Raw genomic sequence first — 122,500 nt, 5'->3', positions numbered from 1 at the left:
GTAGAGAGGTGTAGAGAGATGTAGAGAGAGAGGTAGAGAGAGAGGTAGAGAGAGAGAGGTAGAGAGAGGTAGAGAGAGAGGTCTGGTGTTGTTAGTTACTCAGAGGCAGCTGCAGCCCTGGCTGTGGTATTGGCTCTGTGTCTAAACAGCCACTGATAATGGATGCAGAGGGACAAAGCAAAGCAGCCTCATTGGCTGAAGATATATTGTAAATGGATCAACTTGAGTAAATGTTTTCCAGGAATACCCCCAAAATAGGCTATTAGACAGATCCTTTCTACCAATGCATAAAGTGTGTATAAGAGATCCACCTTTCTTTGTCTCAACTCACTCACTTTTCAGCACCAGTATCTCTACTGCACATCATCATCTATCAGTCCAGTGTTAATTTGCTACATTGTAATGACGTCAGTACTACGGGCTATTTATTGTCGTTCTATGGTGTTATTGACTGTACGTTTGTTTATTCCATGTATTCCAAACCTCGGCAATTTCAAAAAAAAATTCTCAGAAAGGTGAGTTCCAGACATTTCTAAAATTATGCAACATTTACCTGTTATTTTTTATGGCCATCATGAAAAATTATAACTATCTTGTTGTTTGTGTCGCACTGCTTTGCTTTATCTTGGCCCGGTCGCAGTTGTAAATGAGAACTTGTTCTCAACTATCTTACCTGGCTAAATAAAGGTGAAATAAAAATATATAATTACAAAAAAATTAAATCACCAATTAGCCTCAAAGACTACCTAGCATATACATGGTAGATAGGATAATAACACGGATGCACAGTCTATTGCTATAGCTGTAATAAAGTCATATGCAATTGTACATTGAAATAGATTTGAACAGATAAGCAATGTGGCACTCACACTGATCATAAAATAAATGCATAATGGCTGTAACCTATCCTACACAAATCCCGTTTCCTACCTGGAGTGTCCCTGGTCAGCCCGTCAAAACCCGGCGAGATATTTTACCATTATCATGTCGATGAAGTCAGTGGGTGTTAGCATAACTAATTTACCATGAATACGATTATATCACTTTTCACAATTACCCTAAAACCGCGCGGCATCACCAATGTTTTCCGGTGTCCATGTCCGGGCGTCAACACAGAACGCGTTAAGTCGCCCGCGGTACCACGGGATGTGTGCAGAGAGAAAACATATGCCTCTCAATCAGGTGGCGTTGCGTGAACTCGCAGTTCTTTCAAAAACGCTGTCAAATCAAATCCCGGAGAACACCGGAGGATTCAATCGCCTCTCTTGCTCTCAACTTTCATTAGCCGGTCTGCCTGGCAGAAAGCCATCAAGCCCAGTCACAGCACTGGATAGGACGAATCTCTCCGGCACCAATATTATCCAATCAGTTTGCCTACAGACAAGCCGTCAAACAAACATCCCCCTTGTCATTATTGTAATCCCCAGGACTCGTGTTCACTTAATCTAAACTACTTCATAATACATAGAGAATTATCAAGATTAGGTTTACCATATAAAGCCCGGTTGCCTGTATAGTTTCTCGTCAGAGGTCCCTTGCGAATTTGTCTCCATGGGAACAGAACGGCCCGGGTTTTGCACATGCAGCGCTACAGGATATCAGACCGCAATAAATCTAGAATAATGTAACAATCGCTGGCCATTTTGGAAACGTAACATAACCTATTACAAAATATGTTGCAATGGGTCTAGGCTAAATAATGATATTAACATTGTCAGATGACATTTGTCATAGGCTGTCCTCGATGATGCAATGTACAATAATCAGTTGCGGTTGGTTCTAGCTTGTATCGTTTCCTGGGTGCGAACCCCCCGACATTTGGAACGACACAAATAAATAATCATAACATTTAAAACTATATAAATATAAAAATATATACAAAAATACGCCTCATAAATGCTAAAAAACAAGTAACAAAGTCAAATAGAAACAAATATATATAATCAAATTATTACACTATTAATTTACTACCTTGTCTGCTCGGTGATTCGATTCAGCAACTTATCGGATACTGGCCCAACCACGAGCCTACCTGTGTCTGTGGTTTTTTAAGGAGCTGCATACCTTTATCTTCAGCGCGTTTCTCCTCTTTCCTCTTTTCCCTGATGGCTTAGAACTTTTCTTGTCCATTTATGTTGAATTAGCACTCGAGCATCAATACATTACCCATCCTCCAACACTGTTAACCAAGAGTCAAGACTACATTACCCATCCTCCAACACTGTCAACCAAGAATCAAGACTACATTACCCATCCTCCAACACTGTTAACCAAGAGTCAAGACTACATTACCCATCCCCCAACACTGTTAACCAAGAGTCAAGACTACATTACCCATCCCCCAACACTGTTAACCAAGAGTCAAGACTACATTACCCATCCCCCAACACTGTTAACCAAGAGTCAAGACTACATTACCCATCCCCCAACACTGTCAACCAAGAGTCAAGACTTCATTACCCATCCTCCAACACTGTTAACCAAGAGTCAAGACTTCATTACCCATCCCACAACACTGTCAACCAAGAGTCAAGACTGTTAACATTACCCATCCCCCAACACTGTTAACCAAGAGTCAAGACTACATTACCCATCCCCCAACACTGTTAACCAAGAGTCAAGACTACATTACCCATCCCCCAACACTGTTAACCAAGAGTCAAGACTACATTACCCATCCCCCAACACTGTTAACCAAGAGTCAAGACTACATTACCCATCCCCCAACACTGTTAACCAAGAGTCAAGACTACATTACCCATCCCCCAACACTGTCAACCAAGAGTCAAGACTACATTACCCATCCCCCAACACTGTTAACCAAGAGTCAAGACTACATTACCCATCCCCCAACACTGTTAACCAAGAGTCAAGTAACCAAGAGTCAAGCACTACATTACCCATCCCCCAACTGTTTACAATAATTAGGCCTAAATAAGCCATACCAAAAAACATATTAACCTAGTGATGCAACAATGTCAAAGATTTTACTGAGTTACTGTTCATATAAGGAAATCAGTCAATTGAAATAAATGAATTAGGCCTTAATCTGTGGATTTGACATGACTGGGAATACAGACAGATACGCATCTTTTGGTCACAGAACAAAAGGTAGCGGCGTGGATCAGAAAACCAGTCAGTATCTGGTGAGACCATCTGGCCTCGTGCAGCACAACTCATCTCATTTGAATAGAGTTGATCAGGCTGTTGATTGTGGCCTGTGAAATGTTGTCCTTCTGTAGCACAGTTGGTAGAGCATGGCGCTTGTAACGCCAGGGTAGTGGGTTCGAGTCCCGGGACCACCCATACGTAGAATGTATGCACACATGACTGTAAGCCTGTGATCAGGCTGTTGATTGTGGCCTGTGAAATGTTGTCCCACTCCTCTTCGATGGTTGTGTGAATATGTTGGATATTGGTTGGAACTGGACATCCTGTCCTACAAGCCTATCCCGAACATCCCAAACATGCTCAACGGGTATGTCACCCTGGCGAGTATGCAGGCAATGGAAGAACTGGAACAGTTTACGCTTCCAGGAATTGTGTACAGATCCTTGCAGCATGGGGCTGTGCATTATCATGCTGAAACATGAGGTGATGGTGGTTGGATGAATGGCACAACAATGGGCCTCAGGATGTGGTCACGGTATCTCTGTGCATTCAACGTGCCATCGATAAAATGCAATGGTGTTCGTTGTCCTTAGCTTATGTCTGCCCATACCATAACCCCTCCGTCACCATGGGGACCTCTGTTTACATCAGTAAACACCATACCATAACCCCACCGTCTGCCCATACCATAACCCCACCGTCTGCCCATACCATAACCCCACCACCACCATGGGGACCTCTGTTCACAACGTTGACGGTTGTGAGGCTGGTTGGACGCACTGCCAAATTCTCTAAAACTACGTTGGAGGCAGCTTATGGTAGAGTCAGAGTGTCTTCTTTCCAAAACTATCAATTCCAAGCATAGTCGAGCATCTTTTCGTGACAAAATATTGCGCTAAAAACGGGCACGTCTTTTTATCCAAAAATGAAATACTGCCCCTATAGGTCTAACAGGTTAACAACAGCTCTGGTGGACATTCCTGAAGTCAACATGCCAATTGCAGTCTCCCACAAAACTCTGTGGCATTGTGTTGTGTGGCAAAACTCTGTGGCATTGTGTTGTGTGGCAAAACTCTGTGGCATTGTGTTGTGTGGCAAAACTGCACATTTTATCATTATTATTCCTTTACTTTACAAGGAACACAGACAGACCTCTTTTACAGCTGGGCCCTACGTATACATGTTTATACATACAGTTTAGGTACAATGATTAAAAAACTAAACACGACAAAACAAAACCATCACAGATCATACAAATAAATAAAAATACAACGACAGATTTGATTTCCACACAGGTTATTCTACTAACAGCACAATAACTTTACCCGAAACAGTTACAAGCAACACAAAAATAAAAATGCTACAATAAATATTTATAATGGGCAACAGGGGGACAAGAGTCTCAGGTTGAAGTTTAGTCTGCAGACTATTCCACAGGCAAGGAGCGTAACAGGAAAAGGCAGCCATACCCAACTCTGTGGAAACCACATGGGCCTCGAGTGTAATCCAATGCTTGAGACCTGGTGTTAGGAATTATAATTATAATATTGATGAGTGATGATAAATAAGAAAGTAGATTATTCAGAAGTGCTTTATAGACAACACGAGAGAGCATGTTGTTCTCGTCTCACGGACAGCGAAGTCCAACCCACATTATGATATAAAACACAGCGGTGAGTTCTGCATCTAGCACCCGTAATAAACCTAAGTGCGCAACGATAAGTAGCATCCAGCGATTTAAGTGTTGATGCCGTAGCGTGCGCATGTAAATAATATCCCCATAATCTATAACAGACATAAAAGTAGCTTGCACAATTAGTCTTCTATTTGTAGAGGACAAACATGCCCTGTTTCTATAGAGGAAGCCTAGCTTGATTTTTAGCCGTTTACAAAGTTCATCAATATGCATTTTAATAGACAGTTCATCATCCAATCATATCCCTAAGTATTTATATGCAGAGACCTGATTCATTTTTAGAGTGGCCTTTTATTGTCTCCAGCACCTGTATAATGATCATGGTGTTTAATCAGCTTCTTGATATGCCACACCTGACAGGTGGATGGATTATCTTGGCAAAGGACAAATTCTCACTAACAGGGATTTGAAAATAAATGTGTGCAACAACATTTTAGAGAAATACGCTTTTTTTTTAGTTTATGGAACAATTCTGGGATATTTTATTTCAGCTCTTGAAACATGGGAACCAACACTTTACATGTTACGTTTATATTTGAGTTCGGTGTAGAATAAAACTGCTACCAGCTGACTTTTCCTGCGCTGCTGCCAGAAAGAACAGACATCCTGAAGTTTTCGTCAGACTCAGCGTTGTGACACATCTCAGAGGAATTCACAGCTTTAGTGGACAGTAGGTATCATTTCCCATTGTTCTGATGCCTATTCAATCTGTCCTTGCGACCTTGGGGGCTCAAGTGGGCAGGAAGCAGACAGTATACCTGAGTCTTCCGCACCGTTCCACTCTGAAACAATGTAGAAGCCTTGAGGTATCGCTTTCCTGCCGTCAAATGACCAAATCGCCCTCTAGTGGCCTCATGGGTGGAATTTTCCACAATTTAATAATGAACACTTCTTTATTTAACCCCCCGTGTTTCTATGGCAAACTGTCTTTTTAAATGACTGTATTCTGTGATGTATACAAAGTTTAATATTGGGATGCAAACTCAAACTTGAATACATTTAAACTCTACTGTATATCTGACATGGACGAGGTGTCGTCTTGTTTAAGCCCATAACGATGTGTGTGAGGTGTACACTTTGTTTCAAAGTGAATTTGTTTAAGACGACCCAGAAAACACACTGTGTGACCCTGATTTATCCCCTGCAGTAAAAGGTTAACTCACTTGTTGCTGAGAGTAGTCTCCACTCAGGTGACTGTAGTGTCATGGCAACCACTCACACAACGTCATGTGTAATCCAGTAGTCTCCACTCGGGTGACTGTAGTGTCATGGCAACCACTCACACAACGTCATGTGTAATCCAGTAGTCTCCACTCAGGTGACTGTAGTGTCATGGCAACCACTCACACAACGTCATGTGTAATCCAGTAGTCTCCACTCAGGTGACTGTAGTGTCATGGCAACCACTCACACAACGTCATGTGTAATCCAGTAGTCTCTGTATAGACCCATAATATAAAGGAACGTCATGTGTACTCCAGTAGTCTCTGTATAGACCCATAATATAAAGGAATGTCATGTGTAATCCAGTAGTCTCTGTATAGACCCATAATATAAAGCAACGTCATGTGTAATCCAGTAGTCTCTGTATAGACCCATAATATAAAGCAACGTCATGTGTAATCCAGTAGTCTCTGTATAGACCCATAATATAAAGGAACGTCATGTGTAATCCAGTAGTCTCTGTATAGACCCATAATATAAAGGAACGTCATGTGTAATCCAGTAGTCTCTGTATAGACCCATAATATAAAGCAACGGTAGTTCATTTCAAGAGTTGTTTTTCTTTCTAGGCCAGTGATATAGGGGCGGCTTCTACCCCCTCGACCCTCTACTCATCTACCTCCTCTGCCTCCTCTACCCCCTCCACCTCCTTTACCTGGGGGGGGGTGCGTTGGACCAGTAACCAAAAGGTTTCATGTTCAAATCCCCAAGCTGACAAGGTACAAATCTGTCGTTCTGCCCCTGGACAGGCAGGTAACCCACTGTTCCCAGGCCATCATTGAAAATAAGAATTTGTTCTTAACTGACTTGCCTGGTTAAATAAAGGTAACAAATAAAATAGGCCTGCCATGTTATTGTAAAACCTCTTCATAGGCTGACCCCACGTACTGAGGACCAGAGAATCAAACATTTCACCAGGATATTTTTGACAAGAGGACTTTTTATTATTAGTCAACACAGCTCCACCCTGTTCACTTCCCATCAAGCACAGGGATGACATCAGCTACTCCGCTAAATGTCTAGTTTCTGTGGAAATGAGTGGGCCTACATTCAAGTCTACCTGTCCGTCAGGTACATGTTTTGTCTTTGCAGACAGGTCTGTGTAAACTGAGGCAGATGCTGGCTTACCAAAGAAGTAACCCAAGTAATCTGTTTACGTTACTAATTTACTAATGACTTTGTCATTTAATCTGATTACAAATCTGAAGTAATCAGCCCAAACCCGTTGACCACATCCCATCAGGCCCATGTGGACTCTGAGAGGGAGTGTTTTGTCTAGTCTACCTTTGGCAGACCTTGAGCTACTCAGCTACCACTTATTGTCTTGGCGGATCTGTTCAGGACTCAGGATACAGTCTGTGGGGTCCCACCCTGGCCTCCACATTACTGGCAGTAGTGAAGGAAAACGGTTACTATAGTTGAACATCACCTTTTGACTCTTCTGGGTGTTGCCTCTTCTTATTGTCTTCACCATAAATACTTTTTTTGTTTTTAGATTTGAAACAAACACAGGAATCAAGAGAATCACAACGCTCAGATCCTTTAGATCAGGGGTCACCAACCTTTTCTGGAATCAAGAGAATCACAACCCTCAGATCCTTTAGATCAGGGGTCACCAACCTTTTCTGGAATCAAGAGAATCACAACCCTCAGATCCTTTACATCAGGGGTCACCAACCTTTTCTGGAATCAAGAGAATCACAACCCTCAGATCCTTTAGATCAGGGGTCACCAACCTTTTCTGGAATCAAGAGAATCACAACCCTCAGATCCTTTAGATCAGGGGTCACCAACCTTTTCTGGAATCAAGAGAATCACAACCCTCAGATCCTTTACATCAAGGGTCACCAACCTTTTCTGGAATCAATAGAATCACAACCCTCAGATCCTTTAGATCAGGGGTCACCAACCTTTTCTGGAATCAAGAGAATCACAACCCTCAGATCCTTTACATCGGGGGTCACCAACCTTTTCTGGAATCAAGATCACATTGAGTCAAAATGGAAGCCGAGGTCTAACACTCAAGATTTTAAAAAACAAAACAAGACAGTTTCTGCAACATTAACCTATTCAAAACAGTTCTGGTAGCAATGAGGTTTGTGCAGTAGGCTTTAGGCCCAATGCAGTAGGCTTTAGGCCCAATGCAGTAGGCTTTAGGCCCAATGCAGTAGGCTTTAGGCCCAATACAGTAGGCTTTAGGCCCAATGCAGTAGGCTTTAGGCCCAATGCAGTAGGCTTTAGGCCCAATGCAGTAGGCTTTAGGCCCAATGCAGTAGGCTTTAGGCCCAATGCAGTAGGCTTTAGGCCCAATGCAGTAGGCTTTAGGCCCAATACTGTAGAGACAACAACACAGTAATTCAGTATGTCTGGTCATCCATCATGTTGTTCAGCTGTAGACACAACAACACAGTAATTCAGTATGTCTGGTCCTCCATCATGTTGTTCAGCTGTAGAGACACAACAACACAGTAATTCAGTATGTCTGGTCCTCCATCATGTTGTTCAGCTGTAGAGACACAACAACACAGTAATTCAGTATGTCTGGTCATCCATCATGTTGTTCAGCTGTAGACACAACAACACAGTAATTCAGTATGTCTGGTCCTCCATCATGTTGTTCAGCTGTAGAGACACAACAACACAGTAATTCAGTATGTCTGGTCCTCCATCATGTTGTTCAGCTGTAGAGACACAACAACAGAGTAATTCAGTATGTCTGGTCCTCCATCATGTTGTTCAGCTGTAGAGACAACAACACAGTAATTCAGTATGTCTGGTCCTCCATCATGTTGTTCAGCTGTAGAGACACAACAACACAGTAATTCAGTATGTCTGGTCCTCCATCATGTTGTTCAGCTGTAGAGACACAACAACACAGTAATTCAGTATGTCTGGTCCTCCATCATGTTGTTCAGCTGTAGAGACACAACAACACAGTAATTCAGTATGTCTGGTCCTCCATCATGTTGTTCAGCTGTAGAGACACAACAACACAGTCATTCAGTATGTCTGGTCCTCCATCATGTTGTTCAGCTGTAGAGACAACAACACAGTAATTCAGTATGTCTGGTCCTCCATCATGTTGTTCAGCTGTAGAGACACAACAACACAGTAATTCAGTATGTCTGGTCCTCCATCATGTTGTTCAGCTGTAGACACAACAACACAGTAATTCAGTATGTCTGGTCCTCCATCATGTTGTTCAGCTGTAGAGACACAACAACACAGTAATTCAGTATGTCTGGTCCTCCATCATGTTGTTCAGCTGTAGAGACACAACAACACAGTAATTCAGTATGTCTGGTCCTCCATCATGTTGTTCAGCTGTAGAGACACAACAACACAGTAATTCAGTATGTCTGGTCCTCCATCATGTTGTTCAGCTGTAGAGACACAACAACACAGTAATTCAGTATGTCTGGTCCTCCATCATGTTGTTCAGCTGTAGAGACACAACAACACAGTAATTCAGTATGTCTGGTCCTCCATCATGTTGTTCAGCTGTAGAGACACAACAACACAGTAATTCAGTATGTCTGGTCCTCCATCATGTTGTTCAGCTGTAGAGACACAACAACACAGTAATTCAGTATGTCTGGTCCTCCATCATGTTGTTCAGCTGTAGAGACAACAACACAGTAATTCAGTATGTCTGGTCCTCCATCATGTTGTTCAGCTGTAGAGACAACAACACAGTAATTCAGTATGTCTGGTCCTCCATCATGTTGTTCAGCTGTAGAGACACAACAACACAGTAATTCAGTATGTCTGGTCCTCCATCATGTTGTTCAGCTGTAGAGACACAACAACACAGTAATTCAGTATGTCTGGTCCTCCATCATGTTGTTCAGCTGTAGAGACACAACAACACAGTAATTCAGTATGTCTGGTCCTCCATCATGTTGTTCAGCTGTAGAGACAACAACACAGTAATTCAGTATGTCTGGTCCTCCATCATGTTGTTCAGCTGTAGAGACACAACAACACAGTAATTCAGTATGTCTGGTCCTCCATCATGTTGTTCAGCTGTAGAGACACAACAACACAGTAATTCAGTATGTCTGGTCCTCCATCATGTTGTTCAGCTGTAGAGACACAACAACACAGTAATTCAGTATGTCTGGTCCTCCATCATGTTGTTCAGCTGTAGACACAACAACACAGTAATTCAGTATGTCTGGTCCTCCATCATGTTGTTCAGCTGTAGAAACAACAACACAGTAATTCAGTATGTCTGGTCCTCCATCATGTTGTTCAGCTGTAGAGACACAACAACACAGTAATTCAGTATGTCTGGTCCTCCATCATGTTGTTCAGCTGTAGAGACACAACAACACAGTAATTCAGTATGTCTGGTCCTCCATCATGTTGTCCAGCTGTAGAGACACAACACAGTAATTCAGTATGTCTGGTCCTCCATCATGTTGTTCAGCTGTAGAGACACAACAACACAGTAATTCAGTATGTCTGGTCCTCTATCATGTTGTTCAGCTGTAGAGACACAACAACACAGTAATTCAGTATGTCTGGTCCTCCATCATGTTGTTCAGCTGTAGAGACACAACAACACAGTAATTCAGTATGTCTGGTCCTCCATCATGTTGTTCAGCTGTAGAGACACAACAACACAGTAATTCAGTATGTCTGGTCCTCCATCATGTTGTTCAGCTGTAGAGACACAACAACACAGTAATTCAGTATGTCTGGTCCTCCATCATGTTGTTCAGCTGTAGAGACACAACAACACAGTAATTCAGTATGTCTGGTCCTCCATCATGTTGTTCAGCTGTAGAGACAACAACACAGTAATTCAGTATGTCTGGTCCTCCATCATGTTGTTCAGCTGTAGAGACACAACAACACAGTAATTCAGTATGTCTGGTCCTCCATCATGTTGTTCAGCTGTAGAGACAACAACACAGTAATTCAGTATGTCTGGTCCTCCATCATGTTGTTCAGCTGTAGAGACACAACAACACAGTAATTCAGTATGTCTGGTCCTCATCATGTTGTTCAGCTGTAGAGACACAACAACACAGTAATTCAATATGTCTGGTCCTCCATCATGTTGTTCAGCTGTAGAGACACAACAACACAGTAATTCAGTATGTCTGGTCCTCCATGTTGTTCAGCTGTAGAGACACAACAACACAGTAATTCAGTATGTCTGGTCCTCCATCATGTTGTTCAGCTGTAGAGACACAACAACACAGTAATTCAGTATGTCTGGTCCTCCATCATGTTGTTCAGCTGTAGAGACACAACAACACAGTAATTCAGTATGTCTGGTCCTCCATCATGTTGTTCAGCTGTAGAGACAACAACACAGTAATTCAGTATGTCTGGTCCTCCATCATGTTGTTCAGCTGTAGAGACACAACAACACAGTAATTCAGTATGTCTGGTCCTCCATCATGTTGTTCAGCTGTAGAGACACAACAACACAGTAATTCAGTATGTCTGGTCCTCCATCATGCTGTTCAGCTGTAGAGACACAACAACACAGTAATTCAGTATGTCTGGTCCTCCATCATGTTGTTCAGCTGTAGAGACACAACAACACAGTAATTCAGTATGTCTGGTCCTCCATCATGTTGTTCAGCTGTAGAGACACAACAACACAGTAATTCAGTATGTCTGGTCCTCCATCATGTTGTTCAGCTGTAGAGACACAACAACACAGTAATTCAGTATGTCTGGTCCTCCATCATGTTGTTCAGCTGTAGAGACACAACAACACAGTAATTCAGTATGTCTGGTCCTCCATCATGTTGTTCAGCTGTAGAGACACAACAACACAGTAATTCAGTATGTCTGGTCCTCCATCATGTTGTTCAGCTGTAGAGACACAACAACACAGTAATTCAGTATGTCTGGTCCTATCATGTTGTTCAGCTGTAGAGACACAACAACACAGTAATTCAGTATGTCTGGTCCTCCATCATGTTGTTCAGCTGTAGAGACACAACAACACAGTAATTCAGTATGTCTGGTCCTCCATCATGTTGTTCAGCTGTAGAGACACAACAACACAGTAATTCAGTATGTCTGGTCCTCCATCATGTTGTTCAGCTGTAGAGACACAACAACACAGTAATTCAGTATGTCTGGTCCTCCATCATGTTGTTCAGCTGTAGAGACAACAACACAGTAATTCAGTATGTCTGGTCCTCCATCATGTTGTTCAGCTGTAGAGACACAACAACACAGTAATTCAGTATGTCTGGTCCTCCATCATGTTGTTCAGCTGTAGAGACACAACAACACAGTAATTCAGTATGTCTGGTCCTCCATCATGTTGTTCAGCTGTAGAGACAACAACACAGTAATTCAGTATGTCTGGTCCTCCATCATGTTGTTCAGCTGTAGAGACACAACAACACAGTAATTCAGTATGTCTGGTCCTCCATCATGTTGTTCAGCTGTAGAGACACAACAACACAGTAATTCAGTATGTCTGGTCCTCCATCATGTTGTTCAGCTGTAGAGACACAACAACACAGTAATTCAGTATGTCTGGTCCTCCATCATGTTGTTCAGCTGTAGAGACAACAACACAGTAATTCAGTATGTCTGGTCCTCCATCATGTTGTTCAGCTGTAGACACAGACAACACAGTAATTCAGTATGTCTGGTCCTCCATCATGTTGTTCAGCTTAGAGACAACAACACAGTAATTATGTCTGGTCCTCCATCATGTTGTTCAGCTGTAGAGACACAACAACACAGTAATTCAGTATGTCTGGTCCTCCATCATGTTGTTCAGCTGTAGAGACACAACAACACAGTAATTCAGTATGTCTGGTCCTCCATCATGTTGTTCAGCTGTAGAGACACAACAACACAGTAATTCAGTATGTCTGGTCCTCCATCATGTTGTTCAGCTGTAGAGACACAACAACACAGTAATTCAGTATGTCTGGTCCTCCATCATGTTGTTCAGCTGTAGAGACACAACAACACAGTAATTCAGTATGTCTGGTCCTCCATCATGTTGTTCAGCTGTAGAGACACAACACAGTAATTCAGTATGTCTGGTCCTCCATCATGTTGTTCAGCTGTAGAGACACAACAACACAGTAATTCAGTATGTCTGGTCCTCCATCATGTTGTTCAGCTGTAGAGACACAACAACACAGTAATTCAGTATGTCTGGTCCTCCATCATGTTGTTCAGCTGTAGAGACAACAACACAGTAATTCAGTATGTCTGGTCCTCCATCATGTTGTTCAGCTGTAGAGACACAACAACACAGTAATTCAGTATGTCTGGTCCTCCATCATGTTGTTCAGCTGTAGAGACAACAACACAGTAATTCAGTATGTCTGGTCCTCCATCATGTTGTTCAGCTGTAGAGACACAACAACACAGTAATTCAGTATGTCTGGTCCTCCATCATGCTGTTCAGCTGTAGAGACACAACACAGTAATTCAGTATGTCTGGTCATCCATCATGCTGTTCAGCTGTAGAGACAACAACACAGTAATTCAGTATGTCTGGTCCTCCATCATGTTGTTCAGCTGTAGAGACAACAACACAGTAATTCAGTATGTCTGGTCCTCCATCATGTTGTTCAGCTGTAGAGACACAACAACACAGTAATTCAGTATGTCTGGTCCTCCATCATGTTGTTCAGCTGTAGAGACACAACAACACAGTAATTCAGTATGTCTGGTCCTCCATCATGTTGTTCAGCTGTAGAGACACAACAACACAGTAATTCAGTATGTCTGGTCCTCCATCATGTTGTTCAGCTGTAGAGACACAACAACACAGTAATTCAGTATGTCTGGTCCTCCATCATGTTGTTCAGCTGTAGAGACACAACAACACAGTAATTCAGTATGTCTGGTCCTCCATCATGTTGTTCAGCTGTAGAGACACAACAACACAGTAATTCAGTATGTCTGGTCCTCCATCATGTTGTTCAGCTGTAGAGACACAACAACACAGTAATTCAGTATGTCTGGTCCTCCATCATGTTGTTCAGCTGTAGAGACAACAACACAGTAATTCAGTATGTCTGGTCCTCCATCATGTTGTTCAGCTGTAGAGACACAACAACACAGTAATTCAGTATGTCTGGTCCTCCATCATGTTGTTCAGCTGTAGAGACACAACAACACAGTAATTCAGTATGTCTGGTCCTCCATCATGTTGTTCAGCTGTAGAGACACAACAACACAGTAATTCAGTATGTCTGGTCCTCCATCATGTTGTTCAGCTGTAGAGACACAACAACACAGTAATTCAGTATGTCTGGTCCTCCATCATGTTGTTCAGCTGTAGAGACACAACAACACAGTAATTCAGTATGTCTGGTCCTCCATCATGTTGTTCAGCTGTAGAGACACAACAACACAGTAATTCAGTATGACACAACAACACAGTAATTCAGTATCTGGTCCTCCATCATGTTGTTCAGCTGTAGAGACACAACAACACAGTAATTCAGTATGTCTGGTCCTCCATCATGTTGTTCAGCTGTAGAGACACAACAACACAGTAATTCAGTATGTCTGGTCCTCCATCATGTTGTTCAGCTGTAGACACAACAACACAGTAATTCAGTATGTCTGGTCCTCCATCATGTTGTTCAGCTGTAGAGACACAACAACACAGTAATTCAGTATGTCTGGTCCTCCATCATGTTGTTCAGCTGTAGAGACACAACAACACAGTAATTCAGTATGTCTGGTCCTCCATCATGTTGTTCAGCTGTAGAGACACAACAACACAGTAATTCAGTATGTCTGGTCCTCCATCATGTTGTTCAGCTGTAGAGACACAACAACACAGTAATTCAGTATGTCTGGTCCTCCATCATGTTGTTCAGCTGTAGAGACACAACAACACAGTAATTCAGTATGTCTGGTCCTCCATCATGTTGTTCAGCTGTAGAGACACAACAACACAGTAATTCAGTATGTCTGGTCCTCCATCATGTTGTTCAGCTGTAGAGACACAACAACACAGTAATTCAGTATGTCTGGTCCTCCATCATGTTGTTCAGCTGTAGAGACACAACAACACAGTAATTCAGTATGTCTGGTCCTCCATCATGTTGTTCAGCTGTAGAGACACAACAACACAGTAATTCAGTATGTCTGGTCCTCCATCATGTTGTTCAGCTGTAGAGACACAACAACACAGTAATTCAGTATGTCTGGTCCTCCATCATGTTGTTCAGCTGTAGAGACACAACAACACAGTAATTCAGTATGTCTGGTCCTCCATCATGTTGTTCAGCTGTAGAGACACAACAACACAGTAATTCAGTATGTCTGGTCCTCCATCATGTTGTTCAGCTGTAGAGACACAACAACACAGTAATTCAGTATGTCTGGTCCTCCATCATGTTGTTCAGCTGTAGAGACACAACAACACAGTAATTCAGTATGTCTGGTCCTCCATCATGTTGTTCAGCTGTAGAGACACAACAACACAGTAATTCAGTATGTCTGGTCCTCCATCATGTTGTTCAGCTGTAGAGACACAACAACACAGTAATTCAGTATGTCTGGTCCTCCATCATGTTGTTCAGCTGTAGAGACACAACAACACAGTAATTCAGTATGTCTGGTCCTCCATCATGTTGTTCAGCTGTAGAGACACAACAACACAGTAATTCAGTATGTCTGGTCCTCCATCATGTTGTTCAGCTGTAGAGACACAACAACACAGTAATTCAGTATGTCTGGTCCTCCATCATGTTGTTCAGCTGTAGAGACACAACAACACAGTAATTCAGTATGTCTGGTCCTCCATCATGTTGTTCAGCTGTAGAGACACAACAACACAGTAATTCAGTATGTCTGGTCCTCCATCATGTTGTTCAGCTGTAGAGACACAACAACACAGTAATTCAGTATGTCTGGTCCTCCATCATGTTGTTCAGCTGTAGACACAACAACACAGTAATTCAGTATGTCTGGTCCTCCATCATGTTGTTCAGCTGTAGAGACACAACAACACAGTAATTCAGTATGTCTGGTCCTCCATCATGTTGTTCAGCTGTAGAGACACAACAACACAGTAATTCAGTATGTCTGGTCCTCCATCATGTTGTTCAGCTGTAGAGACACAACAACACAGTAATTCAGTATGTCTGGTCCTCCATCATGTTGTCCAGCTGTAGAGACACAACAACACAGTAATTCAGTATGTCTGGTCCTCCATCATGCTGTTCAGCTGTAGAGACAACAACACAGTAATTCAGTTTGTCTGGTCCTCCATCATGTTGTTCAGCTGTAGAGACACAACAACACAGTAATTCAGTATGTCTGGTCCTCCATCATGTTGTTCAGCTGTAGAGACACAACAACACAGTAATTCAGTATGTCTGGTCCTCCATCATGTTGTTCAGCTGTAGAGACACAACACAGTAATTCAGTATGTCTGGTCCTCCATCATGTTGTTCAGCTGTAGAGACAACAACACAGTAATTCAGTATGTCTGGTCCTCCATCATGTTGTTCAGCTGTAGAGACACAACAACACAGTAATTCAGTATGTCTGGTCCTCCATCATGTTGTTCAGCTGTAGAGACACAACAACACAGTAATTCAGTATGTCTGGTCCTCCATCATGTTGTTCAGCTGTAGAGACACAACAACACAGTAATTCAGTATGTCTGGTCCTCCATCATGTTGTTCAGCTGTAGAGACACAACAACACAGTAATTCAGTATGTCTGGTCCTCCATCATGTTGTTCAGCTGTAGAGACAACAACACAGTAATTCAGTATGTCTGGTCCTCCATCATGTTGTTCAGCTGTAGAGACACAACAACACAGTAATTCAGTATGTCTGGTCCTCCATCATGTTGTTCAGCTGTAGAGACACAACAACACAGTAATTCAGTATGTCTGGTCCTCCATCATGTTGTTCAGCTGTAGAGACACAACAACACAGTAATTCAGTATGTCTGGTCCTCCATCATGTTGTTCAGCTGTAGAGACACAACAACACAGTAATTCAGTATGTCTGGTCCTCCATCATGTTGTTCAGCTGTAGAGACACAACACAGTAATTCAGTATGTCTGGTCCTCTATCATGTTGTTCAGCTGTAGAGACACAACAACACAGTAATTCAGTATGTCTGGTCCTCCATCATGTTGTTCAGCTGTAGAGACAACAACACAGTAATTCAGTATGTCTGGTCCTGCATCATGTTGTTCAGCTGTAGAGACACAACAACACAGTAATTCAGTATGTCTGGTCCTCCATGTTGTTCAGCTGTAGAGACACAACACAGTAATTCAGTATGTCTGGTCCTCCATCATGTTGTTCAGCTGTAGAGACACAACACAGTAATTCAGTATGTCTGGTCCTCCATCATGTTGTTCAGCTGTAGAGACACAACAACACAGTAATTCAGTATGTCTGGTCCTCCATCATGTTGTTCAGCTGTAGAGACACAACAACACAGTAATTCAGTATGTCTGGTCCTCCATCATGTTGTTCAGCTGTAGAGACACAACAACACAGTAATTCAGTATGTCTGGTCCTCCATCATGTTGTTCAGCTGTAGAGACACAACAACACAGTAATTCAGTATGTCTGGTCCTCCATCATGTTGTTCAGCTGTAGAGACACAACAACACAGTAATTCAGTATGTCTGGTCCTCCATCATGTTGTTCAGCTGTAGAGACACAACAACACAGTAATTCAGTATGTCTGGTCCTCCATCATGTTGTTCAGCTGTAGAGACACAACAACACAGTAATTCAGTATGTCTGGTCCTCCATCATGTTGTTCAGCTGTAGAGACAACAACACAGTAATTCAGTATGTCTGGTCCTCCATCATGTTGTTCAGCTGTAGAGACACAACAACACAGTAATTCAGTATGTCTGGTCCTCCATGTTGTTCAGCTGTAGAGACACAACACAGTAATTCAGTATGTCTGGTCCTCCATCATGTTGTTCAGCTGTAGAGACACAACAACACAGTAATTCAGTATGTCTGGTCCTCCATCATGTTGTTCAGCTGTAGAGACACAACAACACAGTAATTCAGTATGTCTGGTCCTCCATCATGTTGTTCAGCTGTAGAGACACAACAACACAGTAATTCAGTATGTCTGGTCCTCCATCATGTTGTTCAGCTGTAGAGACACAACACAGTAATTCAGTATGTCTGGTCCTCCATCATGTTGTTCAGCTGTAGAGACACAACACAGTAATTCAGTATGTCTGGTCCTCCATCATGTTGTTCAGCTGTAGAGACACAACAACACAGTAATTCAGTATGTCTGGTCCTCCATCATGTTGTTCAGCTGTAGAGACACAACAACACAGTAATTCAGTATGTCTGGTCCTCCATCATGTTGTTCAGCTGTAGAGACACAACAACACAGTAATTCAGTATGTCTGGTCCTCCATCATGTTGTTCAGCTGTAGAGACAACAACACAGTAATTCAGTATGTCTGGTCCTCCATCATGTTGTTCAGCTGTAGAGACAACAACACAGTAATTCAGTATGTCTGGTCCTCCATCATGTTGTTCAGCTGTAGAGACACAACAACACAGTAATTCAGTATGTCTGGTCCTCCATCATGTTGTTCAGCTGTAGAGACACAACAACACAGTAATTCAGTATGTCTGGTCCTCTATCATGTTGTTCAGCTGTAGAGACACAACAACACAGTAATTCAGTATGTCTGGTCCTCTATCATGTTGTTCAGCTGTAGAGACACAGTAATTCAGTATGTCTGGTCCTCCATCATGTTGTTCAGCTGTAGAGACAACAACACAGTAATTCAGTATGTCTGGTCCTCCATCATGTTGTTCAGCTGTAGAGACACAACAACACAGTAATTCAGTATGTCTGGTCCTCCATGTTGTTCAGCTGTAGAGACACAACACAGTAATTCAGTATGTCTGGTCCTCCATCATGTTGTTCAGCTGTAGAGACACAACAACACAGTAATTCAGTATGTCTGGTCCTCCATCATGTTGTTCAGCTGTAGAGACACAACAACACAGTAATTCAGTATGTCTGGTCCTCCATCATGTTGTTCAGCTGTAGAGACACAACAACACAGTAATTCAGTATGTCTGGTCCTCCATCATGTTGTTCAGCTGTAGAGACACAACAACACAGTAATTCAGTATGTCTGGTCCTCCATCATGTTGTTCAGCTGTAGAGACACAACAACACAGTAATTCAGTATGTCTGGTCCTCCATCATGTTGTTCAGCTGTAGAGACACAACACAGTAATTCAGTATGTCTGGTCCTCCATCATGTGGTTCAGCTGTAGAGACACAACAACACAGTAATTCAGTATGTCTGGTCCTCTATCATGTTGTTCAGCTGTAGAGACACAACAACACAGTAATTCAGTATGTCTGGTCCTCCATCATGTTGTTCAGCTGTAGAGACACAACAACACAGTAATTCAGTATGTCTGGTCCTCCATCATGCTGTTCAGCTGTAGAGACACAACAACACAGTAATTCAGTATGTCTGGTCCTCCATCATGTTGTTCAGCTGTAGAGACGCAACAACACAGTAATTCAGTATGTCTGGTCCTCCATCATGTTGTTCAGCTGTAGAGACACAACAACACAGTAATTCAGTATGTCTGGTCCTCCATCATGCTGTTCAGCTGTAGAGACGCAACAACACAGTAATTCAGTATGTCTGGTCATCCATCATGTTGTTCAGCTGTAGAGACACAACAACACAGTAATTCAGTATGTCTGGTCCTCCATCATGTTGTTCAGCTGTAGAGACGCAACAACACAGTAATTCAGTATGTCTGGTCCTCCATCATGTTGTTCAGCTGTAGAGACACAACAACACAGTAATTCAGTATGTCTGGTCCTCCATCATGTTGTTCAGCTGTAGAGACACAACAACACAGTAATTCAGTATGTCTGGTCCTCCATCATGTTGTTCAGCTGTAGAGACAACAACACAGTAATTCAGTATGTCTGGTCCTAGTTGCCATAGTTACAGTAGGGATTTAAATTTTTACACAAAAGGGGAAAAACACAATGCCCATTTCAATGAGGATAAAAGTATCCTGTTTCAGGTTAGCTCTACCTTTCTCTGTGAAAATAAAATGGAATGTTCTGAAGGCCCTGAAATAATAGCCTCATACCAGACTTGGGTTAAGGTCACGTAAAGGTCACATCATTGTAAGTATTTGAGGTGAACTTATTTTCCACTGATCATTAAAACCTTTGGGACTATTCCGTTCCATTTCAACAACAACTTGAAGTTGTGGTAATAAATCATGTTGTGACAGTGACACTCTGCCTCCACCTAGTGGTGTATCCCCACAGAGTTCTACAGGGGTCCACCTAGTGGTATCCACACAGAGTTCTACAGGGGTCCACCTAGTGGTATCCACACAGAGTTCTACAGGGTCCACCTAGTGGTATCCACACAGAGTTCTACAGGGGTCCACCTAGTGGTATCCCCACAGAGTTCTACAGGGGTCCACCTAGTGGTATCCCCACAGAGTTCTACAGGGGTCCACCTAGTGGTATCCACACAGAGTTATAGGCCTCCACCGAGTGGTATCCCCACAGAGTTCTATAGGGGTCCACCTAGTGGTATCCACACAGAGTTATAGGCCTCCACCTAGTGGTATCCCCACAGAGTTCTACAGGGGTCCACCTAGTGGTATCCACACAGAGTTATAGGCCTCCACCGAGTGGTATCCCCACAGAGTTCTACAGGGGTCCACCTAGTGGTATCCACACAGAGTTCTATAGGGGTCCACCTAGTGGTATCCCCACAGAGTTCTATAGGCCTCCACCTAGTGGTATCCCCACAGAGTTCTATAGGGGTCCACCTAGTGGTATCCCCACAGAGTTCTACAGGGGTCCACCTAGTGGTATCCCCACAGAGTTCTACAGGGGTCCACCTAGTGGTATCCACACAGAGTTCTACAGGGGTCCACCTAGTGGTATCCACACAGAGTTCTATAGGCCTCCACCTAGTGGTATCCCCACAGAGTTCTACAGGGGTCCACCTAGTGGTATCCCCACAGAGTTCTATAGGCCTCCACCTAGTGGTATCCCCACAGAGTTCTACAGGGGTCCACCTAGTGGTATCCACACAGAGTTCTACAGGGGTCCACCTAGTGGTATCCACACAGAGTTCTATAGGGGTCCACCTAGTAGTATCTACACAGAGTTCTATAGGGGTCCACCTAGTGGTATCCACACAGAGTTCTACAGGGGTCCACCTAGTGGTATCCACACAGAGTTCTACAGGGGTCCACCTAGTGGTATCCCCACAGAGTTCTACAGGGGTCCACCTAGTGGTATCCACACAGAGTTCTATAGGGGTCCACCTAGTAGTATCTACACAGAGTTCCATAGGGGTCCACCTAGTGGTATCTACACAGAGTTCTATAGGGGTCCACCTAGTGGTATCCACACAGAGTTCTATAGGGGTCCACCTAGTGGTATCCACACAGAGTTCTATAGGGGTCCACCTAGTGGTATCCACACAGAGTTCTATAGGGGTCCACCTAGTGGTATCCCCACAGAGTTCTATAGGGGTCCACCTAGTGGTATCCACACAGAGTTCCCCTGTCCAGAGTTCTATAGGGGTCCACCTAGTGGTATCCACACAGAGTTCCCCTGTCCAGAGTTCTATAGGGGTCCACCTAGTGGTATCCACACAGAGTTCTATAGGGGTCCACCTAGTGGTATCCACACAGAGTTCTATAGGGGTCCACCTAGTGGTATCCACACAGAGTTCTATAGGGGTCCACCTAGTGGTATCCACACAGAGTTCTATAGGGGTCCACCTAGTGGTATCCACACAGAGTTCTATAGGGGTCCACCTAGTGGTATCCACACAGAGTTCTATAGGGGTCCACCTAGTGGTATCCACACAGAGTTCTATAGGGGTCCACCTAGTGGTATCCACACAGAGTTCCCCTGTCCAGAGTTCTATAGGCCTCCACCTAGTGGTATCCACACAGAGTTCTATAGGGGTCCACCTAGTGGTATCCACACAGAGTTCTATAGGGGTCCACCTAGTGGTATCCACACAGAGTTCTACAGGGGTCCACCTAGTGGTATCCACACAGAGTTCTATAGGGGTCCACCTAGTGGTATCCACACAGAGTTCTATAGGGGTCCACCTAGTGGTATCCACACAGAGTTCTACAGGGGTCCACCTAGTGGTATCCACACAGAGTTCTACAGGGGTCCACCTAGTGGTATCCACACAGAGTTCTACAGGGGTTTCCCTGTCTACCTGCCATGTCATATCAGCACATGGTTTAGATCTGGCATCAGGATGTAGTACAGGAAGTGTCCTGGATCTCTTTCTACACTGAGGACAGTCATAGTCTGCTGAAGGAGCAGGTTTCTCCCAGTATCTGGTGATGCACTGTCTGCAGATCCTGTGTCCACAGGTGATAGAGACAGGATCCCTCAGCACCTACTATAAAGAATCACACACACCATGGGAGACACACACTTCCTTGATCAAACATATACTTACTAGTGTGTAACAGGCTCGTAAAGACATGCAGTACTACACAGATTGACACATGATACCTCCATCAAACACCCATCTAATAATAACACAAGTTGTCCCTTACTTCAGTATTGTCTCTCTGCTCTGTCTGTTACATTACTGTTCTGAAATACAGTACTGTACTGTCCTCTCCAGTTTAGTTTATAGAATATCCTGCTCTGTTCTCTCTCCAGTTTAGTTTATAGAATATCCTGCTCTGTCCTCTCTCCAGTTTAGTTTATAGAATATCCTGCTCTGTCCTCTCTCCAGTTTAGTTTATAGAATATCCTGCTCTGTCCTCTCTCCAGTTTAGTTTATAGAATATCCTGCTCTGTCCTCTCTCCAGTTTAGTTTATAGAATATCCTGCTCTGTCCTCTCTCCAGTTTAGTTTATAGAATATCCTGCTCTGTTCTCTCTCCAGTTTAGTTTATAGAATATCCTGCTCTGTTCTCTCTCCAGTTTAGTTTATAGAATATCCTGCTCTGTCCTCTCCAGTTTAGTTTATAGAATATCCTGCTCTGTCCTCTCTCCAGTTTAGTTTATAGAATATCCTGCTCTGTCCTCTCTCCAGTTTAGTTTATAGAATATCCTGCTCTGTTCTCTGTCCAGTTTAGTTTATAGAATATCCTGCTCTGTTCTCTGTCCAGTTTAGTTTATAGAATATCCTGCTCTGTCCTCTCTCCAGTTTAGTTTATAGAATATCCTGCTCTGTTCTCTGTCCAGTTTAGTTTATAGAATATCCTGCTCTGTTCTCTGTCCAGTTTAGTTTATAGAATATCCTGCTCTGTCCTCTCTCCAGTTTAGTTTATAGAATATCCTGCTCTGTCCTCTCTCCAGTTTAGTTTATAGAATATCCTGCTCTGTTCTCTGTCCAGTTTAGTTTATAGAATATCCTGCTCTGTTCTCTGTCCAGTTTAGTTTATAGATTTGGAGTCCCATAGGGCGGATTTGGAGTCCCATAGGGCGGATTGGGAGTCCCATAGGGCGGATTGGGAGTCCCATAGGGCGGATTGGGAGTCCCATAGGGCGGATTGGGAGTCCCATAGGGCGGATTGGGAGTCCCATAGGGCGGATTGGGAGTCCCATAGGGCGGATTGGGAGTCCCATAGGGCGGATTGGGAGTCCCATAGGGCGGATTGGGAGTCCAATAGGGCGGATTGGGAGTCCAATAGGGCGGATTGGGAGTCCCATAGGGCGGATTGGGAGTCCCATAGGGCGGATTGGGAGTCCCATAGGGCGGATTGGGAGTCCCATAGGGCGGATTGGGAGTCCCATAGGGCGGATTGGGAGTCCCATAGGGCGGATTGGGAGTCCCATAGGGCGGATTGGGAGTTTGGCCCGGGGAGGCTGACATTGTAAATAAGAATTTGTTCTTTATCTGACATGCCTAGTTAAATAAAGGTTGTATAAAACATTTAAACAATAGATATATACACCTGTATTTATCTGTTTATTGAAGTAGCCTTTAGTGTCTGTGAGTTTAGACACTTGTTTACCTCAAGTAAAGTTGATATGTCAATCATTCATTCACTTATTGACTTTATTTCAGTTGCTTGAAGAGAATATTATGACATGAACAACGAGCTGAAGATGTTCAAGATGATTCTGAGATCAGAACTCCCACAAGGCTTTGAGAGTCAGAAGCAGGAAGTGGTGGATGCTGAAGATGAGAAGCAGGAAGTGGTGGATGCTGAAGATGAGAAGCAGGAGAGCAGTGCCAGAGAGGGGGCTCTGAAGATCACACTGCACGCCCTGAGGAAAATGAACCAGAAGGAGCTTGCTGACACACTGGAGAAAAGTAAGAGCTGTCTGCCTCATGTTGAATGCTATTTTATAACGTTTAAAACGTTAAAACGTTATATAACGTTATATAACGTTCCTTTTCCTCCCCCTCTCTCCAGGTCTGTTTGTGATGTGTGGAGCTATAATCTACACGGTAATGAGTCCGGATGGGGAGGAGGATGCTGCGTTTGGCTTTGCCTACATCCTGGCCTGGGTGTCCTTCCCTCTGTGTCTGGTCAGTGGTCTCATCTACATCGTACTGAGGAAGAGGGAATGAGAGAGGGAGGGAGGCTAAGGTTAAGACCTCACACCACCACCAGGAAGAGGGAATGAGAGAGGTTGGGAGGCTGAGGTTAAGACCTCACACCACCACCAGGAAGAGGGAATGAGAGAGGTTGGGAGGCTGAGGTTAAGACCTCACACCACCACCAGGAAGAGGGAATGAGAGAGGTTGGGAGGCTGAGGTTAAGGCATCACACCACCACCAGGAAGAGGGAATGAGAGAGGTTGGGAGGCTGAGGTTAAGGCCTCACACCACCACCAGGAAGAGGGAATGAGAGAGGTTGGGAGGCTGAGGTTAAGGCATCACACCACCACCAGGAAGAGGGAATGAGAGAGGTTGGGAGGCTGAGGTTAAGGCATCACACCACCACCAGGAAGAGGGAATGAGAGAGGGAGGGAGGCTGAGGTTAAGGCCTCACACCACCACCTCCAGCAGAAAACAGCACTGTGCCCCAGTCAATTGTCCAACAAGCTTTCTATGCCCTTAACCCTGTTCTGAACACCTCCAAAACAAAGGTCTTGTGGTTTGGTAAGAAAAATGCCCCTCTCCCCACAGAAAGGTGATTACTACATCTGAGGGTTTAGAGGGTTTTCTAAATAAGCATCAACCAGTGGGTCTTGCGACGGGTTTACAGAGATGACCAGTTTACAGAGGAGTATAGAGTGCAGTGATGTGTCCTATAAGGAGCATTGGTGGCAAATCTGATGGCAGAATGGTAAAGAACATCTAGTCGCTCGAGAGCACCCTTACCTGCCGATGTATAAATTATGTCTCCGTAATCTAGCATGGGTAGGATGGTCATCTGAATCAGGGTTAGTTTGGCAGCTGGGGTGAAAGAGGAGCGATTACGTGAGAGGAAACCAAGTCTAGATTTAACTTTAGACTGCAGCTTTGATATGTGCTGAGAGAAGGACACCGTCCCGTCTAGCCATACTCCCAAGTACTTGAATGAGGTGACTAAGTCAAGCTGTGACAGCTATGTTGTTGTCTTAGTTCTCTCGTCATGTTGTGTTGTGTTGTCTCTCTTGTCGTGATGTGTGTTTTGTCCTATATATATTTTTTTAAACATATTTTTTATCCCAGACACTATCCCCCAGGAGGCCTTTTGGTAGGCCGTCATTGTAAATAAGAATTTGTTCTTAACTGAACTGCCTAGTTAAATAAAGGTTAAATACAATTGAAATCAAAATGTCAGGAAGTACACTGACATTCCAGTTTTATTCAATGCTTCTTAATGAGGTTTACCTTCTGAATTGATTGACATTTAAATGGAATTGACCACAACCGTGTTGTGCCCACTGACCACCAGAGGAGGCTGCTAAGGGGAGGATGAACGGCTCACAATCAGGGCTGGAATGAAGTGAATGGAATTGACCCCAACCATGTTGTGCCCACTGACCACCAGAGGAGGCTGCTAAGGGGAGGATGAACGGCTCATAATAAAGGCAGGAATGAAGTGAATGGAATTGACCCAAACCATGTTGTGCCCACTGACCACCAGAGGAGGCTGCTAAGGGGAGGATGAACGGCTCATAATAAAGGCAGGAATGACGTGAGTGAAACACCCATGTGTTTGATACCATTCCATTCATTTTATTCCAGCCATTATTATGAGCCTGTCCTCCATGCCACCATTGCTGACCACAGACCAGAAACCAGACAGTCTAACTGGCAACCCACAGATACATTAGTCTGGTCCCAGATCTGTGTGTGCTTTAGAGAACTCCTTTAGATATACATGGCATGACAGTGACAGTCAGAGGAGTTGAACAGATCTGAATCAGGACACTAAGAGTTGGTTTAAACAGATCTGAATCAGGACACTAAGAGTTGGTTTAAACAGATCTGAATCAGGACACTAAGAGTTGGTTTAAACAGATCTGAATCAGGACACTAAGAGTTGGTTTAAACAGATCTGAATCAGGACACTAAGAGTTGGTTTAAACAGATCTGAATCAGGACACTAATAGTTGGTTTGAACAGATCTGAATCAGGAAACCAATAGTTGGTTTAAACAGATCTGAATCAGGACACTAAGAGTTGGTTTAAACAGATCTGAATCAGGACACTAAGAGTTGGTTTAAACAGATCTGAATCAGGAAACTAAGAGTTGGTTTGAACAGATCTGAATCAGGACACTAATAGTTGGTTTAAACAGATCTGAATCAGGACACTAAGAGTTGGTTTAAACAGATCTGAATCAGGAAACTAAGAGTTGGTTTAAACAGATCTGAATCAGGACACTAAGAGTTGGTTTGAACAGATCTGAATCAGGACACTAAGAGTTGGTTTAAACAGATCTGAATCAGGAAACTAATAGTTGGTTTAAACAGATCTGAATCAGGAAACTAAGAGTTGGTTTAAACAGATCTGAATCAGGACACTAAGAGTTGGTTTGAACAGATCTGAATCAGGACACTAAGAGTTGGTTTAAACAGATCTGAATCAGGACACTAAGAGTTGGTTTAAACAGATCTGAATCAGGAAACTAAGAGTTGGTTTGAACAGATCTGAATCAGGAAACTAATAGTTGGTTTGAACAGATCTGAATCAGGAAATTAAGAGATTCTAAGATTCTTTCTACATGTTATAGTATGAACCTGGATCATCATAATGATTCTACATGTTATAGTATGAACCTGGATCATCATAATGATTCTACATGTTATAGTATGAACCTGGATCATCATAATGATTCTACATGTTATAGTATGAACCTGGATCATCATAATGATTCTACATGTTATAGTATGAACCTGGATCATCATAATGATTCTACATGTTATAGTATGAACCTGGATCATCATAATGATTCTACATGTTATAATATGAACCTGGATCCATCATAATGATTCTACATGTTATAGTATGAACCTGGATCCATCATAATGATTCTACATGTTATAGTATGAACCTGGATCATCATAATGATTCTACATGTTATAGTATGAACCTGGATCATCATAATGATTCTACATGTTATAGTATGAACCTGGATCATCATAATGGTTCTACATGTTATATATAGTATGAACCTGGATCATCATAATGATTCTACATGTTATAGTATGAACCTGGATCATCATAATGATTCTACATGTTATAATATGAACCTGGATCATCATAATGATTCTACATGTTATAGTATGAACCAGGATCATCATAATGATTCTACATGTTATAGTATGAACCTGGATCATCATAATGATTCTACATGTTATAATATGAACCTGGATCATCATAATGATTCTACATGTTATAGTATGAACCAGGATCATCATAATGATTCTACATGTTATAGTATGAACCTGGATCATCATGATGATTCTACATGTTATAGTATGAACCTGGATCATCATAATGATTCTACATGTTATAATATGAACCTGGATCATCATAATGATTCTACATGTTATAATATGAACCAGGATCATCATAATGATTCTACATGTTATAGTATGAACCTGGATCATCATGATGATTCTACATGTTATAGTATGAACCTGGATCATCATAATGATTCTACATGTTATAGTATGAACCTGGATCATCATAATGATTCTACATGTTATAGTATGAACCTGGATCATCATAATGATTCTACATGTTATAGTATGAACCTGGATCATCATAATGATTCTACATGTTATAATATGAACCTGGATCATCATAATGATTCTACATGTTATAGTATGAACCTGGATCATCATAATGATTCTACATGTTATAGTATGAACCTGGATCATCATAATGATTCTACATGTTATAGTATGAACCTGGATCATCATAATGATTCTACATGTTATAGTATGAACCTGGATCATCATAATGATTCTACATGTTATAGTATGAACCTGGATCATCATAATGATTCTACATGTTATAGTATGAACCTGGATCATCATAATGATTCTACATGTGTGGTAGAATTATATACATGATTTGATAACAAAAGAGAAAAGGTACACTTATGGGTTCTGTTCTGGAAAAAATGCATTCTGTATTGTATAGGGCAGGAAGAAGTTAAAGGTCATAGGGGACACTAAAAAAGCAGACACATAGACGTTTAGGCTAGCTGGACAGTCAATGACTAACTGATGGATTGCCTGGGGACGGGGTCGGCCAGGTGAATAACTGATGGATTGCAGGCATCGGTCACATCACTGGGGAAACACAAGTCTGTTTGACCTTAGATAACCATATGTAGAGCAGGGGACCAGAACAGATGGGAACCCTAAAGCTAAATGAGATGAAGGACACATACAATAGGGACACAGAGTTAATTACAGGGTCTGAGAACAGGCCACATGAAGGGGGATGTAAATTATTATCTTCAGGTCAAGGGAAAGGTCTTGACATCATATAATCTGGCCGAAAGCAGATGTGGGCGTTACTGGGCTGAACAAGCAGGACGTAAAGATTGGAATGTAAGGGTATTTGCATTGGGGGATGAACTGATAATGTATGCAAGGAGATAAAAAGGAGAGCGAGAGCTCTGGAGGGGGTGAGTCCTGTGGGTCCCGTGAGTCCCGTGGGGCTCTCAGGCTTCTGATACGGGGGTGTATTAAAAGTCTATCATTGAATTCAAAAAGTTATTGGTCGTGTCATGTTTGAATCTATTGGCCACTACAGATTTGGCGAGCGTTGCCAGGAGAATCAGGGACTAAAGACGTTATTGGCTGGCCGTGGGGTCTTTGGGGCAATCTGGCAAGACAAGGGTGGCCGCCCAGCTAGACAAGGTAAGCAAAAAGTTCTTACAATAGCTGAAATGTCTGTGTAGATTGCCACAAAGGATCCGGTAGCAGCAGGGGGAGCGTCAAGTAGGTCTCTCTCTCAAATTTCCTAAAAACTATAGAAACGAAATAACTTTTTGAAATTCAATGAATTGCATGTGTGTGTGTGTAAGCGTGGAAATCATATAAATAATGTGCAGGCATGTTTGGTGAATAAATAAGCGGGGGCTGTGAACTTTGCTGGTGTAGAGTGCGTGATTCGGACGGCACCCCTCGTTGAGTCATTCGCAGGGGACTGTTGTGTGAGCTGACTGGTGCGAGTGTTTAGCGCTCTCTGGATGAGTGGTTGGAATCAGGCACAGGGCTACAGCCGTCTGTTTATATGTTTAGAAAATAGATAAGTAGTAAGATAGATAAAATGTTCATGGCTACCGCTTCAAGGAAAAGGTCTGTACGGATGGGTATTTAGTAAATAGATACACATGGCTACCGCTTTGAAATGAAGGACTGTTACGGGTGAATATTTAGAAAGAACGTTAGCCTGATTGTGCGACGTTCAACTGTAAAAAAGAAATCCTGCGATACCGCTTCAAAATATTTACCAGAAGGTCTGTATGGGTAAGGTTACTTTATTGATAAGTAATACTGCGATACAGCTTCAAAATATTTACCAGAAGGTCTGTATGGGTAGGCTACTTTATTGATAAGTAGATAGGGAAATATTCGTGGCTACCGCTCTATGAAAGAGGTCTGAAACGGACGAATATTTAAAACACAGGAAGAACGCCAGCCTGATTGTGCGACGTTCAACTGTAAAAAAGAAATCCTATAATACCAGTTTATGTAGAGGAAGTGAATTAAACTAGGTAATAAACTATTTTGTTTTTAGGTAAAAAAAAGGGATTGAATGAATGCTATAATATAATTATTTGTGATGAATGAGCAGATTAGAAAGAAGAGGAAGAACAGGCTGTGTGTCTGTGACCAACTGGGAATGCGCAGGCCTCTCTGACAGTTAACTAAGTATAATTGGAGAAAGAGAGCGCATTTAACTCTCACTGGGAAGAGGAACGAAATCGATAAATATTGGGCAAGATAAGTTATACATAAGCATAAAACATTGTCTGGATAATGAGTTAAAAGACCATTGTAAAAATTACAATAGGTGTTAAAAAGAGGTATTAAACAAGACATGGATAGTATATAACGGATGCGAAGTAGAAGATTAAAAATATACTGGTTAAAATAAATCTAGGCGGTCTAGAATAAAGTGAGAAGTTTAGAACACATATAAAAATATCATGAGCCCCGTAAACGAAATAGGAAGCTGCCATTTAAAAACAGTCTTAGGAATTAAATAGTAAAATATGCTAAAAGAGAAAATAGCAAGCAGATAAATAGAGAGATAAGAAAGTGCATTATTTAATTATAACTGAATTAATAGTATAAGCAAAGATAAAAACACAATGATATTTGAGGTGCTGTACTAGAATATTTGAGAAAGTAGGGTAGATCTGCCTTGGGAAATAGTAAATAAAGTGTATAATGCGATGGGAGTGTTTAGGGAAAATAAATAGTAGCATGGAAACAAATGGACTGTTTCTCCCTGGAATATAGAGATAGCGAAATGTGATAAAGCCATAGAGACGCTGAAGAAAGACGCGAACGTTAATTAAGCTTAACTTACCAGTATTTTAATGTTAATTAACATTCTATCATCAGAAATGCATTACGATGGGGGAAGTGTAAGAAGTTGTAGAGCAGGGCTAAATAGTGCGAGTGCTTTACAAAGCTATGGAAAATTAGTGTAAGATGACACTGGAATGTGGTAGCACCCTTTTCAAAAGAACAGCGGCTGATCGTTCTAAGGTTAATATGAATGGAGTTTTCTCCAAGGGGTGTATAGTCTCTGATCAAAAAGTGGTTCATAGAGAGTACAGTTTATATGTGATGAAAAACGTACTAGATTACGTTTTACCTAACTTCTAGTAAGGTACCGATGTAATTTGCAAATAGCCCCACTTGGAGTCGTTTTGTATTAAAATGGTGGTTTCAATGGTGATTGAATGCGTGGAGGAAGTTGTTGTTAAAATACGGAGAATAAACGTATATGAAGGATTGCAGAACGTGGTGGTTGAAAGAAGAGCAAATTGTAGTGTATGGGTTTTCAATTACTAAGGATAGGACCATACAGATGGCCGAGCAGGGAGGAATTGTATGTTCTGTGCATGGCTGGAGCTTTTATTGCATGCTTGGGAAAAGTGAGGGGATTTTTAGCAGATGTGTGATAATGTTAGTTTGCTGATTTAGGTGGCATGATGAATGTTAACGACATGTACATTTCTTTTCTAGAAGAAAAGGGGTTACATTTTCAATGGTTTTTTCAATTCAGTTTTAGACTGGGTATGCAGAAGGATGGGAGTGCTTTTGAAAGTGTGGTTAAGATGTTTCTAAAGAAAAGAGAGTATGCCCTGAACTAGGAATTTCTCTTGAAGACTGATCAACTTCACTGGAAATTGTTGGAACAGGTGGGATTTAATTATAAAATGATTGAGCAATACCAGTCTCTATTCAAAGTGTACAATTACTTTGAAATTCCATTATATCCTTGGGAAAAGGATGAAGAGTTGTAATCTTGAATTGACTAGTTATTTAAATAAGTTTATTTTTATTTAACATGGGGTTATAGGAGAAAATATCAGTTCCCTGGGGTTATGGTCATTGGGTAAATACAAAGTGTGCTTTGTTCTTTCTGCATATAAAATGGAAAAATATGTTAACAAGGGATAACAGTTATGTCAAATAGTTAATTGAGGTAGGATTCTCTGCAAGGGTTATGTTGATAACTACATAATCTGTAGCTCATCTGAGAGATTGCCAGTAGAATAAGGGATACATTGGAATGACATAAGTAATTGAATAAAAAGTATAGTCTGTTGTGTGATAACACTCAAGGATGAAGAAGACATTACAAATAGTGGTAATTTATTGCAAATATGCAGTTATTATAATTTACTTTACTATTTTCCTTGTTTGGTACATTTATTTCTGTTTTGAGGAAAATAAGAGTCTGAGGGGAGACTGATATAAATTGACTAAAAATTATTTGAGAATGTTTAAGTATGTATCAAACTATGGAAAGAAATTAGGAGTAGTGACTTATGTGTTATGGGTTAGAAAAACTGTAACTACATTGGGGATTCATATGAAGGTTATGATTACAAGGGGGTTGTTATTTCTAGAAACAATGTGTATTGATAGACAAGATAATTGACAGTTGGTCTTGTGAAAATATAGGGACAATTTTAAAGATAAATAGAACATTACACATACCTAGATTATGGTAGAAGTAATAAGTAGTGCCATTTTGAAGAAGCTTAGGACTTAGTTGTGTTGGGATTGGATATTCTTTCAACTGGAAGACACTTGACTGATTACATGATATTCTTACAGCAGTTGCTGTAGGGACCATAATTTGGATATCATTATGAATATTTTTGTGACAAGAGGCCAGGTATTTGAGACAGAATGTTTACATAACAGAATGTTTACATAGGGCTGTTATTTAAGAAAGTCTGTTGTCAGGAAATAACCCATGTGTTAGTATATATGTTCCCAGGAAAAGAGGCCCGATGGAAGGGCATGGGCTGAATTCTGGAGACTGAGTGTACATCAAGATACACCGGGCTGGGGATATACTTCTTACAGCACCTGCAGTGGTAAAGATCGTCATGTCTCTCTTTGATGGGTGCATAAGTTTCACAAGAAGTAAGGTCCAGTTGAATAAGGGGTGAGCTTGAAAACACCATGACAGAGGACGTGAAACAAAACAAAAGAGAGAGAGAGAGAAACTAGATTCCACTGTAGACATACTGTGTTGAGTTTGGGGGTTATTTGTTTTATTTGATAATGTATCATGTGAATAAGGATAGATGGTAGTTGTATTCAGTGTTGAATTAATTCAAGAAGAAATAATGTTGATTAAGGTTATGCAAAGGCTTATCAGTTGATATAGAGCAAATGGGGAAATAAGTAAAAAATGACATGATTTGGGAACACCTCTCAGAACCTGTGGCCGAAAGGGGAAGACTGGATAAAAGCATGAGGAAGCTAATTAGGGCCTCCATTTTTGTAGAGTCCAGCAGAAACACATCCTGGAAGCATAGAGCCGGGTGAAGAGAGAGTGGGAATTGTCATGGTCTTAGATTTCAGTATTTATGAATACAGTCATGCATAACACATAACATTGTCAATACTGTTATGGTGTGTTTTTTGTTTTCTAAGTCTTTTGTTTAGGAAACCAGATGGAGAAGGGTTCGCCAGCTTCAGCTGGAATGTCAGTTTGTGTGATGGGTGATGGAAGTAAGAGAATGTATGGTGTAATCATAGAACAGAGGCCATAAGTCTTTAAGTATGAATGCCCCACAGAAAGAAGGCAGAAACCTGAACCAGGACGAGAGGTTCCACATCGGATGATCCAAGGGGACCAGAAGGACCTCTCTCAGTGGTACCAGGAGATCCAGTCTACGTTCGAGTGTTCCGGAGGAAGTGGGATCAGCCGAGGAGGGAAGGACCTACCAGGTGGCAACAGCCACAAACACAGCCGTCCAAGTGAAAAGAAGCAAGATGTGGTATCATCTAAACCACTTTACCCGAGTCCCGACGGAGAGAAGGATACAACCATACAGAGATGAAGACACAGAGGATGCTGATTCACCAGAGAGGAGCCCGGAGGGAGCAGGAGCAGAGGAATCAAGAAAATGGCAGACCAGATACGAGTGCATCAGCTAACACATTCAGAAGAAGCATCAGGGGAAAATAGACTGAAAAGTAAAGAGACAAACGACCAAAGTCTCCTCCAGTATTGCCAGAAAACCCAGAAGTGGGGGGAGGGGGTAACATGTCTGCTACTCCTGATGATATACCTGTTGGGGTAGACCTCCTTGACAGAAGCTTTCTACAGTGGGATCCTGAGGTATCGCCTAAAGAATGGGAACATCTCTTCCCTGAAATTCCCAGATGGAAGCCAGGTTCGGCCTGAGGGAGGAACAACAGGTTGAAGAAAGTGGAGGAGGAGCACCAACCAAGAGCAGAAGGAGAAATCCTGCAAGATGAAAGAAATGGGGATTTCCCTACAATTGACTTTTCAGCTCTTACCTGATCTCCATAATGAACCATTGGAATTAGGGCCACGAAAGAACAGTGACAAGGACAGAGTAAGAGCAACTGAGGACAATATGAAGATGATGCACGCACTCACAATCAAGATAAATGATAAAAGCAGGAAGAGAAGAGAGGAATCTGTCGAACGAGGTAAAAAGACAGGACCTGTTGATAGGTTTAAGTTTCATGTTCCGCCACAAATTCTAACAGAATTAGGGGAACAATTAGGGAACAGAGGACAGTTTCTGTATGGAAGAAGAAACCTGTACCGGAGGAGTCACTCTGTGGATGGAAGCGTCATATAACAAAGGGAGAAGCTGTTTGGGACCTCAAAGGATGTGACCTGACACTAACCAAATGTGTGGAAGGCTGGGTGTTTATCATTAACAAGATAACACCAGCAGAAGGTGAAGAATTTGAAATTGAAATAGCAAGAAGAGGACTGAGTGAAGGAAACAGTTACGAATATGTTGAATTGGGTTCTGTGCCAGCACCTGGACAGGGGCGGCTGGTGACGACCAGGGTGGTGACAACAAAGGTGGAGGCTGCTGTAACGACCACAGCAACTACCACTGAGATGACACCAACTGCTCTTACCAAGCAGACCACGGCAATCACAAAGACACCTGACACATCAGAGCCAAAAGGATTCTTTAATGAGATTTGGAATTCTTTTTCAAACTCAAATGATCTCTCTCATGACAAGAACATTGCCAAGATGACAGATATAGATGTATTAGACTCAAAGACACCACACAGGAAGAAGAGGTGAAAAACGAATGTACCTGAACCTGCATCGTTTGAAGAAATGTGTTAAATGTAGAATGTTCAATATTCAGAGAGAACTACTACATTCCTTTGTGTGACATGGAATGTAGGATTGCCCATGGGAGCACTAGAGGAAGTACCATGTTGAATGTGATTGGTTTGGGAGACAAGGATTGTGCTGTCTATAACATTTGAACTGAATTAAATGGACCTTTGTTAGATGGAAACACTGTGATTAAAGGAATATATGAATGTTTTTACAGCCATAACACTGAAGGTATTGATGTAGGTAACTACTGTAGAATGTGATACTATTTGGGTACAAGAGACTACAGGGGTTGATAGCGAATAGAAAAGGGATGTGTGGTAAAAACAAACTGTTGAATGTACTGCCAGATGGATGGATTGGGTCTTTGTACCTTAGTTAGAGCAATTCAACAGGTAACCATTATTAAATCACCCCATGATGACTGTGTTAACTCTAGAGTTAAGAGGGCGTATGAGAAAGACGCTGAGGTATACTTTGATGCAATTGGACAGCCTAGAGGGGTGCCTTGGGAGTTCAAGGCAAGAGATGAAGTTAAATCTGGATTTGAATCTATATTTTGTGGATAACACCAAATAAGAATTTGGAGTGGATTAATTATATATACTATAACCAACAGAGATTCATTAACTATACTGACTCTGCTCTAATGGCGTTGAGGGAACAGGTACAGGCTACCAGTAAAATGTCTTGGCAAAATAGAAAGGCTCTCAATTGGCTTTTTGCAGAGAAGGGTGGAGTTTGTGTTATGTTCAGGGATGATTGTTGCACCTTTATTCCCAATAACACTGTGCCTAATGGATCCTTTGCAATCGCCATGGCTAAACTTAAAGGGTTAAGAGAAGAGGTTAAGGAAAATGCTGGGGTGGACTCTCATGTTTGGGATTGGTTGGACTTAGCAATGGGGAAATGGGGAGCCATGTTTGCTAGGATGACCTTTATGCTAGGAGGGGGTTATTGGATCTGGGTATTGTGTTTTACCCTGGGTGAAATCACTTGTGATCCAGACAACGGTTAAACGGATGTTTGTAAGTAGAGCTGACACTCCGGTGATAGTTAATCCTGTGCCGGGTAGCCCAGGCCACTATACTGATGGGAATGGACTGTTATGCAATGTGGGAGGTGGTTATACTTGCCAGGGTTTTCATAAGGATGGTTTACATGTATATGCTGACGTTCCAAAGTCATAGGACAGTCAACTGATACACAAAAAGGGTATTTTCCATAGTAAATACAGGGGTACTATGTAGTATGTTTTGTTGAATGTTTTTATAGGTATATCAATGAATATATCTGGGTTTTCTTTGAATTAAAAGTTAGTTTTGCCTTTTAGATACTAGGTTAAATTCAAAAACATGTAGGAAATAGTGGGATATCTTGGTTAAGTGTCAATTTTATTTTGAATTGTTTAGTCTTAGGCAAGGCTATGTACTTATGTGCTTATTCTTCAACAAAGTGTACTGTATTTATTTTATTGTTTGTTTCTAACTAGATCTTTTACTCTTATGAAATACTAGAGATGTTTTGGTCTGAGTTAATTAGGAAGCTTGATTTTTGTTAATCAACTGTTGATATTATGTTCCGTTAAGTTTTTTGGTGCTTATTAAAGCACCAGAGGGAGGTTATGTGGTAGAATTATATACATGATTTGATAACAAAAGAGAAAAGGTACACTTATGGGTTCTGTTCTGGTAAAAATGCATTCTGTATTGTATAGGGCAGGAAGAAGTTAAAGGTCATAGGGGACACTAAAAAAGCAGACACATAGACGCTTAGGCTAGCTGGACAGTCAATGACTAACTGATGGATTGCCTGGGGACGGGGTCGGCCAGGTGAATAACTGATGGATTGCCTGGGGACGGGGTCGGCCAGGTGAATAACTGATGGATTGCCTGGGGACGGGGTCGGCCAGGTGAATAACTGATGGATTGCCTGGGGACGGGGTCGGCCAGGTGAATAACTGATGGATGGCCTGGGGACGGGGTCGGCCAGGTGAATAACTGATGGATTGCCTGGGGACGGGGTCGGCCAGGTGACTAACTGATGGATTGCCTGGGGACGGGGTCGGCCAGGTGACTAACTGATGGATTGCAGGCATCGGTCACATCACTGGGGAAACACAAGTCTGTTTGGCCTTAGATAAACATAGGAAGAGCAGGGGACCAGAACAGATGGGAACGCTAAAGTTAAAATGAGATGAAGGACACATACAAAAGGGACACAGAGTTAATTACAGGGTCTGAGCACAGGCCACAGGAAGGGGGGGATGTAAATTATTATCTTTAGGTCAAGGGAAAGGTCTTGACATCATATAATCTGGCCGAAAGCAGATGTGGGCGTTACTGGGCTGAACAAGCAGGACGTAAAGATTGGAATGTAAGGGTATTTGCATTGGGGGATGAACTGATAATGTATGCAAGGAGATAAAAAGGAGAGCGAGAGCTCTGGAGGGTGTGAGTCCTGTGGGTCCCGTGAGTCCCGTGGGGCTCTCAGGCTTCTGATACGGGGGTGTATTAAAAGTCTATCATTGAATTCAAAAAGTTATTGGTCGTGTCATGTTTGAATCTATTGGCCACTACACATGTTATAATATGCCATGGCCTTTACTGGCCAAAGGTTAAACTGCTGTTCTGTTTATGATATATTATGGTGTTGAGTCACTAGACTTTGACCAGATATTATTGCATCCAAAGATCAACTGTACATAGAACATAGATACAGAGAGACTTGTCATCAGGAAGGTGCTTCTCTCAGTACAACGGATAATCTCAATGACTTGAGTTCTGGTTGTGAATTCAGGCTACAAGGTAAGACTCTTCCCAGGGATTATTGTGAAGTGTGTAGAGACATTAAATGTATGTTGTTATTTTACTAGTGAATGAAATGAAAACACTCAGATGTAACAGTCCATTTCCCCTGGGACAGCTACGTGACAGTTCAATCATACTAAATGGCGCTAACTGGGCGTTGACGATAAAATTGAAAAACATATCGTTCGTATATCGTATTATAGGATTTGTATATCTGGTTATTTTACAATTTGTAAAAATGTTAATGTGTCATAGTTCTAAATCATCTTTCAGAATATCAGAACATTTGTTGTTTTCATAATTACCGTGAGTTCCTGCTTCTTGTGTAATTTGGGGTGAAACCACTGAACATACTTCTCTTAACATTGTTATTATGAATTCAATTTAGTAATAGTATAATAATAGCATAGCTGTTGAACAAAGCAACACACTAGAATGAGTGAAATGATTAACAGAGAAAGTGAGAATTTATTATTATTATATTGTTATTATCAATAGTTTCTCTACATGGAGAAGAGGTTAAACACATCAGTCACCACTACATGTTGATGTGATGCATTAAATCACCTGACTGTTTGGATGTGTCTGTTAGGAAATGTTTTAAAAGAGAACAATTTAACTTCAATAATTATTTGTCACTGTGTTAACCACAACCAACATGTTGGATCTCTGTTTAGGGGTCAGTGCTCTGAAATGAGTCTCTCTGGGGAGAGAGAGGAGGGGGGCCCTGCCTCTAAAATGAGTCTCTCTGGGGAGAGAGAGGAGGGGGTCCCTGCCTCTAAAATGAGTCTCTCTGGGGAGAAAGAGGAGGGGGTCCCTGTCTCTAAAATGAGTCTCTCTGGGGAGAAAGAGGAGAGGTCCCTGCCTCTAAAATGAGTCTCTCTGGGGAGAAAGAGGAGGAGGTCCCTGTCTCTAAAATGAGTCTCTCTGGGGAGAAAGAGGAGGAGGTCCCTGTCTCTAAAATGAGTCTCTCTGGGGAGAAAGAGGAGGGGGTCCCTGTCTCTAAAATGAGTCTCTCTGGGGAGAAAGAGGAGGGGGTCCCTGTCTCTAAAATGAGTCTCTCTGGGGAGAAAGAGGAGGAGGTCCCTGTCTCTAAAATGAGTCTCTCTGGGGAGAAAGAGGAGGAGGTCCCTGTCTCTAAAATGAGTCTCTCTGGGGAGAAAGAGGAGGGGGTCCCTGTCTCTAAAATGAGTCTCTCTGGGGAGAACGAGGAGGGGGTCCCTGTCTCTAAAATGAGTCTCTCTGGAGAACATGACACCAAAGCTAAGAGGTGAGATGATAATATTACTTAAAAACGTATATAGAGTTTATTTCTAAAACCTTATATCAACAACAACAAAATCGCATGTTATTTTTCATCAGAAACGATGTTATGGGGAACCTTCATGTGTCTGTAAAATATTGATGTTCTAAGATTTTAATTCATTGATTTGTGGATGAATTTTTGTTTTGCAAAAAACTATATTGCTGGAATGAAATGTTTGTAGCCAGTATATTTGACTGTTATATGTGGTTGTCTCACCAGCACACACACACACACACACACACACACAGACACACACACATCTTTGCCAGCATACACACACACACATCTATATAATTTTTGCATGACACATTAATTTTTCCTACTCTTATTTATTGCCTAATATAATTATTAGGCAATAGGGGAATAACGGAATTCGTTAAGACACCAAAGTTTATTGTTCAATTTTCTTTTTTCTTTACGGTCAGGGACAGTATGAGTGTAGCCAGACCCTTTTCACTCGCTATCCTTGTTTCATTTTGTGGTTCACCGGATATGTCATCATCCTCGAGTCGTGTGACAGACGAACAACCTGCTAGCTAGTCAAATTAGTCAGGAACAGCTAGGTAAGCTACTGATGACTAACCCCATTCTGTACAAATTTGTGTAACCGCAAATTCAAACAAGGCTGCAATGGAAACTAGTGTGACTGTCGCGACTGTGTTGGCATCAAAATCTGGGATGTTGAACAACGTTTCTATTCAAGCGTTGATTGACATGATAATGGTTTGATAGTATTGATTTGGCTGGAAAGAGGAGAAAGTGTGCTTTACAAGGGTATCCATATTAGAGTTGACCTGGAAGTATCAGTGTGGTGCCAGGGCAACAACCTCTCCCTCAATGTGAGCAAGACAAGGAGCTGATCGTGGACTACAGGAACAGGCCCCCATTAACATCAACGGGTCTGTAGTGGAGCTGGTCGAGAGTTTCAAGTTCCTTGAGGCCACATCACCAACAAACTAACATGGTCCAAACACACCAAGACAGTTGTGAAGAGGGCACAACAAAACCTTTTCCCCCTCAGGAGACTAAAAATATTTGTCATGGGTCCCCAGAACCTCAACAGTTCTGCAGCTGTACCATCGAGAGCATCCTGACCGGTTGCATCACTCCCTGGTATGGCAACTGCTCGGCATCTGACCGTAAGGCTCTACAGAGGGTAGTGCGTACGGCCCAGTACATCCCTGAGGCCAAGCTTCCTGCAATCCAGGACCTATATAATAGGTGGTGTCAGAGGAAAGCCCATAAAATTGTCAGAGACTCCAGTCACCCAAGTCATAGACTGTTTTCTCTGCTAGCGCACGGCAAGCGGTACCGGAGCGCCAAGTCTAGGACCAAATGGCTCCCTAACAGCTTCTACCCCCCAAGTAGTAAGACTGCTGAACAATTAATCAAATGGCTCCCTAACAGCTTCTACCCCCAAGCAGTAAGACTGCTGGACAATTAATCAAATGGCTCCCTAACAGTTTCTACCCCCCAAGTAGTAAGACTGCTGAACAATTAATCAAATGGCTCCCTAACAGCTTGTACCCCCCAAGCAGTAAGAAAGGGACAGAACACAGCCCCGCAGAAGTTCTCTTGCATTAGCAGTATAGAAAGGGACAGAACACAGCCCCGCAGAAGTTCTCTTGCATTAGCAGTATAGAAAGGGACAGAACACAGCCCCCACAGAAGTTCTCTTGCATTAGCAGTATAGAAAGGGACAGGACATAGCCCCCACAGAAGTTCTCTTGCATTAGCAGTATGGAAAGGGACAGAACACAGCCCCCGCAGAAGTTCTCTTGCATTAGCAGTATAGAAAGGGACAGAACACAGCCCCCACAGAAGTTCTCTTGCATTAGCAGTATAGAAAGGGACAGAACACAGCCCCCACAGAAGTTCTCTGGCATTAGCAGTATGGAAAGGGACAGAACATAGCAGAAGTCCTCTTGCATTAGCAGTATAGAAAGGGACAGAACACAGCCCCCCGCAGAAGTTCTCTTGCATTAGCAGTATAGAAAGGGACAGAACACAGCCCCCACAGAAGTTCTCTTGCATTAGCAGTATAGAAAAGGACAGGACATAGTCCCCGCAGAAGTCCTCTTGCATTAGCAGTATGGAAAGGGACAGAACACAGCCCCCGCAGAAGTTCTCTTGCATTAGCAGTATAGAAAGGGACAGGACACAGCCCCCACAGAAGTTCTCTTGCATTAGCAGTATAGAAAGGGACAGGACATAGCCCCCACAGAAGTTCTCTTGCATTAGCAGTATGGAAAGGGACAGGACACAGCCCCCACAGAAGTCCTCTTGCATTAGCAGTATGGAAAAGGACAGGACACAGCCCCCGCAGAAGTTCTCTTGCATTAGCAGTATAGAAAGGGACAGAACATAGCCCCCGCAGAAGTTCTCTTGCATTAGCAGTATAGAAAGGGACAGAACATAGCCCCCGCAGAAGTTCTCTTGCATTAGCAGTATGGAAAGGGACAGGACACAGCCCCCACAGAAGTCCTCTTGCATTAGCAGTATGGAAAGGGACAGGACATAGCCCCCGCAGAAGTTCTCTTGCATTAGCAGTATGGAAAGGGACAGGACACAGCCCCCACAGAAGTCCTCTTGCATTAGCAGTATGGAAAGGGACAGGACATAGCCCCCGCAGAAGTTCTCTTGCATTAGCAGTATGGAAAGGGACAGGACACAGCCCCCACAGAAGTCCTCTTGCATTAGCAGTATGGAAAGGGACAGGACATAGCCCCCGCAGAAGTTCTCTTGCATTAGCAGTATAGAAAGGGACAGGACATAGCCCCCGCAGAAGTTCTCTTGCATTAGCAGTATAGAAAGGGACAGGACATAGCCCCCGCAGAAGTCCTCTTGCATTAGCAGTATAGAAAGGGACAGGACATAGCCCCCGCAGAAGTCCTCTTGCATTAGCAGTATGGAAAGGGACAGGACACAGCCCCCACAGAAGTTCTCTTGCATTAGCAGTATGGAAAGGGACAGAACACAGCCCCCACAGAAGTCCTCTTGCATTAGCAGTATGGAAAGGGACAGGACATAGCCCCGCAGAAGTTCTCTTGCATTAGCAGTATGGAAAGGGACAGGACACAGCCCCCACAGAAGTTCTCTTGCATTAGCAGTATGGAAAGGGACAGGACATAGCCCCCGCAGAAGTCCTCTTGCATTAGCAGTATGGAAAGGGACAGGACACAGCCCCCACAGAAGTTGTCTTGCATTAGCAGTATAGAAAGGGACAGGACATAGCCCCCGCAGAAGTTGTCTTGCATTAGCAGTATGGAAAGGGACAGAACACAGCCCCCGCAGAAGTCCTCTTGCATTAGCAGTATAGAAAGGGACAGGACACAGCCCCCACAGAAGTCCTCTTGCATTAGCAGTATGGAAAGGGACAGAACATAGCCCCCGCAGAAGTCCTCTTGCATTAGCAGTATGGAAAGGGACAGGACATAGCCCCCACAGAAGTTCTCTTGCATTAGCAGTATGGAAAGGGACAGGACATAGCCCCCACAGAAGTCCTCTTGCATTAGCAGTATGGAAAGGGACAGGACATAGCCCCCACAGAAGTTCTCTTGCATTAGCAGTATGGAAAGGGACAGAACATAGCCCCCGCAGAAGTTCTCTTGCATTAGCAGTATAGAAAGGGACAGGACATAGCCCCCGCAGAAGTTCTCTTGCATTAGCAGTATAGAAAGGGACAGGACATAGCCCCCGCAGAAGTTCTCTTGCATTAGCAGTATGGAAAGGGACAGGACACAGCCCCCACAGAAGTCCTCTTGCATTAGCAGTATGGAAAGGGACAGGACATAGCCCCCGCAGAAGTTCTCTTGCATTAGCAGTATGGAAAGGGACAGGACACAGCCCCCGCAGAAGTTGTCTTGCATTAGCAGTATGGAAAGGGACAGGACATAGCCCCCACAGAAGTTCTCTTGCATTAGCAGTATGGAAAGGGACAGAACACAGCCCCCACAGAAGTCCTCTTGCATTAGCAGTATGGAAAGGGACAGGACACAGCCCCCACAGAAGTCCTCTTGCATTAGCAGTATGGAAAGGGACAGGACATAGCCCCCACAGAAGTTCTCTTGCATTAGCAGTATAGAAAGGGACAGGACATAGCCCCCGCAGAAGTTCTCTTGCATTAGCAGTATGGAAAGGGACAGAACACAGCCCCCACAGAAGTCCTCTTGCATTAGCAGTATGGAAAGGGACAGGACACAGCCCCCACAGAAGTCCTCTTGCATTAGCAGTATGGAAAGGGACAGAACATAGCCCCCGCAGAAGTTCTCTTGCATTAGCCCCCACAGAAGTCCTCTTGCATTAGCAGTATGGAAAGGGACAGGACACAGCCCCCACAGAAGTCCTCTTGCATTAGCAGTATGGAAAGGGACAGAACATAGCCCCCACAGAAGTCCTCTTGCATTAGCAGTATGGAAAGGGACAGAACATAGCCCCCACAGAAGTCCTCTTGCATTAGCAGTATGGAAAGGGACAGAACATAGCCCCCGCAGAAGTCCTCTTGCATTAGCAGTATAGAAAGGGACAGAACATAGCCCCCACAGAAGTCCTCTTGCATTAGCAGTATGGAAAGGGACAGAACATAGCCCCCACAGAAGTCCTCTTGCATTAGCAGTATGGAAAGGGACAGAACATAGCCCCCACAGAAGTCCTCTTGCATTAGCAGTATGGAAAGGGACAGGACATAGCCCCCACAGAAGTCCTCTTGCATTAGCAGTATGGAAAGGGACAGAACACAGCCCCGCAGAAGTTCTCTTGCATTAGCAGTATGGAAAGGGACAGAACATAGCCCCCACAGAAGTTCTCTTGCATTAGCAGTATGGAAAGGGACAGGACATAGCCCCACAGAAGTTCTCTTGCATTAGCAGTATGGAAAGGGACAGAACATAGCCCCCGCAGAAGTCCTCTTGCATTAGCAGTATGGAAAGGGACAGGACATAGCCCCCACAGAAGTCCTCTTGCATTAGCAGTATGGAAAGGGACAGGACATAGCCCCCACAGAAGTTCTCTTGCATTAGCAGTATGGAAAGGGACAGGACATAGCCCCCACAGAAGTTCTCTTGCATTAGCAGTATGGAAAGGGACAGGACATAGCCCCCACAGAAGTTCTCTTGCATTAGCAGTATGGAAAGGGACAGGACATAGCCCCCGCAGAAGTTCTCTTGCATTAGCAGTATGGAAAGGGACAGGACATAGCCCCCACAGAAGTCCTCTTGCATTAGCAGTATGGAAAGGGACAGGACATAGCCCCCACAGAAGTCCTCTTGCATTAGCAGTATGGAAAGGGACAGGACATAGCCCCCACAGAAGTTCTCTTGTGAGGGGGAGTGGTGGTGTAGCCAGGGAGAGAGAACTACACTAATCTTCTGAAATTTCATTCATGGTCTTATGCTGCCATCTATTTGAATTATTCAGCAACTGCAGTAGTACTGAATAATGGGTAATTCCTTACTAAAGTAGTAATTACTCAGAATTGAAAATGTTACATTTTCTAATTATTTTTACCACAATCATAAAATAACCATGTTTAACATAACAAACAATGAAACTGACATAAACCAAAAACACCATACATTTAGTTCATTATATATATATATAAAAAACGATTTATTTAGATGGGTGACATTATCTGCCAAAGTAACAGCCCTGTAGACAAAGAAGAGCTCTCCAGTAGGTACCAAAACATTCAAGGATCATTTTCTGAAAAGTGAGGTTTCAAGTTTATCATCTTCCAAAGCAGAATTACTTTCCCATTGTTCCTCAACTGTAGTGTCTGATATAACATGTTGTAGCTCTGAGTTTCTACTTTAATCCACTGTAAAAAACACCATTCATAATGTTGCTACATAAGACTGAATCTAGCCAGTCAGTAACATTTGACTGTATAAAACCGAGCAGTACTTTTTATTTCTCTGAAAGTGAGGCAGACATATGACATTTTGCAATAAAACATGATTATTTGTCTTGATTTCAAACAAACACATGTCTGTCATTAACCAATCACATGCCATGATTAGCTAGTAAAAAAACACATCAATCACTTTTATCATTTCTTTAAACAATAACATCTAATTTACCAACTTTTCTGAAAATGGATATATAGCGATTTGGAATGAAACTATTATTATGTTTCCCCATCTGAGCTCAGAGTAGATGAGAGATGTAATGTTTGTCTCTGTTGTGTTGAAGTCCAATCAAGCAGGAGAGACCAGCCTCCCCTGTACCCAGCTGTCTGTCCATGAAGAGTGACCGGTCTATGGATAAAATTATAGACTTCAGAGAGGGAGATTATTCTACTGAACAAAGGTAGGAAGAACTCACGAGTCATGGTCAGTGAGTTAAACACAGTCATTTCCCATCTCCCATATTCCCATTTATTCTTGTTGTTTTCAAAATCCATAGGCTAATGCTTTTTCCCATTTTCATAGTCCTAAAGCAATTTTAAACAAACACGACATTCCCTCCCTCCCTCCCTGTGTGTGTGTGTGTGTGTGTGTGTGTGTGTGTGTGTGTGTGTGTGTGTGTGTGTGTGTGTGTGTGTGTGTGTGTGTGTGTGTGTGTGTGTGTGTGTGTGTGTGTGTGTGTGTGTGTGTGTGTGTGTGTGCCCTCCCTGGTTGAGGAAATGTAATCTCATGTTTTGTCCACAGAACCGAACAGGAGACAACAGAGTCAGAGATTCTCAGTGGTCAGTCTTCCCAGAGTCATCAAACAGACCTGGCCTCTATATTCAGTGTATGTGGGTGGTCCTGTTATGTACATTTGTTTTTCTTTACCTCAAGTAAAGTTGATCTGTCAATCATTCATTAATGTGTTAATGAGAAAGTATTTCTTCTCTTGCTTAAATTATTTACTTAATTTATTTCAGTTGCTTGAAGAGAATTTTATGACATTTGTGAACAACGAGCTGAAGAGGTACAAGAGGATTCTTAGTCCAGAACTCCCAGAAGGCTTTGAGAGTCAGAAGCAGGATAAGGAAGTGGTGGATGCTGAAGATGAGAAGCAGGAGAGCAGTGCCAGAGAGGGAGCTCTGAAGATCACACTGCACGTCCTGAGGAAAATGAACCAGAAGGAGCTTGCTGACACACTGGAGAAAAGTAAGAGCTGTCTGCCTCATGTTGAATGCTGTTTTATAACAAACATTTAAAAGCTGAAACTAAAGTACAGCTAAAGTAGTTGTGTAACACAATTATATTGTAGAAGCCTTAACACAACACCTAGTGACCACATCAAGTAGCAGCAGGGATGTGTTGATTAATTTAGACAGGAGAGACAGAGTAGAGAGAGAGAGACAGAGGAGAGAGAGAGAGAGACAGAGGAGAGAGAGAGAGACAGAGGAGAGACAGAGGAGAGAGAGAGGACAGACAGAGGACAGACAGAGTAGAGAGAGAGAGACAGAGGAGAGAGAGACAGAGGAGAGAGAGAGGACAGACAGATGAGAGACAGAGGAGAGACAGAGGAGAGACAGAGGAGAGACAGAGGAGAGACAGAGAGAGAGAGAGGAGAACCAGAGGAGAGAGAGAGGAGAACCAGAGAGAGAGAGACAGAGTAGAGAGAGAGACAGAGGAGAGAGAGAGGAGAACCAGAGGAGAGAGAGACAGAGTAGAGAGAGAGACAGAGGAGAGAGAGAGAGACAGAGGAGAGAGAGAGGAGAACCAGAGGAGAGAGAGAGGAGAACCAGAGGAGAGAGAGACAGAGTAGAGAGAGAGAGACAGAGAGAGAGAGAGAGACAGAGGACAGACAGAGGAGAGACAGAGGAGAGAGAGAGGAGAGACAGAGAGAGAGAGAGAGAGAGAGAGAGGAGAGAGAGAGAGACAGAGGAGAGAGAAAGAGACAGAGGAGAGAGAGAGAGACAGACAGAGGAGAGAGAGAGGAGAACCAGAGGAGAGAGAGAGAGAGGACAGACAGAGGACAGACAGAGGAGAGACAGAGGAGAGACAGAGAGACAGAGGAGAGAGAGAGGAGAGACAGAGGACAGACAGAGAAAGACAGTGATAGAGAGACAACATTAATGATACTGTCTGCAATATGAATAATAATAATATAATCAGTCACTCCAGTGTGTAATGCATTATGAAATCATGTACACATTAATACAGGCAGTTAAGAGAATAATGTATTATAATGTACACCTTATAACACAGTCCTACAGTATTAAAACAGACGTAACATTAATATCCTCTGTGTTATTTCTTCATTCAGATGAGCTTGCTGTGATTTGTCAACATGAACTCAAATCTAATCTAAAGAAGAAGTTTCAATGTGTATTTGAGGGGGTCGCTAAACAAGGAAACCCAACACTTCTCAATAAGATCTACACAGAGCTCTACATCACAGAGGGTGGAGCAGGAGAGGTCAATAATGAACATGAGCTGAGACAGATTGAGACAACAACCAGGAAACAAGCAAGACCAGAGACTGCAATCAAATGTAATGACATCTTCAAACCCTTAACTGGACAAGACAAACCTATCAGAACTGTGCTGACAAAGGGAGTCGCTGGCATTGGAAAAACAGTCTCTGTGCAGAAGTTCATTCTGGACTGGGCTGAAGGAAAAGCAAATCAGGATGTCCAATTTGTTTTTTCATTCCCTTTTCGGGAGCTGAATTTGATGAAAGAGGACAAACACACTTTGATTGAACTTCTCAACCACTTCTCAATGGAAACCAAACAATCAAGAATCTCCAACTACGACAAGTACAAAGTTCTGTTCATCTTTGATGGTCTGGATGAGTGCCGACTGCCCCTAGACTTCCAGAACAACAAGATCTGTTGGGACGTCACAGAGTCAACCTCAGTGGATGTTCTGCTGACAAATCTCATCAAGGGAAACCTGCTTCCCTCTGCTCTCCTCTGGATAACTACCCGACCTGCAGCAGCCAATCAGATCCCCCCTGAGTGTGTTGACCAGGTGACAGAGGTACGAGGGTTCAATGACCCACAGAAGGAGGAGTACTTCAGGAGAAGATTCAGTGATGAGGACCTGGCCAGCAGAATCATCTCACACATAAAGACATCAAAGAGCCTCCACATCATGTGCCACATTCCAGTCTTTTGTTGGATTTCTGCAACAGTCCTTGAAGACATGCTGAAACATAAGAGAGAAGAGATGCCCAAGACTCTGACTGAGATGTACACACACCTTGTGGTGTTTCATACCAAACAGAAGAATGAAAAGTATCTTGGGAAAGAAGAGAGGGGTCCAGACTGGAATAAAGAGAGCATTTTGTCACTGGGAAAAATGGCTTTTCAACAGCTTGTCAAGGGAAATCTGATTTTCTATGAAGAAGACCTGAAAGAGGCTGGCATTGATGTCAATGAAGCCTCAGTGTACTCAGGATTGTGCACACAGATCTTTAAAGAGGAATGTGGGCTGTACCAGGACAAGGTGTACTGCTTTGTGCATCTGAGCATTCAGGAGTTTCTGGCTGCTGTATATGTGTTCCTCTCATTCAGCAACAACAATGAGAATCTAATGGCCGAACCTCAAACAACATCCAGCAACGATTGTCTACTGAAGACAGAAGTTACTGTCTACAAGAGCGCTGTGGATAAAGCCTTACAAAGTGAGACGGGAAACCTGGACCTTTTCCTCCGCTTCCTTCTGGGCCTCTCACTGGAGTCCAATCAGAAGCACTTACGAGGTCTACTGACAACGATAGGAAGCAGCTCACAGAGCCATGAAGAAACAGTCAAGTACATCAAGGAGAAGATCAGGGACAATCCCTCTCCAGAGAGGTGCATCAATCTGTTCCACTGTCTGAATGAACTGAATGACCATTCTCTAGTGGAGGAGATCCAAAGCTACCTGAGATCAGGAAGTGTCTCCAGTGATGAACTCTTACCTTCACAGTGGTCAGCTCTGGTCTTTGTGTTGCTGACTTCAGAAAAGGAGCTGGATGTGTTTGACCTGAAGAAATACTCCAGATCAGAGGAAGGTCTTCTGAGGCTGCTGCCAGTGGTCAAAGTCTCCAGAGCTGCTCTGTGAGTAAATACAAATACATTTAAGTACTAATCATCAGGAAGAAATATTCACTTTATTCAGAAAAATATATTGAATCAATGCATTGCTGTTCACATTAGTATAATAATGGTAGTATCTGGGATCTACATCTGTTTATATGAGTTACTGTGCTGTTACTAAGCTGTAATGCATTATGGCAGTGTTACGTTACTACACCTAATAGGAAATGCACACTGGGGTGCCGGGAACTGTAGAGCACGGAGGGGTTCTGACTAAACGAAAACTAACAGTACTCCCGTCTCCTGCTTGGTCATTTCTCCACAACAGAAATATTACAACAATGTGACCATACATTTCTAGGAGATTAAAGATGAATCTATATGTTGTTTGAGAGAATAAACCAAATGCATCTGCCATTGTCCTTCTACACTACTGGTTTTAAATTAACAGTGTGTTTGTGAAATCATGATGATCTCTTTATCAGGCTGTCAGGCTGTGGAGTCACAGAGGAAGGCTGTGCTTCTCTGGTCTCAGCTCTGAAGTCAAACCCCTCACACCTGAGAGAGCTGGATCTGAGTAACAATGACCTGAAGGATTCAGGAGTGAAGCTGCTCTCTGCTGGACTGGGGAATCCCCACTGTAAACTGGAGACTCTGAGGTCAGTATTCCTGTAGTTGGTCAACAAGTGATAACTGTTCACTAGTTCCACATGTGTTTACCAGACACATAGTCCACACCATATGTGTTTGGACAGTGAAGCTTACAGGTTTAAATTTGTCTCAATGCTCCAGCATTTAGGATTTGAGATATTATGTTTCATATTAGGCGGCAGTACAGAATGTCTCCTTTGTTTTTAAGGTACTCATAAAAATATGTTTTAGCTTTTAGAAAAGAAACCACTTCATGGACCTAGTTCTCCCATTTGAAGAAGTACTCAAAGTGTATTTTTTAAAGCATCAGAGGTGAAGGTCTGGTCAGTCTACTCAGATATTTGTACAATACATTTCTCTCTCTTCAAGCAATATTATGATCATTTCTAATAATGATACATTCATTCATTTATGAATAGATATGGCAGGTTTCAGGACACTGATGTATCTGAATATGTTGAGAAATATATACTGCCACTATTTTCACTACCAAAGAATAGCAGTGTGGTTTTAATATGATTTTACTATTTGCAGGCTGTCAGGCTGTCAAGTCACAGAGGAAGGCTGTGCTTCTCTGGTCTCAGCTCTGAAGGCAAATCCCTCACACCCAAGAGAGATGGATCTGAGTAACAATGACCTGAAGGATTCAGGAGTGAAGCTGCTCTCTGCTGGACTGGGGAATCCCCACTGTAAACTGGAGACCCTGGGGTCAGTATTCCTGTAGTTGGTCAACAAGTGATAACTGTTCACCAGATCCACAAGTGTTTACCAGACACATAGTCCACATCATATGTGTGTTTACAGTGAAGTTTACAGTTTTAAATGTGGTGCTATGCTCCAGCATTTAGGATTTGAGATCAAATGTTTCACATTAGACGACAGTACAGAATGTCACCTTTTAATTAGAGGTTAATGGTGAGAGGTTAGAATGTCACCTTTAATTAGAGGTTAATGGTGAGAGGTTAGAATGTCACCTTTAATTAGAGGTTAATGGTGAGAGGTTAGAATGTCACCTTTAATTAGAGGTTAATGGTGAGAGGTTAGAATGTCACCTTTTAATTAGAGGTTAATGGTGAGAGGTTAGAATGTCACCTTTAATTAGAGGTTAATGGTGAGAGGTTAGAATGTCACCTTTAATTAGAGGTTAATGGTGAGAGGTTAGAATGTCACCTTTAATTAGAGGTTAATGGTGAGAGGTTAGAATGTCACCTTTAATTAGAGGTTAATGGTGAGAGGTTAGAATGTCACCTTTAATTAGAGGTTAATGGTGAGAGGTTAGAATGTCTTGTTGTAGCCTCTGTAACTCTCTCACTCGTTATTATTAATGATTAACTCATGATCTTTCTCAAGTCACAGGCTTGATGTTGTCATTGCGTTCCAAGAATATGGGACCAAATACAATTATTTTGACTACTTGAATACACTATAAGTGAATTGGTCAGAATACTTATGACTTCTTCAAATAGGGGGACTAGATACATAAAGTGCTTTCATTTATAAACTGTGAAACAGATATGTATGAAAATAGCCTCAAATTAAAGGTGACATTATATACTGTCACCTCATGTGAAACATTAGACCTCAAATCCAAAATGTTGGAGTACAGATCCACATTTAAAATGTTATCTTCACTGTCAAAATAGATATGTACTGAGTATACAGTCCACACCAATCTAAATCTGATACCTCACTGTCTGTCTTTTAACCGATACTGCTTTTTAAACTGGTCTGGTCAGTCTACTCAAATATGTGAATGTTAGGATTTTTATGAATAATGACTAAACAATATTTACATTTAAATAGAACTATAACCAATTAAACTCTACCCTGTTTTACAATATCTGATTAATAATGTTAGTTCCTAAGAAAGAGGTTATGTAGCATGGATATTGGGTAATTGGAAATGATAACCTTTGTGTAGGAAGGAATGTATGTGTGTGTGTCTAAAGTAAGCAAAGAGGGTCATTAACCTATGTTTGAACCAACTCAGCTATAACTCTGTGGCGATCAAATAAGACAGCGAGAGCCCCTCCAGGTTTTCCTTATCTGGAACTGTCTGCTAAGTGGTAATAAACTATGGTGAGACTTCAGGAGTTAATCAAGATATAGTGTGTCAGGTATTTGCGCTAGGGATTTGGAATTAAATGTTGAACCTGCTTTGTCTTGGTCTAGAGGAGGAGATACATTTTATAACCTATGACGTCATATGTGATATATAAGCTGTTGTACATGGTTCTATGATCAGCGCTCTCGAGAATAAATGCTATTGGCTAATTTTGATAGACTGGTCTCTGTCTATTTTATGCAAATGACAATCTTACAAATTCTTAGAAACAGACAGTGATTTAAATTGAATTGGTTATTGAATATATATAGGAATTGTTCAATTCCTTTGACAGTGAACTACACATTTGTCTCTCTTCAAGCAATATTATGATCATTTCTAATAATGATACATTCATTTCTGAATAGATATGGCAGGTTTCAGGACACTGATATCTGAATGTGTTGAAAAAATATGCTGCCACTATTTTCAACACCAAAGAATAGCAGTGTGTTTTTAATATGATTTTACTCTTTGCAGGCTGTCAGGCTGTCTAGTCACAGAGGAAGGCTGTGCTTCTCTGGTCTCAGCTCTGAAGTCAAACTCCTCACACCTGAGAGAGCTGGATCTGAGTAACAATGACCTGAAGGATTCAGGAGTGGAGCTGCTCTCTGCTGGACTGGGGAATCCCCACTGTAAACTGGAGACTCTAAGGTCAGTGTTACTGTATTTGGTCAACAAGAGGGGGAGATCAAGCTGATCCTAACTGTTATAGGCCTATTTCTATTTTGCCCTGTTCATCAAAACTGTTGGAAAAACTTGTCAGTAATCAACTTACTGGTATTCTCTCTGGAATGCAATCTAGTTTCTACTCAGGTTATGGATTTGTTACTACAACCTTCCTTAAAGGACCTCAATGATGTCACCAATGGCCCTGATTAATAACAATGTTGTGATGCTATTTTTATTGTCTTGGCCAAAGCTTTTGATAAGGTAGACAATTCCATTCTTGAGGGCCGGCTAAGGAGTATCTCTGAGGGGTCTTTGGCCTGGTTTGCTAACAACATCTCTCAGAGTGCAGTGTATAAAGTCAGAAAGAGGCTTGATCCTAGACCCCACGCTCTTCTCAATTTACATCAACAACATAGCTCAGGCAGTAGGAATCTCTCTCATCCATGTATATGCTCTATATACAGTCTTATACTCAGCTGGCCCCTCACCAGATTTTGTGTGAAACGCTCTACAACAATGCTTTCTTAGTGTTTAACGAGCTTTCTCTGTCCATAACTTTGTTCTGAACACCTCCTGAACACCTCATGTGGTTTGGTAAGAAGAATGCCCCTCACCCCACAGGTGTAATTACTACCTCTGAGGATTTAGAGCTTGAGGTAGCCACATCATACAAGTACTTGGGAGTATGGCTAGACAGTAAACTGTCCTCTCAGCACATATCAAAGCTGCAGGCTAAAGTTACATCTAGACCAATAACGTTTCTACCATGTTTTGTGCTGCTACCATGTTGTGCTGCTGCCATGGTGTGTTGCTACTATGTTGTTGTCATGTTGTGTTGCTACCATGCTGTGTTGTCATGTGTTGCTGCCTTGCTATGTTGTTGTCTTAGGTCTCTCTTTATGTAGTGTTGCGTTGTCTCTCTTGTCATGATGTGTGTTTGGTCCTATATTTATATTTATTTTTAATCCCAGCCCCCGTCCCCGCAGGAGGCCTTTTGCCTTTTAGTAGGCCGTCTTTGTAAATAAGATTTTGTTCTTAATAACTGACTTGTCTTGTTAACCTTTTGCGTGTAGGGGGCAGTATTTTCGTTTTGGGCTAAAAAAACATACCCATTTGAAACTGCCTATTGCTCAGCCCCAGTGTTGCGGTGTCTCCCTTTTCCTGATGTATGTCTATATATATATATATATATATATATATATATATATATATATATATATATTGTTTTTAATTTGAAAAATAATAATAATTTAATCCCAGCCCTCGTCCCTGCAGGAGGCCTTTTGCCTTTTGGTAGGCCGTCGTTGTAAATAAGATTTGGTTCTTAACTGATTTGCCGAGTTAAATAAAAGTGAGAACTGTTCACCAGATCCAGATGTGTTTACCTGGAACACATAGTCCACAGCATATATGTTTGCAAAATGCTCCAGCATTTTGGATTTGAGATCAAATGTTTAATTTTAGGCAACAGTATATAATGTCACCTTTTATTTTAGGATATTTCATACCTTCAATCTGTGTTACTGTTTAGAAATGAAAGCACTTTGTGTCTAGTTTCCCATTTGAAAAATGTAATAATTTGGACCCACAGTGATCACATCAACCTTGTGACTCTACACACTTGTTGAATGCATTTGTGGTTTGCTTTGGTTGTGTTGTGGATTATGTTTTTCAAATAGAAACTAAATGGTGAATAATGTCCTGTCATTTTGGAGTCACTTCACTTGTATTGTCAGTAAGAATAGATGATGTTTCTGAACACTTCTACATTGATGTGGATGCTACCATGATTATGAATGAATTGTGAATGATGATGAATGAGAAAGTTACTGAGGCACAAAGATCAAACCCCTCTGTTATTGGTAGTTTATTTATTTAACTGGGTAAGTCAGTTAAGAACAAATTCTTATTTTTAATGACGGCCTGGGTTTTTAATGACGGCCTAGGAACAGTGGGTTAATTGCCTGTTCAGGGGCAGAACGACAGATTTGTACCTTGTCAGCTCGGGGATTTGAACTTGCAACCTTTCGGTTACTAGTCCAACACTCTAACCACTAGGCTACCCTGCCGCCTCTACAGTCTAACCACTAGGCTACCCTGCCACCTCTACACTCTAACCACTAGGCTACCCTGCCACCTCTACACTCTAACCACTAGGCTACCCTGCCACCTCTACACTCTACACTCTAACCACTAGGCTACCCTGCCTCCTCTACACTCTAACCACTAGGCTACCCTGCCACCTCTACACTCTAACCACTAGGCTACCCTGCCACCTCTACACTCTAACCACTAGGCTACCCTGCCTCCTCTACACTCTAACCACTAGGCTACCCTGCCACCTCTACAGTCTAACCACTAGGCTACCCTGGCGCCTCTACACTCTAACCACTAGGCTACCTGCCGTCCCTACACTCTAACCACTAGGCTACCCTGCCGTCCCTACACTCTAACCACTAGGCTACCCTGCCACCTCTACAGTCTAACCACTAGGCTACCCTGCCACCTCTACAGTCTAACCACTAGGCTACCCTGCCACCTCTACACTCTAACCACTAGGCTACCCTGCCACCCCAAATGGTAATGGTGAGAGGTTACCATGTTTTGTTGTAGCCTCTAACTTTCTTATTCATCATTTCTCATGACTGATTCATGAATTTTTCGTAATCAGGGAATCATCCTGATTCATTTAATAGTGTTTAGAAACATGTTATCTACTCACTTAGACACAAGATTAATCCAGTCACCATCCACCATTCAGTTACTATTGGGCAAAACACAACCCCAAACACAACCCCAAAACACAACCCAAAACACAACCCCAAACACAACCCCAAAACACAACCCCAAACACAACCCCAAACACAACCCAAAATACAACCCCAAACACAACCCAAACACAACCCAAAACACAACCCAAACACAACCCCAAACACAACCCCAAACACAACCCTAAACACAACCCAAAACACAACCCCAAACACAACCCCAAACACAACCCCAAAACACAACCCCAAACACAACCCAAACACAACCCCAAACACAACCCCAAACACAACCCCAAAACACAACCCAAAACACAACCCCAAACACAACCCCAAAACACAACCCCAAACACAACCCAAACACAACCCCAAACACAACCCCAAACACAACCCCAAAACACAACCCAAAACACAACCCCAAACACAACCCAAAACACAACCCCAAACACAACCCCAAACACAACCCCAAAACACAACCCCAAACACAACCCCAAACACAACCCCAAACACAACCCCAAAACACAACCCCAAACACAACCCCAAAACACAACCCCAAAACACAACCCCAAACACAACCCCAAAACACAACCCCAAAACACAACCCCAAACACAACCCCAAAACACAACCCCAAAACACAACCCCAAACACAACCCCAAACACAACCCCAAAACACAACCCCAAAACACAACCCCAAACACAACCCTAAACACAACCCCAAAACACAACCCCAAAACACAACCCCAAACACAACCCAAAACACAACCCCAAACACAACCCCAAACACAACCCCAAACACAACCCCAAACACAACCCCAAACACAACCCCAAAACACAACCAAAACACAACCCCAAACACAACCCTAAACACAACCCCAAAACACAACCCAAACACAACCCCAAACACAACCCCAAACACAACCCCAAACACAACCCAAAAACAACCCCAAACACAACCCCAAACACAACCCCAAAACACAACCCCAAACACAAACCCAAAACACAACCCCAAACACAACCCCAAACACAACCCCAAAACACAACCCCAAACACAACCCAAAACACAACCCCAAACACAACCCCAAAACACAACCCCAAACACAACCCCAAACAGAACCCCAAAACACAACCCCAAAACACAACCCCAAAACACAACCCCAAACACAACTCCAAACACAACCCCAAACACAACTCCAAACACAACTCCAAACACAACCCCAAACACAACCCCAAAACACAACCCCAAAACACAACCCCAAAACACAACCCCAAAACACAACCCCAAAACACAACTCAAAACACAACCCAAAACACAACCCCAAACACAACCCCAAAACACAACCCCAAACACAACCCCAAAACAGAACCCCAAAACACAACCCCAAAACACAACCCCAAAACCCAACCCAAAACACAACCAAAATGCAAAATCAACCAACGAGTTTAAATACTAAACGTTTTACAACTTTAATACATGAAAAGTGAATTGGTCAGAAAACATCACTTCTTCAAATAGGGGGATTAGTAATATGATATGATTTGACTCTTTGCAGGCTGTCAGGCTGTCTAGTCACAGAGGAAGGCTTTGCTTCTCTGGTCTCAGCTCTGAGGTCAAACCCCTCACACCTGAGAGAGCTGGACCTGTGCTACAATCACCCAGGAGACTCAGGAGTCAGACTGCTCTCTGCTGGACTGGAGGATCCAAACTACAGACTGGAGAAACTCAAGTATGTAGAGGGTTTATGTCAATGTTCATATCAGACATGTTTGAGTAATCAGGCTAGTTAAGGCAAACATTCTTACCACCACGTGGACAAAGTGTGAGTGAGTGAGTGAGTGAGTGAGTGAGTGAGTGAGTGAGTGAGTGAGTGAGTGAGTGAGTGAGTGAGTGAGTTCACGTGTATCCCTCAATGACTGTCTGTTCTTCTGCTTACCGCTACAGTGTGGAACATGGTGGAGAGTACACAATGAAACCTGGCCTTAGAAAATGTGAGTGTTGACTGCTGTGAAGATCTTGACTAAGAATAAGTCTTAATTCAAGTTAAGTCAAAGACCACCATCATTAATTACTTGGACATATTAAATATCAGCTGTAGTTCTACAGAATCAGAAATCAGGGACACCAAAGTTTAGAAAGAGTTGCTTTGACAATGTGTGTGTCTGTGTATGTGTGTGGCGTGTTCGTGTTACATTAGAAATGTGTAAGTGTTCATGCATGCATCCTGGTGTGTGTGTGTGTGTGTGTGTGTGTGTGTGTGTGTGTGTGTGTGTGTGTGTGTGTGTGTGTGTGTGTGTGTGTGTGTGTGTGTGTGTGTGTGTGTGTGTGTGTGTGTGTGTGTGTGTGTGTGTGTGTGTGTGTGTGTGTGTGTAATTAATGGGAATAAGTGTGTTTTATATTACCATACAGTATAACAGTTGATCAATCAAAAGTCTCAAGTTACCTTAACATCTCCTTTTGATACCTAGAAACATCTACATTAAATTAATTTGTGAAAGGTGAGTTAACATTCTAATGTGGCCTCCCAGGTGGCACAGCTGGCGCTGCAGTACAGCCCTTAACCACTGTGCCATCAGAGACTCTGGGTTCGCGCCCAGGCTCTGCCCGTAACCGGCCGCGACCGGGAAGTCAGTGGGGCGACGCACAATTGGCCTAGCGTCGTCCGGGTTAGGGAGGGTTTGGCCGGTAGGGATATCCTTGTCTTATCGCGCACTAGCGACTCCTGTGGCGGGCTGGGCACACATTGGTGCGGCTGGCTTCCGGGTTGGATGCGCGCTGTGTTAAGAAGCAGTGCGGTTTGGTTGGGTTGTGTATCGGAGGACGCATGACCTTCAACCTTTGTCTCTCCTGAGCCGTACGGGAGTTGTAGCGATGAGACAGATAGTAGCTACTAAACAATTTATACCACGAAATTGGAGAGAAAGAGGGGGTAAAGAAATAAATAAAAACATTCTAATGTGAATGATGATGATTTCTAACATTGTGTCTGGTTTCATCCATCAGATGTCTGTGATCTCACACTGGACCCAAACACAGTAAACAGACTCCTCTCTCTGTCTGAGGAGAACAGAAAGGTGACATGTGGGAGAAAGAGGCAGCCGTATCCTGATCACCCAGAGAGATTTGAGGTCTGTAGACAGGTGCTGTGTAGAGAGCGTCTGACTGGGCGCTGTTACTGGGAGGTAGAGTGGAGTGGGGGATGGCCGGTTATAGGAGTGACATATAAAGGAATCAACAGGAGAGGAGGGGGTAAGGACTGTGGACTTGGATGGAATGACAAGTCCTGGAGTCTGTTCTGCTCTGACAACAGTTACACTGCCAGGCACAATTGTAATACCACTCTCATAGACGTCCCTTCCTCCAGCTCCCACAGAGTAGGAGTGTATCTGGACTGGCCAGCCGGCACTCTGTCCTTCTACAGAGTCTCCTCTGACACACTTACCCACCTGTACACATTCACCTCCACATTCACTGAGCCCCTCTTTCCAGGGTTTTGGGTTTATGATGACTCTTCAGTGTCCCTAATCAAACACAACACAATATTTTAATAAAATATCAAATAAGACTATAAATAGATAAATATATAACTCTGTGTCACACACACTGGAAACACACACACACACACTGGACACACACACTGGACACACACACAGACACCCATACTGGACACACACTGGGCACACACAGACACAAACTGGACACACACACGCAAACACACTGGACACACACACACACAGGACACCCACACACACACACACATGAAGCGCACACACACACACACACACACACACACACACACACACACACACACACACACACACTGGACATAAACTGGACACACACCCGACACACACACACTGGACGGACACACACACACAAACAGACACTGGACACCCACACAGGACACACACACACACCTTGTACACACACACATACACTGAATACACACACACCAGTTTGGGCCAGTTTATTCCTGTAAATACACTGAACAAAAATATAAAGTCAACATGTAAAGTGTTGGTCCCATGTTTCATTCCTCTGAAATAAAAGATCCCTGAAATGTTCCATACACACAAAAAGCTGACATGTTTTACATCCCTGTTAGTGAGCATTTCTCATTTGCCAAGTTAATCCATCCACCTGACCACTGTGGCATATGAAGAAGCTGGTGTCATGTTTGCTGATGTAAACGTTGTGAACAGAGGTCCCCATGGTGACGGAGGGGTTATGGTATGGTGTTTACTGATGTCAACGTTGTGAACAGAGGTCCCCATGGTGACGGAGGGGTTATGGTATGGTGTTTGCTGATGTCAACGTTGTGAACAGAGTGGCCCATGGTGGTGGAGGGGTTATGGTATGGTGTTTGCTGATGTCAATGGTGTTTGCTGATGTAAAAACGTTGTGAACAGAGTGGCTCATGGTGGTGGAGGGGTTATGGTATGGTGTTTGCTGATGTAAACGTTGTGAACAGAGTGGCCCATGGTGGTGGAGGGGTTATGGTATGGTGTTTACTGATGTAAACGTTGTGAACAGAGTGGCCCATGGTGGTGGAGGGGTTATGGTATGGTGTTTGCTGATGTCAACGTTGTGAACAGAGTGGCTCATGGTGGTGGAGGGGTTATGATATGGTGTTTGCTGATGTAAACGTTGTGAACAGAGTGGCCCATGGTGGCAGTGAGGTTATGATATGGGGAATCATAAACCACGGACAATGAACACAAGTGCATTTTATCAATCGCAATTTATATGCACAGAGATACCATGATGAGAACCCATTATCGTATCATTCCTCCGCCTCCATCACCTCATGTGTCAGCATGATAATGCACGGCCCGATCGATGTCGCAAGGATCTATACACAATTCCTGGAAGCTGAAAAAATGTAATATATTTTCCATGGCCTGAGAACTCACCAGATATGTCAGCCGTTGAGCATGTTTGGGATGCTCTGGACAGACGTGTACGACAGCGTGTTCCAGGTCATGACAATATCCAGAAACTTTGCACAGCCATTGAAGAGGAGTGGGACAATATTCCACAGGCCACAACCAACAGCCTGATCAACTCTATGTAAAGGAGATGTGTCGCAATGCATGAGGCAATGATGATCACACCAGATACTGACTGGTTTTCTGATCCACAATCCTACTTGTTTACTAAGGTATCTGTGACCAATAGATGCATGTCTGTATTCCCAGTCATGTTAAATTCGTAGATTAAGGCCTAATGAATTTATTTTCAATTGAATGTAACTCGGTAAAATCTTTGAAATTGTTGCCTGTTGCGTTTAGATTTTAGATCAGTATAATACAAATGAGCAGTTTAAAATGTTTTATGTTTATGATGTTAGTAACACTAAGTAATTCCATACTTTCACTAAAGATATAAAGTCACTTTATATTGACAGATGCCTCATGTCAATGTTCTGGATTTTGATGAAAGGAAATCCCATATAACTGGACAGGACTTTGCTATGGCATCTTCTGATTGGGTGTCTCAGGTCAGGACTTTGTTATGCCATCTTCTGATTGGGTGTCTCAGGTCAGGTCTGAGCCATAATCAGAATGTGTCTCTGTCTCAGCCCTGCCATTTCTACCTGTCCTGATCTAGTGTTTGACCCCTGACCTCCTCATACCGTCTCACTGTCCATGTCTGCTTTCAGCTCCCACCTCTACTTCACTGTGTTATAATGGACCTTATGCTTGTTATGTCACCTCTGTAACCAGTTAAGAAACATACTGACCTTTCTGACCCTGTCCCATGGTCCTACTTCACTGTGTTATAATGGACCTTATGCTTGTTATGTCACCTCTGTAACCAGTTAAGAAACATACTGACCTTTCTGACTCTATCCCATGGTCCTACTTCACTGTGTTATAATGGACCTTATGCTTGTTATGTCACCTCTGTAACCAGGTATCAAACATACTGACCTTTCTGACTCTATCCCATGGTCCTACTTCACTGTGTTATAATGGACCTTATGCTTGTTATGTCACCTCTGTAACCAGGTATCAAACATACTGACCTTTCTGACCCTGTCCCATGGTCCTACTTCACTGTGTTATAATGGACCTCATGCTTGTTATGTCACCTCTGTAACCAGGTATCAAACATACTGACCTTTCTGACCCTGTCCCATGGTCCTACTTCACTGTGTTATAATGGACCTTATGCTTGTTATGTCACCTCTGTAACCAGTTAAGAAACATACTGACCTTTCTGACCCTGTCCCATGGTCCTACTTCACTGTGTTATAATGGACCTCATGCTTGTTATGTCACCTCTGTAACCAGGTATCAAACATACTGACCTTTCTGACCCTGTCCCATGGTCCTACTTCACTGTGTTATAATGGACCTTATGCTTGTTATGTCACCTCTGTAACCAGTTAAGAAACATACTGACCTTTCTGACCCTGTCCCATGGTCCTACTTCACTGTGTTATAATGGACCTCATGCTTGTTATGTCACCTCTGTAACCAGGTATCAAACATACTGACCTTTCTGACCCTGTCCCATGGTCCTACTTCACTGTGTTATAATGGACCTCATGCTTGTTATGTCACCTCTGTAACCAGTTAAGAAACATACTGACCTTTCTGACCCTGTCCCATGGCCCTACTTCACTGTGTTATAATGGACCTTATGCTTGTTATGTCACCTCTGTAACCAGAAACATACTGACCTTTCTGACTCTGTCCCATGGTCCTACTTCACTGTGTTATAATGGACCTTATGCTTGTTATGTCACCTCTGTAACCAGTTAAGAAACATAATGACCTTTCTGACTCTATCCCATGGTCCTACTTCACTGTGTTATAATGGACCTTATGCTTGTTATGTCACCTCTGTAACCAGTTAAGAAACATACTGACCTTTCTGACTCTATCCCATGGCCCTACTTCACTGTGTTATAATGGACCTTATGCTTGTTATGTCACCTCTGTAACCAGTTAAGAAACATACTGACCTTTCTGACTCTATCCCATGGCCCTACTTCACTGTGTTATAATGGACCTTATGCTTGTTATGTCACCTCTGTAACCAGTTAAGAAACATACTGACCTTTCTGACTCTATCCCATGGTCCTACTTCACTGTGTTATAATGGACCTTATGCTTGTTATGTCACCTCTGTAACCAGTTAAGAAACATAATGACCTTTCTGACTCTATCCCATGGTCCTACTTCACTGTGTTATAATGGACCTTATGCTTGTTATGTCACCTCTGTAACCAGTTAAGAAACATAATGACCTTTCTGACTCTATCCCATGGTCCTACTTCACTGTGTTATAATGGACCTTATGCTTGTTATGTCACCTCTGTAACCAGTTAAGAAACATACTGACCTTTCTGACTCTATCCCATGGTCCTACTTCACTGTGTTATAATGGACCTTATGCTTGTTATGTCACCTCTGTAACCAGTTAAGAAACATACTGACCTTTCTGACTCTATCCCATGGCCCTACTTCACTGTGTTATAATGGACCTCATGCTTGTTATGTCACCTCTGTAACCAGGTATCAAACATACTGACCTTTCTGACTCTATCCCATGGTCCTACTTCACTGTGTTATAATGGACCTTATGCTTGTTATGTCACCTCTGTAACCAGTTAAGAAACATACTGACCTTTCTGACCCTGTCCCATGGCCCTACTTCACTGTGTTATAATGGACCTTATGCTTGTTATGTCACCTCTGTAACCAGAAACATACTGACCTTTCTGACCCTGTCCCATGGCCCTACTTCACTGTGTTATAATGGACCTCATGCTTGTTATGTCACCTCTGTAACCAGTTAAGAAACATAATGACCTTTCTGACTCTATCCCATGGCCCTACTTCACTGTGTTATAATGGACCTTATGCTTGTTATGTCACCTCTGTAACCAGTTAAGAAACATACTGACCTTTCTGACTCTATCCCATGGCCCTACTTCACTGTGTTATAATGGACCTTATGCTTGTTATGTCACCTCTGTAACCAGTTAAGAAACATACTGACCTTTCTGACTCTATCCCATGGTCCTACTTCACTGTGTTATAATGGACCTTATGCTTGTTATGTCACCTCTGTAACCAGTTAAGAAACATACTGACCTTTCTGACTCTATCCCATGGTCCTACTTCACTGTGTTATAATGGACCTTATGCTTGTTATGTCACCTCTGTAACCAGTTAAGAAACATACTGACCTTTCTGACTCTATCCCATGGCCCTACTTCACTGTGTTATAATGGACCTCATGCTTGTTATGTCACCTCTGTAACCAGGTATCAAACATAATGACCTTTCTGACTCTATCCCATGGCCCTACTTCACTGTGTTATAATGGACCTTATGCTTGTTATGTCACCTCTGTAACCAGTTAAGAAACATAATGACCTTTCTGACTCTATCCCATGGTCCTACTTCACTGTGTTATAATGGACCTTATGCTTGTTATGTCACCTCTGTAACCAGTTAAGAAACATACTGACCTTTCTGACCCTGTCCCATGGCCCTACTTCACTGTGTTATAATGGACCTTATGCTTGTTATGTCACCTCTGTAACCAGAAACATACTGACCTTTCTGACCCTGTCCCATGGCCCTACTTCACTGTGTTATAATGGACCTCATGCTTGTTATGTCACCTCTGTAACCAGTTAAGAAACATAATGACCTTTCTGACCCTATCCCATGGCCCTACTTCACTGTGTTATAATGGACCTTATGCTTGTTATGTCACCTCTGTAACCAGTTAAGAAACATAATGACCTTTCTGACTCTATCCCATGGTCCTACTTCACTGTGTTATAATGGACCTCATGCTTGTTATGTCACCTCTGTAACCAGGTATCAAACATAATGACCTTTCTGACCCTGTCCCATGGTCCTACTTCACTGTGTTATAATGGACCTTATGCTTGTTATGTCACCTCTGTAACCAGTTAAGAAACATAATGACCTTTCTGACTCTATCCCATGGTCCTACTTCACTGTGTTATAATGGACCTTATGCTTGTTATGTCACCTCTGTAACCAGGTATCAAACATACTGACCTTTCTGACTCTATCCCATGGTCCTACTTTCTAGAACTGAACATTTCAATTCCTCTATGAGTTTGTTTCGTGTCCATTTACTTATTTATTTATTTGTTGTATATTGGGGTTGTGCTGCAGAGCATCATGGGAGTTTGTATGTGTTGAGATGATCACGTTCCAGATAAATGGTTGAACTGATTCCTGTCTCATCATTATTGAATTGTTGTACAGACGTGGTTATGAAACCCACCAGACATAACAACAGATTGGTAATGAGTAAGTCTGAATCTACAGGAACTATTCTGTCTGGAAGAAGTCTGTTTTTACAACTGTTGAAACTGTTATTTTCTGTGGTAAAGACGTCCCCAATTAAGGTGCCGCCAACCCCCTGTGATGCAGATGGACTTTCCAGGTTACTACTAGCTGTGGTCAAGACAGAGTCAGATGGACTTTCCAGGTTACTACTAGCTGTGGTCAAGACAGAGTCAGATGGACTTTCCAGGTTACTACTAGCTGTAAACAAGACAGAGTCAGATGGACTTTCCAGGTTACTACTAGCTGTGGTCAAGACAGAGTCAGATGGACTTTCCAGGTTACTACTAGCTGTGGTCAAGACAGAGTCAGATGGACTTTCCAGGTTACTACTAGCTGTGGTCAAGACAGAGTCAGATGGACTTTCCAGGTTACTACTAGCTGTGGTCAAGACAGAGTCAGATGGACTTTCCAGGTTACCACTAGCTGTGGTCAAGACAGAGTCAGATGGACTTTCCAGGTTACTACTAGCTGTAAACAAGACAGAGTCAGATGGACTTTCCAGGTTACTACTAGCTGTGGTCAAGACAGAGTCTGATGGACTTTCCAGGTTACTACTAGCTGTAAACAAGACAGAGTCTGATGGACTTTCCAGGTTACTACTAGCTGTGGTCAAGACAGAGTCAGATGGACTTTCCAGGTTACTACTAGCTGTAAACAAGACAGAGTCAGATGGACTCTCCAGGTTACTACTAGCTGTAAACAAGACAGAGTCAGATGGACTTTCCAGGTTACTACTAGCTGTGGTCAAGACAGAGTCAGATGGACTTTCCAGGTTACTACTAGCTGTAAACAAGACAGAGTCAGATGGACTTTCCAGGTTACTACTAGCTGTAAAGAAGACAGAGTCAGATGGACTTTCCAGGTTACTACTAGCTGTGGTCAAGACAGAGTCAGATGGACTTTCCAGGTTACTACTAGCTGTAAACAAGACAGAGCCAGATGGACTTTCCAGGTTACTACTAGCTGTAAACAAGACAGAGTCAGATGGACTTTCCAGGTTACTACTAGCTGTAAACAAGACAGAGTCAGATGGACTTTCCAGGTTACCACTAGCTGTGGTCAAGACAGAGTCAGATGGACTTTCCAGGTTACTACTAGCTGTAAACAAGACAGAGCCAGATGGACTTTCCAGGTTACTACTAGCTGTAAACAAGACAGAGTCAGATGGACTTTCCAGGTTACTACTAGCTGTAAACAAGACAGAGTCAGATGGACTTTCCAGGTTACTACTAGCTGTAAACAAGACAGAGTCAGATGGACTTTCCAGGTTACTACTAGCTGTGGTCAAGACAGAGTCAGATGGACTTTCCAGGTTACTACTAGCTGTGGTCAAGACAGAGTCAGATGGACTTTCCAGGTTACTACTAGCTGTGGTCAAGACAGAGTCAGATGGACTTTCCAGGTTACTACTAGCTGTGGTCAAGACAGAGTCAGATGGACTTTCCAGGTTACTACTAGCTGTGGTCAAGACAGAGTCAGATGGACTTTCCAGGTTACCACTAGCTGTGGTCAAGACAGAGTCAGATGGACTTTCCAGGTTACTACTAGCTGTAAACAAGACAGAGTCAGATGGACTTTCCAGGTTACCACTAGCTGTGGTCAAGACAGAGTCAGATGGACTTTCCAGGTTACTACTAGCTGTAAACAAGACAGAGTCAGATGGACTTTCCAGGTTACCACTAGCTGTGGTCAAGACAGAGTCAGATGGACTTTCCAGGTTACTACTAGCTGTGGTCAAGACAGAGTCAGATGGACTTTCCAGGTTACTACTAGCTGTAAACAAGACAGAGTCAGATGGACTTTCCAGGTTACTACTAGCTGTAAACAAGACAGAGTCAGATGGACTTTCCAGGTTACTACTAGCTGTAAACAAGACAGAGTCAGATGGACTTTCCAGGTTACTACTAGCTGTGGTCAAGACAGAGTCAGATGGACTTTCCAGGTTACTACTAGCTGTAAACAAGACAGAGTCAGATGGACTTTCCAGGTTACTACTAGCTGTAAACAAGACAGAGTCAGATGGACTTTCCAGGTTACTACTAGCTGTGGTCAAGACAGAGTCAGATGGACTTTCCAGGTTACTACTAGCTGTGGTCAAGACAGAGTCAGATGGACTTTCCAGGTTACTACTAGCTGTGGTCAAGACAGAGTCAGATGGACTTTCCAGGTTACTACTAGCTGTAAACAAGACAGAGTCAGATGGACTTTCCAGGTTACTACTAGCTGTAAACAAGACAGAGTCAGATGGACTTTCCAGGTTACTACTAGCTGTGGTCAAGACAGAGTCAGATGGACTTTCCAGGTTACTACTAGCTGTGGTCAAGACAGAGTCAGATGGACTTTCCAGGTTACTACTAGCTGTGGTCAAGACAGAGTCAGATGGACTTTCCAGGTTACTACTAGCTGTGGTCAAGACAGAGTCAGATGGACTTTCCAGGTTACTACTAGCTGTAAACAAGACAGAGCCAGATGGACTTTCCAGGTTACTACTAGCTGTAAACAAGACAGAGTCAGATGGACTTTCCAGGTTACTACTAGCTGTAAACAAGACAGAGTCAGATGGACTTTCCAGGTTACTACTAGCTGTGGTCAAGACAGAGTCAGATGGACTTTCCAGGTTACTACTAGCTGTGGTCAAGACAGAGTCAGATGGACTTTCCAGGTTACTACTAGCTGTAAACAAGACAGAGTCAGATGGACTTTCCAGGTTACTACTAGCTGTAAACAAGACAGAGTCAGATGGACTTTCCAGGTTACTACTACCTGTAAACAAGACAGAGTCAGATGGACTTTCCAGGTTACTACTAGCTGTGGTCAAGACAGAGTCAGGTGGACTTTCCAGGTTACTACTAGCTGTGGTCTAGACAGAGTCAGATGGACTTTCCAGGTTACTACTAGCTGTAAACAAGACAGAGTCAGATGGACTTTCCAGGTTACTACTAGCTGTGGTCAAGACAGAGTCAGATGGACTTTCCAGGTTACTACTAGCTGTGGTCAAGACAGAGTCAGATGGACTTTCCAGGTTACTACTAGCTGTGGTCAAGACAGAGTCAGATGGACTTTCCAGGTTACTACTAGCTGTGGTCAAGACAGAGTCAGATGGACTTTCCAGGTTACTACTAGCTGTAAACAAGACAGAGTCAGATGGACTTTCCAGGTTACTACTAGCTGTAAACAAGACAGAGTCAGATGGACTTTCCAGGTTACTACTAGCTGTAAACAAGACAGAGTCAGATGGACTTTCCAGGTTACTACTAGCTGTAAACAAGACAGAGTCAGATGGACTTTCCAGGTTACTACTAGCTGTGGTCAAGACAGAGTCAGATGGACTTTCCAGGTTACTACTAGCTGTGGTCTAGACAGAGTCAGATGGACTTTCCAGGTTACTACTAGCTGTAAACAAGACAGAGTCAGATGGACTTTCCAGGTTACTACTAGCTGTAAACAAGACAGAGTCAGATGGACTTTCCAGGTTACTACTAGCTGTGGTCAAGACAGAGTCAGATGGACTTTCCAGGTTACTACTAGCTGTGGTCAAGACAGAGTCAGATGGACTTTCCAGGTTACTACTAGCTGTGGTCTAGACAGAGTCAGATGGACTTTCCAGGTTACTACTTGCTGTAAACAAGACAGAGTCAGATGGACTTTCCAGGTTACTACTAGCTGTGGTCAAGACAGAGTCAGATGGACTTTCCAGGTTACTACTAGCTGTGGTCAAGACAGAGTCAGATGGACTTTCCAGGTTACTACTAGCTGTAAACAAGACAGAGTCAGATGGACTTTCCAGGTTACTACTAGCTGTAAACAAGACAGAGTCAGATGGACTTTCCAGGTTACTACTAGCTGTAAACAAGACAGAGTCAGATGGACTTTCCAGGTTACTACTAGCTGTGGTCAAGACAGAGTCAGATGGACTTTCCAGGTTACTACTAGCTGTGGTCAAGACAGAGTCAGATGGACTTTCCAGGTTACTACTAGCTGTGGTCAAGACAGAGTCAGATGGACTTTCCAGGTTACCACTAGCTGTGGTCAGCTGTAAAACAAGACAGAGTCAGATGGACTTTCCAGGTTACTACTAGCTGTAAACAAGACAGAGTCAGATGGACGTTCCAGGTTACTACTAGCTGTGGTCAAGGCAGAGTCAGATGGACTTTCCAGGTTACTACTAGCTGTGGTCAAGACAGAGTCAGATGGACTTTCCAGGTTACTACTAGCTGTGGTCAAGACAGAGTCAGATGGACTTTCCAGGTTACTACTAGCTGTGGTCAAGACAGAGTCAGATGGACTTTCCAGGTTACTACTAGCTGTGGTCAAGACAGAGTCAGATGGACTTTCCAGGTTACTACTAGCTGTGGCCAAGACAGAGTCAGATGGACTTTCCAGGTTACCACTAGCTGTGGTCAAGACAGAGTCAAATGGACTTTCCAGGTTACTACCAGCTGTGGTCAAGACAGAGTCAGATGGACTTTCCAGGTTACTACTAGCTGTGGTCAAGACAGAGTCAGATGGACTTTCCAGGTTACTACTAGCTGTGGTCAAGACAGAGTCAGATGGACTTTCCAGGTTACTACTAGCTGTGGTCAAGACAGAGTCAGGTGGACTTTCCAGGTTACTACTAGCTGTAAAAAAGACAGAGTCAGATGGACTTTCCAGGTTACTACTAGCTGTGATCAAGACAGAGTCAGATGGACTTTCCAGGTTACTACTAGCTGTGGTCAAGACAGAGTCAGATGGACTTTCCAGGTTACTACTAGCTGTGGTCAAGACAGAGTCAGATGGACTTTCCAGGTTACTACTAGCTGTGGTCAAGACAGAGTCAGATGGACTTTCCAGGTTACTACTAGCTGTAAACAAGACAGAGTCAGATGGACTTTCCAGGTTACTACTAGCTGTAAACAAGACAGAGTCAGATGGACTTTCCAGGTTACTACTAGCTGTAAACAAGACAGAGTCAGATGGACTTTCCAGGTTACTACTAGCTGTAAACAAGACAGAGTCAGATGGACTTTCCAGGGTACCACTAGCTGTGGTCAAGACAGAGTCAGATGGACTTTCCAGGTTACTACTAGCTGTGGTCAAGACAGAGTCAGATGGACTTTCCAGGTTACTACTAGCTGTAAACAAGACAGAGTCAGATGGACTTTCCAGGTTACTACTAGCTGTGGTCAAGACAGAGTCAGATGGACTTTCCAGGTTACTACTAGCTGTGGTATATGCTTCAATTCAGTAAAGTTTCTCTAAACAGTTATGTTCAAAATGTTAATGCTCAAAAGTATTTCTGATGAAAACTGCTATTCATATGTTAAAGTCAATGAGATCTTGATTAAAAAAGGTTAATTAATTACACAGGTGACTGCATCTTGCATCAATGTCCTCCGTGAAGATGAGATTGATATTCTCGCCTCTCATCTCCTCCATTTCTCAGCAGGTAAACGGCATTTGACAAACTACAGAAGAGATACATCATTATTTGCAAACGAAATGAATCAAACACTGAAAAAGAAATAGAAAAACCCTTCATTATTACTGCATCCCACCTTTCACCAAACCACCAACACGCCTGTCTCGTCCAAGTTCCTTGTTTTGGGTTTGGACCTGATGGCGTTGCCTGCTTGAAGTCTATGGAAACCCAAAACATTTTTTTTAATATCAAGTACAGTACAGGTATACCGTACTGAGCGGTTGCCTGGAGCAGATCACACAGTTGTGCCAGGTTCAGTATCTAAATGGATGTTGCATGACACCACCAATAATATTACATTCAGCATACATAATACCAACATACCGTCTCCAACCATCAGCCCACTGAGACCACCAATAATATTACATTCAGCATACATAATACCAACATACCGTCTCCAACCATCAGCCCACTGAGACCACCAATAATATTACATTCAGCATACATAATACCAACATACCGTCTCCAACCATCAGCCCACTGAGACCACCAATAATATTACATTCAGCATACATAATACCAACATACCGTCTCCAACCATCAGACCACTGAGACCACCAATAATATTACATTCAGCATACATAATACCAACATACCGTCTCCAACCATCAGACCACTGAGACCACCAATAATATTACATTCAGCATACATAATACCAACATACCGTCTCCAACCATCAGACCACTGAGACCACCAATAATATTACATTCAGCATACATAATACCAACATACCGTCTCCAACCATCAGACCACTGAGTCCACTAATAATATTACATTCAGCATACATAATACCAACATACCGTCTCCAACCATCAGCCCACTGAGACCACCAATAATATTACATTCAGCATACATAATACCAACATACCGTCTCCAACCATCAGCCCACTGAGACCACCAATAATATTACATTCAGCATACATAATACCAACATACCGTCTCCAACCATCAGCCCACTGAGACCACCAATAATATTACATTCAGCATACATAATACCAACATACCGTCTCCAACCATCAGCCCACTGAGACCACCAATAATATTACATTCAGCATACATAATACCAACATACCGTCTCCAACCATCAGCCCACTGAGACCACCAATAATATTACATTCAGCATACATAATACCAACATACCGTCTCCAACCATCAGCCCACTGAGACCACCAATAATATTACATTCAGCATACATAATACCAACATACCGTCTCCAACCATCAGCCCACTGAGACCACCAATAATATTACATTCAGCATACATAATACCAACATACCGTCTCCAACCATCAGACCACTGAGTCCACCAATAATATTACATTCAGCATACACAATACCAACATACCGTCTCCAACCATCAGCCCACTGAGACCACCAATAATATTACATTCAGCATACATAATACCAACATACCGTCTCCAACCATCAGCCCACTGAGACCACCAATAATATTACATTCAGCATACATAATACCAACATACCGTCTCCAACCATCAGACCACTGAGACCACCAATAATATTACATTCAGCATACATAATACCAACATACCGTCTCCAACCATCAGACCACTGAGACCACCAAGACCACCAATAATATTACATTCAGCATACATAATACCAACATACCGTCTCCAACCATCAGCCCACTGAGACCACCAATAATATTACATTCAGCATACATAATACCAACATACCGTCTCCAACCATCAGACCACTGAGACCACCAATAATATTACATTCAGCATACATAATACCAACATACCGTCTCCAACCATCAGCCCACTGAGACCACCAATAATATTACATTCAGCATACATAATACCAACATACCGTCTCCAACCATCAGACCACTGAGTCCACCAATAATATTACATTCAGCATACATAATACCAACATACCGTCTCCAACCATCAGCCCACTGAGACCACCAATAATATTACATTCAGCATACATAATACCAACATACCGTCTCCAACCATCAGCCCACTGAGACCACCAATAATATTACATTCAGCATACATAATACCAACATACCGTCTCCAACCATCAGCCCACTGAGACCACCAATAATATTACATTCAGCATACATAATACCAACATACCGTCTCCAACCATCAGACCACTGAGTCCACCAATAATATTACATTCAGCATACATAATACCAACATACCGTCTCCAACCATCAGACCACTGAGACCACCAATAATATTACATTCAGCATACATAATACCAACATACCGTCTCCAACCATCAGCCCACTGAGACCACCAATAATATTACATTCAGCATACATAATACCAACATACCGTCTCCAACCATCAGACCACTGAGTCCACCAATAATATTACATTCAGCATACATAATACCAACATACCGTCTCCAACCATCAGACCACTGAGTCCACCAATAATATTACATTCAGCATACATAATACCAACATACCGTCTCCAACCATCAGACCACTGAGTCCACCAATAATATTACATTCAGCATACATAATACCAACATACCGTCTCCAACCATCAGCCCACTGAGACCACCAATAATATTACATTCAGCATACATAATACCAACATACCGTCTCCAACCATCAGCCCACTGAGACCACCAATAATATTACATTCAGCATACATAATACCAACATACCGTCTCCAACCATCAGCCCACTGAGACCACCAATAATATTACATTCAGCATACATAATACCAACATACCGTCTCCAACCATCAGACCACTGAGTCCACCAATAATATTACATTCAGCATACATAATACCAACATACCGTCTCCAACCATCAGACCACTGAGACCACCAATAATATTACATTCAGCATACATAATACCAACATACCGTCTCCAACCATCAGCCCACTGAGACCACCAATAATATTACATTCAGCATACATAATACCAACATACCGTCTCCAACCATCAGCCCACTGAGACCACCAATAATATTACATTCAGCATACATAATACCAACATACCGTCTCCAACCATCAGCCCACTGAGACCACCAATAATATTACATTCAGCATACATAATACCAACATACCGTCTCCAACCATCAGCCCACTGAGACCACCAATAATATTACATTCAGCATACATAATACCAACATACCGTCTCCAACCATCAGACCACTGAGTCCACTAATAATATTACATTCAGCATACATAATACCAACATACCGTCTCCAACCATCAGACCACTGAGTCCACCAATAATATTACATTCAGCATACATAATACCAACATACCGTCTCCAACCATCAGCCCACTGAGACCACCAATAATATTACATTCAGCATACATAATACCAACATACCGTCTCCAACCATCAGACCACTGAGACCACCAATAATATTACATTCAGCATACATAATACCAACATACCGTCTCCAACCATCAGCCCACTGAGACCACCAATAATATTACATTCAGCATACATAATACCAACATACCGTCTCCAACCATCAGACCACTGAGTCAAACAGATGAGCTGGAGGGACAACTGCATCATTTAAAAATGAATTAGTGGCCAGGTTTGATATCATGAGTTCAAATCATTCTAGATTTCATTCACATTCCCTTCTAGTTGTGCGTAAGGTAACAATGTAAGGTATTCTTAAAATGCAGTAAATATTACAGTCAGGCATAATGTTATCACTTTACCTCTGTTGGTGATATGGGCTTCAAAACGAATCGATCCACATCAGCTTGGTTTGCAAAGTACTTTTCCCCATGTCTTGGTGACTCATAACTTGATCCAGACGACTTCCTCCTAGGCAAACCAAAAAGTCCATCCGCTGCTACCACCCCTGTTCCATTGTCCTGTAAAGAGATGTCTAATATACCTGGAGACAACTTTATAGTTGTTGGACTCCAGGAAGAGCAGCTGCTGCTTTGTAACAGATGATGGGGATCCCAATAAAGAAATAACATGAAAGACTAGAAGTCTGTTCGTCTGTACAATTGTGACAACAATGGAACAGATTATTAGCATTGTTGCATCACAGGCAGGAGAGAACATTTTGGAACTCCTAAGAATGGCTGAATTTACCAAGTAGCTCTGAGAATGAGATTATTACAGAGAATGAAATAATGTTAGTTAGGGAGCCAATAAACCCACTGAAGACGTTCCTGTTTGAGCCGATCGTTGCCTCGGATCAATGAGTTCGTTCTCGTAGCAGTAACACAAACATGCAGCCTGAAACACCTCAGCTAGAGGGTCTGCATAGCCAGACACAAACAGGTGTGAGTGGGGGTGCTGCCAGATAATGACCAGAGTAGGAGTGTGTGTGTTTTAGAGAGATGGTGGCGATACAGCAAGCAAACTGGGTACATGGTAGTGGAAACAGATCAGCATTACAATGTTGATATCATGGATGGTCAGTGCATGCAGCTTTTTACCGGAAGAGGAGCAGGGAGACGCTGTGTTATTATTTCTGCTGCTGATGGCCACTTTAAGAAGTTGAGATGGAGACAGGACCAGCTCTGATAACAGGTTTACCCCCAGAGGAATGTACATGTTTCCTGGAGACAGGACCAGCTCTGATAACAGGTTTACCCCCAGAGGAATGTACATGTTTCCTGGAGACAGGACCAGCTCTGATAACAGGTTTACCCCCAGAGGAATGTACATGTTTCCTGGAGACAGAACCAGCTCTGATAACAGGTTTACCCCCAGAGGAATGTACATGTTTCCTGGAGACAGGACCAGCTCTGATAACATGTTTCCTGGAGTTTATAACAGGTTTACCCCCAGAGGAATGTACATGTTTCCTGGAGACAGGACCAGCTCTGATAACAGGTTTACCCCCAGAGGAATGTACATGTTTCCTGGAGACAGGACCAGCTCTGATAACAGGTTTACCCCCAGAGGAATGTACATGTTTCCTGGAGACAGGACCAGCTCTGATAACAGGTTTACCCCCAGAGGAATGTACATGTTTCCTGGAGACAGGACCAGCTCTGATAACAGGTTTACCCCCAGAGGAATGTACATGTTTCCTGGAGACAGGACCAGCTCTGATAACAGGTTTACCCCCAGAGGAATGTACATGTTTCCTGGAGACAGGACCAGCTCTGATAACAGGTTTACCCCCAGAGGAATGTACATGTTTCCTGGAGACAGGACCAGCTCTGATAACAGGTTTACCCCCAGAGGAATGTACATGTTTCCTGGAGACAGGACCAGCTCTGATAACAGGTTTACCCCCAGAGGAATGTACATGTTTCCTGGAGACAGGACCAGCTCTGATAACAGGTTTACCCCCAGAGGAATGTACATGTTTCCTGGAGACAGGACCAGCTCTGATAACAGGTTTACCCCCAGAGGAATATACATGTTTCCTGGAGACAGGACCAGCTCTGATAACAGGTTTACCCCCAGAGGAATGTACATGTTTCCTGGAGACAGGACCAGCTCTGATAACAGGTTTACCCCCAGAGGAATGTACATGTTTCCTGGAGACAGGACCAGCTCTGATAACAGGTTTACCCCCAGAGGAATGTACATGTTTCCTGGAGACAGGACCAGCTCTGATAACAGGTTTACCCCCAGAGGAATGTACATGTTTCCTGGAGACAGGACCAGCTCTGATAACAGGTTTACCCCCAGAGGAATGTACATGTTTCCTGGAGACAGGACCAGCTCTGATAACAGGTTTACCCCCAGAGGAATGTACATGTTTCCTGGAGACAGGACCAGCTCTGATAACAGGTTTACCCCCAGAGGAATATACATGTTTCCTGGAGACAGGACCAGCTCTGATAACAGGTTTACCCCCAGAGGAATGTACATGTTTCCTGGAGACAGGACCAGCTCTGATAACAGGTTTACCCCCAGAGGAATGTACATGTTTCCTGGAGACAGGACCAGCTCTGATAACAGGTTTACCCCCAGAGGAATGTACATGTTTCCTGGAGACAGGACCAGCTCTGATAACAGGTTTACCCCCAGAGGAATGTACATGTTTCCTGGAGACAGGACCAGCTCTGATAACAGGTTTACCCCCAGAGGAATGTACATGTTTCCTGGAGACAGGACCAGCTCTGATAACAGGTTTACCCCCAGAGGAATGTACATGTTTCCTGGAGACAGGACCAGCTCTGATAACAGGTTTACCCCCAGAGGAATGTACATGTTTCCTGGAGACAGGACCAGCTCTGATAACAGGTTTACCCCCAGAGGAATGTACATGTTTCCTGGAGACAGGACCAGCTCTGATAACAGGTTTACCCCCAGAGGAATGTACATGTTTCCTGGAGACAGGACCAGCTCTGATAACAGGTTTACCCCCAGAGGAATGTACATGTTTCCTGGAGACAGGACCAGCTCTGATAACAGGTTTACCCCCAGAGGAATGTACATGTTTCCTGGAGACAGGACCAGCTCTGATAACAGGTTTACCCCCAGAGGAATGTACATGTTTCCTGGAGACAGGACCAGCTCTGATAACAGGTTTACCCCCAGAGGAATGTACATGTTTCCTGGAGACAGGACCAGCTCTGATAACAGGTTTACCCCCAGAGGAATGTACATGTTTCCTGGAGACAGGACCAGCTCTGATAACGGGTTTACCCCCAAAGGAATGTACATGTTTCCTGGAGACAGGACCAGCTCTGATAACAGGTTTACCCCCAGAGGAATGTACATGTTTCCTGGAGACAGGACCAGCTCTGATAACAGGTTTACCCCCAGAGGAATGTACATGTTTCCTGGAGACAGGACCAGCTCTGATAACAGGTTTACCCCCAGAGGAATGTACATGTTTCCTGGAGACAGGACCAGCTCTGATAACAGGTTTACCCCCAGAGGAATGTACATGTTTCCTGGAGACAGGACCAGCTCTGATAACAGGTTTACCCCCAGAGGAATGTACATGTTTCCTGGAGACAGGACCAGCTCTGATAACAGGTTTACCCCCAGAGGAATGTACATGTTTCCTGGAGACAGGACCAGCTCTGATAACAGGTTTACCCCCAGAGGAATGCACATGTTTCCTGGAGACAGGACCAGCTCTGATAACAGGTTTACCCCCAGAGGAATGTACATGTTTCCTGGAGACAGGACCAGCTCTGATAACAGGTTTACCCCCAGAGGAATGTACATGTTTCCTGGAGACAGGACCAGCTCTGATAACAGGTTTACCCCCAGAGGAATGTACATGTTTCCTGGAGACAGGACCAGCTCTGATAACAGGTTTACCCCCAGAGGAATGTACATGTTTCCTGGAGACAGGACCAGCTCTGATAACAGGTTTACCCCCAGAGGAATGTACATGTTTCCTGGAGACAGGACCAGCTCTGATAACAGGTTTACCCCCAGAGGAATGTACATGTTTCCTGGAGACAGGACCAGCTCTGATAACAGGTTTACCCCCAGAGGAATGTACATGTTTCCTGGAGACAGGACCAGCTCTGATAACAGGTTTACCCCCAGAGGAATGTACATGTTTCCTGGAGACAGGACCAGCTCTGATAACAGGTTTACCCCCAGAGGAATGTACATGTTTCCTGGAGACAGGACCAGCTCTGATAACGGGTTTACCCCCAGAGGAATGTACATGTTTCCTGGAGACAGGACCAGCTCTGATAACAGGTTTACCCCCAGAGGAATGTACATGTTTCCTGACAGACAGGACCAGCTCTGATAACAGGTTTACCCCCAGAGGAATGTACATGTTTCCTGGAGACAGGACCAGCTCTGATAACAGGTTTACCCCCAGAGGAATGTACATGTTTCCTGGAGACAGGACCAGCTCTGATAACAGGTTTACCCCCAGAGGAATGTACATGTTTCCTGGAGACAGGACCAGCTCTGATAACAGGTTTACCCCCAGAGGAATGTACATGTTTCCTGGAGACAGGACCAGCTCTGATAACGGGTTTACCCCCAGAGGAATGTACATGTTTCCTGGAGACAGGACCAGCTCTGATAACAGGTTTACCCCCAGAGGAATGTACATGTTTCCTGGAGACAGGACCAGCTCTGATAACAGGTTTACCCCCAGAGGAATGTACATGTTTCCTGGAGACAGGACCAGCTCTGATAACAGGTTTACCCCCAGAGGAATGTACATGTTTCCTGGAGACAGGACCAGCTCTGATAACGGGTTGTTGTGCTGTTTGTATTCTGTTTTTCCTACTGCTGCCTTCTTGACCAGGTCTCCCTAGCCAAAGAGACTGTGTCATAGTGTGTGTGTAGATTGTGTGTGATAGTGTGTGTGTGTGTGTGTGTGTGTGTGTGTGTGTGTGTGTGTGTGTGTGTGTGTGTGTGTGTGTGTGTGTGTGTGTGTGTGTGTGTGTGTGTGTGTGTGTGTGTGTGTGTGTGTGTGTGTGTGTGTGTGTCTGTGTGAAAGAGTAAATACCCAGATAATGGTAAGAAAGATAAACAAAATATAGTAATAATAGCGAACATAAAGAAAATGACAGCATTGATAGTAATACAAAATCAAATATTTATTAAGTATGAACATTCTCCGTGATTAAATAACCTTATGGCTAAAAACAGCTTGAGGGTTACTACAATACATCAGTCAAAACATGAGAACACAACTACAAAACACCATTAATACAGTTGAGGGATACTACAATACATCAGTCAAAACATGAAAACACAACTACAAAACACCATTAATACAGTTGGAATGTAGTTAGAACTCAAACTGTTTCCATCAAACAGAAAAACAACAGAATGTTGGATCAACACATGTACATTTCTAGATACTCTACTCTGCTCTTGTATTACCCCATACAGCTGTTTACATTTCTAGATACTCTACTCTGCTCTTGTATTACCCCATACAGCTGTTTACATTTCTAGATACTCTACTCTGCTCTTGTATTACCCCATACAGCTGTTTACATTTCTAGATACTCTACTCTGCTCTTGTATTACCCCATACAGCTGTTTACATTTCTAGATACTCTACTCTGCTCTTGTATTACCCCATACAGCTGTTTACATTTCTAGATACTCTACTCTGCTCTTGTATTACCCCATACAGCTGTTTACATTTCTAGATACTCTACTCTGCCCTTGTATTACCCCATACAGCTGTTTACATTTCTAGATACTCTACTCTGCTCTTGTATTACCCCATACAGCTGTTTACATTTCTAGATACTCTACTCTGCTCTTGTATTACCCCATACAGCTGTTTACATTTCTAGATACTCTACTCTGCTCTTGTATTACCCCATACAGCTGTTTACATTTCTAGATACTCTACTCTGCTCTTGTATTACCCCATACAGCTGTTTACATTTCTAGATACTCTACTCTGCTCTTGTATTACCCCATACAGCTGTTTACATTTCTAGATACTCTACTCTGCTCTTGTATTACCCCATACAGCTGTTTACATTTCTAGATACTCTACTCTGCTCTTGTATTACCCCATACAGCTGTTTACATTTCTAGATACTCTACTCTGCTCTTGTATTACCCCATACAGCTGTTTACATTTCTAGATACTCTGCTCTTGTATTACCCCATACAGCTGTTTACATTTCTAGATACTCTGCTCTTGTATTACCCCATACAGCTGTTTACATTTCTTTGCTCTTGTATTACCCCATACAGCTGTTTACATTTCTTTGCTCTTGTATTACCCCATACAGCTGTTTACATTCATACAAAGGCAGAGTGCAGTATCAGCATTTTAGGGGTCATAGGTCAGATCAGTGGTCATGGTTGATATGCATGGACCAAAAAAAACTAACTTTAATGCAGTTTTTATCAGATTGGCTGTTTACGTAAACTGCTCTTTGCCTTTGTACTGCAGTACAAAGACCATGGGCACACCTTCCTGAAAACAATGACTCCATACTTTGCTGAAACCTGTTCTGCCAGTTAATGTCCTTAAAGACTAGAATGTTCCACTGTGGTTAGTCAAAAACATGACAAGATAGTGACCCTGACTGATGAATGTGTGAACTATCAAACAGATATGTCACATTCTGTTTCATCCAGAACTTGTTTCTTGCTTGTATCAGGGTACGTTTATAGGAATCATTTTCTCTAACTAGAAGTCACATCATTTCATGAAAATGTTTTTCTGCAGCGAGTGTAATGCAAGTCAAGGTCTCCTTGGATGAAGGTCAACAATATTTATAACCAGCATTGTTAAAATAACTGCTGTAATTCAAATCAGACCATACCAGTTCACACCCTAAAACAAGACAATGTTCAACTGTAGTCCATGAAGAGGTTTAAGGATTATGTGCACAGCTATTCTGCCGTACAATTACAAACTTCTGCTACACATTTGGTTAAAGATGAGTTCAGACTGAAATCAGGCTTCGTAGTATCTGTTATATCTTGTGACATAGTGTCCTGGTTCTATTAGCTTCTGTTATATCTTGTGACAGAGTGTCCTGGATCTATTGGCTTCTGTTATATCTTGTGACAAAGTGCTTCTGTTATATCTTGTGACAAAGTGCTTCTGTTATATCTTGTGACAGAGTGTCCTGGTTCTATTGGCTTCTGTTATATCTTGTGACAGAGTGTCCTGGTTCTATTAGCTTCTGTTATATCTTGTGACAAAGTGTCCTGGATCTATTGGCTTCTGTTATATCTTGTGACAGAGTGTCCTGGTTCTATTGGCTTCTGTTATATCTTGTGACAAAGTGTCCTGGTTCTATTAGCTTCTGTTATATCTTGTGACAAAGTGTCCTGGTTCTATTAGCTTCTGTTATATCTTGTGACATAGTGTCCTGGTTCTATTAGCTTCTGTTATATCTTGTGACAAAGTGCTTCTGTTATATCTTGTGACAGAGTGTCCTGGTTCTATTAGCTTCTGTTATATCTTGTGACAAAGTGCTTCTGTTATATCTTGTGACAGAGTGTCCTGGTTCTATTAGCTTCTGTTATATATTGTGACAGAGTGTCCTGGTTCTATTGGCTTCTGTTATATCTTGTGACAGAGTGTCCTGGTTCTATTAGCTTCTGTTATATCTTGTGACAAAGTGTCCTGGTTCTATTAGCTTCTGTTATATCTATATATATCCAGTGTGTGTTATTGTGTGTCCAGTTTGTCCAGTGTGTGTTATTGTGTGTCCAGTGTGCGAGTGTGTGTGTCCATTGACACAGAGTTACCATGGTTATTATTTCCAGGAATAAATTGATCCAAACTGGTGTGTGTGTTCCTCCATGTATTTAAATGTCATATTGTGATCAAACATAAAACACATGATTAGAGTGAAACATCATGTGACCACCTGACACAGGGACACTGAGGAGTCAACATCATAAACCCTAAACCCTGGATAGAGGGGCTCAGTGAATGTGGTGTGGAATGTGTACAGGTGGGTAAGTGTGTCAGAGGAGACTCTGTAGAAGGACAGAGTGCCGGCTGGCCAGTCCAGATACACTCCTACTCTGTGGGATCTGGAGGAGGGGACGTCTAAGGTAATGTGAACATTATTGTGCCTGGCATTGTAACTTTTGTCAGAAAAGAACAGACTCCAGGACTTGTCATTGGATCCAATAACACAGTCATTACCCCTTCCTCTCCTGCTGATTCCTTTATATGTCACTCCAATGTCAGCCAATCCCCCACTCCCCTCTACCTCCCAGTAACAGCGCCCAGTCAGACCATCTCTACACAGCACTTGCTGCCAGACCTCAAATCTCTCCTGGTGATCAGGATACGGTTGTGTCTCCCTGCTACGTGTCACCTTTCTGTTCTCCTCAGTCAGAGAGAGGAGTCTGTGTGCTGTGTTTGGGTCCAGAGTGAGATCACAGGCATCTGGTGGATGAAACCAGACACAATATTAGAAATCATCATCATTCACATTAGAATGTTAACTCCGTGGCGACCTGAATGCTTTAGTCGGCTGGCCCTCACTGCATATCCGTCGCCAAACCCACTGGCATTTATAAGTCTTTGCTAGGTAAAGCCTGGCCTTATCTCAGCTCACTGGTCACCATAGCAACACCCACCCGTAGCACGCGCTCCAGCAGGTATATTTCACTGGTCATCCCCAAAGCCAACACTTCCTTTGGCCGCCTTTCCTTCCAGTTCTCTGCTGCCAATGACTGGAACGAATTGTAAAAATCACTGAAGCTGGTGTCTTATATCTCCCTCTCTAACTTTAAGCATCAGCTGTCAGGACAGCTTACTGATCACTGTACCTGTACATAACCAATCTGTAAATATCACACCCAACTACCTCATCCCCATATTATTACTTACCCTCTTGTTGTTTTGCACCCCAGTATCTCTACTTGCACATCATCATCTGCACATCTATCACTCCAGTATTAATGCGGAGATGTTTTTTTTAAAACATTTTAATTTGACCTTTATTTAACCAGGCAAGTCAGTTAAGAACAAATTCTTATTTTCAATGACGGCCTAGGAACAGTGGGTTAACTGCCTATTCAGGGGCAGAGCGACAGATTTGTACCTTGTCAGCTCGGGGTTGAACTTGCAACCTTCCGGCTACTAGTCCAACACTCTAACCACTAGGCTACCCTGCAGCCCCGGTAAATGAGAACTTGTTCTCAACTGGCCTACTTACCTGCCTGTCTCTCTATGTCTGTCACTGCCTGTGTGTGTGTGTGTGTGTGTGTGTGTGTGTGTGTGTGTGTGTGTGTGTGTGTGTGTGTGTGTGTGTGTGTGTGTGTGTGTGTGTGTGTGTGTGTGTGTGTGTGTGTGTGTGTGTGTGCCACTGTGTGCGCCACTGTGTTTGCCTGCCCGTCTGTCTGTCCCCCTGCCTGCCTTTCTATCTGTCCCCCTGCCCGTCTGTCTGTCCCCCTGCCTGCCCGTCTGTCCCCCTGCCCGCCCGTCTGTCCCCCTGCCCGCCCGTCTGTCCCCCTGCCTGCCCTTCTACCTGTCCCCCTGCCTGCCTGTGTGTGTGTGCGCCACTGTGTTTGCCTGCCCGTCTGTCTGTCCCCCTGCCCGCCCGTCTGTCCCCCTGCCTGCCCGTCTGTCCCCCTGCCCGCCCTTCTACCTGTCCCCCTGCCTGCCTGTCTGTCTGTCCCCCTGCCTGCCTGTCTGTCTGTCCATCCCCCTGCCTGCCCTTCTATCTGTTAAATAAATGTGAAATAAAAAATTAAATGTAGCCAATTTTGACTTTGAATAATAATAATAACTTTAAATAAAGGTGAAATAAAAAGAAGAAAAAATCACAAATTAATTTAATGTTGATGTTTCTAGGTATCAAAAGGAGAAGTTAAGGTAACTTGAGACTTGTTGAATGGTCATATGTTATACTGTATGGTAATATAAAACACACTTATTCCCATTAATTACACACACACACACACACCCTGAACACACACACACATCCTGAACGCACACACACACACCTGTATGCATGTGTAACAGTATAATTTTAAACCGTCCCTCGCCCGGGCGCGAACCAGGGACCTTCTGCGCACAACGACAACAGTCACCCTCGAAGCATCGTTACCCATCGCTCCACAAAAGCCGCGGCCCTTGCAGAGCAAGGAGAACTACTACTTCAAGGTCTCAGAGCAAGTGACGTAACGGATTGAAACGCTATTTAGCGCACACCGCTAACTAAGATAGCCGTTTCACATCCGTTACACATGCATAAACACACATTTCTAGCGTAACACGAACACACACACACACACACACACACACACACACACACACACACACACACACACACACACACACACACACACACACACACACACACACACACACACACCTGTATGCATGCATAAACACACATTTCTAGCGTACACGAACACACCACACACATACACACACACTGCCAAAGCTACTCTTTCTAAACATTGGTGTCCCTGATTTCTGCTTCTGTAGAACTACAGATTGTATGTAATATGACCAAGTAAGTAATGATGGTGGTCTTTGACTTAACTTGAATTAAGACTTATTCTTAGTCATATTCTTCACAGTAGTCAACACTCACATTTTCTAAGCCCAGGTTTCATTGTGTACTCTCCACCATGTTCCACACTGTAGCGGTAAGCAGAAGAACAGACAGTCATTGAGTGATACACGTGAACACACACACACAGCATATAACTTTGTCCAAGTGGTGGTAAGAATGTTTGCCTTAACTAGCCTGATAACTCAAACATGTCTGATATGAACATTGACATAAAACCTCTACATACTTGAGTTTCTCCAGTCTGCAGTGTGGATCCTCCAGTCCAGCAGAGAGCAGTCTGACTCCTGAGTCTCCTGGGTGATTGTAGCTCAGGTCCAGCTCTCTCAGGTGTGAGGGGTTTGACCTCAAAGCTGAGACCAGAGAAGCACAACCTTCCTCTGTGACTAGACAGCCTGACAGCCTGCAAAGAGTCAAATCATATTAAAACCACACTGCTATTCTTTAGTGGTGAAAATAGTGACAGTATATTTCTTCAACATATTCAGATATATCAATGTCCAGCAACCTTTCATATCTATTCGTAAATGAATGTATATAATTTTTTAGAAATTACAAAAAATCTAAGTATGGCTTGTAGAGAGAAAAACATAAAGTCCAAATATTTCAGTAGACTGACCAGACCAGTTTAAAAAGCAGTATCAGTCAGAAGACAGACAGTGAGGTATCAGACTTAGATTGTACTGAGTACACAGTCCACACCATATCTATTTTGACAGTGAAGCTAACATTTTAAATGTGCCTCCAGCACTCCAGCATTTTTGGATTTAAGATCAAATTTATTTAAATTGACAGTATATAATGTCTTCTTCAATTTCAGGGTATTCTTTTATACATGTCTGTTTCAAGTTTAGAAAATGAAAAGCAATTCATGTATCTAGTCCCCCTATCTGAAGAAGTCATAAGTATTCTGGCCAATTAACTTATAGTCTATTAAAGTAGTCAAAAGATTAGTATTTGGTCTCATATTCCTTCGTGACAATGACTACGTCAAGCTTGTCACTGCCATGATTAAGAAAGATCATGAATTAATCATTAATAATAAAAGAGAGAGAGAGTTACAGAGGCTACAACCAAACATACTAACCTCTCACCATTAACCTCTAATTAAAGGTGACATTCTGTACTGTCACCTAATATTAAACTTTTTCTAAAATCCAAAATACAGGAGCATAGCAGCAAATTGAAACCTGTAAACTTCACTGTAAACACACATATGATGTGGACTATGTGTCTGGTAAACACATGTGGAACTAGTGAACAGTTATCACTTGTTGACCAACTACAGGAATACTGACCTCAGAGTCTCCAGTTTACAGTGGGGATTCCCCAGTCCAGCAGAGAGCAGCTTCACTCCTGAATCCTTCAGGTCATTGTTACTCAGATCCAGCTCTCTCAGGTGTGAGGGGTTTGACTTCAGAGCTGAGACCAGAGAAGCACAGCCTTCCTCTGTGACTCCACAGCCTGACAGCCTGATAAAGAGATCATCATGATTTCACAAACACACTGTTTATTTAAAACCAGTAGTGTAGAAGGACAATGGCAGATGCATTTGGTTTATTCTCTCAAACAACATATAGATTCATCTTTAATCTCCTAGAAATGTATGGTCACATTGTTGTAATATTTCTGTTGTGGAGAAATGACCAAGCAGGAGACGGGAGTACAGTTAGTTTTCGTTTAGTCAGAACCCCTCCGTGCTCTACAGTTCCCGGCACCCCAGTGTGCATTTCCTATTAGGTGTAGTAACGTAACACTGCCGTAATGCATTACAGCTTAGTAACAGCACAGTAACTAATATAAACAGATGTAGATCCCAGATACTACCATTGTTATACTAATGTGAACAGCAATGCACTGAGTAAATATGTTTTTCAACTATTCATATTTTTCTCTAAAGTGAATATTTCTTCCTGATGATTAGTACTTAAATGTATTTGTATTTACTCACAGAGCAGCTCTGGAGACTTTGACCACTGGCAGTAGCCTCAGAAGACCTTCCTCTGATCTGGAGTATTTCTTCAGGTCAAACACATCCAGCTCCTTTTCTGAAGTCAGCAACACAAACACCAGAGCTGACCACTGTGAAGGTGAGAGTTCATCACTGGAGACACTTCCTGATCTCAGGTATCTTTGGATCTCCTCCACTAGAGAACGGTCATTCAGTTCATTCAGACAGTGGAACAGATTGATGCACCTCTCTGGAGAGGGATTCTCCCTGATCTTCTCCTTGATGTACTTGACTGTTTCTTCATGGCTCTGTGAACTGCTTCTTGTCATTGTCAGTAGACCTCGTAAGTGCTTCTGATTGGACTCCAGTGAGAGGCCCAGAAGGAAGCGGAGGAAAAGGTCCAGGTTTCCTGTCTCACTTTGTAAGGCTTCATCCACAGCGCTCTTGTAGAAAGTAACTTCAGGCTTGTTTCTGAACAGCGCAAAAATGTTCCTGGACCTGGATTGAGGTTTGCACATTAGATTCCCATTGTTGTTGCTGAATGAGAGGAACACATATACAGCAGCCAGAAACTCCTGAATGCTCAGATGCACAAAGCAGTACACATTGTCCTGGTACAGCCCACATTCCTCTTTAAAGAGCTGTGTGCACAATCCTGAGTACACTGAAGCTTCATTGACATCAATGCCAGCCTCTTTCAGGTCTTCTTCATAGAAAATCAGATTGCCCTTCACAAGCTGTTGAAAAGCCAGTTTTCCCAGTGACAAAATGCTCTCTTTATTCCAGTCTGGACCCCTCTCTTCTTTCCCGAGATACTTTTCATTCTTCTGTTTGGTATGAAACACCACAAGGTGTGTGTACATCTCAGTCAGAGTCTTGGGCATCTCTTCTCTCTTATGTTTCAGTATGTCTTCAAGGACTGTTGCAGAAATCCAACAAAAGACTGGAATGTGGCACATGATGTGGAGGCTCCTTGATGTCTTTATGTGTGAGATGATTCTGCTGGCCAGGTCCTCATCATCACTGAATCTCTTCCTGAAGTACTCCTCCTTCTGTGGGTCATTGAACCCTCGTACCTCTGTCACCTGGTCAACACACCCTGAAGGGATCTGATTGGCTGCTGCAGGTCGGGTAGTTATCCAGAGGAGAGCAGAGGGAAGCAGGTTTCCCTTGATGAGATTTGTCAGCAGAACATCCACTGAGGTTGACTCTGTGACGTCACAACAGATCTTGTTTTTCTGGAAGTCTAGGGGCAGTCGGCACTCATCCAGACCATCAAAGATGAACAGAACGTTGTACTTGTCGTAGTTGGAGATTCTTGATTCTTTGTTTTCCATTGAGAAGTGATTGAGAAGTTCAATCAAAGTGTGTTTGTCCTCTTTCATCAAATTCAGCTCCCGAAAAGGGAATGAAAATACAAATTGGATGTCCTGATTTGCTTTTCCTTCAGCCCAGTCCAGAATGAACTTCTGCACAGAGACTGTTTTTCCAATGCCAGCGACTCCCTTTGTCAGCACAGTTCTGATAAGTTTGTCTTGTCCAGTTAAGGGTGTGAAGATGTCGTTACATTTGATTGCAGTCTCTGGTCTTGCTTGTTTCCTGGTTGTTGTCTCAATCTGTCTCAGCTCATGTTCATTATTGACCTCTCCTGTTCCACCCTCTGTGATGTAGAGCTCTGTGTAGATCTTATTGAGAAGTGTTGGGTTTCCTTGTTTAGCGATCCCCTCAAATACACATTGAAACTTCTTCTTTAGAGTAGATTTGAGTTCACGTTGGCAAATCACAGCAAGTTCATCTGAATGAAGAAATAACACAGAGGATATTAATGTTACGTCTGTTTTAATGTCTACAGTGTTGTTGGACTGTTATAAAGTTATACATTATAATAATGTTTTCCCTTAAAAATGTTTACATGATTTCATAATGCATTACACACTGGAGTGACTGATTATATTATTATTATTATTATTATTGATGGTATCATTAATGTTGTGTAACGACTTTCCTCTTCCTCTTCTGAGGAGGAGTAGCAAGGATCGGACCAATACGCAGCGTGGTAAGTGTTCATCTTTTTAATAAGGTTTTTAATAAGAACAAAACAATAAACGACAACGTGACAAAACAAAAACCTAAACAGTTCCGTGTGGAAACAAACACGGAAAATAAACTAAACACAAAAGGAAAGGTATGATTCTCAATCAGAGACAACTAACGACACCTGCCTCTGATTGAGAACCTCTCTCTCTCTCTCTCTCTCTCTCTCTCTCTCTCTCTCTCTCTCTCTCTCTGTGTGTGTCGTCGCCCTCTCTCTCTCTCTCTCTCTGTGTGGCCCTCTCTCTCTCTCTCACCACAACACATCGCTGCTGCTACTTGATGAGGTCACTAAGTGTTGTATTAAGGCTTCTACAATATCATTGAGTTACAAAGCTATGTTAGCTGTACTTGAGCTACAACTTTTAAATGTTTGTTATAAAACAGCATTCAACATGAGGCAGACAGCTCTTACTTTTCTCCAGTGTGTCAGCAAGCTCCTTCTGGTTCATTTTCCTCAGGACGTGCAGTGTGATCTTCAGAGCCCCCTCTCTGGCACTGCTCTCCTGCTTCTCATCTTCAGCATCCACTTCCTTATCCTGCTTCTGACTCTCAAAGCCTTCTGGGAGTTCTGGACTAAGAATCCTCTTGTACCTCTTCAGCTCGTTCTTTACAAATGTTATAATATTCTCTTCAAGCAACTGAAATAAATAAAGTAAATAAGTTAAGCAAGAGAATAAATGCTTTCTCATGAACACATTAATGAATGATTGACAGATCAACTTTACTTGAGGTAAACAAAAACAAATGTACATAACAGGACCACATACACTGAATATAGAGGCCAGGTCTGTTTGATGACTCTGGGAAGACTGACCACTGAGAATCTCTGACTCTGATCTCTCTTGTTGGTTTCTGTGGACAAAACACGAGGACACACACACACACACACACACACAGGTAATGTTTTGTTTGTTTCATATTGTTTTAGTAAAAATTGAAAAATGGTTTGCCTGTGGATTATGAAAACAACAAGAATAAATGGGAGAGGAGAAATGACTAGAGACAGTGTTGTTTAACTCACAGACCAGGACCCATGAGTTCTTCTTACCTTTGTCCAGTAGAAAAGTCTCCCTCTCTAAACAGTATAGGATGACCCATAGACCGGTCACTCTTCATGGACACACAGCTGGGTACAGGGAGGCTGGTCTCTCCTGCTTGATTGTGCTTCAACACAACAGAGACAAACATTACATCTCTCATCTACTCTGAGCTCAGATGGGGAAACATAAGAAAAGTTTCATTCCCAAAATGATATATCCACTTTCAGAAATGTTGGTAAATTAGCTTTTATTGTTTAAGAAATGAAAGAATTGGGTGTGTTTCTTAACGATCAAATGATGTCATGGGGTTGTTCAATGACAGACATGTGTTTGTTTAAAATCTATCACTTGATGGTTTCATTTCAGAGAGACAAATAATCATGTTTTTTTATGCTAAATACTATGTATCTGCCTCAGTCTCAGATAAATCAGTAGTACTGCTACGTTTTATACTGTAATAATATATATCTGCCTCAGTCTCAGAGAAATCAGTAGTACTGCTAGGTTTTACACAGTAATAATATATATCTGCCTCACTCTCAGAGAAATAAGTAGCACTGCTAGGTTATACACAGTAATAATATATATCTGACTCACTCTCAGAGAAATAAATAGCACTGCTAGGTTTAACACAGTCAAATGTAAATAAATAACTAATAACTATCTCAAATGTTTACAGTAATAACATCTATAAAGTTCAGTAATAACATCTAAAATGTTTACAGTAATAACATCTATAATGTTTACAGTAAAGACATCTATAATGTTTACAGTAAAGACATCTATAATGTTTACAGTAAAGACATCTATAATGTTTACAGTAATGACATCTATAATGTTTACAGTAATGACATCTATAATGTTTACAGTAATGACATCTATAATGTTTACAGTAATGACATCTATAATGTTTACAGTAATGACATCTATAATGTTTACAGTAATGACATCTATAATGTTTACAGTAAAGACATCTATAATGTTTACAGTAAAGACATCTATAATGTTTACAGTAATAACATCTATAATGTTTACAGTAATGACATCTATAATGTTTACAGTAATATCATCTATAATGTTTACAGTAATGACATCTATAATGTTTACAGTAATGACATCTATAATGTTTACAGTAATGACATCTATAATGTTTACAGTAAAGACATCTATAATGTTTACAGTAAAGACATCTATAATGTTTACAGTAAATACATCTATAATGTTTACAGTAATAACATCTATAATGTTTACAGTAATGACATCTATAATGTTTACAGTAATGCCATCTATTATGTTTACAGTAATGACATCTATAATGTTTACAGTAATAACATCTATACTATTTACAGTAATAACATCTATACTGTTTACAGTAATGACATCTATAATGTTTACAGTAATAACATCTATGTTTACAGTAAAGACATCTAAAATGTTTACAGTAATAACATCTATAATGTTTACAGTAATAACATCTATAATGTTTACAGTAATAACATCTATAATGTTTACAGTAATGACATCTATAATGTTTACAGTAATAACATCTATACTGTTTACAGTAATAACATCTATACTGTTTACAGTAATGACATCTATAATGTTTACAGTAATGACATCTATAATGTTTACAGTAATAACATCTATAATGTTTACAGTAATGACATCTATAATGTTTACAGTAATAACATCTATAATGTTTACAATAATGACATCTATAATGTTTACAGTAATGACATCTATACTGTTTACAGTAATGACATCTATAATGTTTACAGTAATGACATCTATAATGTTTACAGTAATGACATCTATAATGTTTACAGTAATAACATCTATAATGTTTACAGTAATGACATCTATAATGTTTACAGTAATGACATCTATAATGTTTACAGTAATGACATCTATAATGTTTACAGTAATGACATCTATAATGTTTACAGTAATGACATCTATAATGTTTACAGTAATGACATCTATAATGTTTACAGTAATAACATCTATAATGTTTACAGTAATAACATCTATAATGTTTACAGTAATGACTATTACCCATCGTGAGCTATTTGAATCCCACCCCTCTGCTCCTCTCAGCCCAGTCCACCTGTCTCTGTAGAACATCCTCTTCATTTCCACCTGACATATATTATTCAACTGTGTTGTGAGTCTTACATGCATTTGAACCTTTCTCGTCTCATAGTATCCACGGACTGTCAGTTAAAGATATTTTTCAAACGAGTATTATCCTATTGTTAATTGACTGACTATGTCTTTCCAAATCCCCCAGCACTACTATTTCTAAAGATCATTTTAAACTAATATTGTGACTTTTCAACCGTTCCTATTTCCCTGTAAATTCTATTCTTAGCTAAATATGTTACAGACACATTAAGGTACCTATAAGCAATCATTTCTGATGAAAAATGTTTTTAAAAAATGTGAATTTTGGGGGGATTTAATGATTTAGAAATAAAGTTCTTACATGACACCGTCATCTCACCTCTTGGCTTTGGAGTCATGTCCCCCAGAGAGTCTCATTTTAGAGGCAGGGCCCCCCTCCTCTCTCTCCCCAGAGAGTCTCATTTTAGAGGCAGGGCCCCCCTCCTCTCTCTCCCCAGAGAGTCTCATTTTAGAGGCAGGGCCCCCCTCCTCTCTCTCCCCAGAGAGTCTCATTTTAGAGGCAGGGCCCCCCTCCTCTCTCTCCCCAGAGAGTCTCATTTTAGAGGCAGGGCCCCCCTCCTCTCTCTCCCCAGAGAGACTCATTTTAGAGGCAGGGCCCCCTCCTCTCTCTCCCCAGAGAGTCTCATTTTAGAGGCAGGGCCCCCTCCTCTCTCTCCCCAGAGAGTCTCATTTTAGAGGCAGGGCCCCCTCCTCTCTCTCCCCAGAGAGTCTCATTTTAGAGGCAGGGCCCCCTCCTCTCTCTCCCCAGAGAGTCTCATTTTAGAGGCAGGGCCCCCTCCTCTCTCTCCCCAGAGAGTCTCATTTTAGAGGCAGGGCCCCCTCCTCTCTCTCCCCAGAGAGTCTCATTTTAGAGGCAGGGCCCCCTCCTCTCTCTCCCCAGAGAGTCTCATTTTAGAGGCAGGGCCCCCTCCCTCTCTCTCCCCAGAGAGTCTCATTTTAGAGGCAGGGCCCCCCTCCTCTCTCTCCCCAGAGAGTCTCATTTTAGAGGCAGGGCCCCCTCCTCTCTCTCCCCAGAGAGTCTCATTTTAGAGGCAGGGCCCCCTCCTCTCTCTCCCCAGAGAGTCTCATTTTAGAGGCAGGGCCCCCTCCTCTCTCTCCCCAGAGAGTCTCATTTTAGAGGCAGGGCCCCCTCCTCTCTCTCCCCAGAGAGACTCATTTTAGAGGCAGGGCCCCCTCCTCTCTCTCCCCAGAGAGTCTCATTTTAGAGGCAGGGCCCCCTCCTCTCTCTCCCCAGAGAGTCTCATTTTAGAGGCAGGGCCCCCTCCTCTCTCTCCCCAGAGAGTCTCATTTCAGAGGCAGGGCCCCCTCCTCTCTCTCCCCAGAGAGTCTCATTTTAGAGGCAGGGCCCCCTCCTCTCTCTCCCCAGAGAGTCTCATTTTAGAGGCAGGGCCCCCTCCTCTCTCTCCCCAGAGAGTCTCATTTTAGAGGCAGGGCCCCCCTCCTCTCTCTCCCCAGAGAGTCTCATTTTAGAGGCAGGGCCCCCCTCCTCTCTCTCCCCAGAGAGTCTCATTTTAGAGGCAGGGCCCCCCTCCTCTCTCTCCCCAGAGAGTCTCATTTTAGAGGCAGGGCCCCCCTCCTCTCTCTCCCCAGAGAGTCTCATTTTAGAGGCAGGGCCCCCCTCCACTCTCTCCCCAGAGAGTCTCATTTTAGAGGCAGGGCCCCCCTCCACTCTCTCCCCAGAGAGTCTCATTTTAGAGGCAGGGCCCCCCTCCTCTCTCTCCCCAGAGAGTCTCATTTTAGAGGCAGGGACCCCCTCCTCTTTCTCCCCAGAGAGTCTCATTTTAGAGGCAGGGACCCCCTCCTCTCTCTCCCCAGAGAGTCTCATTTCAGAGGCAGGGACCCCTCCTCTTTCTCCCCAGAGAGACTCATTTTAGAGACAGGGACCCCCTCCTCTCTCTCCCCAGAGAGACTCATTTTAGAGGCAGGGACCCCCTCCTCTCTCTCCCCAGAGAGACTCATTTCAGAGCACTGACCCCTAAACAGAGATCCAACATGTTGGTTATGGTTAACACAGTGACAAATAATTATTGAAGTTAAATGATTCTCTTTTAAAACATTTCCTAACAGACACATCCAAACAGTCAGGTGATTTAATGCATCACATCAACATGTAGTGGTGACTGATGTGTTTAACCTCTTCTCCATGTAGAGAAACTATTGATAATAACAATATAATAATAATACATTCTCACTTTCTCTGTTAATCATTTCACTCATTCTAGTGTGTTGCTTTGTTCAACAGCTATGCTATTCTTATGCTATTACTAAATTGAATTCATAATAACAATGTTAAGAGAAGTATGTTCAGTGGTTTCACCCCAAATTGCACAAGAAGCAGGAGCTCACGGTAATTATGAAAACAACAAATGTTCTGATATTCTGAAAGATGATTTAGAACTATGACACATTAACATTTTTACAAATGGTAAAATAACCAGATATACAAATCCTATAATACGATATATGAACTATATGTTTCTGAATTTTATCGTCAACACCCAGTTAGCACCATTTTGTTTGATTGAACTGTCACGTAGCTGTCCCAGGGGAAATGGACTGTTACATCTGAGTGTTTTCATTTCATTCACTAGTAAAATAACAACATACAATTAATGTCTCTACACACTTCACAATAATCCCTGGGAAGAGTCTTACCTTGTAGCCTGAATTCACAACCAGAACTCAAGTCATTGAGATTATCCGTTGTACTGAGAGAGAACCTTCCTGATGACAAGTGTCTCTGTATCTATATTCTATGTACAGTTGAACTTTGGATGCAATAATATCTGGTCAAAGTCTAGTAACACAACACCATAATATATCATAAACAGAACAGCAGTTTAACCTTTGGCCAGTAAAGGCCATGGCATATTATAACATGTAGAATCATTATGATGATCCAGGTTCATACTATAACATGTAGAATCATTATGATGATCCAGGTTCATACTATAACATGTAGAATCATTATGATGATCCAGGTTCATACTATAACATGTAGAATCATTATAATGGATCCAGGTTCATACTATAACATGTAGAATCATTATGATGATCCAGGTTCATATTATAACATGTAGAATCATTATGATGATCCAGGTTCATACTATAACATGTAGAATCATTATGATGATCCAGGTTCATACTATAACATGTAGAATCATTATGATGATCCAGGTTCATACTATAACATGTAGAATCATTATGATGATCCAGGTTCATACTATAACATGTAGAAGAATCATTATGATGATCCAGGTTCATATTATAACATGTAGAATCATTATGATGGATCCAGGTTCATATTATAACATGTAGAATCATTATGATGATCCAGGTTCATACTATAACATGTAGAATCATTATGATGATCCAGGTTCATACTATAACATGTAGAATCATTATGATGATCCAGGTTCATATTATAACATGTAGAATCATTATGATGATCCAGGTTCATACTATAACATGTAGAATCATTATGATGATCCAGGTTCATACTATAACATGTAGAATCATTATGATGGATCCAGGTTCATACTATAACATGTAGAATCATTATGATGATCCAGGTTCATACTATAACATGTAGAATCATTATGATGATCCAGGTTCATATTATAACATGTAGAATCATTATGATGATCCAGGTTCATACTATAACATGTAGAATCATTATGATGATCCAGTTTCATACTATATGAATGGTCCAGTTTCAACATATCTCTAACTTTAAACGATACAATGTGGTCCATGCACGGGCCCAAATTGGACATTTTCACTCAGGGGTGTACTCACTTTTGTTGCCAGCGGTTTAGACATTAATGGCTGTGTGTTGAGTTATTTTGAGGGGACAGCAAATGTACACTGTTATACAAGCTGTACACTCACTACTTTACATTGTAGCAAAGTGTCATTTCTTCAGTGTTGTCACATGAAACGATATACTAAAATATTTACAAAAATGTGAGGGGTGTACTCATTTTTGTGATATACTGTATATCAGAACAAATAGCAGCAGGAATGGTTATATAGCTAGAGACACAATACTGTTAATATATATATCAGTATATTATGGAAAGCAGTTATTGCAGCTAAATACAATTATAATAAACCACATATACAATCCACCCACCTGAGCTGCATCAACACACCCTCCAACCCCACCTGGTACCACCCCAACCCACCCTACAACCCCTCCTGAGACCAACCCAACCCACCCTCAAACCCCTCCTGGTCTCACCGCAACCCACGCTCCAACCCCTCCCGGTACCACCCCAACCCACCCTCCAACCCCTCCTGGTACCACCCCAACCCACCCTCCAACCCCTCCTGGTACCACCCCAACCCACCCTCCAACCCCTCCTGGTACCACCCCAACCCACCCTCCAACCCCACCTGGTACCACCCCAACCCACCCTCCAACCCCACCTGGTACCACCCCAACCCACCCTCCAACCCCTCCTGGTACCACCCCAACCCACCCTCCAACCCCACCTGGTACCACCCCAACCCACCCTCCAACCCCTCCTGGTACCACCCCAACCCACCCTCCAACCCCACCTGGTACCACCCCAACCCACCCTCCAACCCCTCCTGGTACCACCCCAACCCACCCTCCAACCCCTCCTGGTACCACCCCAACCCACCCTCCAACCCCTCCTGGTACCACCCCAACCCACCCTCCAACCCCTCCTGGTACCACCCCAACCCACCCTCCAACCCCTCCTGGTACTACCCCAACCCACCCTCCAACCCCTCCTGGTAGCAGGCTGTCTAGTAAATGATGTGTCTTTGGCCCCGTTATACTAAAACATGTAGGCACAATGTTGTCCTGATCAATGTCATTTACAAGAACTAAATATTCAAACCGTTCTGTATATGAGCTCCACTGCTCAATACTTTCATCAAAATGTCCAATAATATTCCTTCCTTTGTAAATTAAGCTGTTTTCTCCTTCTGACATCCATCTCGAGTCCTTTTCTGCCGTCCATGACGATGTTAACTCTCTTAGATAGCTCCACTATGCCCTGGCCTCTGCTAGTAGTACACTGAGCTAACATTATCCTGGACTGAACCACAGAAAATAACAGCTTAAACAGTAGTAACAACAGACTTCTTCCAGACAGAATAGTTCCTGTAGATTCAGACTTACTCATTACCAATCTGTTGTTATGTCTGGTGGGTTTCATAACCACGTCTGTATAACAATTCAATAATGATGAGACAGGAATCAGTTCAACCATTTATCTGGAACGTGATCATCTCAACACATACAAACTCCCATGATGCTCTGCAGCACAACCCCAATATACAACAAATACATAAATAAATAAGTAAATGGACAAGAAACAAACTCATAGAGGAATTGAAATGTTCAGTTCTAGAAAGTAGGACCATGGGACAGGGTCAGAAAGGTCATTATGTTTCTTAACTGGTTACAGAGGTGACATAACAAGCATAAGGTCCATTATAACACAGTGAAGTAGGGCCATGGGATAGAGTCAGAAAGGTCAGTATGTTTGATACCTGGTTACAGAGGTGACATAACAAGCATAAGGTCCATTATAACACAGTGAAGTAGGACCATGGGATAGAGTCAGAAAGGTCATTATGTTTCTTAACTGGTTACAGAGGTGACATAACAAGCATAAGGTCCATTATAACACAGTGAAGTAGGGCCATGGGATAGAGTCAGAAAGGTCATTATGTTTCTTAACTGGTTACAGAGGTGACATAACAAGCATAAGGTCCATTATAACACAGTGAAGTAGGGCCATGGGATAGAGTCAGAAAGGTCATTATGTTTCTTAACTGGTTACAGAGGTGACATAACAAGCATAAGGTCCATTATAACACAGTGAAGTAGGGCCATGGGATAGAGTCAGAAAGGTCATTATGTTTCTTAACTGGTTACAGAGGTGACATAACAAGCATAAGGTCCATTATAACACAGTGAAGTAGGACCATGGGACAGGGTCAGAAAGGTCAGTATGTTTGATACCTGGTTACAGAGGTGACATAACAAGCATAAGGTCCATTATAACACATGGACATTGAGACAGTGTGAGGAGGTCAGGGGTCAAACACTAGATCAGGACATGTAGAAATGGCAGGGCTGGAAATAGACACAGACACATTCTGATCATGGCTCAGTCCTGACCTGAGACACCCAATCAGAAGATGGCATAACAAAGTCCTGATCTGAGACACCCAATCAGAAGATGGCATAACAAAGTCCTGACCTGAGACACCCAATCAGAAGATGCCATAACAAAGTCCTGACCTGAGACACCCAATCAGAAGATGGCATAACAAAGTCCTGATCTGAGACACCCAATCAGAAGATGGCATAACAAAGTCCTGACCTGAGACACCCAATCAGAAGATGCCATAACAAAGTCCTGTCCAGTTATATGGAATTTCCTTTCATCAAAATCCAGAACATTGACATGAGGCATCTGTCAATATAAAGTGACTTTATATCTTTAGTGAAAGTATGGAATTACTTAGTGTTACTAACATCATAAACATAAAACATTTTAAACTGCTCATTTGTATTATACTGATCTAAAATCTAAACGCAACAGGCAACAATTTCAAAGATTTTACTGAGTTACATTCAATTTAAAATAAATTCATTAGGCCTTAATCTACGAATTTAACATGACTGGGAATACAGACATGCATCTATTGGTCACAGATACCTTAGTAAACAAGTAGGATTGTGGATCAGAAAACCAGTCAGTATCTGGTGTGATCATCATTTGCCTCATGCATTGCGACACACCTCCTTCACATAGAGTTGATCAGGCTGTTGGTTGTGGCCTGTGGAACGCTGTCCCACTCCTCTTCAATGGCTGTGCAAAGTTGCTGGATATTGTCAGGACCTGGAACACGCTGTCGTACACGTCTGTCCAGAGCATCCCAAACATGCTCAACGGCTGACATATCTGGTGAGTTCTCAGGCCTTGGAAAATATATTACATTTTTTCAGCTTCCAGGAATTGTGTATAGATCCTTGCGACATCGATCGGGCCGTGCATTATCATGCTGACACATGAGGTGATGGAGGCGGAGGAATGATACGATAATGGGTTCTCATCATGGTATCTCTGTGCATATAAATTGCGATTGTGTTCATTGTCCGTGGTTTATGATTCCCCATATCATAACCTCACTGCCACCATGGGCCACTCTGTTCACAACGTTTACATCAGCAAACACCATACCATAACCCCTCCACCACCATGGGCCACTCTGTTCACAACGTTTACATCAGCAAACACCATACCATAACCCCTCCACCACCATGGGGCCATTCTGTTCACAACGTTGACATCAGCAAACACCATACCATAACCCCTCCGTCACCATGAGCCACTCTGTTCACAACGTTGACATCAGCAAACACCATACCATAACCCCTCCACCACCATGGGGACCCCTGTTCACAACGTTGACATCAGCAAACACCATACCATAACCCCTCCACCACCATGGGGACCCCTGTTCACAACGTTGACATCAGCAAACACCATACCATAACCCCACCGTCACCATGGGGACCTCTGTTCACAACGTTGACATCAGCAAACACCATACCATAACCCCTCCACCACCATGAGCCACTCTGTTCACAACGTTTACATCAGCAAACATGACAACAGCTTCTTCATATGCCACAGTGGTCAGGTGGATGGATTAACTTGGCAAATGAGAAATGCTCACTAACAGGGATGTAAAACATGTCAGCTTTTTGTGTGTATGGAACATTTCAGGGATCTTTTATTTCAGAGGAATGAAACATGGGACCAACACTTTACATGTTGACTTTATATTTTTGTTCAGTGTATTTACAGGAATAAACTGGCCCAAACTGGTGTGTGTGTGTATTCAGTGTATGTGTGTGTGTACAAGGTGTGTGTGTGTCCTGTGTGGGTGTCCAGTGTCTGTTTGTGTGTGTGTGTGTGTGTCCAGTGTGTGTGTCCGTCCAGTGTGTGTGTGTCGGGTGTGTGTCCAGTTTATGTCCAGTGTGTGTGTCCAGTGTGTGTGTGTGTGTGTGTGCTTCTTGTGTGTGTGTGTGTGTGTGGGTGTCCTGTGTGTGTGTGTCCCCAGTGTGTTTTCGTGTGTGTGTCCAGTTTGTGTCTGTGTGTGTCCAGTGTGTGTCCAGTATGGGTGTCCAGTGTGTGTGTCCAGTGTGTGTGTGTGTGTTTCCAGTGTGTGTGACACAGAGTTATATATTTATCTATTTATATTCTTATTTGATATTTTATTAAAATATTGTGTTGTGTTTGATTAGGGACACTGAAGAGTCATCATAAACCCAAAACCCTGGAAAGAGGGGCTCAGTGAATGTGGTGTAGAATGTGTTCAGGTGGGTCAGTGTGTCAGAGGAGACTCTGTAGAAGGACAGAGTGCCGGCTGGCCAGTCCAGATACACTCCTACTCTGTGGGAGCTGGAGGAAGGGACGTCTATGAGAGTGGTATTACAATTGTGCCTGGCAGTGTAACTGTTGTCAGAGCAGAACAGACTCCAGGACTTGTCATTCCATCCAAGTCCACAGTCCTTACCCCCTCCTCTCCTGTTGATTCCTTTATATGTCACTCCTATAACCGGCCATCCCCCACTCCACTCTACCTCCCAGTAACAGCGCCCAGTCAGACGCTCTCTACACAGCACCTGTCTACAGACCTCAAATCTCTCTGGGTGATCAGGATACGGCTGCCTCTTTCTCCCACATGTCACCTTTCTGTTCTCCTCAGACAGAGAGAGGAGTCTGTTTACTGTGTTTGGGTCCAGTGTGAGATCACAGACATCTGATGGATGAAACCAGACACAATATTAGAAATCATCATCATTCACATTAGAATGTTTTTTATTTATTTATTTACCCCCTCTTTCTCTCCAATTTCGTGGTATAAATTGTTTAGTAGCTACTATCTTGTCTCATCGCTACAACTCCCGTACGGCTCGGGAGAGACGAAGGTTGAAGGTCATGCGTCCTCCGATACACAACCCAACCAGCCGTACTGCTTCTTAACACAGCGCGCATCCAACCCGGAAGCCAGCCGCACCTCCCTAACCCGGACGACGCTAGGCCAATTGTGCATCGCCCCACTGACCTCCCGGTCGCGGCCGGTTACAGGCAGAGCCTGGGCGCGAACCCAGAGTCTCTGATGGCACAGTGGTTAAGGGCTGTACTGCAGCGCCAGCTGTGCCACCTGGGAGGCCACATTAGAATGTTAAGTCACCTTTCACAAATTAATTTAATGTAGATGTTTCTAGGTATCAAAAGGAGATGTTAAGGTAACTTGAGACTTTTGATTGATCAACTGTTATACTGTATGGTAATATAAAACACACTTATTCCCATTAATTACACACACACACACACACACACACACACACACACACACACACACACACACACACACACACACACACACACACACACACACACACACACGCACACACACACACACACACACACACACACACACACACACACACACACCAGGATGCATGCATGAACACTTACACATTTCTAATGTAACACGAACACGCCACACACATACACAGACACACACATTGTCAAAGCAACTCTTTCTAAACTTTGGTGTCCCTGATTTCTGATTCTGTAGAACTACAGCTGATATTTAATATGTCCAAGTAATTAATGATGGTGGTCTTTGACTTAACTTGAATTAAGACTTATTCTTAGTCATATTCTTCACAGTAGTCAACACTCACATTTTCTAAGCCCAGGTTTCATTGTGTACTCTCCACCATGTTCCACACTGTAGCGGTAAGCAGAAGAACAGACAGTCATTGAGGGATACACGTGAACTCACTCACTCACTCACTCACTCACTCACTCACTCACTCACTCACTCACTCACTCACTCACTCACTCACTCACTCACTCACTCACTCACACTTTGTCCACGTGGTGGTAAGAATGTTTGCCTTAACTAGCCTGATTACTCAAACATGTCTGATATGAACATTGACATAAACCCTCTACATACTTGAGTTTCTCCAGTCTGCAGTGTGGATCCTCCAGTCCAGCAGAGAGCAGTCTGACTCCTGAGTCTCCTGGGTGATTGTAGCTCAGGTCCAGCTCTCTCAGGTGTGAGGGGTTTGACCTCAGTGCTGAGACCAGAGAAGCACATCCTTCCTCTGTGACTAGACAGCCTGACAGCCTGCAAAGAGTCAAATCATATCATATTACTAATCCCCCTATTTGAAGAAGTTATGTTTTCTGACCAATTCACTTTTCATGTATTAAAGTTGTAAAACGTTTAGTATTTAAACTCGTTGGTTGATTTTGCATTTTGGTTGTGTTTTGGTTGTGTTTTGGGGTTGTGTTTGGGGTTGTGTTTTGGGGTTGTGTTTTGGGGTTGTGTTTTGGGGTTGTGTTTTGGGGTTGTGTTTGGGGTTGTGTTTGGGGTTGTGTTTTGGGTTGTGTTTTGGGTTGTGTTTGGGGTTGTGTTTTGGGTTGTGTTTGGGGTTGTGTTTGGGGTTGTGTTTGGGGTTGTGTTTTGGGTTGTGTTTGGGGTTGTGTTTTGGGTTGTGTTTGGGGTTGTTTTTGGGGTTGTGTTTGGGGTTGTGTTTGGGGTTGTGTTTTGGGGTTGTGTTTGGGGTTGTGTTTGGGGTTGTGTTTGGGGTTGTGTTTTGGTGTTGTGTTTGGGGTTGTGTTTGGGGTTGTGTTTTGGGTTGTGTTTGGGGTTGTGTTTTGGGTTGTGTTTGGGGTTGTGTTTGGGGTTGTGTTTGGGGTTGTGTTTGGGGTTGTGTTTTGGGTTGTGTTTTGGGTTGTGTTTGGGGTTGTGTTTGGGGTTGTGTTTTGGGTTGTGTTTGGGGTTGTGTTTTGCCCAATAATAACTAAATGGTGGATGGTGACTGGATTAATCTTCTGTCTAAGTGAGTAGATAACATGTAGATAATGTTTCTAAACACTACCAAATGAATCATGATGATTCCCTGATTAAGAAAATTCATGAATCAGTCATGAGAAATGATGAATAAGAAAGTTACAGAGGCTACAACAAAACATGCTAACCTCTCACCATTACCATTTGGGGTGGCAGGGTAGCCTAGTGGTTAGAGTGTAGAGGTGGCAGGGTAGCCTAGTGGTTAGAGTGTAGAGGTGGCAGGGTAGCCTAGTGGTTAGAGTGTAGAGGAGGCAGGGTAGCCTAGTGGTTAGAGTGTTGGACTACTAACCAAAAGGTTGCAAATTCAAATCCCCTGAGCTGACAAGGTACAAATCTGTCGTTCTGCCCCTGAACAGGCAGTTAACCCACTGTTCCTAGGCCGTCATTAAAAACCCAGGCCGTCATTAAAAATAAGAATTTGTTCTTAACTGACTTACCTAGTTAAATAAATAATTTATCAATAACAGAGGGGGTTTGATCTTTGTGCCTCAGTAACTTTCTCATTCATCATCATTCACAATTCATTCATAATCATCATAGCATCCACATCAATGTAGAAGTGTTCAGAAACATCATCTACTCTTACTGACAATACAAGTGAAGTGACTCCAAAATGACAGGACATTATTCACCATTTAGTTTCTATTTGAAAAACATAATCCACAACACAACCAAAGCAAACCACAAATGCATTCAACAAGTGTGTAGAGTCACAAGGTTGATGTGATCACTGTGGGTCCAAATTATTACATTTTTCAAATGGGAAACTAGACACAAAGTGCTTTCATTTCTAAACAGTAACACAGATTGAAGGTATGAAATATCCTAAAATAAAAGGTGACATTATATACTGTTGCCTAAAATTAAACATTTGATCTCAAATCCAAAATGCTGGAGCATTTTGCAAACATATATGCTGTGGACTATGTGTTCCAGGTAAACACATCTGGATCTGGTGAACAGTTCTCACTTTTATTTAACTCGGCAAATCAACTCTTATTTACAACGACGGCCTACCAAAAGGCAAAAGGCCTCCTGCAGGGACGAGGGCTGGGATTAAATTATTATTATTTTTAAAATTAAAAACAATAGATATATATATATATATATATATATATATATATATATGTATATAAGACAAACATACATCAGGAAAAGGGAGACACTGCAACACTGGGGCTGAGCAATAGGCAGTTTCAAATGGGTATGTTTTTTTAGCCCAAAACGAAAATACTGCCCCCTACACGCAAAAGGTTAACAAGACAAGTCAGTTATTAAGAACAAAATCTTATTTACAAAGACGGCCTACTAAAAGGCAAAAGGCCTCCTGCGGGGACGGGGCTGGGATTAAAAATAAATATAAATATAGCACCAAACACACATCATGACAAGAGAGACAACGCAACACTACATAAAGAGAGACCTAAGACAACAACATAGCAAGGCAGCAACACATGACAACACAGCATGGTAGCAACACAACATGACAACAACATAGTAGCAACACACCATGGCAGCAGCACAACATGGTAGCAGCACAAAACATGGTAGAAACGTTATTGGTCTAGATGTAACTTTAGCCTGCAGCTTTGATATGTGCTGAGATATGTGCTGAGAGGACAGTTTACTGTCTAGCCATACTCCCAAGTACTTGTATGATGTGGCTACCTCAAGCTCTAAATCCTCAGAGGTAGTAATTACACCTGTGGGGTGAGGGGCATTCTTCTCAGAGGTAGTAATTACACCTGTGGGGTGAGGGGCATTCTTCTTACCAAACCACATGAGGTGTTCAGAACAACATTATGGACAGAGAAAGCTCGTTAAACACTAAGAAAGCATTGTTGTAGAGCGTTTCACACAAAATCTGGTGAGGGGCCAGCTGAGTATAAGACTGTATATAGAGCATATACATGGATGAGAGAGATTCCTACTGCCTGAGCTATGTTGTTGATGTAAATTGAGAAGAGCGTGGGGTCTAGGATCAAGCCTCTTTCTGACTTTATACACTGCACTCTGAGAGATGTTGTCAGCAAACCAGGCCAAAGAACCCTCAGAGATACTCCTTAGCCGGCCCCCAAGAATGGAATGGTCTACCGTATCAAAAGCTTTGGGCAAGACAATAAAAATAGCATCACAACATTGTTATTAATCAGGGCCATTGGTGACATCATTGAGGTCCTTTAAGGAAGGTTGGAGTAACAAATCCATAACCTGAGTAGAAACTAGATTGCATTCCAGAGAGAATACTATAGACATCAAGAAAGCCAGTAAGTTGATTACTGACAAGTTTTTCCAACAGTTTTGATGAACAGAGCAAAATAGAAATAGGCCTATAACAGTTAGGATCAGCTTGATCTCCCCTCTTGTTGACCAAATACAGTAACACTGACCTCAGAGTCTCCAGTTTACAGTAGGGATTCCCCAGTCCAGCAGAGAGCAGCTCCACTCCTGAATCCTTCAGGTCATTGTTACTCAGATCCAGCTCTCTCAGGTGTGAGGAGTTTGACTTCAGAGCTGAGACCAGAGAAGCACAGCCTTCCTCTGTGACTAGACAGCCTGACAGCCTGCAAAGAGTAAAATCATATTAAAAACACACTGCTATTCTTTGGTGTTGAAAATAGTGGCAGCATATTTTTTCAACACATTCAGATATCAGTGTCCTGAAACCTGCCATATCTATTCAGAAATGAATGTATCATTATTAGAAATGATCATAATATTGCTTGAAGAGAGAAAAATGTGTAGTTCACTGTCAAAGGAATTTAACAATTCCTATATATATTCATTAACCAATTCAATTTAAATCACTCTGTCTGTTTCTAAGAATTTGTAAGATCGTCATTTGCATAAAATAGACAGAGACCAGTCTATCAAAATTAGCCAATAGCATTTATTCTCGAGAGCGCTGATCATAGAACCATGTACAACAGCTTATATATCACATATGACGTCATAGGTTATAAAATGTATCTCCTCCTCTAGACCAAGACAAAGCAGGTTCAACATTTAATTCCAAATCCCTAGCGCAAATACCTGACACACTATATCTTGATTAACTCCTGAAGTCTCACCATAGTTTATTACCACTTAGCAGACAGTTCCAGATAAGGAAAACCTGGAGGGGCTCTCGCTGTCTTATTTGATCGCCACAGAGTTATAGCTGAGTTGGTTCAAACATAGGTTAATGACCCTCTTTGCTTACTTTAGACACACACACATACATTCCTTCCTACACAAAGGTTATCATTTCCAATTACCCAATATCCATGCTACATAACCTCTTTCTTAGGAACTAACATTATTAATCAGATATTGTAAAACAGGGTAGAGTTTAATTAGTTATAGTTCTATTTAAATGTAAATATTGTTTAGTCATTATTCATAAAATTCCTAACATTCACATATTTGAGTAGACTGACCAGACCAGTTTAAAAAGCAGTATCGGTTAAAAGACAGACAGTGAGGTATCAGATTTAGATTGGTGTGGACTGTATACTCAGTACATATCTATTTTGACAGTGAAGATAACATTTTAAATGTGGATCTGTACTCCAACATTTTGGATTTGAGGTCTAATGTTTCACATGAGGTGACAGTATATAATGTCACCTTTAATTTGAGGCTATTTTCATACATATCTGTTTCACAGTTTATAAATGAAAGCACTTTATGTATCTAGTCCCCCTATTTGAAGAAGTCATAAGTATTCTGACCAATTCACTTATAGTGTATTCAAGTAGTCAAAATAATTGTATTTGGTCCCATATTCTTGGAACGCAATGACTACATCAAGCCTGTGACTTGAGAAAGATCATGAGTTAATCATTAATAATAACGAGTGAGAGAGTTACAGAGGCTACAACAAGACATTCTAACCTCTCACCATTAACCTCTAATTAAAGGTGACATTCTAACCTCTCACCATTAACCTCTAATTAAAGGTGACATTCTAACCTCTCACCATTAACCTCTAATTAAAAGGTGACATTCTAACCTCTCACCATTAACCTCTAATTAAAGGTGACATTCTAACCTCTCACCATTAACCTCTAATTAAAGGTGACATTCTAACCTCTCACCATTAACCTCTAATTAAAGGTGACATTCTAACCTCTCACCATTAACCTCTAATTAAAGGTGACATTCTAACCTCTCACCATTAACCTCTAATTAAAGGTGACATTCTAACCTCTCACCATTAACCTCTAATTAAAGGTGACATTCTAACCTCTCACCATTAACCTCTAATTAAAGGTGACATTCTAACCTCTCACCATTAACCTCTAATTAAAGGTGACATTCTAACCTCTCACCATTAACCTCTAATTAAAGGTGACATTCTAACCTCTCACCATTAACCTCTAATTAAAGGTGACATTCTAACCTCTCACCATTAACCTCTAATTAAAAGTGACATTCTAAACCTCTCACCATTAACCTCTAATTAAAGGTGACATTCTAACCTCTCACCATTAACCTCTAATTAAAGGTGACATTCTAACCTCTCACCATTAACCTCTAATTAAAGGTGACATTCTAACCTCTCACCATTAACCTCTAATTAAAGGTGACATTCTAACCTCTCACCATTAACCTCTAATTAAAGGTGACATTCTAACCTCTCACCATTAACCTCTAATTAAAGGTGACATTCTAACCTCTCACCATTAACCTCTAATTAAAGGTGACATTCTAACCTCTCACCATTAACCTCTAATTAAAAGGTGACATTCTAACCTCTCACCATTTCTGTACTAATTAAAGGTGTCTAATTAAAGGTGACATTCTAACCTCTCACCATTAACCTCTAATTAAAAGGTGACATTCTGTACTGTCGTCTAATGTGAAACATTTGATCTCAAATCCTAAATGCTGGAGCATAGCACCAAATTTAAAACTGTAAACTTCACTGTAAACACACATATGATGTGGACTATGTGTCTGGTAAACACTTGTGGATCTGGTGAACAGTTATCACTTGTTGACCAACTACAGGAATACTGACCTCAGAGTCTCCAGTTTACAGTGGGGATTCCCCAGTCCAGCAGAGAGCAGCTTCACTCCTGAATCCTTCAGGTCATTGTTACTCAGATCCATCTCTCTTGGGTGTGAGGGATTTGCCTTCAGAGCTGAGACCAGAGAAGCACAGCCTTCCTCTGTGACTTGACAGCCTGACAGCCTGCAAATAGTAAAATCATATTAAAACCACACTGCTATTCTTTGGTAGTGAAAATAGTGGCAGTATATATTTCTCAACATATTCAGATACATCAGTGTCCTGAAACCTGCCATATCTATTCATAAATTAATGAATGTATCATTATTAGAAATGATCATAATATTGCTTGAAGAGAGAGAAATGTATTGTACAAATATCTGAGTAGACTGACCAGACCTTCACCTCTGATGCTTTAAAAAATACACTTTGAGTACTTCTTCAAATGGGAGAACTAGGTCCATGAAGTGGTTTCTTTTCTAAAAGCTAAAACATATTTTTATGAGTACCTTAAAAACAAAGGAGACATTCTGTACTGCCGCCTAATATGAAACATAATATCTCAAATCCTAAATGCTGGAGCATTGAGACAAATTTAAACCTGTAAGCTTCACTGTCCAAACACATATGGTGTGGACTATGTGTGCCTGGTAAACACATGTGGATCTGGTGAACAGTTATCACTTGTTGACCAACTACAGGAATACTGACCTCAGAGTCTCCAGTTTACAGTGGGGATTCCCCAGTCCAGCAGAGAGCAGCTTCACTCCTGAATCCTTCAGGTCATTGTTACTCAGATCCAGCTCTCTCAGGTGTGAGGGGTTTGACTTCAGAGCTGAGACCAGAGAAGCACAGCCTTCCTCTGTGACTCCACAGCCTGACAGCCTGATAAAGAGATCATCATGATTTCACAAACACACTGTTAATTTAAAACCAGTAGTGTAGAAGGACAATGACAGATGCATTAGGTTTATTCTACCAAACAACATATAGATTTACCTTCCGTCTCCCTAAATTGCAGTATTGTTATACAATGTAACTCATATAAACAGATGATACTACCATTATTATACTGAACACCAATGCATTGATTCAATATATTTTTCTGAATAAAGTGAATATTTCTTCCTGATGATTAGTACTTAAATGTATTTGTATTTACTCACAGAGCAGCTCTGGAGACTTTGACCACTGGCAGCAGCCTCAGAAGACCTTCCTCTGATCTGGAGTATTTCTTCAGGTCAAACACATCCAGCTCCTTTTCTGAAGTCAGCAACACAAAGACCAGAGCTGACCACTGTGAAGGTAAGAGTTCATCACTGGAGACACTTCCTGATCTCAGGTATCTTTGGATCTCCTCCACTAGAGAATGGTCATTCAGTTCATTCAGACAGTGGAACAGATTGATGCTCCTCTCTGGAGAGGGATTCTCCCTGATCTTCTCCTTGATGTACTTGACTGTTTCTTCATGGCTCTGTGAACTGCTTCCTATCGTTGTCAGTAGACCTCGTAAGTGCTTCTGATTGGACTCCAGTGAGAGGCCCAGAAGGAAGCGGAGGAAAAGGTCCAGGTTTCCCGTCTCACTTTGTAAGGCTTTATCCACAGCGCTCTTGTAGACAGTAACTTCTGTCTTCAGTAGACAATCGTTGCTGGATGTTGTTTGAGGTTCGGCCATTAGATTGTCATTGTTGTTGCTGAATGAGAGGAACACATATACAGCAGCCAGAAACTCCTGAATGCTCAGATGCACGAAGCAGTACACCTTGTCCTGGTACAGCCCACATTCCTCTTTAAAGAGCTGTGTGCACAATCCTGAGTACACTGAGGCTTCATTGACATCAATGCCAGACTCTTTCAGGTCTTCTTCATAGAAAATCAGATTGCCCTTCACAAGCTGTTGAAAAGCCATTTTTCCCAGTGACAAAATGCTCTCTTTATTCCAGTCTGGACCCCTCTCTTCTTTCCCAAGATACTTTTCATTCTTCTGTTTGGTATGAAACACCACAAGGTGTGTGTACATCTCAGTCAGAGTCTTGGGCATCTCTTCTCTCTTATGTTTCAGTATGTCTTCAAGGACTGTTGCAGAAATCCAACAGAAGACTGGAATGTGGCACATGATGTGGAGGCTCTTTGATGTCTTTATGTGTGAGATGATTCTGCTGGCCAGGTCCTCATCACTGAATCTTCTCCTGAAGTACTCCTCCTTCTGTGGGTCATTGAACCCTCGTACCTCTGTCACCTGGTCAACACACTCAGGGGGGATCTGATTGGCTGCTGCAGGTCGAGTAGTTATCCAGAGGAGAGCAGAGGGAAGCAGATTTCCCTTGATGAGATTTGTCAGCAGAACATCCACTGAGGTTGACTCTGTGACGTCCCAACAGATCTTGTTGTTCTGGAAGTCTAGGGGCAGTCGGCACTCATCCAGACCATCAAAGATGAACAGAACTTTGTACTTGTCGTAGTTGGAGATTCTTGATTGTTTGGTTTCCATTGAGAAGTGATTGAGAAGTTCAATCAAAGTGTGTTTGTCCTCTTTCATCAAATTCAGCTCCCGAAAAGGGAATGAAAATACAAATTGGACGTCCTGATTTGCTTTTCCTTCAGCCCAGTCCAGAATGAACTTCTGCACAGAGACTGTTTTTCCAATGCCAGCGACTCCCTTTGTCAGCACAGTTCTGATAAGTTTGTCTTGTCCAGTTAAGGGTTTGAAGATGTCATTACATTTGATTGCAGTCTCTGGTCTTGCTTGTTTCCTGGTTGTTGTCTCAATCTGTCTCAGCTCATGTTCATTATTGACCTCTCCTGTTCCACCCTCTGTGATGTAGAGCTCTGTGTAGATCTTATTGAGAAGTGTTGGGTTTCCTTGTTTAGCGATCCCCTCAAATACACATTGAAACTTCTTCTCTAGATTAGATTTGAGTTCACGTTGGCAAATCACAGCAAGCTCATCTGAATGAAGAAATAACACAGAGGATATTAATGTTACGTCTGTTTTAATACTGTAGGACTGTGTTATAAGGTGTACATTATAATACATTATTCTCTTAACTGCCTGTATTAATGTGTACATGATTTCATAATGCATTACACACTGGAGTGACTGATTATATTATTATTATTCATATTGCAGACGGTATCATTAATGTTGTCTCTCTATCACTGTCTTTCTCTCTCTCTCTCTATCACTGTCTTTCTCTCTCTCTCCTCTGTCTCTCTCTCTCTCCTCTGTCTCTCTCTCTCTCTCTCTCTCTCTCTCTACTCTGTCTCTCATCTGTCTGTCCTCTCTCTCTCCTCTGGTTCTCCTCTCTCTCTCCTCTGTCTCTCCTCTGTCTCTCTCTCTCTCTCTCCTCTGTCTCTCTCTCTCTACTCTGTCTCTCCTCTGTCTCTCCTCTCTCTCTCCTCTGTCTCTCCTCTGTCTCTCATCTGTCTGTCCTCTCTCTCTCCTCTGGTTCTCCTCTCTCTCCTCTGTCTCTCTCTCTCTCCTCTGGTTCTCCTCTCTCTCCTCTGTCTCTCTCTCTCTCCTCTGTCTCTCTCTCTACTCTGGCTCTCCTCTGTCTCTCTCTCTACTCTGGCTCTCCTCTGTCTGTCCTCTCTCTCTCTCCTCTGTCTCTCTCTCTCTCCTCTGTCTCTCTCTCTCTCCTCTGTCTCTCTCTCTCTACTCTGTCTCTCCTGTCTAAATTAATCAACACATCCCTGCTGCTACTTGATGAGGTCACTAGGTGTTGTGTTAAGGCTTCTACAATATAATTGTGTTACACAACTACTTTAGCTGTACTTTAGTTTCAGCTTTTAAATGTTTGTTATAAAACAGCATTCAACATGAGGCAGACAGCTCTTACTTTTCTCCAGTGTGTCAGCAAGCTCCTTCTGGTTCATTTTCCTCAGGACGTGCAGTGTGATCTTCAGAGCTCCCTCTCTGGCACTGCTCTCCTGCTTCTCATCTTCAGCATCCACCACTTCCTTATCCTGCTTCTGACTCTCAAAGCCTTCTGGGAGTTCTGGACTAAGAATCCTCTTGTACCTCTTCAGCTCGTTGTTCACAAATGTCATACAATTCTCTTCAAGCAACTGAAATAAATTAAGTAAATAATTTAAGCAAGAGAAGAAATACTTTCTCATTAACACATTAATGAATGATTGACAGATCAACTTTACTTGAGGTAAAGAAAAACAAATGTACATAACAGGACCACATACACTGAATATAGAGGCCAGGTCTGTTTGATGACTCTGGGAAGACTGACCACTGAGAATCTCTGACTCTGTTGTCTCCTGTTCTGTTCTGTGGACAAAACATGAGATTACATTTCCTCAACCAGGGAGGGCACACACACGCACACACGCACGCACACACACACACACACACACACACACACACACACACACACACACACACACACACACACACACACACACACACACACACACACACACACACACACACACACACACACACACACACACACACACACACACACACACACACACACACACACACACACACGGAGGGAGGGAGGGAATATCGTGTTTGTTTAAGATTGCTTTAGGACTATGAAAATGGGAAAAAGCATTAGCCTATGGATTTTGAAAACAACAAGAATAAATGGGAATATGGGAGATGGGAAATGACTGTGTTTAACTCACTGACCATGACCCGTGAGTTCTTCCTACCTTTGTTCAGTAGAATAATCTCCCTCTCTGAAGTCTATCATTTTATCCATAGACCGGTCACTCTTCATGGACAGACAGCTGGGTACAGGGGAGGCTGGTCTCTCCTGCTTGATTGGGCTTCAACACAACAGAGACAAACATTACATCTCTCATCTACTCTGAGCTCAGATGGGGAAACATAATAATAGTTTCATTCCAAATCGCTATATATCCATTTTCAGAAAAGTTGGTAAATTAGATGTTATTGTTTAAAGAAATTATAAAACTGATAGATGTGTTTTTTTTACTAGCTAATCATGGCATGTGATTGGTTAATGACAGACATGTGTTTGTTTGAAATCTATCACTTGGTGGTTTCATTTCAGAGAGACAAATAATCATGTTTTATTGCAAAATGTTACGTCTGCCTCACTTTCAGAGAAATAAAAAGTACTGCTCGGTTTTATACAGTCAAATGTTACTGACTGGCTAGATACAGTCTTATGTAGCAACATTATGAATGGTGTTTTTTACAGTGGATTAAAGTAGAGACTCAGAGCTACAACATGTTATATCAGACACTACAGTTGAGGAACAATGGGAAAGTAATTCTGCTTTGGAAGATGATAAACTTGAAACCTCACTTTTCAGAAAATGATCCTTGAATGTTTTGGTACCTACTGGAGAGCTCTTCTTTGTCTACAGGGCTGTTACTTTGGCAGATAATGGGAATATGGGAGATGGGAAATGACTGTGTTTAACTCACTGACCATGACTCGTGAGTTCTTCCTACCTTTGTTCAGTAGAATAATCTCCCTCTCTGAAGTCTATAATTTTATCCATAGACTGGTCACTCTTCATGGACAGACAGCTGGGTACAGGGGAGGCTGGTCTCTCCTGCTTGATTGGGCTTCAACACAACAGAGACAAACATTACATCTCTCATCTACTCTGAGCTCAGATGGGGAAACATAATAATAGTTTCATTCCAAATCGCTATATATCCATTTTCAGAAAAGTTGGTAAATTAGATGTTATTGTTTAAAGAAATTATAAAACTGATAGATGTGTTTTTTTTACTAGCTAATCATGGCATGTGATTGGTTAATGACAGACATGTGTTTGTTTGAAATCTATCACTTGGTGGTTTCATTTCAGAGAGACAAATAATCATGTTTTATTGCAAAATGTTACGTCTGCCTCACTTTCAGAGAAATAAAAAGTACTGCTCGGTTTTATACAGTCAAATGTTACTGACTGGCTAGATACAGTCTTATGTAGCAACATTATGAATGGTGTTTTTTACAGTGGATTAAAGTAGAGACTCAGAGCTACAACATGTTATATCAGACACTACAGTTGAGGAACAATGGGAAAGTAATTCTGCTTTGGAAGATGATAAACTTGAAACCTCACTTTTCAGGAAATGATCCTTGAATGTTTTGGTACCTACTGGAGAGCTCTTCTTTGTCTACAGGGCTGTTACTTTGGCAGATAATGTCACCCATCTAAATAAATCATTTTTTTTTATATATATATAATGAACTAAATGTATGGTGTTTTTGGTTTATGTCAGTTTCATTGTTTGTTATGTTAAACATGGTTATTTTATGATTGTGGTAAAAATAAAATGTAACATTTTCAATTCTGAGTAATTACTACTTTAGTAAGGAATTACCCATTATTCAGTACTACTGCAGTTACTGAATAATTCAAATAGATGGCAGCATAAGACCATGAATGAAATTTCAGAAGATTAGTGTAGTTCTCTCTCCCTGGCTACACCACCACTCCCCCTCACAAGAGAACTTCTGCGGGGGCTATGTTCTGTCCCTTTCCATACTGCTAATGCAAGAGGACTTCTGCGGGGGCTGTGTCCTGTCCCTTTCCATACTGCTAATGCAAGAGAACTTCTGCGGGGGCTGTGTCCTGTCCCTTTCCATACTGCTAATGCAAGAGGACTTCTGCGGGGGCTGTGTTCTGTCCCTTTCCATACTGCTAATGCAAGAGGACTTCTGCGGGGGCTATGTTCTGTCCCTTTCTATACTGCTAATGCAAGAGGACTTCTGCGGGGGCTGTGTTCTGTCCCTTTCCATACTGCTAATGCAAGAGGACTTCTGCGGGGGCTATGTTCTGTCCCTTTCCATACTGCTAATGCAAGAGGACTTCTGTGGGGGCTATGTTCTGTCCCTTTCCATACTGCTAATGCAAGAGGACTTCTGTGGGGGCTATGTTCTGTCCCTTTCCATACTGCTAATGCAAGAGAACTTCTGCGGGGGCTATGTTCTGTCCCTTTCCATACTGCTAATGCAAGAGGACTTCTGTGGGGGCTATGTTCTGTCCCTTTCCATACTGCTAATGCAAGAGGACTTCTGCGGGGGCTATGTTCTGTCCCTTTCCATACTGCTAATGCAAGAGAACTTCTGTGGGGGCTGTGTTCTGTCCCTTTCCATATTGCTAATGCAAGAGGACTTCTGCGGGGGCTATGTTCTGTCCCTTTCCATACTGCTAATGCCAGAGAACTTCTGCGGGGGCTGTGTCCTGTCCCTTTCTTACTGCTTGGGGGGTACAAGCTGTTAGGGAGCCATTTGATTAATTGTTCAGCAGTCTTACTACTTGGGGGGTAGAAACTGTTAGGGAGCCATTTGATTAATTGTCCAGCAGTCTTACTGCTTGGGGGTAGAAGCTGTTAGGGAGCCATTTGATTAATTGTTCAGCAGTCTTACTACTTGGGGGGTAGAAGCTGTTAGGGAGCCATTTGATTAATTGTTCAGCAGTCTTACTACTTTGGGGGTAGAAGCTGTTAGGGAGCCATTTGGTCCTAGACTTGGCGCTCCGGTACCGCTTGCCGTGCGGTAGCAGAGAAAACAGTCTATGACGAGGGTGACTGGAGTCTCTGACAATTTTATGGGCTTTCCTCTGACACCACCTATTATATAGGTCCTGGATTGCAGGAAGCTTGGCCTCAGGGATGTACTGGGCCGTACGCACTACCCTCTGTAGAGCCTTACGGTCAGATGCCGAGCAGTTGCCATACCAGGGAGTGATGCAACCGGTCAGGATGCTCTCGATGGTACAGCTGCAGAACTGTTGAGGTTCTGGGGACCCATGACAAATATTTTTAGTCTCCTGAGGGGGAAAAGGTTTTGTTGTGCCCTCTTCACAACTGTCTTGGTGTGTTTGGACCATGTTAGTTTGTTGGTGATGTGGCCTCAAGGAACTTGAAACTCTCGACCAGCTCCACTACAGACCCGTTGATGTTAATGGGGGCCTGTTCCTGTAGTCCACGATCAGCTCCTTGTCTTGCTCACATTGAGGGAGAGGTTGTTGCCCTGGCACCACACTGATACTTCCAGGTCAACTCTAATATGGATACCCTTGTAAAGCACACTTTCTCCTCTTTCCAGCCAAATCAATACTATCAAACCATTATCATGTCAATCAACGCTTGAATAGAAACGTTGTTCAACATCCCAGATTTTGATGCCAACACAGTCGCGACAGTCACACTAGTTTCCATTGCAGCCTCGTTTGAATTTGCGGTTACACAAATTTGTACAGAATGGGGTTAGTCAACAGTAGCTTACCTCGCTGTTCCTGACTAATTTGACTAGCTAGCAGGTTGTTCGTCTGTCACACGACTCGAGGATGATGACATATCCGGTGAACCACAAAATGAAACAAGGATAGCGAGTGAAAAGGGTCTGGCTACACTCATACTGTCCCTGACCGTAAAGAAAAAAGAAAATTGAACAATAAACTTTGGTGTCTTAACGAATTCCGTTATTCCCCTATTGCCTAATAATTATATTAGGCAATAAATAAGAGTAGGAAAAATTATTGTGTCATGCAAAAATTATATAGATGTGTGTATGCTGGCAAAGATGTGTGTGTGTGTGTGTGTGTGTGTGTGTGTGTGTGTGTGTGCTGGTGAGACAACCACATATAACAGTCAAATATACTGGCTACAAACATTTCATTCCAGCAATATAGTTTTTTGCAAAACAAAAATTCATCCACAAATCAATGAATTAAAATCTTAGAACATCAATATTTTACAGACACATGAAGGTTCCCCATAACATCGTTTCTGATGAAAAATAACATGCGATTTTGTTGTTGTTGATATAAGGTTTTAGAAATAAACTCTATATAAGTTCTTAAGTAATATTATCATCTCACCTCTTAGCTTTGGTGTCATGTTCTCCAGAGAGACTCATTTTAGAGACAGGGACCCCCTCCTCTTTCTCCCCAGAGAGACTCATTTTAGAGGCAGGGACCCCCTCCTCTTTCTCCCCAGAGAGACTCATTTTAGAGACAGGGACCCCCTCCTCTTTCTCCCCAGAGAGACTCATTTCAGAGCACTGACCCCTAAACAGAGATCCAACATGTTGGTTATGGTTAACACAGTGACAAATAATTATTGAAGTTAAATGATTCTCTTTTAAAACATTTCCTAACAGACACATCCAAACAGTCAGGTGATTTAATGCATCACATCAACATGTAGTGGTGACTGATGTGTTTAACCTCTTCTCCATGTAGAGAAACTATTGATAATAACAATACAATAATAATAATAAATTCTCACTTTCTCTGTTAATCATTTCACTCATTCTAGTGTGTTGCTTTGTTCAACAGCTATGCTATTATTATACTATTACTAAATTGAATTCATAATAACAATGTTAAGAGAAGTATGTTCAGTGGTTTCACCCCAAATTACACAAGAAGCAGGAACTCACGGTAATTATGAAAACAACAAATGTTCTGATATTCTGAAAGATGATTCAGAACTATGACACATTAACATTTTTACAAATGGTAAAATAACCAGATATACAAATCCTATAATACGATATATGAACTATATGTTTCTGAATTTTATCGTCAACACCCAGTTAGCACCATTTTGTTTGATTGAACTGTCACGTAGCTGTCCCAGGGGAAATGGACTGTTACATCTGAGTGTTTTCATTTCATTCACTAGTAAAATAACACCAGACAATTAATGTCTCTACACACTTCACAATAATCCCTGGGAAGAGTCTTACCTTGTAGCCTGAATTCACAACCAGAACTCAAGTCATTGAGATTATCCGTTGTACTGAGAGAGAACCTTCCTGATGACAAGTCTCTGTATCTATGTTCTATGTACAGTTGATCTTTGGATGCAATAATATCTGGTCAAAGTCTAGTGACACAACATCATAATATATCATAAACAGAACAGCAGTTTAACCTTTGACCAGTAAAGGCCATGGCATATTATAACATGTAGAATCATTATTGGATCCAGTTCATACTATAACATGTAGAATCATTATGATGCATGTAGAATCATTATAATGGATCCAGGTTCATATTATATAACATGTAGAATCATTATAATGGATCCAGGTTCATATTATAACATGTAGAATCATTATGATGATCCAGGTTCATATTATAACATGTAGAATCATGATCCAGGTTCATATTATAACATGTAGAATCATTATGATGATCCAGGTTCAGGTTCATATTATAACTATAACATGTTCATATTATAACATGTAGAATCATTATGATGATCAGGTTCATATTATAACATGTAGAATCAGGTCCAGGTTCATATTATAACATGTAGAATCATTATGATGATCCAGGTTCATATTATAACATGTAGAATCATGATCCAGGTTCATATTATAACATGTAGAATCATTATGATGATCCAGGTTCATACTATAACATGTAGAATCCAGAATCATTATTGATCCAGGTTCATATTATAACATGTAGAATCATTATGATGATCCAGGTTCATATTATAACATGTAGAATCATTATGTAACATGATGATCAGTTCATACTATAACATGGAATATTATATGATCCAGGTTCATATTATAACATGTAGAATCATTATAATGGATCCAGGTTCATATTATAACATGTAGAATCATTATGATGATCCAGGTTCATATTATAACATGTAGAATCATTATGATGATCCAGGTAGAATCATTATGATGATACTATAACATGTAGAATCATTATGATGATCCAGGTTCATACTATAACATGTAGAATCATTATAATGGATCCAGGTTCATACTATAACATGTAGAATCATTATGATGATCCAGGTTCATACTATAACATGTAGAATCATTATAATGGATCCAGGTTCATGTAGAATCATTATAATACATACATATAACATGTAGAATCATTATGATGATCCAGGTTCATACTATAACATGTAGAATCATTATGATGATCCAGGTTCATATTATAACATGTAGAATCATTATGATGATCCAGGTTCATATTATAACATGTAGAATCATTATAATGATCCAGGTTCATACTATAACATGTAGAATCATTATGATGATCCAGGTTCATATTATAACATGTAGAATTATTATAATGATCCAGGTTCATACTATAACATGTAGAATCATTATGATGATCCAGGTTCATACTATAACATGTAGAATCATTATAATGGATCCAGGTTCATACTATAACATGTAGAATCATTATGATGGATCCAGTTTCAACATATCTCTAATTTTGAAGTATACAGTTGGGTCCCAAATTATTGACACCCTTGATGAAGAGTAGCAATAATGACTGTATAAAATACATGATTCAAAGACTGAAATATATTGCATGCTCAAACAAAATGGGAAAATTAAATGATTTTAAACTTATACAATTGCTCAGAGAAAGAGATTTTTTTAAAGAAAGTAATAATTATTTTCTCAAAAAGGTAGGGGTCAATAATTACTGCCCTTCAATACCTCACCTTTCCCCCACAGTTATTTAACTAGGCAAGTCAGTTTAGAACAAATTCTTAATTTTAATGATGGCCTAGGAACAGTGGGTTAACTGGTCTAGGAACAGTGGGTTAACTGGTCTAGGAACAGTGGGTTAACTGGTCTAGGAACAGGGGGTTAACTGGTCTAGGAACAGTGGGTTAACTGGTCTAGGAACACGGGGTTAACTGGTCTAGAAACAGGGGGTTAACTGGTCTAGGAACAGTGGGTTAACTGGTCTAGGAACAGGGGTTAACTGGTCTAGGAACAGTGGGTTAACTGGTCTAGGAACAGTGGGTTAACTGGTCTAGGAACAGTGGGTTAACTGGTCTAGGAACAGGGGGTTAACTGGTCTAGGAACAGTGGGTTAACTGGTCTAGGAACACGGGGTTAACTGGTCTAGAAACAGGGGGTTAACTGGTCTAGGAACAGTGGGTTAACTGGTCTAGGAACAGGGGGTTAACTGGTCTAGAAACAGGGGGTTAACTGGTCTAGGAACAGGGGGTTAACTGGTCTAGGAACAGTGGGTTAACTGGTCTAGGAACAGGGGGTTAACTGGTCTAGGAACAGTGGGTTAACTGGTCTAGGAACACGGGGTTAACTGGTCTAGGAACAGTGGGTTAACTGGTCTAGGAACAGGGGGTTAACGATCTTGCAACCTTTCGGTTACTGGCCCACCACAACTTGGCTACCTGCCGCCCCTACACTCTAACCACTAGACTACCTGCCACCCCTACACTCTAACCACTAGACTACCTGCCGCCCCTACACTCTAACCACTAGACTACCTGCCGCCCCTACACTCTAACCACTAGACTACCTGCCGCCCCTACACTCTAACCACTAGGCTACCTGCCGCCCCTACACTCTAACCACTAGACTACCTGCCGCCCCTACACTCTAACCACTAGACTACCTGCCGCCCCTACACTCTAACCACTAGACTACCTGCCGCCCCTACACTCTAACCACTAGACTACCTGCCGCCCCTACACTCTAACCACTAGACTACCTGCCGCCCCTACACTCTAACCACTAGACTACCTGCCGCCCCTACACTCTAACCACTAGGCTACCTGCCGCCCCTACACTCTAACCACTAGGCTACCTGCCGCCCCTACACACTAACCACTAGGCTACCTGCCGCCCCTACACACTAACCACTAGGCTACCTGCCGCCCCTACACTCTAACCACTAGGCTACCTGCCGCCCCTACACACTAACCACTAGGCTACCTGCCGCCCCCTACACTCTAACCACTAGCCTACCTGCCGCCCCTACACTCTAACCACTAGGCTACCTGCCGCCCCTACACTCTAACCACTAGGCTACCTGCCGCCCCTACACTCTAACCACTAGGCTACCTGCCGCCCCTACACTCTAACCACTAGGCTACCTGCCGCCCCTACACTCTAACCACTAGGCTACCTGCCGCCCCTACACTCTAACCACTAGGCTACCTGCCGCCCTACACTCTAACCACTAGGCTACCTGCCGCCCTACACTCTAACCACTAGCCTACCTGCCGCCCCTACACTCTAACCACTAGGCTACCTGCCGCCCCTACACTCTAACCACTAGGCTACCTGCCGCCCCTACACTCTAACCACTAGGCTACCTGCCGCCCCTACACTCTAACCACTAGGCTACCTGCCGCCCTACACTCTAACCACTAGGCTACCTGCCGCCCCTACACTCTAACCACTAGGCTACCTGCCGCCCCTACACACTAACCACTAGGCTACCTGCCGCCCCTACACTCTAACCACTAGGCTACCTGCCGCCCCTACACACTAACCACTAGGCTACCTGCCGCCCCTACACTCTAACCACCAGGCTACCTGCCGCCCCTACACTCTAACCACTCGGCTACCTGCCGCCCCTACACTCTAACCACTCGGCTACCTGCCGCCCCTACACTCTAACCACTAGGCTACCTGCCGCCCCTACACTCTAACCACTAGGCTACCTGCCGCCCCTACACTCTAACCACTAGCCTACCTGCCGCCCCTACACTCTAACCACTAGGCTACCTGCCGCCCCTACACTCTAACCACTAGCCTACCTGCAGCCCCTACACTCTAACCACTCGGCTACCTGCCGCCCCTACACTCTAACCACTAGGCTACCTGCCGCCCCTACACTCTAACCACTAGGCTTCCTGCCGCCCCTACACTCTAACCACTAGGCTACCTGCCGCCCCTACACTCTAACCACTAGGCTACCTGCCGCCCTACACTCTAACCACTAGGTTACCTGCCGCCCCTACACTCTAACCACTAGGCTACCTGCCGCCCCTACACTCTAACCACTAGGCTACCTGCCGCCCCTACACTCTAACCACTAGGCTACCTGCCGCCCCTACACTCTAACCACTAGGCTACCTGCCGCCCCTACACTCTAACCACTAGGCTACCTGCCGCCCCTACACTCTAACCACTAGGCTTCCTGCCGCCCCTACACTCTAACCACTAGGCTACCTGCCGCCCCTACACTCTAACCACTAGGTTACCTGCCGCCCCTACACTCTAACCACTAGGCTACCTGCCGCCCCTACACTCTAACCACTAGGCTACCTGCCGCCCCTACACTCTAACCACTAGGCTACCTGCCGCCCTACACTCTAACCACTAGGCTACCTGCCGCCCCTACACTCTAACCACTAGGCTACCTGCCGCCCCTACACACTAACCACTAGGCTACCTGCCGCCCCTACACTCTAACCACTAGCCTACCTGCCGCCCCTACACTCTAACCACTCGGCTACCTGCCGCCCTACACTCTAACCACTAGGCTACCTGCCGCCCCTACACTCTAACCACTAGGCTACCTGCCGCCCCTACACTCTAACCACTAGCCTACCTGCCGCCCCTACACTCTAACCACTAGGCTACCTGCCGCCCCTACACTCTAACCACTAGCCTACCTGCCGCCCCTACACTCTAACCACTAGGCTACCTGCCGCCCCTACACTCTAACCACTAGCCTACCTGCCGCCCCTACACTCTAACCACTAGGCTACCTGCCGCCCCTACACTCTAACCACTAGGCTACCTGCCGCCCCTACACTCTAACCACTAGGCTACCTGCCGCCCCTACACTCTAACCACTAGCCTACCTGCCGCCCCTACACTCTAACCACTAGGCTACCTGCCGCCCCTACACTCTAACCACTAGCCTACCTGCCGCCCCTACACTCTAACCACTAGGCTACCTGCCGCCCTACACTCTAACCACTAGGCTACCTGCCGCCCTACACTCTAACCACTGGGCTACCTGCCGCCCCTACACTCTAACCACTAGGCTACCTGCCGCCCCTACACTCTAACCACTAGGCTACCTGCCGCCCCTACACTCTAACCACTAGCCTACCTGCCGCCCCTACACTCTAACCACTAGCCTACCTGCCGCCCCTACACTCTAACCACTAGGCTACCTGCCGCCCCTACACTCTAACCACTAGGCTACCTGCCGCCCCTACACTCTAACCACTAGCCTACCTGCCGCCCCTACACTCTAACCACTAGGCTACCTGCCGCCCCTACACTCTAACCACTAGCCTACCT

General features: G+C 42.6%; 3 protein-coding genes and 3 long non-coding RNA genes across 110 annotated transcripts in view; 2 read left to right on the top strand and 4 right to left on the bottom strand.

The window, feature by feature from the left end:
• The window catches only part of LOC127930325 (monocarboxylate transporter 6-like), a 16,391-nt gene extending 14,173 nt beyond the window's left edge, over positions 1-2,218 (bottom strand). For 2 of the 6 annotated variants that reach the window (XM_052519978.1, XM_052519979.1), the window contains exon 1: positions 2,065-2,218. In XM_052519978.1, coding sequence (XP_052375938.1) covers positions 2,065-2,130 — 66 coding nt within the window. In that variant the 5' untranslated portion in view covers positions 2,131-2,218. Of the gene's footprint in view, positions 1-930; positions 1,064-1,491; positions 1,642-1,971; positions 2,025-2,064 lie in introns of those variants that run through there. The other 4 variants (XM_052519981.1, XM_052519983.1, XM_052519982.1 and 1 more) reach the window with 3 other exon arrangements.
• A 35,783-nt stretch (positions 2,219-38,001) lies between these two features.
• LOC118382838 (NLR family CARD domain-containing protein 3-like) lies at positions 38,002-64,800 on the top strand. 48 transcript variants are annotated; one of them, XM_052519974.1, is made up of 18 exons: positions 38,002-38,109; positions 38,790-38,925; positions 38,970-39,382; positions 45,608-45,724; positions 46,066-46,150; positions 46,284-46,512; positions 47,618-49,400; positions 49,865-50,038; positions 50,565-50,738; positions 52,615-52,788; positions 57,123-57,296; positions 57,512-57,558; positions 58,571-59,833; positions 59,979-61,483; positions 61,959-62,053; positions 62,999-63,093; positions 63,374-63,848; positions 64,319-64,800. In XM_052519974.1, exons 2-13 carry the CDS (start codon positions 38,806-38,808, stop codon positions 59,113-59,115), a joined length of 4,035 nt encoding a protein of 1,344 aa, XP_052375934.1. In that variant the 5' UTR covers positions 38,002-38,109; positions 38,790-38,805; the 3' UTR covers positions 59,116-59,833; positions 59,979-61,483; positions 61,959-62,053; positions 62,999-63,093; positions 63,374-63,848; positions 64,319-64,800. The 48 variants fall into 48 exon arrangements, with proteins under 48 accessions (XP_052375934.1, XP_052375932.1, XP_052375928.1 ...); XM_052519972.1 differs by having other exon boundaries at positions 62,904-63,093; XM_052519968.1 differs by having other exon boundaries at positions 62,809-63,093.
• On the bottom strand, positions 61,239-64,609 carry LOC127930324 (uncharacterized). Of its 19 annotated transcripts, none has more exons than XR_008137984.1 (9): positions 64,478-64,607; positions 64,193-64,382; positions 63,913-64,102; positions 63,362-63,817; positions 62,731-63,176; positions 62,322-62,445; positions 61,976-62,231; positions 61,472-61,500; positions 61,239-61,376 (listed from the first exon to the last, which is right to left on the bottom strand). It is a non-coding gene; the product is annotated as an uncharacterized LOC127930324 (long non-coding RNA). The 19 variants fall into 19 exon arrangements; XR_008137985.1 differs by lacking the exon at positions 61,472-61,500 and adding an exon at positions 61,833-61,927 and having other exon boundaries at positions 61,313-61,452; positions 62,023-62,231; positions 64,478-64,609; XR_008137979.1 differs by lacking the exon at positions 61,472-61,500 and adding an exon at positions 61,643-61,737 and having other exon boundaries at positions 61,313-61,452; positions 62,023-62,231; positions 64,478-64,608.
• A 14,016-nt stretch (positions 64,801-78,816) lies between the features above and the next one.
• Positions 78,817-117,255, bottom strand: LOC118382873 (NACHT, LRR and PYD domains-containing protein 12-like). 25 transcript variants are annotated; one of them, XM_052519910.1, is made up of 14 exons: positions 117,179-117,255; positions 116,307-116,495; positions 112,918-113,034; positions 112,146-112,262; positions 111,672-111,756; positions 111,314-111,542; positions 108,641-110,423; positions 108,186-108,359; positions 104,869-105,042; positions 101,576-101,749; positions 85,573-85,746; positions 84,504-84,677; positions 84,296-84,342; positions 78,817-82,134 (listed from the first exon to the last, which is right to left on the bottom strand). In XM_052519910.1, exons 2-14 carry the CDS (start codon positions 116,477-116,479, stop codon positions 81,593-81,595), a joined length of 3,963 nt encoding a protein of 1,320 aa, XP_052375870.1. In that variant the 5' UTR covers positions 116,480-116,495; positions 117,179-117,255; the 3' UTR covers positions 78,817-81,592. The 25 variants fall into 25 exon arrangements, 14 of the variants coding, with proteins under 14 accessions (XP_052375870.1, XP_052375874.1, XP_052375873.1 ...); XM_052519914.1 differs by having other exon boundaries at positions 84,504-84,620; positions 85,690-85,746; XM_052519913.1 differs by having other exon boundaries at positions 101,576-101,692; positions 104,986-105,042.
• LOC127930322 (uncharacterized) lies at positions 94,530-95,175 on the top strand. Its single transcript, XR_008137965.1, has 3 exons — positions 94,530-94,759; positions 94,881-94,958; positions 95,077-95,175. It is a non-coding gene; the product is annotated as an uncharacterized LOC127930322 (long non-coding RNA).
• Positions 117,256-120,070: 2,815 nt separating the features above from the next.
• LOC127930319 (uncharacterized) lies at positions 120,071-121,558 on the bottom strand. 11 transcript variants are annotated; one of them, XR_008137956.1, is made up of 5 exons: positions 121,191-121,558; positions 120,776-120,967; positions 120,521-120,584; positions 120,203-120,394; positions 120,071-120,137 (listed from the first exon to the last, which is right to left on the bottom strand). It is a non-coding gene; the product is annotated as an uncharacterized LOC127930319 (long non-coding RNA). The 11 variants fall into 11 exon arrangements; XR_008137957.1 differs by having other exon boundaries at positions 120,489-120,584; positions 120,776-120,903; XR_008137951.1 differs by having other exon boundaries at positions 120,776-120,903.
• Positions 121,559-122,500: the final 942 nt, after the last annotated feature.

Source organism: Oncorhynchus keta, chromosome 5 (assembly GCF_023373465.1).
Source record: "Oncorhynchus keta strain PuntledgeMale-10-30-2019 chromosome 5, Oket_V2, whole genome shotgun sequence".
NCBI lineage: Eukaryota > Metazoa > Chordata > Actinopteri > Salmoniformes > Salmonidae > Oncorhynchus > Oncorhynchus keta.
Note: the sequence above shows the minus strand (reverse complement) of the source record. Positions and strands in the feature narration are given on the sequence as shown.

What these genes read in the sequence shown, in the direction of transcription:
- LOC118382838 (XM_052519932.1), top strand. Translation starts at nt 38,806, where the DNA reads ATGAGTCTCTCTGGGGAGAGAGAGGAGGGGGGCCCTGCCTCTAAAATG. An exon ending in TGTAAACTGGAGACTCTGAG is followed by an intron (nt 50,039 to 50,564) that starts GTCAGTATTCCT and finishes TACTATTTGCAG; the next exon opens with GCTGTCAGGCTGTCAAGTCA. An exon ending in TGTAAACTGGAGACTCTAAG is followed by an intron (nt 52,789 to 57,122) that starts GTCAGTGTTACT and finishes GACTCTTTGCAG; the next exon opens with GCTGTCAGGCTGTCTAGTCA.
- LOC118382873 (XM_052519910.1), bottom strand. Translation starts at nt 116,479, where the DNA reads ATGAGTCTCTCTGGGGAGAAAGAGGAGGGGGTCCCTGTCTCTAAAATG. An exon ending in TGTAAACTGGAGACTCTGAG is followed by an intron (nt 105,043 to 108,185) that starts GTCAGTATTCCT and finishes TACTCTTTGCAG; the next exon opens with GCTGTCAGGCTGTCTAGTCA. An exon ending in TGTAAACTGGAGACTCTGAG is followed by an intron (nt 101,750 to 104,868) that starts GTCAGTGTTACT and finishes GACTCTTTGCAG; the next exon opens with GCTGTCAGGCTGTCTAGTCA.